This window comes from Varroa jacobsoni, unplaced genomic scaffold (genome assembly GCF_002532875.2).
Source record: "Varroa jacobsoni isolate VJ856 unplaced genomic scaffold, vjacob_1.0 scaffold_1203, whole genome shotgun sequence".
In the NCBI taxonomy this organism is placed as follows: domain Eukaryota; kingdom Metazoa; phylum Arthropoda; class Arachnida; order Mesostigmata; family Varroidae; genus Varroa; species Varroa jacobsoni.
This window is the reverse complement of record NW_019214105.1, coordinates 282,908-427,086: the sequence shown is the minus strand read 5'-3', so window position 1 is coordinate 427,086 and position 144,179 is coordinate 282,908. Positions and strand designations below refer to the sequence as shown.

The following is a 144,179-nucleotide window of genomic DNA, read 5'->3' as shown; positions in this document are numbered from 1 at the left end:
TCAACATATTCTCACTTTATAGTGTCCATCCTTCAAGTAATCACTAAGCAGCCCGGCAAATACAAAGACCTGTGGTGGGTCGCTCAGCTCGATGCGGGTTTAGGCTCCTTAAGCTCCGCTTCGTCGATCCCTTTTTCATATTTAGACCGCGCTCTAATTGGCAAACTTTGTGGTTATCGTAAAGTTAACTTATAAGCCAATTAATACTTCTGAAAGTTCCTACGTTATTCACCAACAATATTTCCTTCTTCGACTATCCATTTCCCGCTGTATTTAAAAGATCTTTGTGATAGCACGGTGGTAATGTGTTCGCCTAGAAAGCCAAAGGACCCGTGAAATAACATAGATTTAAAAGCGGACATAGAGACACGCTGAGAAGTATCAGACGTCTGAGGCAACACTTCACGGTAGTTGCACCGAAGCTGAAACCCGAAATACTTAATAATTTCTGTATATCAACTAGCTTCCCAAACTCTTATCTATAAGAACAACGGTCCAAACAAATTATCCTACCCCTTGCCAACCTACAGTTCTTATCGCTTTTGGTGTTCTATTATCAGCCAGCTTTAGTGTCAGTATGACTTGGGCTGCTTTTTCTTTTCTATCGGCTAAGGAATATTCCGCTGAAGACGATCCTTTGGGCAATACTCGACAATGTTAGAACGTGCGTTTCCAGTAGCAATGAACGGGCAGGGAGGGACATTTCAGGATGTGGCTTAATTGCGCTACTCATACCGCTCCTGGATTTTCTGGCAATATCGGCGTTTCTTCATGGGGCGCTATTTATCCAAATCAACATTTTTAGTATTTTTTTTTCCACTCGTGCAGATTATCGGAAACATCGGCCAGTATACAGTCTTAGGGCCAGTCCTGTTTCGACCCTATATGCAGTTTCTCTATTTATATGCAACCAAAGTACTTGCACCTCTATCATAGCTTCTACTGATATCATCTCAGTGCTAAATACTCGGAAAATTAAAATCTTCATGCTGGCTAATTATAGTAATTTCATCTGCTTAGTGGGTCCTGTCACCTAAAATTTGCCGTCAAATGTAGTCCACATCTTATTACTGCACGCAGCGTCTCTACCTTCAGGCAAGTACGCGGCACGACTTATCAATTCTGCTACATCACTTCACCTCTGTACACAACGCAAGGTTTCATAGCAATTTCCAGAATAACCGTGTTCTTTTTGAATGTCCCCATGTGATTTACCCTCTCTCTCTCTCTCTCTCCCTCGCTCGCTCGCTCTCCCATCTTAGAAGCTTAGTATAATTTCTGAATTTATAAGTTCTGATTACAAAAATGTTGCTTATCCTTGTTATTTCTTATTGTTTCGGAGGCTGGCTATAGGCTTAAAATAAGATAGCGTCAAGTCTAATAAAATGATGCCCGATGCGCTACTCCTCGGATTTCTCGTAATCTTTCTATTTGCCCCTTTGTTAATTTCCTATACTCATTAACTCCGCCTCTATCTCGCAGTTCATCCAATACTTGATAAAAGATTTTTTTGTTTTAACCTTCACGGTCTGCTCTACAGGCCTGCCTCGCGTCGTAAACGTCACTCACGCTTTTCACCGTTGATCTTTGTTATTGCCACACTCAAGATTGAAACGAGCAACCTCCAATAACCTAACTTTTTTTTAACGGATCACTGTCTTAATTTACTTGTTCGTTGAACTACTTTAGCGTAACGAATATTTGAGTATATTTTAAACTAAATTAATGGATGGAATGTCACGCCGTTACAGTGAGCAACAATATGGACGAATTGCATCTTTTTTAAACTATAGACTATACGTGAAACGCCATTTTGGTTAGTGGTTACATGTTCTGCCTGATCCATCCTTTTTACATGAATCATGCAGCTGATAAGTTATAAAATCAGTCGATACACCCGTACGCATCTGAGTGATCAGGGGTCGTGTTTCGACGTTCCGACTTGAAGCGTGGTCAACTCCATGCACCAACGCAGCCTAAGTAGATAGAGGTTAACAGTCAATTTTTTTTAAAGGCTATCTTTCAATGAAAATGCTGACACGGCCCTTAGTGAAACGACATGAAGAAAACTAAGAGCGGAAAGGTCGCTTTTTGCCAGCGGCACGTTTTGGCCTGAATGTGTTAGACGTGATTTTAGGAACATCTGCATAGGTTAGGCATCAGCTAACATTTATTAAGTTCAACTATCGACAATGGATAGTTCTATAGTGCTCGGTAAAACTTATTAAAATATCTCAGACTAGTAATTGTATCTACAATAAGTGAAAAAGTATAAAATATCTATATAGATTTCGGTCAAAAAAGCGCTCATTTATCTACTGAACGAGAACGTCTTTATAGATCTGGGGCTGAATGAACTAGAATCAAGATAGTTATGAAGCTTACTTGATCTCCCTACATCTGCTCAAATAGTAGAAGGCATCTGTGCAAACTTACCTTTCGTATTTATATCAAACGCCATTATAAATATTTCCAGTGTCCGATGTGAGAAGTCATTTGTTTAGACTAGAGGCATTTCTCTAATTGTCTCCTACACGACCTTCTTTGAATGTATCTATTGAAGTATACTCGAATGGTTGCTTTTGATGCCTTTAGTTTTCACGGACGGATCACCGGCTTGAGAAGTCAACTAGAGGCACCATGTCGCCTAATGGTAGAAAGGTAAGAATTAAACTAAGGTACGACCAGACTTCTCCGTCTACCCGCTGTCTTACAATATTGGTTCATATGATATATGGCTGTTGATTATAATTCAATTGTTATCAGGCTCTTTTGTTTGATAAAGCAGAATATATGAATTATACGAGTAGAACTAGCAGAAACAACCATATATCAAGAGAATAATGGATGTTCTATATATATAATGATGAATGTCGGGTAATTTGGACTACATGGAAATTTAAGCGATTCCACATATAAAAAAACCACTCGAAAGTTGTAAAAATTGAACAAGACTAAATTAGTCATACATGAGGTACCGACTTTGGCTCGTAAAATGGTAATCACTAGCGAACATTGGGTGTACGCATGTATAGCTCTGCTGGTTATCAGCACCTTACGCAATACGCTGTGTTCGATCTTCGCAGATATTGTTATCGAACGGAAAAAAGCAGTATGGAAGTAAAATCAAAAGCGCTACAAATGTTAACCTTTGCACACCGGGTAAACCTATGCCATAAAGACATACAAATAAGACCAATAACGTCTGCCGTCGCTCTTGCACGTAGGTAACCGCTATAAAAACCTCTGTAGTTGAGAGAATATTGTGATGAGTTACTCTAGTTGAAATTCGACACAAGTTATTATATATTTTAAAATATATTATACTCTATATGTTAGATAACAACATACTATCCGTTAAAACCCAAACGAGTTAAGACGAATATTTTTTTTGGGTATATATTTAGACGTTGTCAGTTTTTTTTTTTGTCACATTGAGTCTGGTCTATGGGCATGAATATGTATTTGACGTTAACAGGAGTAACACAGAGACAGCTCGAGATGCTTATTTACCCGTGACACCCTATTTACCAAAACCTTAGTCTAACGAATTAATGGTAGTTTTTTAATGTCTCAAAAGAGCTTTTCAAAGCCAAAAAAGCGAACATTTAATGAATGGACAGACCTACAGATAATTTCAACTTGGCCTTATTTCACTCGATTTAAAATCGCATACCAGGCTTTATCGCGGGTACTGAAATGTCTTTATTAAAAATATGGTATCTTGTCACAAAGCGAACTCGCTACTTTTTGGACCCACTACCCCAGGAAACACCCATTTAAAGGGGCACTATGGCAAACGAGAAAGTTCAGCAAAAAACGTCGTACGTTGGAGACTTTCGTAAGTGCGTGATAAAACATTCCCTTATTAATTTTATTAAAATTGTTAGGTTTGTTGTAGAACTAGGTAGCAATTTACCATTGAATTTAGGTAAATACGATCTTTATTCATGCGAAATAGCCAGACTAGCTAAACTTTTCATAGTGCAATCAAGCAATGGATCCTTTATGAAAGCACAATACTAAAGACCGGCTCGCTTGCTTTCTCTTTCGCGCTATATATATATTGTGAAATTAATTTCCTTTTGCATGCTAGCGCTCAATTTTTGCAAAACACACAAGAGGTCTATCACAGGCAGCTCGAGCAAGCTTTGCCTCCGTTATAAAGGGCATCTGTAAACGACGATTGTCCAACATGTTTTGCAACATACGAAAATTCGGTATATTTGCATGAAGCAGAGACGAGGACGGGGACGACAGTCATGGCTGCCTCTGTATAGGTCGGAGGACCAACGACCTTAATTGGATGCCATTTGGTAGTAGGGTTGTGCCATAAGTGGCAGGCATCGCGCGTTACGAAAACCTGGCGTGGCACAATAGGAACAAGCTCTACAGGACGTTACCTGTCAAAAGTCGCTAGTGGAACGGAATAATCATGTGTATCTATTCTGTTCTGTTCAATTTGAATCTAAATCGTATCGGTTGTTTGTTTGCCGTATTAAAGCAGGCAAACAGCGTTTTTCCGTCGTACGTAAAGTGAATATCACGAAGACACGGTCTTCATATGCTCCAAAATACAGAAAGACTATAAAATAATAATGCATATGGCACCAGCTCCTGCATCGAACCTACTTTCTTTTCTACGGCCTATCAACAAAACAGGCTTCTTATCGCCTGAATTCAGCCGCCGACCTGATACATTGCATGAGAGCACGTTAAACTAGTAATGAAAATGAAAAAGCTCGAGTGAAACGAATGCCGGTAACGTCGATGGTCAAATTCATAGATTGAATATACTATGGATCTACAGCTGCAAGTGTGCTACGTTTTATGCTCGGTATTACTCTGGCAAGCAAACCATGAAGGTCTCTCACCTCACATATGCGACGGGAAGAAACTTTTTGAAGTCCACACCATTTTAAGCAGGACACAAATGAGCCTGAAAGTACTGCTTGCTTGGATGATGTCTTACCACTACAACATTTAGCGTTTATCGGACTGTACATCAATGCTAGGGAAACAATATAGGACAATACAATAGTCCAGATCAACACATTTTCATTTCACCATCCCGCCAGTACATTATGAGTTCACACGATACATCCGCAACGAACAACGGTTAAGTAGCGAGCTACACGGTAGTTGCTGCTAGTGGTCGTAGGTAAGTTGAAACATATGTATGCCCAGTGATTAGATAGAAGTCATTGATAATGAAGATCCCTCTGGGTTTATTAATCAGACAATCGACATGTCTATTATACTCAGGGGACAAACAACACGTGGTGTTCTCGCAACTACTGCCGCTACAGTTATCACCGTAGGCCGTTTTTAACTCGTACAGTCTAGTGCCTTTCGCGAAACAACGAAAATCAAGGGACAATATGTCTATCAAAATGGCATTCACTAATATCAGGGGGACACCATCATCTGATCGCACTTTCTATACATAATACAATATTGTGTTGAGTCTATGCCATCGTCGTCGTCATCACAGCGGCCATTGAGTAATCTCTCCTTCAACTCGCGCATCGTCAACCACAACACGAATGATGGTACGTTGTAGGTTTCAGCACTCGGCGTCCAGCGCTATTCAGTCTTTTTTTCTTGTTGTTGTATTGTTTTTTTTGCGGTAGCCATATACTATTCTGCTATTAATACCAGACACTATTTCTGCTGCGGCAGCCTCCATGGGCCTTAGGCTGTGCGGTGTTCCCGCGGCTCTATACACCTATATGGTCTATATCGTCTCACTCACGGCTAACCGCGTCAGGTTCGCCGACGGTCGGCTGTCTCGCCGGTTGAATTTCTTGTCATGCACAAAAAGAGGCCACTTGTATGAGTCTCGTCCACGGAGAGACAAAAATCGTGAGTTAATGGCTGTGTCGTCAGTAGCAGTATACGTTGTAGCGGGACATAGCTTAAGCATCAGCGTTTGAGCGACAGGTTCATCCGGCGAAATCTGTGATCCCCGCCGGCAGAACGGATAGGACAAAGGCACCCTCTGCTCGAATGCGCGTTACTGACATCGGTTGGGTTTGGCATAGGGAGCCAGTAACCAGGCATCGTCTTCGTATTCTATGCCAGACGATGCCGGGAGAAAGATCTTGGTTCGCCCTGTCGTGTGGTTTTGGCACATCTATCTTTTCTTTCCTTGTCAGTTGTATTTGCAACGGTATCGGCTTTCGTATCTAGGGTATAAGCAAAAGTATATCTCCAGCAGTGGCGAATATTTTTGAGTCGGAGGTTTGTAGATGGCATCGCGATAGAGAGAAGGCAGCACATGATAATCGATGCAGGCTCAACCCTAATTTCGGCATTTCGAAGTAACCGATGCGAACCACTCGTGCTAATGGCAGATATTTTAGGATAGTGTCTACTGAACAGGCAAGGGCAGTAGAAGCAAGAAGACGATGCGCAAATTTAATAGTATTAGACGATGTTTCATAACGTTTGCGATAGAAGCGCCGACACGATTATGGCTCGATGCGGATAGGAGACGAAACAATTGCCTGAGGGACAAGCATGTATCCGGAAAGGTCTTTTGAAGATCTTGAGTTACTTATCATCCGGGTCTTTTTTTATTAGTGGTACATAGTTCGAAGCGTTATGATACAAGGAGGTTGAGTGTTCTTTGTTTTTTGTTTGTGTAGTACTGACAATTGTTACCTTTTGTTTCTAGTAGTAGGTCAGCGTTTGTTGGTAGGGTAGTCACATTACGTATAGTACATTATTTGTTTACCGCTTTCTTCTACAACTGATTGACCAAGCGAGGCGCATCCGGGTCTTTTCAGGGCCGAAAACTTCGCTGAGTTTTTTTTCTGCGTTTTGGGTGTTCTGTACTCGAGCGTTGATCACATTGCTGCTTATTCATTACCATCACTACGTGCTGCTGCTTAAAAGGTCCTGCTCTATTTTTTTTTGTGTGAAAGCTTAGAGCAATCCTCGCGATTGCCTATAATTAAGCCATTATTTCTTATTTCGTTGCTTTGTGTGGAGACGTCTACGAGAAACGAACTCGTTGTTGGCAATTTTTTTGTTTGAACTACACGAGCGCTGCAATGGCGGCTCACAGAAAGCACCATTACTAGCAGACCGCAAAAAGGTTGTAGCTACAACTAACATATATTTTCGTATAAAAAAAAACTGTCTTCTGTTTTCTATTCAGTTGTAATCACTAACAATAACTCTTGGTTTTTTATCAAAACCAGGACAGGTAGCGTACGGATTAAGTGGGGATGCTGTGAGAAGAAGCTTATAGGTGATATATGTGTCACGAACATTCATGCTATCTTGTTGCCTTCATTTTAGGATTAATGATATAATAAAATTGACGATGACAGTGTGACCTTCGTGAAGGAATTTGATGACAATTTTGAGTTCTTATTTTTTGAAGTGTGTCAATTAATAGATGCACCGCTATTAGCTACTTACAGTATTATCGCATTCATATGGCAAACGAATTGCCTAAAGAAACGGAAGATTTTTTTTTTTTTTCTAGTTGTAAACATGCTACTGGACTATCGCTCCGAAGCATTCCTGTGAAAAATGGCAGTTGGGTTTCCTTTGTGTTCGTACTACATGCTGTAACGCTGATGGTCTGGTCATTTGGCACGCCCACAACGCATTTATTTATCATTCGCCATTGAAGACACCAGCATTGCTAGATTCATTTAAATCTTTTGGTGAGCACTTTATTACAGTGCTATACATTTTTAGCAACCTTTACCCGTAGATCCTTCATCATCTATTCACCATTGTGTCACTGTGTTCAACTTGTGGAGTGCTCTACATGGGCTTCTGATGCGAGTATGACCGGGTATCGGTATGACCGACCAGACGACTCAGGGAAGACAATTTTTATTGGCTAGCTGCCAATTTGCGACAGGCCCGATTCATTTACTAGGGTAGACTAATGTATTCAGCTACTGATTTTGTCATAATCGATGACCACGCAATTTTACTAGTATCTACGGATAGAGAGATTATGTAATGGTAATAGCCATTGGTCGGGGGCTTCAGCCGATGTCTTCCACCTGTTGGTTCTTTTGTAAGCCTTAGACTAAATGTGAGTGTACGCAAAACTTACGTGCGTCGACAGGCGCTACTTGAATAAGCAACGCTGTCAGCTTTTGGTAAAAGCCTTGGTAAGGCTTTGCAACAGACGCATGCACGAGTTGAGCCAGAGAAATCAATGTATACATTTCCAAACACTCAGACATTAAATACGTTTCAGCCTCGCTAATGTGGCCTAGATCATTAGAAGAGTGAAACTGGGTGCCATTAGGACATTACGTGCTACTATACTCTACCTAGATATTTTTAGTACATTGAATCGCAATACTTTATTCGTAGAGGATTAGCCTATGATCGTATTTATTAGCAGACATATTTAGCGTCCATTTATTATGCGTCAAAATATAAACTTTTATCCAATCTTTCATAGCTTATCCATTGGCCGTGTTCACTTAATTATATGTTTGGCTTGTTGTCATGTCTAGATTATGCAAACTTCATATACATACATGTTATCGTGCACTATTGATATTTATGTATATATACTACAGACGGACGTATATAATCTGGGATAGACTGATGATTGTCCAAAATAACTTCTATCAATCAGTAGCAGAGTAAGTTGGTTAGTCATCTCGAAGGACCGGTGCACTCTAGCGTATAGTCTGTTGCTGCCAGCTTAGAGATATATATATTGCATGAAATATACCCTCTTTTTTGTAGTTTTGTAGTCTCAACAACAGACAAAACTATCGGTTTAGCGTTGTCTGTCGAATATCTGTTCACAAGACAAGTACAATATAGAAATCTGTCGTCGCTCAGTTATTACTATTCGTACATAACACTGAAACCTAACCGTTGCAGCGTGTGTCTTTGTCCTGCATACGTCTGTTGCATCACATATAATGTTCAAAACGTTTAGCCAGAAATAGACGAGGTTGCATTGCATATTATGAGCTAGTTATCCTTCTCTAGAAGAAACGTTTTCCTAGCTTGTCATTCTTATACGCCTCTAGACAATTCAGTGTACTTTCTTGCAGGAGCAGAGGACCCGTTTACGTTTAAATAGTCAGGACAAAATCTTACTATTTGGTGCCATTTCACAAACAAACACGCAAGCACATTTCTCACTGCTTGTGGCGCGGGCCGCTTTGGATGACTGGGAAGGGGGGCAAAGAGACGAAACTAAACAAAAAGGTTGATACAGGCACCTTTTTATGTTACTAGCCATAAGCCAGCCGAAGCGGAATTAAGGGTCGGACTCTTGGATAACGCGCCAGTTCCTTTTAGAGACGTACGTGAAAAGGCACATACAAAAAGAGTGCATGGCTGCACATTTTATGCTAAGACCAGTATGCTGAATGTGGTTCAGAGGCATTACTAGTAGCACAAAGAATCCTTGTCACCTGAAAGTTCAAACGCGCCGGCTTTCTTTTCACGCTTGTGACAGAGCACATCATGTCCGTAGAGAGTCGTTACGCGATAACTCTTCATGGCTAGTCGCTTTTGTGTTGCTTCTCCTGCTAGTTGGCAGGTGATGCAGGATGGGAAGGAGAACATTGAGTACGTAGGAAACCCGAACGTGAACGCTCTGGGATGCGGCCACTCTTTTTGGGCATACTATACCTCTTTGAGTCTTCACTCTCATCTTGGCTGGAAGCCAATTCAGTAGTTCCATTGCTAGTCGTCTTGCCTGATATGGTTAGTATGCATGCTAAAAACAGACGCAATGCATGTATGAACGAAAGCTTTTCGACACCGCTGAACCTATGCATCTTCTCTTCAAGTACTTCGCAGCTCCGCGAAGGCTATAAAACTTAGCGGAGCTTAAGTATCGGTTGCGATGACAATAGTAGCGATATTTCTGCCGTTCGTTAACTTCCACCTTACCTATAGTTGGTCCTTCCATTGATATTTCGCCGCTTTTTACAAAACCTCAAGAAATCCATTGTGTCACTACACTCCTTCAATCGATACGTTGCTATACTAGAGGTATCGGCCTATTAACACCATCTGGTTCGCTTAGACAGGCAGGTTGTGAATTATTCTCTAAGTACCTTTTTATATTTCTTCTTTCTTGTCTCTCATGACCGTTTCCCCAGCCCTATCTTCTGATTAATACAGTCAAAACAAATCTCCAAATTCTTTCTAGATTGTACATACCTTTCCTTTACCACAGTTCCCGTAGGTTTATAAGAGCAATACTAACGGAAGCAGAGTCACTGACAATTAAGCGTAGCTCTTGCCTTCCTTAGTTACTATTACTCAGCCGTGTAGTTAAACCCACTGATGCAAACTATCATACATTACTATGAACACGACGGCGGTATGTCGATACTACTGATAAATGGCACTCTATGAAGATCACACACTTGCGCATAAATATGAATAGATCAGACAACAAAAACACGCACAATCACAATATTTGGCGACATCCCCGGGGGCATAGTAATATTCTGCAATATACCGTAAACATTCATTGGAATTAATTCTCTCGACGGACAGCTTGATTGGCCCGTTGCGAGTCATCACTGAAGATATGCGGCGATCTTCCCGTGCCACTGTGGTTATGCCGAAAAGGGATCGCATATGACATACGCACACAAATATTGCGGAGCATGCTTTAGTGTGGTGCGGCCGTCTACGAGGAGTGCTGCAGCTGGCAAGAGAGCGCACCCCAGTTCCAGGCATAAAATTGGAACCATGACGGTGGCACAGTCGAACGTTTGCCGGGGAATTCTGTGGTTGACGGCAGATGTCTGCATACACATTAAATCCGGCCATTTGATCTGGCCATGAATGACGATAATGCAGATGGCAAGCGAAGACAGAACGCTGCCACTAGCCTGACAAGTGTCTACTAGTGGATGCTCCTATGGGTCAGCGTGTATGATACATACGGATTTAAACGATTAAGTCTGTAAAACTTCTGCTAAATATGGCACCGCTGAATTAACACGGGGAGATAGATGTGTGTACACTTGATTTAGCGAACCATCAACGAGATTTAAGGCAAATAATAGATATTTGTTATTAAACAATAAGATGAAAAATAAATAAATCAAAGAAACCGTAAAGGTGCTTCAGGTGATCCTTATCAGGAAACAAAAAAAAAAAAAGAATAGTTGACGTTTTCGAAAATTTATTACCCACGCGTAACTTTTTAATCGTACAATTTGGTTTGCAGCAAATGCATAGCAGGCCTGTAGAGTTACGAATTTAAATATTAATATAGATCTTGGAAAGCCTCTTAAGTTTGAAAAATGTCGCTATTAATTTAAACCCAACTTTATCTTCACTGATCGGTGTGGTCATCTTTAAGAAGACTTAACTGCCTGCCCCAAAAAGACTGTCTCTTATAGCAAAAGTATTATTGCTTTGCTAAAAGCTGAACGTACCGGTAACTTAGCTTTGCACTGATATAATAGTTCTTTCACAAAAACAATAAATACAAGAAATTTTAAATCTGAAAACGATAGCTATATTTTTTTTTTTATTTATTAGATCAAATTATGACACTAAGATATATTAACTTTTCTTAATAAAACGCAAATACACTGCACATACTTAAATTTACGTATCCTTTAATATAACACTATCTTCAGCTTGACTGCGTTGAAATTCCCTATTTAAGGGAGCGTGTCAAAACGAGTCGAAAGCCTATATAGCCCATTAGTGAACGACTTTTGATGCTTTCTGCACTATTTTTAAGCCAGATAGTTTACGGTGAAATAGGTTTGTTGATGGCAGTTATGATTGAGCATACTACAAAACCGGGCTTCCGACCCGGCTGGTCTTGGTTTTGTTTACAGCGATTTTGAAATTTGAATTTTCAGTGATATTTGAGTTAAAGGAAAATCTAATAAAAATAAAGTGAAGTATAATATAAAAATAAAAGAAAAAATAAAGTGAAGGGTTTGCCTGGTTGACCCAAACAGCTTCTTGATTATTTTCTGTATCGAAGGACCTATTTTTTCTCCTTTTATTTTGAAATAATACATTTTTTTAAGCGTTTAGCATCTGAGACGTCAGAGCCTAAAACGTGTCCTAAAAATGCACGTTGCAAGGAGAGAGATTTCGTATATTTGCGAAGATGTTTTTTTATGATCGTTCTACCGTGAAGAGTCATACACTAAACACATGCAGTCATAGAGTGCGGATTTCTTGCAGTAAATAGTCAGCCCGGTCCGTCGACGATACGTGTAAAGGCTGTCTCAAATCGTAGTTTAAGTAACTGCTCATCATACCTTTGGGCGTGTGGCGTATGTTTGGTACCCGGAGCTGTTTCATTGCATTGTCCAGAAGAACAGAAACGAAACGTTGTTTAATACTTCGATTGACCAGGTATCAACTGTCGACGATCCCGCCAGTAGAATCCATAACATCTCTATTAATTACGCGCGTCGAGATATCAAGTGAGATAGTTCGCGTATAAGACACCGTCGACTATTTGATCTTTGACCATTACATATGTTGGAAGCTTTTTTTCTTCAAGTCATAATTTAATTTCGAACAGAATTGATTGCTCACTGGGAATGCGCGTTTTTTTAAAATGCGTAAAATCATGCGACCGTAATACCGTACCACTTCGTCAAATAGAAAAGTCAAGACCTTCGTAAGAAATAAATGACTATACGGATAGTTACAGCATACGAGTGTGTTGATCTGTTGTGGACACCGGAATACAGATACATTAAATGTTTACGATCATATATGCAGATACCCTGTGCTTGATAACCCGTAACAAACTCAGAATAGGGAAGTCGGTCTAGAGCGTATAATATATTAATTATGGACTGCAGCGACTCTTAATGCACCCGAAAGGCCATTGGTTAAAATGCACTTGAAAGGCTACACTAGGACAAGTGTCCAAAGGCGCTTTGTTTAATGAGCATGAAAATGGCACATTGTAAATAAGGATAGTTGCTATCCGTTAGTGCTATGGTAATAGAGCTTCCTTTCAAAATTTAGTCGGTATGTGTTCCTAATACAGACTTCCACCCATGTACCGCTTATTATACTTCACTTAATTAAATATCTAGATTTCGAATGGCTACGGCCTAATAGCTCAACTCGGTCTAATAACAGCTTTAATAATCGTGCCCTTACAGCGTTTACCGACGACGTATGATCCACATCCATTTATAACTTTACAGAAATGGGCCTAACAATCCGTTCAGTGTAAGCCCAATCAGATCGGAAATTGTAAGCCGTCGTTTAAAAAAAGTATCTTGCTCTCCAATATAGAAAGGTGCATTCAACATCAATATCTATTCAATGTATAAATCCAACCTAAGGAACAAGTTTACATACATACATACGCAGATAGGAGCTACGACGGCGCAGCGCAGCAAGCACATCGTTGAGCGTTCACGAAATCCTCTATTCAAATTCGATCGCTTTTTACGCCCGCACGCGAACTTCAATGGGTTTAGGATGACGGCTTTGAAATTTTGACTTGGAGGTGTGCCTCGGCATCACGCTTCCAACACCCTCTGGTAGAAATAACATGCATTTCCTCAGAAATTCAGGATGAAACTAAGGTGAACCTGAAACGAAGTATATCTGTCTATTAGAGGGAACAAAATATGGTAAAATGAGTAGAAAATTTTTTTAAAAAATTTACAGTTCAGCCGTATACGTTTTGTTGTTTTATTAGCCTGCCAGCAAAACGGTATTGTGTAGAGTAAAGCGTCGCCCAGTCTACCGTGAATAAAGGTGCCTACATCTTCGCATACGATATAAGGCTACTAATCAATAAATGAAAAAATATATTTAGCACAAAAGTCGGTATATACATGTACACAATATAAATATCATAGAATTGTCAGTATTGACCAGTTCGGCGGTAGGTACAGGTAGTAGGATCTCGCGTTTAGAAATTTAGATTACCAGTAGCGATGGTACCAAGTGGCTCTGACTAGGTAGAGACTTAAGCATAGACAACTAAGCTCTTTGAATATACTTAAACAACACCTTAAAGGTACTCTCGACGAATACTTATCCAGTCGCAAACCGGCTCAAGTCGCTCTTCCCAAAGAAATCATAGATTGAAAAGAAGATCTTTGTGTCAGCTTGTAGGCAGAATACTAATTTATGGTGTCTAACGTTTATGCGCGAGAAGAGCTGAATAGTCGATAATTTACGCCAAATTGACATACTTTTCGAACAGCTAATACGACACCGGCCGATTGTTGAGGGTTTTTTTTTTTTGCTACATTTAAACTCTATCGAAGTATACACAACGGTGATTGTTATGTATGCGTCTGGCCACGAAACGTTAGTGTTTAAAAACTGCTAGATGGAAAATTGTGAAGAATCTATGGTCTAATGAAACGGGCTCAATCAGCATAGCCGATACGAGCAATTCAAAAACGAAGATACGTATACAACCGATACTAGAGTATTCTGGCATATTCAGGACTAGTATCATACAATGGTAAATGATAGAAGTTTGCAAAATATTTCTAAAGTCAATTTCCTTCCAGTTCTTATGAAGGCAAGGCTGGTTTTCTACAATATTTTATTTGGACCCAAAAAAAAATCAAGCTAGAGCTCTACCTTAATATGGGTATATCGTTATTACTACGGCGCGGTTTTTCTGGTAAAAAAGAAGTAGGTTATGGTCCTGATATACGTGGATTTCTTTCAAAGGATTTCAAAAAAGTGCTAGAAAAAAACACTAATCTCTTTCGATATTAGGAGTCGTTTTTATTATATTGATCAGTAGTACAAAAGGCTTGCTTTTAAATTTATTTCAATTTTGTATTAAAGCCCTTAGTAACGGTTAGTATATTTAAATATGTGTTTCTTTATAATAGACTTACTTGATGTTCACGCAGTAGCCCAGGATGCCTCAAGCGATAAGCTCATGTACAAATGATCCTACTTGGAACCAATCAATGGAAAAATACAATGAACAACATAAACGTGTCGCATTAATAGACACTGAAATATCTGGCATTCGTTGTTTCTGTAGACAGCCGAAAATCTGACCCAGACAGAGTAAGTACAATTGCTAAACTTTCCCATTGCAGAAAGGTATTACTACGTGTGATCACTCATTAATCCGTGTTCGTCGGCAAACAGCGTAACATCAAAATTATTTAGGAAAACAAAAGTTTTTCCAAATTCTACAATTTCGCGTTCTATTGATTCACTGCGTATCAATTGTAGCAGATTTCTAAGCATGCCGACATAACAGGGATGGCGTTATCAGGCGCGCTTGTCTGGATCGATGTAAAAAGGTAACCTATTATGCAATTAAGCCATTAGTGGAAAGGGCCAAGGCCAAGAAAATACGTTGTAGATAAAATTTGCCTGCCAGCGTTTCCGGCAAGTGACACATGTGTGACATTTCGTTTGACAAACCTTTTGATAACAATTTCCCTGAACGAGGAAGGCATGTTCTCATTTCCGGCTAACTGATGACTGCAACTTTAGTGCTAGAAAGTAAACGACAGAAGACGATGAAGCTTTGTAATATAGTCATCTTAATTAAATTAGCAAGAGGTACCTCTGATGCCAAATAGTATCGTACTGAGATGATTGCTGTTGTTCGTACAAAATTGAGCGTTGCTTTATTAGAAATAACACGTAGAAATCGATGACACGATGAAGAAATAGCAAGTCATAAATTGAAGCAACGAGAGCCTTTTTTGCGGGCCCTATCCAAGCTTACCCGCTGCAAATAACACAACGTTTTCTAAGGTACGTTGAATATCGAAAGCAGCCTAACACCTGTCGGATATAAACAACAACAAACAACGCCTTACGCCTATCGCTTACGTTATCGCTCACAACTCTCGCACATCTAAAACTGGCGTAACTCCATAGAACATAAGACAAAATGAGACTTGTGTTAAAAAAATTGAGAAGGACTGCCAAAGCTTCTAGCAACTCCAGAGCCCGGATGATGAAATTGAAGTTTTTGAAAAAGGATAAATGACGAACGAGATAGCTTATAGGTCAACATGCAAGAAGGTCATTTTCTGTTTGCACATGTTTTTGCAACATATTACAGGTTTCAGTACTTTCTCTCTGCGAGGATTCCTTGGGCATTTTGTTGAGAGGAACAGCAGGACCTGCGATGCATTCTACGCAACATATTTGCGTTGCATTGGTTAAACCTAAACGGCTACCTACCTAACCGGCAGAATTACAAAAACTTCATGCGTCGCTCAGAGGTGAAGTTCTGAAATGGCGCTGTTAACGCCATCTTTTTTTTTAAATTTAAGCATTAAGTTATCCTGAAGATGAACTGCTGCTATATTAAAAAAAAAAAATCAGTAATATTCGTAAAAGACGCTACTGATGAAAAACAGGTTTCATTTTCGGCTCACAACAACAGATGCATGTGAGGTAGAAGCGTTTACTCGCGTCAAACTAACTGGCCTTTGTGCAAGCTGATAGACGTGAGAAAAACAAGAAGCACTTACGTTGGATTTGTTTTTGTTCCTTTGGCCGCATTGCTCTCTACATTACCTGATTTAACGACGATCGGCCAACGAAGACTACTAAATAACATGATAATGCATCAACTGTGAGCAAGACAGGGAACAACTTGCTGTCCCTGACAGAATCGTGGAGGAGAAACTTGACTTTTAGTTATGATAAACTCAGCCATTGCTTTATTAGCTGCTGCTTTTAATACAGATCTATGTCAAAACCATTTTTTGAGTTGCAGTATTCGGGTCCTGTCAGGCATCCTGCGCTCACATTTTGGTCTCGGCTCCGATAACTAAAAAAATCGATACAACCCAAACCTGTGTATGGTAATTAACATAGCTCTGTGTGCTATATGAAAGCTATATAAGTCATTTGAGTCAAAGATGCAGAGAATAGGGTTTTGAACTACTGAACTAATTACTAACTAAGTTTAGAGATAATCGTAGTGGCCACCTTTGTTTTGATGAAGATCATGCAAGATCGCTCCTAGTAAATATCACTTTACCTGTAGCAAATCAATTTGTACGATGTTAAACAATTACTATACATACAAATATATAGCCGAGAACCTGAATACAAATGCTAAATACAGCCGTGCAAATCTAGTCAAAATTGAATCTAAGTGCAAGCCAACGTTTTCATTTAGTTCTAATTACAAACTATGGGGTGTATAGGTATATAGAAGCCCCTTAGATACAGGAGTTAATACCACTCGCCGCTCGTAGATGTAGACAGAACCGACAATACAAACGCAACACGTAATCCAAGGCCCATTTGTTGTACAAACTATGTTTTTACATACTTTAGTAAAACCTATGGTACCGCCATTCTAATTGAAAATGTTGCATCTATAATTAGCTTTTGACGTAAGGTCAGATGACAGCGACATTTCCGACACCACCCACTGCGCCGTCATGTCAGTTGACAGGACACTATTACCGGTAATGCAAAAAACGATAGAATCCACTCTGCCTGTAAAACAAAACCACTACAAAGCAGCCTCAATGCCTTCATTATGAGTGAATAAATCGGCATGGGTGATACGCCACTTCCATATAATTCATGCTAATTTCTCACGACAATTCTTTCCCGCTTCATATTCTATGACGAGAAACTCGTTAATTATTACTTACTATATTACCTAATGCAGCCGCCGCGATAGCAGAAATGTAAAATAATTTAGAGGAAGGATTCAACTACTCTAGTGCGTGATGCCCGTCAAGTATTTTTCTATACAGGAACCAACGTATACATAATGGTTTAGGTTCAATTAGCCTTAACAGCAGCCAGGCTTATCGTTAGAACAAAATCACATAAATGTTAGAAGCTATTCGTCAATTGAATCTATAAAACTTTGTTGTTCTTTTTTGTAATTTGTTATTTACATAGCACCATTGCAGGGAAGCACATAAGAAAATCTACAAGTTTATGTTAAAAATTGGCATTTAGCCCACTCACGGATGCTTTGACCTTCCCTATTCTGTTTTACGCTGACTAAATATAGCCGTACGGACCCACGATACATTGTTAAGTATGTGCTGCCTGAGATACTGGCCTGATTTACAGATATTTTGCTCTCTTTTATCCACCGTTTGTGAGCGCTAAATAAATAAAATTAAATTAAAAAAATTTAAAAATATATATGGCTCTGTAAATGAAAGCTCAGGGAACGGCTCGCACTGTCACCCATCGTTTACTAAGTCATGTAAGCCCGATTAAACTCCTCAAATAAACAATAGACAAAGTACGCTGCAATAGAAATTCTAACATCGCATGTATGTACCCACGAAGGTGATTCCGGTCCAAAAAGATCGTTCGTATATCAATGGTTTCGTACTATCATTATCAAACTCGTCCGGACGTACAACTTAGCACCTATGTAATTATTTCAGTTTCATACCGCTGTAAGGATTATAGGTAATATACCTGAGAGTGTTATGTGAGAATAGGATATCACATTGATATAATTACTAGCAGCATCCTGTAAAAAAATATGCCTACTTTACTACCGAACCAAAAAAGGAAGCAATTCCCACCTCTTGAACGCATTTCTCATACAGGAAAAATCTTGGAACGCTTTAACGTGACTGAACGAAGTCCGTAGAAATCAATATATCAATTATAGTGCCTGCACGGGCAACGTGCACGAATAAAGTTATTATATATGCTGTTTACTGAAAAACAAAAACATTATGCATATAAGGCCTGGGAGGGGAATGCGTCTGATTTTAGTTACAATAATCAGTACTGCAAGCGAAGCACTCCGGTGATAATGGACTGTATATGATCATCAAAGCTCGCTGATGTTGGTGAAAGATAGCATCTCTGTCAGTTGTCTGCTAGTGACCGTCTTAAGAGCGCCAATAATACGCTGCCAGACGGATGTTTCAAAAGCATCATTTTGAATGAAAGGACCATTTTCTATGATAGGAGCTGCCAGCCTTAAATCTTGATCATGGATGCTTTCTTCTCTTTTTGATAGAACGGCCATGGAAATATCAGGTAAGGCGGAACGTGCGTCAAGAATTTGCATGCTTGCATTCCGGGTATCACATATATATACATCTACTAATCTACTTCGTAGATAGTCTCTACAGCAAACTGCCTCTCTGTTATCTTACGAAAATACCTACGTGGTATTTACTTCGCAAGGCCCGTAAAGATTTAGACGAGACCTAGAAGACCTTGCTAGAAGACCCCTACGATCTTCTATCCTAGCTGGATTCTACAAACGTTGACTGGTGGACAGGCTGTTTCGGTGAACTGCCTCTGCCTTTTACATCATCTTGGGAATTTTTTTTATAAGCACTGCCACTATGCTCATGTATTGACCATCGTTTAGCATTTACGTGGCGGCAACGCAAAGCGCTGTGTAATAGGAAAATTCGTACAACGCGCGATAATAAAATCAAATATCTGACGTAATACAACTTTTATCGTGCAGTAATAAGAGTAGAAGGTAAAATTGATCGCCATCGGAATATATGAATAAGTTAAAATAGCCAAAATAGAATAAGTTAAAAAATAGCCAATAAATAAAAGACTAAAAAAATAATGTAACTACTTAAGAAACTTGACACAGGCACCTGGTGAGAACTATCAGTCTACTTTGAAAAAGATGGTCAGTACCGAGAGGAACGCCGAACAGGCTCGATAACGTCATGCAATTATGGATGTATAGATGGCTTATACATGTATTATACAGATGGATCAGATACAAATAATCAGGTCAGATGCAAATTCGGTGAAAATAATTCCAATTTTGGAAACAATATTTGAATGGCCTGAACTAGCAATTTTGGTCAGAGGTTTAGCCGCGCAGGCTTTTTGAGCCGCCTCTTAAAATGCTATTCAATTTAAAGATAGTTTGTAGAGTGTCAGCGTACCTCGTTCTTCATTCAGATAATAAAGGACATTGTAACGATGGCGATTATATCTCATTCGTTTAATAATCGTATAAGCAATTATAGTTGAATATCTTAGTCTAAGAAGTAGTACAGAAAAACGTGTATAGGATTCGTGCGATGTGCCCCTCAGAGCGCCTACTCAAGCACAGTTTCGACGACACAACAGGCGCGGTTGTTTATAATTGAACTCAAAACAATGGTCTTTGTAGACCGCCGATGTGTATCGACTACGAACATCGTAAGGCGCCGCCGCCACCGCCGCCTGTTTTTTTTTCTAAAAATATAGAAATTATATATTACAATTTCTATCTTTGCTCATTTCACGGCCGACTTCCAGGCTACTAAAAAAATATGTATTTTCTGTTTGCTATGTTGACTGAATTGACCCTGGTGAAAGTTTTGCAACAGGTATTGTTTATATATATAGAGTTGGCATATTAATGGAGCGAAAATGCCGTTTCTGCTTGCTTCGCTGGGGGTTTGTTAAGTCCCTTTAACTTAGCCTTCGGTCGTTGTATTTTCTGTAGGTACGTCAAAAGGCCAGTTTGACGTGTTTCTTACTCTGTATACCTTGTGTTCAAACAAGATAGTTTATAGGTCAAGTCATTTGTTTGTACATGTGCTTTCACGAGTCTTTTTGCTGACTGCGATCGATAAAAACATTTTCTGCTAGCTTTGAAACTATTCCATTCAAAGATCGATACCAAAAGCTAAGCCTAAGAGAAGCAATCGGTACACAATCCCTCAGGTTAAAATATTTAAATGCATAAACTCTCAGTTTCAATAGAATATACTGTCCTGTACACATACATACCTTCACGTAACGAGCAATTTATTATACGCGTAGTTAAGCGATCTGTAAAAATAACAAACGTCTATAGATATGACTGCGTGTGAATAACATCTTGTTTGTCTATCGCTTTCAGAATCAAACGGCCTTATGTATGTACAATTAACAGGCTGAAGCAGTATCCTTATCATACAAACTGGTGACTAGCTAACTTATGCTGTGGCAAGTTAATTTATGTGACTGAACCGACAAATACGCATACATATCCCTGTAGGAGATGACATACATACAACTAGTGTAATCGTTGAATAATTACGTTAAATTTAACTTAAAGGCGTGCTCATTTAAAGCCAGCTAAACGTCACGTGTCTCTGCCCGAACGTGCTGATCTTCGTGCATTTGGAGCCTTTCGTTTCCCAGTAGAAAGTAAGACTTCCATTCACGCTCTCACAGGTATTCCATGCTCGTATCGACAAAGACCCATACGGCTTCACTGAGTTGGCGTCGTGGCAAAGAGCTACAAAGTACATTCGCTGACAGCGCGCCAAAGCACTGTGATTATTGAAAGCTTTTCAGCGGCTATCAAACTTTATGGCCGTATCAGAGGATAGGCGTTCTTTCCTCTACTGAAAGAAGTAGATAACTATGATTTAAAGCTTAAACGTCACAAATACTATAAAATGACTTTGTGTTCAAACATCCTTGGATCCTTTGGAGGAACGCGTTCGGATAGGGGAAACTCATGTGAGCGAGAAAACTATTATACATATGTATGTAAACACTTATGTAATAATCCACACCTTTCCACACAGTTTTGCTGGTGTTGGAAGTAACGCATTCTTATTTCTAATTGTCGTTTTCGACCGAGCGCACCACTCAGATTGTGGATAATTAATAGACAAGTATAACTTACTATTGATTTGCTTCGATAAGCCACCGATAGTGAAATTACATATGGGCACCTAGAAGCTGCTAGGGTGCTGGAACGACTTGGTAAAAAATAAAGAAAAATATATCTAGCATACAGTCAAAAATTTTTTCTAATTTGCATCCACGACGCTGTGACGAGCGAGTCTGCCGAATTTGCCTGTTACGGTCTAAACGGTTACTAAAACGCCAGTTTCTGTATATATTCACCTATGAAAATTATAAATGAATCAAAATAGTTTTTGGAGCCGTTTTGATACGTTATTGAGTTCTGTCCTCTACGAAAATCTTCCGGTTTATCTAGTCTAAAAAGCTTCCTGATAATGTTAGGAGCCGCATTCAAAATGCCAGATCGTCGAGTTGGGGTAACCGGATGAACGCTCCCGACACGCAACGACGGCCCGTCGAAGTTTGACATAATTCATACACCCCATTCTAAATATATGAAAAATTTTGGCTTCCAGTGTTAAAATCTTAATTAAATTAATATGCTAGTTAATAATTAGTATCTAAGGCAGTAGCTAACTAAACATTTGCCGCTATATCGACAGCTTTGAAAGCGCTGTTTATAGTAATTTATGGAATCTGAATAAACTTCAGGGTTATCTACGGAGACAGACGACAGATGGGGTTAAAGCCTTGCACACAGATATACATGTACGTTGAACTACGTTTCCAATCAGTATCACTAAGTATAGTTGTCTGGGATCAGGCAAAACCGAAAAATAATAATAATTAATAGTTAACGGTAACCGGCGTATATATTCGTAGGCCATTGTAATTGTTCAATGAGAATTTTATGCGCGCCTTGTTTTCATAACTACGTGCAATCCAAAGGCTTGTGATCCAAAAGTTTGTGGCCGATAAGGGAAGATGTACAACGGAAACGCGTGTTTTTACCGCACGAGATGCTGCAGGGATGCCTAAGTGAGTACAGCAGGAAACGTGCGACACAGTTTGCTGAGACAAAGGCAGAAATCATTACGTCGAAAGAAAAGAGGATATTAGGAAATGGATCAAATATATGCAGTTTAACGTGCATTGTAATCGTGTTAGTTTTTTGCTTTGCACGATTCAACCGTAGACCAACGTAAAATATACATACATTTACAGTGGAAAGTTGCTTTCTTCTGATGGATGATTGAATCTGAGAGCAGACTGACGGGAGCGCTGTGACCACACAATGAATGTGCAATATATAAACAGCACTCATAGAGAAATGAGTCAACATTTGTTTACAGTTGTCGAAATCGATTTGGATTCTACTTTTTTGGTATTCCTCGATAGATATCGAGATCTCGTGAGATCGATATCGAGGACCCAAATTGGAAATGACCAGTTGCCACGGGCAATAATTAGACATTTTTTCCAGTTCTCATTATAGCGGTGCTTGTAGCTAAAGGTTTAAAATGAACATAAAAAAAAACATATTTTTCATCCAACGTTGTTCTTTAGCTCTAAGGCAGTTTTGTACAGAGATAAAAAACAAAAAAACGAAAGTTCTCTTAAGATTCTCATAAAGGTTTTTTTTCTCTATTTAAACATCGATGAAGCATGAAGCCTGTCTTGTCCAGATCCTTCGACCTTAATTGTGAATGTAACCCTGTTTAAGTTTCACAGTGTAAGCGAAAGAGAGGATATTGACTGCAAATGACCCGCGACTTTTCAACTTTTTGTTCTTCTTGCCTCATTTGGTTTATTATTTTTCTTGAGAATCCCACTTTGGAACGTATATTGCCTCACGCTCCACGGGCGTAACACTATTTTCCCCTCTAAAAAATTACTGCACATAATACTCACCTCATTCCGGAATTGAGACCGGTGCAGTTCTTTATTCGTGAAGTGTCAATCGGCCTTCAGAAACGTGAGAAAATACGCAAGGCTTATGCTAGCTAATATATACTTTGCCAATATCCTCTGACGAGCTTTATTATACTCATAGAGGCGAGCTGTTCTTCGACCCAACTCCACTAATCACTGAACGAATCGAGGGACATTTTTAAAAATGCACATTTTTAAATTTCCTACATCACGGGTAGAAGACGGTGGTTGATAGACCTTGTGTGAGTAGACCGTGTTTCAAGATAATCGTGCAGGAAGGCATGCCCTTGAATAAATATTCGGCAAAAGGCAAACTTTTCCAAAACAACACATTTTCCCTGTAGGAGCCCATTTCACAGTTACATCGTTTGAGGAACTATACGATTTATGATAACAGATGCAACATGTAACAATTAAAATGATAATTTTATTATCATCACTATAGAAAATTTCTGGAGAAATATTAGTATAGTTTAAAAGAAAAGAGCTGTGCCTTGTAAATACAGGGCTTGATGTTTAAAGGAAATAACCAGAGCCTAGACAGGTATTCATGGGGCCCTTTGGAACGTATATGGGTTATGTAAACCATTTCGAATAGATAGATAGATAGATTCTCAATGTGGATGGTTACATCTGAATGGCATGCATTACTTGCGTCCTTTAAACTCTGACAGGAAATAGCTTTTAACCGATAGCTTCTGTAGATTGCATTGAACGCTTTATCGTCTGACCGCTAAAAAATATATATGACTCACTACTTGAGTATTACACTGCCAATACTATGTTATATGAAAACTACGGAAAGAATAGCGCTATTTATTCAAGCAACACTTCATCCTTGCGTGATGATCGCGACGGAAACGTCTAGAATTATTAATATGGGTCATAGCATTATTATATATATATATATATATATATATATATATATATATATAATGGAGTTCTTATCAATCAAAAACAATACAAACTGAGATAATGCTACACAAATAAAAGGCTATAAACTCAGCTCTAGCTAGAATATCACCTATAAACAGTCATGCCCATGCAACCGCTTTAGTCAAGCAGATGATACATTTATGTATAAAGAAAATGTTTTTAATTAAATTTTATTCGCCCGTCAACGACGCTTCACAGGAAATAGGTTTCCAATTGTTTCAGTTTCTCCTTATACCTAGGTGCTGCTTCAGCTTTTCTTTTCTTTTGCTGATAACAAATAATCTATTAGTGACTAACCAAAGCATCGATATTCTGTCGAAGAAGCGGAAAAAACGGATTACACCGCCAACCTTCAGAAAATCGTTTTTGCATTGAGAACACGACTTCCCGCAAAGACGGATGCGTTGTAAAGGGTTGTCGATCACATAGTGAAAATTTCAATATGCTACATATCCGAGGGGCCATCTACCATTATACAGGTGATCAATATGCTACGAGTATGTTAGGTTTTCTAATCAAGAGACGTGAACTGAATAAACCGCGCATTGCTTTTTCCCTGTGGCTGAATATTCGGACTGCTTGACCGCACGATTGTACATTGTTCCGTTATAGGGGCATAGACTAGATTCGAGGTCGGCTTGGAGCTTGCTTTGCTCGAGAGAAAGCATATAACAGGCAGTAGACTTTGCTAAATGCCTAGGCATATTTCTGCGCTTAATTATTTAATTGCGAAAGTAACTAACGTACTGGCGTCGGCCTTCTGTTCTGAAGGACAAACTGCTTCCGCCCCAATGAACTCTAACGGGTGGGAAAGCAATTTTAAGGATTATGTACACCGGCAAATGAATGTCCCGGCATTGCGAAATATATCCGCAGCAGAGACAGCGTTATTCGAACATGTGGGGCACAATAGAGGCGTATTAGAGAAACGGGCGAAAGAAACGTCTGCAAAGCTAGATGTATATAGCGGTTCGACTACGATCAGATAAACTTTCGCCATTATGGCTGTAATGGCTGCCCCTCGTCCGGCATTAAGCCAATACTGAATGTCTATTGGAAGTGTTCAATGAAATCAAATCAGATTTCATCTATTCACGATTTAATAAATTCAGGCCAACAACACAATATCCCATATGATAGTGATTAGTTATCGTACTAAGCGCTGCAGCTTCAGCACGAAACGCAGTTTGCTTTTCCTCAAGAAAGAAGAAGAACCCAAACAAGAAAAAACCAGCTGTTGAAGTTAACGGCAAACGTCATTCAAACATAATACGTTCTTATGTTGAATGCTTTACTGTAGCAGATAGATCCGTCGATGAAACTATCCACATCATACACAACTTATTATCAGAAAGTTCAACATGCAGAAATAGAAGCTGTGATTTTTTGACACTCCTTCTCTACTGGATCCGAGTGTACCTGTTTAGACAGAGCTAATTACTGATCTGCCAGTCAATTGTTAGCATCCTGTTTACTATTGATGTACGACCGTACCCCCGCCTCAAAACAAAAGCAAAGTCTGCATTGCCAGTAAAAGGTTTGACTGCCATAGACACCGAGGCATCTTCTACTGTTTGTCTCACACCAGTTGCTATAATATCAGTTGCAGTAGGTAATAAAACAGAGTTTAAAGAGCTGATCGGGTCCATCGTAGTCATACGAAAAAGCGGAGGGGCCTTTCTGGCGGGGGCTGGCGAAACTTGTCAGGACCAAACGTCTAAATAGAAACGTTTGTTTTGATTTCTAAAGTCCTCTCATATTCAGATGTTGTGACGATCCGTGGCCAAATTTCTCCAAATCAGTATCTAAATTCTTGTGAGGCTTCCCGCTTAGCGTTGCCCATTTGAAGCACAAGGCCCTGCATTCGCTCTTTGTTTACAAGACGTTCATTTTATTTTGGTTGCATAGCTTTACTCTAACTTTGAAAAGATAATTATTTATACAAGTTCAAAGAAAGATATCACTCGTGTACACGTAATGCAGAAACGTAGTCATTCTGTTTCAAAGAGTCTGTCGCCCCAGCAGTATACGTTGTCACGCTGTAGAAAAGTAGTCTTCCGTACGAAGTAACTGCGTGACTCAGCTTCTCGACGACGTCCTACTCGGATGTGGCTGCCAAGGGTCTTAACTGTCCTCTTTGAGAGTTCTAGATGTGGGTAGAACAAAGTGTCTATTTAGGGTCTATCTAAGAAGGTACATAATTATCCAATCTGGCATCGAGGAACGAGCAGATTATGTAATTCTAGCGGCGAGTAGAGGCAATTGTTTCTATTAAAGGAAGAATATGTTTAATGTTGAAGAATAAGTGTTTTTTTTACACGTAATTTTTATTGTACCGTCTCCGATTAAAACAGCCAGCGTCACGATATGCACAATATAAGTTTCGTTACTTTTCGGCTTCATTACAAACCTGCAATCATGTACACTACGTGTGCACGTATTAAACAATAACTCCACCGTACGTAATTGCAGAATCATGACTACAAGAACTTGTTTAGAACTCTACGAACATTCGCGTACCAACTGTAGCCACTTCGTTATTAGCCAACAAACCTCCACAAATATATACGGGTAACTGTACGCCTTCATTTTCGCCTTAGACCGCATATGAGTTTTTGGCTAAGAAAGAGATGTAATCTTCTTTGAGATCTAAGCGTGCTCTAAAAAAAGAAGTTTGAACAAAAAAAAAATAAGTACATACTCGCAGTGGCCAATAATACCATAATTACCATCTTCAATAATTGCTTCGAGACAAACGTGTCTGTATTGAGTGCTTTGATCGAATAGATGAAAAACTGACACCTAAAGGAAAGGCAGTAAGCGTATCGCATTTGCCTATCAAGATGTGCGAGAAATTTACGTAAGGCGTAATAGTATGCCTCCTAGCTCAGTAGCACCATCTTGTTCAACCAAGCTATTTATGTGTTAGGAAATGATTTACATTCTATCGGTTATCAATTGGTTATATAAAATTTTGCCCAGCGTTAATAAAACTAGAAGACTGCACTGATCGGATGAAACGAGATTATGATAAACAACCCGAGATTCGCCCCTGTTCCACTGTTGGCATTCACTGTGTTTTGACCGATCTCGATAGAAAATCCCCCAGTGAAATAGAATAAAAAAAAAAGCAGACCAATATATGCCGAAAAAGTTTCCCGTAGCCCCGTAAAATAATGAGTCTCAACGTCTTATGAAAATTCGACATGGCGTATATACGAGTAAAGAAATATAAACTGACTGGGTTATCTTATTATTAAAACATTACTTGTGCTAGCCGATTATATGAGGGAGGAAAGCTAAATTGCAGCATCTTACAGAACGGCGAGGTGTCAGGTCAACGACAGATACACACCAATGACGGTCTCGATTAACAGCGATTGGGTCTTGCCTTATTGGTTGTAACGTTTAAAGAAACCATCGACCCAGTCGGTCTTCTCGTTTTCATGCGATTTTTTGATTAGCTACCCATTAGAGACTTAAAAGATACGCAACTTCTTCTCTTCAACAAAGTGAGACCTTTCCATATTTGTAGCTCTACCCAAATAGTAACGTGGTATGGTGATAAACGTGTAGTGAAAAATCGAAGTAGGAAAAAATAATAGATTTCGTATCACCTATCAGAGAGGAACACCTTTGGCGACGAGAAATTCGAGTATTGGAAAATCTAGCTTAGCGTTTTTATCTTGGGAACTTCAGTCCGCTGAATTATCTTAACCAGGCGAATAGCTGTGAATAGTATTAATGGTAGTAAAACAATTTTTTTGTTTTTACATTTATGGCATTAATGGTGTATATAGCCTATCTATAATATTAGGGTGAATAGGGTTAGCCAATATGCCAAAAGAATCAAATGTGGTATATTGCATGCATCAATAGACAAGCTAGATTAATTAGATCGATCAATGCTTTGGCCGAGTTATCTACGCGTGATAATATATGTATAGGTGAGGGCATGCCTCAAACCAGGTGCAGGATATTACCCATCAAGCGGTAGGAATGATAAAATAACGCGTCGGACGTAAAGCAATCAATCAAAAGTCTTACGCTTCGAGATAAAACAGAGGCTGTATATAGGAATAAAGAAATATAAACTTTGTACCATAACGTGCTCATCTTCACATGGTCCATTATGAAATGAATGCAACAAGCTAAGATTAACCATTATTTGTTATTACTATTAAATTATTACTAACAATTGCGTGAGGTGTAACGTAAGCAGCCATTTTCTTTCGGTAGAACAAAGCACATATATGTATGATCTGTAGGTTGCACCTTTAATGAACCTAGGCGGCTAGTTTACCTCTGGTCAACTGCTTGTAACGCATATTGTTGCCTAACAGCATTTGGTGTCTTTGAGCAACATCAACAGTCAACTACAGCTGGAAAGCGCTGAGACTGGTTGAGCTATTTTTGCGATCAGCTTTATCCACAAAGAAAACAACACATTTTGGGCGTGACCTCATTTGTTACGTCGATCGCGGTCAACGATGACTGATTATCTGTTGTTTGTAAGTTCAAACGTTACTTACATCTGCAAATACCCAGACTACTTACACAAGGTTTGTAGGTTCGATTTGTTAACATATCGTGTCGCCTGCGGTTGAACCTGTACTACTGACCTTGCCCCAGCTCCGTGCACTCTTTTACGTCCCCTTTACTTATTTATTTCAGTTATACAACACTTTAGATACGGCTGTGCTTTCATATACCCTTCTACCTTCGACCGGTACGGGAATACGGAATCTATAACTGGCCTTTCTGTAGACATTGACTTAATCGGAACCTTAAATAGGCTATCCATACATGGTTTTGTTAATACACTATTTATAGTTCGGCTGGCCGCAGACATTTCTTAAATTTAGGTTATGTAAAATGCCTATTCATGCTTAGAAATAACATATAAGTGTGCAGGTATCTAACAAACAAGTTTTACTTGCGTCCTATTAAATCTAACCTAAAATAGACAACTATACTAACAAAAGCTTTTAACACTTTACTTTCATATTTCGCGGAGGAAAGCTAATTGTTCATTGTCAAGAAGTACGCGATTTGAAGATGAACGCCATTTGTGCCAACAAAGAGTCGACAATCGGCTGAAAATGATTATTGTACTTTACTATTTCAAAGTGTGATCGGTTTCATACGATTTTTTCCCCATTTTCAATTTATCTTAGTACTCGAATACTTCGTAGCACCTTCGTATACTCCGGTTCAATTATTTTAACTAATTTACTTCTGCCAACAAATTTCCAAGTCTAAATCGGAGTACTAAGCATAAGCATTGGATAAGTTCCTAAATTAGTTTTTCTATAGCCCAAACCGCTTTGGGTAGAGTGATGCGACCCATGATCTTTGCGACTTGAAGGACCGTGTTGATCAAATGCATAAGATGTAAAGCGGAGGACAGATTTTAGTCTTCAACTGCAGCCATTGGATTCTTCATAGAGAATATTCTATTCTGTGCTTTGTCCATATTGAAACCAGAACGTAAACCAGCGACACTGCTCAGTAGCAAATGTAGAAATAAAAATGCCTCCGGAAACGGCTTTTCTCCAAGAACATCTACAATAGAGATACGTGCGGAAAGCCAATACTAACCACCTGTAAGGCGCACAACTCCGAGCTCGCGATCGTTTATTTATGGCCACTGTTTGCCTGTAGTTTCGACGAGCCGATATCGAAGCGAGCCCGGGGGACAGAGAGCGCTGTAGAAATTGATTTCTTAAGAATGTACATTTACTTCGCTTCTCACCTAGATTTTCAACGGTAACATCCAAATGATACAGAAGGGTTTCCTCTCCACCAATCCATTCTGTAATCTGCCGGCGATTCCTATCAATTAGAAGGTAATAATGAAGTGGATACATGTGACACTCGTCATTATCTTGATTCTCGCCCTTCTGTTAATGTGTTATACTATTTTCAGGTCGAGCCTGAACAAGTGTAAGCCTTCGTGAAAGAAACAATCTCCTGCAAGTATGCTGCTGTTGTAAAGCCGAGTTTCCAACTTTGTTAAGAACTCTGTGTCGTTTGATCGTGAGTTTGTTTCTATGCTTTCAAGGCAGCGGGGATACTGGACCGCGAGAAGACGTTGGCGATGTGTAGTACGTTTTGTCATAAGGCGTACTTGACCTTATTTGCAATTGAGGAGTTGATCACCAGCGGAGATTTTATGCTATCCAATAGGTGGACTGATGCAATTTTGCCTTATTCCAACATCGTACATGTACAGATACGACATGCTACGGCACACTTTCGTTCTGTTCTAAAACGCCTCCAGAAACAACGCTGTAAAATAAAGAAACTAATTAAGGAAAACATGATATAACATTAATCGCCAATGTTTGAACATGTCGTTGATGAATGTACGTATCTCCCACAGACTAGATAAGTTTGTTCAAATACAATTACGAGTTTGTAAACATGGGATATATCTACTGTGAGTGATTACCAATACGTAAAATGGACAGGATCCCTGAGTGCTGAGTGCTACATATTGCCGCTGTTTAACTGCTTGTAACAGCAGTGGTCATTGCTTCCTTCCAGGCTTTGGACTACGCTAAACAGTTGTGTTGTTAAAGGCAAACACTGTTGAGTCACAAGTGGCCTGTGTTTAGCCGTCTAACCCTTCTATTATCGTTGCATTAGCTTTATAATTAGATATCAATTTTTCTTAGAACCGCTGGTCTACATGAGTACTTGGAGTAAATCCCTGATATCATTGACTGCTTCTTCTACTTTGCAGCCGAAGGCGAACAAAACCCGGAACAACTTAACAAAGTCGAGAAATGTTCAGATCAACGTCAGACGCATGGCGAACACGTTTATTCACCGAACTCTGTCGTTCTGAATTGCACGGACATGCCCAAGGAATGCCCCTGCACCATAAGTTACAAAAGTGCGAGGGAGTGTGTCGTCGTTATTAAACTTTAGTTCTTGTGAAACAAAAAACGCGATGCAGGGAAAACATCCTAGGAGGAATCATCGTAAAGAGAAAGTAATCCGCAGGATAAGGCACGGACAGAGAGGCTATGAAAAAACGTAGATGATGAAGTTAGTTACACCGTGACGCATTTGCGCTTCGATAGTTAGGCTATCTGCCATCAGACCGGGACGCATTTGCGCTTCGATAGTTAGGCTATCTGCCATCAGACCGGCATGCAAAAGTTGAAATAATGTTGACTTAAACTTAAGCCCTATATTGTATTGACGGCTAGCAATGAAGAAGTACAGCGGCTATAAGCCGGGTCCATAGCCATGCGTTATTTGTTATTGGCCGAACAAGTGCTTTATGAAGTTATCAAAATAAGCGCTGACTGATAATACTTCTTGGGCAAATACACAATGCATTTTTATCGACAGCCTATTTATCTAGTTACTTAAGTTTGTTCTATTATGAAAGAATAATATACCAACAGGGGTTGTTTCGGAGTCATCACTACATTCAGTTGTCGACACTGCACGATGGTCGAACGTTTGTTAGTATTGCTATATAAATATATATAAACTTCATGCTTCCTACAGAAAAATGATGTAGTATTAATTTATGTGGGAAAGAATCTCTAGTGGATTGTGGGTTATTCAGTGTCAGTAGCACTAAATAGAACTTTAATGCCATATAACCTTGGCTGGCATATTATTGCATGTACTTCTTCAAAATTTCGAAAACTCCTTCGAAATTCACTGCCACTTGTTACGGATTTACGATAAGTACCGTAGCTAGATATGTTGATTGCCGTAAGGACCGTTACCGGGAAACGGCTTAGCACTCATATGCATGAGATTATTCGAGTTCGTACTTAACCTTAAACCCAACGATATTTTTTATTTAAATTGTTGGAATTAGCAATTCAGTCCACCCGACCGATCACGATAAACCCATAAGCAGCAACATTTTACTTATAAATGCATACCTGGGTTTAGCTTTTTCCGAGGCTCTACTGTTAGTCATTTGTGTTTCAGCTTCTTGGTTACGATCAAAGTGTAACGTATTGATGTTTAGAGCCTCCATGCGCCAGAGCGCGTTGCTGAGCAGATTGACGAAATGGTAAAACTAGCTATATAGTAACCTAGCAAATCTATGACAGTTGTTTAATCTGTTTCGCCACCCATGTGGCTGGTTGGGACCCCTTTGTTCAATCTACACATTGAGTACATCCTCAGGGTAGGTACACTCTTAAATAACAGCGACTAAACCGTGCGGATTGAAGGTAACCCACTGCGTACATCCATTCGATGTTCTAGGAACGCTGCTCTCGAGGGAGAAACTACATATGTCTCGCCTGCTTACCTAGGCGCTGAATAAGGTTTGGAGGCTCAACTGGCCCTAAGTTTTAGGCAAGTATATTGTTTGGCATTGGCATATGGATGAACAATGCTTGCATAATGCTTGAATTATCGCTAGACAGGACTGTCACTTTGATTGAACAGGTGAAGGTACAATGACTGATAATTATTACAAACCGTCAATTTCAGCTCATGATTGTGCTGACAGATAGAGATGATTTCCTAGTAATATTTTGTAACGATACTCAGTTTTACGAAGCAGAATCATCTGCCATCAGCTGTGTGCTCACTGCGTTTTTCAAATGAATGGCGCGTGAAACAGAGAACACTCAACTAAGGGCAATCCACAAAACAGCTTAAAAGATATCTAATTCTGCCACTATTTCTAAACAAATAATGTTTTGGAACGTTATTGGAAATGTAGAAATGGCAGTAACACTATTATTTTATAGAAATTTCAAAACAATATGCAGGACGGCACAGTAGAAGAAACGGCAAATATGCGCTCAGAATTTACCGTAAACCGAATATTTCTAGACGGGCTGCCAGGGCAGTTTTCTATGAGCGATGCGATACCAAGTCGGTGAATTTCATTAATCGTAGTACGTAAACGCTAAAAGGTGGGTTATCTATAAGAATGTATAAAACAGCGTACATAACAGACGATAAGGAAAGATACTGGATCAGATGTTGCTGCTACCAGCGGGAAAGACGATTTGGAATAAGCCACGATTGTTTGCTACGAGCAATTCGTTTGCTTAACCTAAATCCTAACTGATTTTCAACTTTGTGCGACGAACACCGTCACGCCATATACTACCTCATTGAACACGATATCCTACCGCTAAGCAGTGCTTAAATATAAATATACTATGGCAAAGAACGATACAAGCAGTAGAAGTTTACAATGAATGTAAATTTGGAAATAGGAAATAATAATTGGCACATAACGTCAGCCACAAAAGCCTGAAGGTCATTTTAGGGGGAATTAGACAATGCACAAACTTGTAAATATATGTCAGCTTTAAAAGCGGAGCATGGACAAACCTAGTAAAACCAAAAGCAATTTTCCACTACGTTCATGGAAAAAAGGACTCCAGTAATAATCTAAGACAGGCGTTTGAAAAAGAATTATTTATACTTTATGCTGCTCCAGTGGTTGCAACACAGAAAAAAAAAATAGGTGAGAATAGGTTTTGTGCAAATTTAACTGCCGGCCTCATCGGTAGCCTAAAAAATCACTTCTATCCTTTAACAAAGCTCTACGATCTTGACATTGACCTAAATCATGGTAAATACTTGCGCTTTGCAAAAATATAGTTACAAACTGACGTTGGTGGAGACCGCTTTCAAGCTGGACCGTAAGTTTATACCTATTGTGTCGTTTCTTAGGTAGTTTGTGCAGATGGATGCATTTACAGCATTCCCTCTAAATAGTTAGCGTCATATTATCATGCCACAGTACTAATATATTGAGGAAATGTTAAGTTGTAGAGTGGTAAGTTTAATACCGTTTCCTCATACGTTGTAATACGTACAGAAAGAAACATCTGGGCTGCTACAGGACGCTTAGGCTCTTTTTATACCGACCCCTTTTCCACTACTTTACTCAAAGCTCCGGTTTAGTGTAGTTGGTCTTCACCAGTCAGTGTCTTGCTATTGTTGCTGTTCAACGGTCAACAGCTCGCGTTGTAGCGAGAGACGGAAACTCGAAACTGATATGGGCTTTTCTAGATTGGAGAGGCCGAAAGGATAAGATTGAAGGCTTCATGCGTTCATGGACCTGTTAGAACGTATCGCGCTGAATAACTGACTTTTGTAGAGCTTGACAGTAAGTGAGGTAATTTTATCGTTCTCGGGCTGCGAGAAACGTACGAATCGATATCGGATCTGAAACAGCAGACGCAATTTTCGTCACGCGTAACATCCTCCAAAATCGAAATTCTTGCATTTCAAATACGTAACGTGAAACTCAATTGTTTCCAAGTAACCGTGCGACTGGATCCACATTGAATATTATGTAGGTGATCTAGAAGGACTTCACAAACCCCCCACAGGACTAAACATGGACAGCACACAGGCCAAAACACCATCTTCTTCCTCTTCGCAACGCTTACCAACGGTTTTATCCTTCGTTTTTCACCGGCAAATCACTCGTGCTGGTGTTTATCCGAAGATATAACCGTTGACTAAGCACAACCCCGGTACACGAAGACACCGCTACATTGTTTGTGATTATTTCGCCGCGCAAGGGGATACACAGACGACGTCCACTTGCTCAAAGTATTTGACCTTTGGACATTCGCGCCTTATTTGCTACTATCTCTTCCCGAATCTTTCTCTGCTGATATTTCTGTTTCCATCAATTGCGTAAACTATCATCTACAATAGCTTTTCGCGCAGGCACTTACCTACACAAGCTCAGCATTGCATCAGCTCGGAGCCACGGTATATCGAGTCTACGTGTGAGAGATCCAACCATTCGAACCCAATAGATTTTTCCAGTTGTAGACACGTGTTTCTCTAGCTTTAGAATACAAACTCGCTTCTTACCACTCTATGCGAAATTTCCACTTGATCTGTCTCTAAGTAAAAGTGATTGCAGACGCTTACTAGCTATCGGTAATACTCAAAGCTACGTTCTAGCGGGCTCTATGGTGGCATAATACGTTTTTCATATTCGACTTTTTGCCATTCGCTGATTCGAGAGCTTATTTACCTCAGGTTGGAACGCTTTGTCGACCAAGAGCTTCGCCATCGTAATTTCCCTCGGCCATGTTGCAAGTTGTTTTGCGTCACAAATAACCTTAAAAGGCATTAAGTAAAACCTGGCTCTGGTCTGTCCCATTGCCGCCCATCATTGTCCTACTGTCGCTACGATTCTGCATTGACGAAAGACTTGGTAGAGATATTCGCTTGAAGGGAACTGGTTTGAGCTGAAGTTATTTCTTAAGCAATTAAAGCCGAAACAAAAGAACGAAGACTATGGATAAGAGAAATAATTATTTGTCAAAACCGTGTAGACAACTGTCTATGCCTCTGTACGAGCATTGATTTTCCTTCCAGAACGTTGACCGCACCCGACGAGGTTGGGAACTAAGTTCTTTCGTATGTAAGACCTGTGAATTCGATTTTCTTTTGGAAGGTGTTACGAAACTGTGTCGCTGTAAAAGAGAGAATATGATCGATGCAAAATTATCGTGGGACAGATGGAACGTTGTTTTTTTTTCTTCAAATATAGTTGTCCTGCAACTTGCCGATATAGGCTCAAACAATCAACCTAACAGCCTTAAACTATGGCATTAGTCCGGGTAGGTGGTCAAAAATATATCTATAATATAACTACCACTTATAGAGGACACATTGATTTAAACAATAATAAGTTATTATTGCATAAAAAGACACACCTTCATTCACCAAAGAAATATGCAATGTCCAAGAATGCTAGCCTTTAGGTGCCCAGGGCACTTTGGCGGAAAGTTATGCTTTATCACATTTATGCTGAAACTTTGCCCTGCTGTGAGCGAATTTGTTAATAATCTCTTAGACATTTACCAACTGCATCTACAGTAATTAGCGGGAAAAAACGCCAACTTTTACCTATAGTACTACGTAGCTGGAGTCTGTGTTTTTCCTTTTCTATTATTTGAGTCGCAATCGCTAAGTAAAATGTAAATTTTTGCTAAAGTCAACAAAAATGGCCAATACGTGTGACGACGCAGACCTTCCACTTTCTGGTCATCATGATCGCTTGCAGCTTACTCTCGCTGCTATGTAATCCTTGCGCTTCTCTCGTCCCTGTCGCCAGGATTTCGTACATATCTTCCTCTAGTTACCTGCGAAAATGGTTTCGCTCTTCGAAAAACTACTTCCACAACTCTGCTTTGTTTTCCTGCAAAGATGTTAGCTAAAGTTTAACACTGGTACGGCTAGCAGGACGTTCGTTTAGTCGACACGGGACGGCTAATTCTAACCGTTTAATGTAGGGCAACTACCTATTGTATTAGTAAGCAAGTCAATTTGACCGACTTTTTAGCACGGAAGTGCGCATGTATGGACATTCTAAATATAGGATATTACTCCATATATATATATATATATATATATATATATATATCCTATACTAGTAGTATCCTATACTATTGTGAAGGACTAGGCTGTTGGTTGGAGACGGATACTGTATTACAGAGCCGTTACGACGTTCATACCCTGCATTAGCGCTAACTGACTAGATTATTCATCGTAGAACAATTATATATATATATATATATATATATATGCTGCACCTGGTATCCAAAAGGGCAACAAGTTATAGGAATACATTGGATCCGTCATGCAAAACCGTTTCCATTTATTTTGTTAAGCTCTTAAAGCATTTCGTCTAAGATTTCCATTAGCTTATATAAAACTATCTGGTTCCTCAGATAGGTTACTTCAGGTTTCGCTTTTCATTTAATTTTACGTCTTTTTTTAGTTGAACAGAAAGTCCTTTAGTCGTGACTTGAACTTTGGAATGGCACAAGTTCCATGAATACAGGTAATAATACATGTATTAACAAACGTAACAAGAAAAGCTTAACATTAGTACGTTACTATGTTTGATAGACCTCGCTAATAGAAACCCAAAAACACTAACAAAGCCTGTTCGCTGTTGTTGTTTTTATTTCGCTTTGCTTCGATCGCCAAAAACGACCTTGAGAGGCGTTACCACTGCAATAGGGCGTGTAGGTAATCTGCATATTACAATGGACTTTATGACGACATAAGGATGCTTGTCTAGCGGAGGCAGAGGGAGAGCGGGTAATTGAAAAAAATATAACTCCTCAATTTCTCTTCTGCCTTTTCCATACGCCATTCACCTACTTTTGAAAGAAAGGGTAATTCATTTTTCCATTTGCCCTCCTCTAAGTGCTGGCCCACCTTCCCTGCGTATTTTAAATGCCTAATGCCTGGGGCTGTAACTCCACGAGCCCGAGGCCAAACGTGTGCCGCTGGGGTGCTTAATCATTACGGCAGAACTCGAGCCAGCGGTGAAGCGTCATTTAACGCCGCTAAACTCTGCGGTGTGGCCAATCATCGGTATTAAACTGCTGGTGCTTTTACCTATAACTAGCTAACTAGAATCACGTACAGAATGCTGCTGCTGCTGCTGCTGTTGGTGTTGTTGATTGGCTTCATTTAATGCATAGAAATAGCTGGCGTAGACGACAACGACGCTCCCCAACTGATTTTTTTAGACGAAATGTCGTTGTATATAATTAGGTGACGGGGAAAAAGTCTTTATATAGTAGACCTTTAATTATAGCCACACTCGATATTGACTGCTTTCGCTGGCTGTAGCAGTTATGATGCTGGTAGTTCGTCCTTTCCAAACTTTGGTCATCAATCGTCATTTATGCCGCTGGCGACGACGCCGACGTCTTCGCCGTAAGGCGAATGAATATAGCACTGGTTAGGACAGAGCAGCAGTTATCATTAGCCGTTTGTATACTTATTTGAATCTTCTTCTTTATTTGCATTATTAAATATACAGAGCAATTGTTGTCCGTACTTAAGGAATATAGAAAACTTGTTGTATGTCAATGATGTCATTGAGCATCATTGCCGTCGTCTTCGGCAGCGTTTCACTTTTCGCGATATTACTTACGCGTCACGTACGTACATATATATGCCAAATGAATCCTCTTTCAAATCTGAATGGTGCTTGTTTATAAATTGTGTAACATACCTTAAAATTCTTAACCAAAATGGTAACTCAGCCAAATATCTGCTGAACAGTCTCGATTTTAAGTTAGCATCACCACCACCTTCGGCAGTACGTGATTTAGGAAAGAAAGTTTTCGTGCCATTTGTTTGATCATCGTAGCGAAGTACAAAGCTTGACAATTTGGCCACCAGCCGGGAAAATTTATTTTTACCATTACACAACTTCGCCACTTCGAACAGATGTATCGTTTTATGGCGCGCTGAGAAAGTTGTCAAGAACGTTAGCTGAGATTGCACTGTTTTGTCTTTTACAGGGTAAAAAGAGAAGTGCTTTGCTCGTATCCATCTTCGTTGTCTGCAAGGGAGCTTGGGCGCGCGTCATCGTTCTTGTGTGTTCGCCAGGCTAGGCCTTCGACAATGTCAAGTCTGTTTTTATTGTGTTGAGTTGAATTTTGTTTGTCAACATTTGCAGGAGCACTGGCATCCGTAAAGGGTCGGTTGTCGATTTGTTTCCGGGCAATGGCGTCGTAGCAGTAGTAGTAGGGAGGCAGAGGTGACGCCTGGACGTAAATTAGCGTGCACAAACAGAAATGGCAGTCGAACGCAAATTTGGCGTTTGCAAACGCGCATCCAGATACACGCGTATAAATTTCGGATTGAAGAACGGAGAGAAGGAGTGTTATCGATGCTACTCGCGAAAATACTTAGGCCAAAGTCTCAAAGAGAAATAAGAGTAAACGGCTTGAGAGAGAGAGAGAGAGAGAGACATTACTGCCATGTGGCGGATCTTGAGAAGGAAGCAACGTAAAAGACAGAACGGCCTTGTTGTCTCTCTACTTCGTGCGACGTCCAAAGTAGATAAAAATAAACGACCCAATTAGCTTCGATGCCGCCTCCGGTCTCATCACCCTTAAATATTAACGCCAGCATTAAGAAATTTCATTGTTGGTTAAATTCATGGAAAAGAACAATAGCGCAGCGCGATCCCTTTCTACAGATTGAAAAGCTTCATCAACGGCCATCACCGACCATAACGGTTAAAACGTCTTACCAAGTTAGGTTGTGTTATCGCCTCAACCTCGTCGTCGAATATGAAACGTACAATAGACCGTCATTACCAGCAGCACGAACAACGACGAGCACTCAGTGGTTATATGAGTGCAAACTGGACCCGGCGAAGAGAGATTCTGACGCAGTTCAACACGATCGGTGAAGATGGTCTATTTGAAATAGTAGAATTTTGCAATTCTGTATTCTACCTGATTCGTCCATGGCCTGCACTTTCCATGTTGACGGCCCGCTACAACGGCGGAAAATAGTCACGACAGCGGCGCACATATGTGAGTTAACCTTCTAACGAAATATACATACATATATGTTGTTAGGATAAGTTTTCAGTATTGCGTAGTTTTGTTTACGAAGTTTAATGGCGGAGCCGGAGCGACTGATATGGCGTTAGCTCGCTTGAATGGAGAGACTCCTCAAGAACTTCTCTCAGCCCGGTTCAGTGGATCTTCCCTTTTGCGTGGGTGGAACGGCGAGCAGACCTTGTACGATTTCGAACAATTCGTTTGTGTACGTTGTACTATGGCGTCCCTCAAATGCTGACGGTTAACGACTAGCTCGAACGAGATCTTCTGCTTTGTACGTTGGGCGTATAGCTTCAAATTTACGCAGCCTCTTTCAGCACAGTTGTTAATGGCTTTATCTTCGTCTTTTTCCTTTCTGCCTCACTAAATTTAGCGTTAAACTGTGCGAACTGTGCCGCAGCGTTAGGCAGAGCAACATATAGATCTGTTTTCTTTTTTTAGTTTCGAACTGTACAAGGTGTTAGGTAAGAAACAGTTTCAGAATTTGCCAGATCTAGTAAAGGCATCCCCGGAACCACAGCACTGCGATGAATGCCGTACAAAGTGTATGTCTTTTTTTATTCGTTGAAAAAGCCGTATGTTCTTTACCTTTATCGGTGACAGGCACTTTTAGTGGCTCCGTACATTCGTTGTCAAGCCAACGTTTGAACGCTTTAACCACTGATTTATCACTGTTGTCCATTAACGGATATATTTTCTCGGGTAAAAATTTAAAATGTGCATCTATGGCTTTCGTTATATGCTTTTCAGCTTAATATTTTCCTCACAGCCAAGTTATATATATCTCTGTCAGCACGAGAGATAAACACACAATGAGAATGAATTTTCTGAAAGTGGCGCGTACGCAAAAGCGCATCAAGTGAATCTAGCTAGAACACGTTGATGAGCTATTTTTATGGGGGGGAAGGGGGGTCGTTTTATTCGTTTTGCATTCGCAGTGGAGAGTAAATGTTCTCATAGAGTTCTGTTTCTTTTTCGTATTCCGCCAACTTGATGCCTGGTGCCCCTGCCCCGGCTTCGCCATCAGACTTCAATGGCACGATCCCTTCTTGTGGTAAAAAACAATTTTCCAGCATTCAATGTTAAGAAAAAACGTATAATAGCGGGTGGGATTGCACCGAGCAAAATTCTACTTTGCCAGGAAAAAAACCGGTAGGGTGATTTAGCTCGAGGCGAAGCCAGCGCGCTCGTCACTTTTTTGTGTCTTGTTACCTTACAACGATCTGTGTTGCTGTTTTGGATTTATGTGGAACACATAAGGACTAAAGTTTACCACCTAAACCGTCAGCTGTTTAGGGTGATTCTACTTTGATAAAAAGGCAGCTCTTCTGTTGGGTTGGCTAATAAATGTAAAACCATGATGGTACATTGTCAAGAGCCTGTACGTGTAGCGCCGGCACTGACGTCGACGTTTCTCAGCAGCAAAACACCTCGTCCTGCGCTACGTACATAAGCTGCGTCGTAATATCACTATTTCGACGTCAGTACGGCGACGGTGCGAGCGCGACAGTGTTGTCATATTAAGGAAAACCGTGTGCATTCGTGAAACGAAATGAGAATGCGACTATCCTGTGTACGGACGGAAAATTCAGAGCAAAATAGCCCCACAAATAATTTATTATTTTATAATCCTTGATATTGTTGCGACTGTGGAACGCTTGGCGTGCCAAGACGTTCAGCTGCATAGCGCTTGAGACAAGCTTCGATACGCCGATATAAACGCGAAATAAGGAACAGTTTCTGAAGGTTGACAGTTGAGCGTAGAAAATAGGGATTCAGTATATAGTTAATATATTCATTGTCGCCATTCAGATCATTAATGAGATGCTCGCTAGATGAGTTCGTTGTCAGTTGGAGTGGTTCCACTAGATCACTGTATCTGCTTTCTAGCGTTTCCCGAATCGCAGTCAGATATATTACTGCAGGATTTTAACAAGGGATATCAGTCGAAATTTTACAGATTCGTTGCAAAGGCCACAATTTTCCTGTGCCAATTCATCATACAAATCGAATTTTGTCTGAATGTAATAAGGAATAGTCCATATGCGCATGTATTATCCGCCTGAATTTACTTGGCCTTATAAGCATAAAAATCAATATATTGAACGTATTCAAAATTTATCGAATGTACCAAGTATACCCGGAGATACTAAACTATTGGTCAAAACGGGGGCTCTTCACGCGACAACCCAATAAGACCCGGGTGGATTGCGCGGCGATCAATTGACTATATAGATGGAACTACTCGAGGAATTGGGGGACAGCCTCTCGCACGCTACGACGCCTCAAGACAAAGGTATTGGATATTCGTGATTTCGTAAAACGGTATCAATTTGTGCTCATGGCGCACTGCTCAGAGAATCATGCTAACAGCGATTTAACTTCATTTCCATAACGCGTGAAGGAATGAGGACTATTTATGATTACAGCCAGCTAAGGTGCGGTAGCATTTCCCAGGAATAGATCCAATTTAATATTTCGAGCGTGTTTTTGGGGAAAGTGAGGTTGATGGATCGTTTGAGCTCACTGAAAACAACAGAAGAGTGCGATCGCTTTCAGAATTACCCATTTTAAATGGAACGTATGTGAGCATGTTCTATTGACAAGCGGAAGCAAAACTGCCGCTGTTTTACTTGAGGTGAAATTTAATTGAGGCACACGCAACAAATAACTGTAAATTAGCGTATTAGCGTCTCACAATTCCACCTGTGTATGATCGCATGTAGAAGCACGCGGTTTTCAATAATCGCAACGCGCGAATCCCGCGCTATGTGTCGCAGTGTGATTCCATAGTTTTTAAGGGTGTTACCAGATGAGCCTTTCCCTATGGCTTAAGATTCGTCGAATATACAAAATTTTCCCAGTGAAAGGTCCCGCTACTTCGATAAGTCGCCAGGCTTTTATAACGATCAATTAAACGGTGCAGAATTTGATTGCATATCACCAGAAAGCTACTTCCCGCGTACGATGGGACCGTAAATCGCCGTCAGTTGTAAAGATGTCCTTTTTGCTGAACCCGCAATCGACATTTGAACAAGTTGAGAACATGAATAACGTTTAAATACGTTACAAATCACAACTCAGGCCAACAAGAAAGGATGTACCTACAAGTGTGTAATTAAATGCCTAAAAACACTTAATCGAGTTAACATTTTTACTAATTAAAATTCATTAGTTCCTTCGGAAACGGCTATGCTTTCTTTTTGGTTTCACAGAGGTGAGTTCTGAAGCTGGGCGATTCAGGTGCTAATAAACGTTGACGTTAGTGTAATGGATACCAATGCGAATTACTTACGTGTATGTTTCAAAAATTGCCGTTGTCGCTAGATATATCATAAACGGTATTTCTTCCTCCCGTAGGAAACTAAGAGGCTTGATCGTCGATGTATGAAAAATCGTAATGGTCTGTATGATGCGAGCACGTTTACCCATTGGAACCTACAACGTGCAACGTGCATTAATACGGAAAGAATGTCGGTATGATGCATACGTGCCGATTCGAACGAAGCTCAGGCCTATATATAAAACATATTGGTGGTCGTTCTTATTTACACAAATAAGGGAAACAGGAAAACGGGAATCCGCACAACTATTATTTATGGAGTTTGCCACAGCTATGGCTTCAAGTCTGTACCTGGCACAACGCGCCATGGCCTCTTGGGCCTTTCCACTCAGCAGTACCTGCCAAATCATGGACCAACTAGTAGCTTTCAGCGGTTAGAATAAGCATGTGCTACATATGTACGTCCTAGTCAATAGATCCGATAGAGCGTTTTGGCCACTGCTAACCGCCGGGATCGAATAAGCAACGCAAAGGGACGGAAAATAGCCGTAGGGGAGTTGCTCTGGTCTGGGGGTAAGTAAAAGATTACCAATTAGCGCAAAGTGCATATAAATGGCTACTGGCTATTATTATCGACCTATTCCACCTCTGAATAAGTGTAATGTTTTAAATACTCGCGCCACTGCGTCGGCGAATCATAGCAGCAGACGAACAAACTGATAACATTTGACGCAAGGGGTTCAATTCGGATAATATATCGCGTAAGGCTGTTGTAACATATAGTGAGATACTGTCTGTGTAGTTTCACAAAAATTGATCACAACTTTTAAATTACATACAAAATTTAGCGCATACGTCTGTCCACACATCGTAAGAGCATTGCTTGCTACTAACCGATAGAATGCAAACCAATAAAAAGTACGTTGCATCATACGCTGCTAATAAATAAAATGCAGTGGTTAAACTTGTGGCATATCTAGAGTATAATTCTTTAGTAAAATATAATGTAGCTAGAAACTATTCACTCTGGCTAGTTCTATTGAGTGATCTATCATTCATAATTCTTAGTAAATAAAGTAAAATAAAAAACAATAGGTTCTGTGCACCTAAAGTACCAGCGTACTCAAGTACGTATTTGAACTGAATGGAGGGCCACAACGCTGTTTGTGAGTGCGAAATGGTAAATTTGTGCAATAGGTTTATTGAGGCAATAATGTTGGATGGCTGGACTTGGCTGCCATGGAAAATTTGTGAGAGTCTCCTAATTGTCGCTTGCAGCGGGAAAAGATGTTACAGTGTCTCCTGATTTTAATCATACTATTAACAGCGCCGTAATAAAATATCTCGGTGATTTGAACGAGGATTGCCCAATGAAAGTTCATGTAGCACGTTACGACGTTCTTCAGCCAGGTCCTTCCTTGCAAACACGTCCTAGGCTTTTTGGCACAATAGCTTATAAATGGGAATAAATTATTAATACACATGTATCTTAGTTTAGCTTGTTTGACTTTTTTTACTATTAATCCCTAGAAATACCATTTTCATACGTAACCAGATACCTGTAGCGGGGTTCTCCTCATGGACGTCGTCGTCCTAATAATCTCCTGTATCTTGCGGCATAAACGCCAAAAATTCAAAATCAGTTCTACATTACTTATTACATTTCCTTGTCATTAAATACATTTATTGTTGGTACCGATCCAACTGTTTGTGATCTGATGCAATGGAGCTGCTAATCATGAAGCTTCTGCGTGTCAATCTATTTTCTCTAGCTTGTAGCAAAAATTAGAGTTTAATTAGTTCCTTCCTTTTTGTTAACTGTGAAGTTGTACTTGTAGGATGCGATCAGTGTTTTAGCCCACTATAGAATTATGCACCATTGATGCCGATTTCGTAAGTAAGTGATAGCTTGAAAAAAAGGAAACGTTTCGTTCACTGGAGGCAGGTGCATATTACGATCTACTAACAAATTACGAGTTATTGCAACGAGTGCAATAATTCGTGTGGCCGTTCATTTTATTTGTCGCATGTCTAGAAAGGATAGCCTTTTAGATCGAATTCATCTAGAAGTATCGAATAGGAGCATGCTGCCGCTAGAACACCAAACACTAGGAGTCGAAAGCAATAATCTGAGGATTTTACCAATCGAACAATCTAGACATTAATCTAAACGATTTGTGGATTTCCATCGTGTACTTAGCAGATTGAACAGTGCGGAATAAACAATTTCCTCGTCGACGCTTCATCAACGACAAATTACAGAAGTCGCGTTAGTTAAATTTTAACAGTTAACCAATGAGGGCGAATATTACGTCTCAATGGTCATTTCACACTGGGCCCTATCAAAATGAATGTCACAAGAAAACGTAAAAATACGCTCATCTTATATCTGAAATCCTTTTGTCCGCGGTCGTTTTTCATACTTCAAACTTTTACGTTGTTGCAGTTGTATTGCGTCTCCAGAATAGCCTACGCTTCGGGTTACCTCTGTTCAAGCCAAAAGGCGCTTTGCCTTTGGCCAGTTTCCTATTGGCCTAATGTTGTAAAACTGATGAACAATGCAGACGCTGCCGGCAAAGTTGCGCCACTACTTAAAGCGGAAACGATGTTTTTGCTTGGAGTTTAATCACAGTGAACTAGAGCAGCCTGATCAAGGTCGTATAGTTCGTTAATATTTTTTGATAGTAATACGTCTAATTTTTACTCCGTTTGGAGAATAAGTAAAACACGGTATCATCTACGTTTGACGGTACTTGAGATATATCCGTGCAGCTTTTATGCGGTACATATCTGCCGCAATTAGTATATGTTGGAATGTTTTCTATTGCCTATGTTAGTTATACATGCCCTAGACATGTAATGGGTGAGGGCTCTCTAATTAGTTATTAACTGCGCTTAATTCTTGTATAAGCCTCGGTGAATCAAATACTCTTGGCTTTTTCGAAGTGCGCGCCACGCCGATAGCTGCATATAATTATGGGTGACTTAGGGCGATTTTCGGAATACAAGCCATTTTTAGGTGGACCGGCTGCATCGTCAGACATACACATTTTCTGATCCATTTTGCGCATTTCGGTTACGCTTGACAGGTCCCTTAAACGAATGCTTAGGTTTCGTGTAAGCTTGCTTTTTAGGCGTGCATATTTCATGAAATGTTAAGCCGGGAACGTTGACAACATCGTTTATGTGTGAAAGCGACCATATGCGATTCTATATTGACAAATATTTACATCCATAAATCACGAAAAAATATCATATGTCGAGATACTACAGGGTAAGTTCAAACCTTGATTAAATATGCCTTAAACTTTATGCATATACTGTTTGGCCGTTTCAGTTCACAGTTTTAAGGCTTCATCTATCGAAGGCCAGGTCCTTTGCTCGGACACAGTAACCTGACAAGAACCGATCGAGTTTGCTCATTTTTGGAAATAATCTCTTTTGGGAAAATACGGAAGCCCTAATAATAATGACGCAGGCGCTCATGTCTCTTCAGCCTCTGTTTAGTTAAATGAGCATAGTCTATGGCGAAGGCGAGATGTTTCATATATGCAAACCGTCGGTGTTGAAATAGGTTTTGCACTATTTATAGCGGCCGCTTTACGAGTGAATGCGAAAGCGGCGGGAATAAGCTATTCTTAAATGTTATTTGTTAACTCAGCATGACTTCGAATTTTCTTGCAGTAGCGATTTCAGATGTACCTTCCAATCGATTTAGTGTCATGCCGAGCTCGAAACACGCAATAACACGTTCCCCTTTGGGTTAGTGCGAGTGAGGAAGATATATTGGTTTGAAGTTAACGGGAACTCGCTATCTTATGGGACGTCTATCCATTCGACACGTTCACATTCTACCGAATGGATATTTGATGCGTCTGTGTCGAGGTATTACTGAAGTCAGCGACTTAGCTTCGTATCGGATCAGATGCATTTTGATCACAAACGATGTTGTGCCGGATCGTTAGACGAAATATTACGGTGCAGTCTAACGGCAGTCAAGTGTTCCTTTTCTTTTTCATCCTGTCTCCCTGCCCAGCCTTTACTATATATATATATATACTAGCTCAGGGCAACTCTGCCAGGCGTGTTTTGCATCGTACTATCGTAACATAAATAAGCTTTTCCCATACGCCAGCTGTCCCATATCTGAGTGCTGAATGGGATGTTGAGGCGTTTAGGTAGGCTGCCGAGTATACTTGGCAGATCCGCAGTTGATATACAAAATCAAGTCTGCTGTTACTACGGCGACGGTCAGGCGGTACGAAACGGCTACCATTGCTGATTCGAACTGTTCTTGCGGTGAATGCTGGAAATTACACAAACTTTCAATGTAGCTGTGTATGATATGCTACTGCTGCTGCTGCTGCTGGTATATGCAGATAATAACATGTAAGTGTGTGCATACTGCCATTTACAAGGATCCTTCGATGTCATCGTGGTCTAGAAACATGGCCTGCCCATGATAAGGCATTTGTACAATACGACCTATTAAGTAATTTAATTACCAATAACTGTATACAGTTATTGTTGTTTTCCAGTCATAAGCAAGTTCTTCGAGCAATGTTTACACTTTGATATCTCCGACTTGTTACGTGCGGTCAACTGAAAGCTGTACATTCAGATGAATATTATAGTGAACATAAATGTATTATCTGAAGTAGAAAGTGAAGATTTGATGCGAGCACGTTAGGGAAAATACGATTGTTTAGAAAACTCGATGGCTGACATTTGCAAATACCCAATTAAGTAGTGCTGTCGAAGCGCTATCTGTGATGTATGAGTTCTGACGTGAACAAAAAACTAGCTTTGTAGATGCGTGAAACATACGGAGAGTTTGCGATGAGTCTGTACATATCGACCGGCTCAGTATGAGAAGTTCTGCTGCTTGAAAGTATACCACAATTCCCAGGTTCCGACACTCTGTTACAGTGAAGTGCGCTACCGTTTTGACGTTTCGGCTAACATATGCTGACAAAACGATACATTCTTTATCGAGAAAAGGAACTTAACTTAAGTGGAGAGATCATTACATTGACAAACAAAAAAAGTACTGATAACAATGTCGACGGCCGTGATAACTTCAATATTACTCCATAAAAGATGATCTCAAGTACGGTTAGCTAATTTTATTTAATCATATCGGTTATGCAGCGTATATCATTGGTAGGACTTGTACATGAGTTATAGGCTTTTTCCGTCTGATGATCTCAAATCATGCAGATGATCGTCATCATTCAGTTGATTTGTAGGTTGATCGACCAGCAGAAAAATCATTCGGGGTATAAAATGTAGGGCATATTTATTCTATACAATGTTCGCTTGAAATCGACAGACAAAAGAAATTCTGGTTAATTGTAGAAAAGTTAAAACTGCCAACTAGAATCCTATGTTTCTCAGTCTGTTGTAGATAATTGAGATTATCATAGAGCTGATATATTCGCTCTTAAAATTCAATGTATAAGTAAAATAGAAATAAGTATGGAGTAAATAACTCTAAATACTATCTCTCTCATTGGTGGTAGTTTTAATAGTTTGTCATTTGTTATAAATCTGTAAAAGGAAACCTTCGAATGTTGGCTGAATTAACTTGCTTTCTAGGACGTATGTGAATAGGTCAGCGGCTCGTGGACACCTCAACGACTTACGTTAATTGCCATTGTTTATGGAGCGTACATAAAAACGACCTACCCTAATAGAGTCGGCTGTCAGGCGACGTCTCACCGACATTCGTTAGTCAAGTCTACTGCTGGCCAACATTCATTTGTTGTTACAACGGATAACGTCAGCTGGCGTATTGACCCTGTTCCTGGGACATCCCAAAAGGTGAAAATGCATTTAAAACGCGTTTTTACCGTATGAGAGATAACAAACGCATATGACTTATTAACTCTATTCCAGGGATGTGTTAAGCAAAGCTTCTGGTTCAAAAAGAACGCATTTTTACCACATAAAAATAAGGAATACGATATTCTTTTTTTTGGCCCTATCCATCTTCAAGTATCACCTTTTGGTATAAGAACATATATTGCATTTTTACTCAGTTCATCGATATCTATCGTTTGGTACAAGAAAAACGGTTTTTTAAATAGACTGCTATACTGACTTTTTGTCTTTTTAGCACTATATTACACCCAAAAATTGAAACGTACGTTTAAGAACACGTATTACATTCCAATTGATACCCCCCCGCTTCTGCCGCTACGTAGAACTTACGCAGCAAACAAATTTCTACCCGAAAAGATTAGTCACATATTTATGGAAATACTTACAAAATACAAAAACATATTGTATTTTCCTTTAGTTCATCGGAACTCTCGGCTGGTGTAAAAAAGATACGTTAGGAGTACTCTATGTTGCCTAAAACTACATATTCTATACTTTGTCTTGTTTTCATTCTAAAAAATGTATTATATCTGAAGTGAAATTTGCTCTACCAGGAAGTTCGTCTCGTCAACCGTTACAAATTATAATTTGATATTCCTTATAAGTTTTTTTCAGTAGTGGGCTAAGAAGTAGCTCGGAAGGTATGTTCACCCTTTCTGTAGTACAGATGCAAATAGAAAAAAGCCATTTTTGCTGTGAAAATTTTACATACTTTTTTCGAAATCTATTCATTGGAAGAAAAAAAAAACTGTAAAAAGCGATCTGTTTTGATTGAAGCAACGATAATAGATATTTGGTGTTTAAGTTGAAAATCTTTGAAACAAAAATTTGTAACCGCATTGTAGCCCACATCAGGTTTTGCAACTTCCAATTGATATTTATTACAAATTTATTTAAAGAATCACAAGTTAATGCAATAATGGCTTTTTCGCCGTTTGCAAAGTGAAATACATATTCAAGCTAATATAGTTTAGTTAAAACCATCGAAATTTGTCGAAACTCACTAATTGATATCAGAAACTGAAAATTTTATTTAACGCATTTGTTTTTCAGTCTATCGTCGTTTTGCACTAAAAAATAAGTCCAAGAAAAAATCATACTAAAATGTTCAGACGCTACAACTTTATGGTTTACATGCATAAGAAATTCTTAGAGAAACGCACTTAAAACGTACTCAATTATTGGTTGGGGTGGGGGGTGGGGGGTGGGGGTGATAGAGAGGCGAAAATCGTTTGCTTTTCGTTCTTCTTCGCAGAAGTTGAAATTTTAAACATACGCTTATATATTGCCATTTGCTTTCCTTTTCTTAATATTTATAGATTGAAATAGGAAAAAACAACTTTTGCATACAACATTATGTTAATTCTGCCCCTGCCCCCAGGAATTTTTAATGCGCAGATTAATATTTATGGACATTACTCTATACGTCAAGGACTACCATCCAACAGCACAAAAGATATCCCTATATAGACTCCTAACTAAATTTCCGGCTATCAATTAAAAAAAATATATATAAAAAAACGCTTAAAAATCTATACGATATAAAGAACAAATCACCCCCGGCAAAGGGGTGTCAAGAACATACAATTCAAAACCTCCTAAAATAGCCTCTCTGAAAATGCACCCTATTGTCAAACTGATTAGTTAAAATAAGACTATTTTGGTATAAGACGATTGTAACATAATTAGTATAAAGAAGCTCAACAAAGAAGATGTAACCGTAATTGAATTTGAGACCGACATCATATCATATAATATAACCGATAACAAGATAAGACTACACCACGACCGTAATGTATAGTAAGATATATATGTATTGTAATTGTATGTAATTGATCACCATTACCTTACGATGACGTACATTTTGACGGAAGTACTAAGGCTGATAGTTTCAAAAAGAGAGTCTGTGTTCTGTCAGTAGTCACCCGTTAATAAGTTAGCCCAACTCTTCTTTATCGAGAGCCATCGTGCAACACGAGTCTAGTAGAAGGGAATTCAATAAAAGTTTACCAATATATTAGTAAAACTTGTTATCTGTAATAGAAGACGACTATGACGCCTATCTCCTAAACAACTTTGTACACATTACTTCCGAATTTTTCCAAAAGGAAAAATTGTCTAACTCGAATTAACATTAGAAAGAATCATGCAGGGAAAGTTGCTAACTGATAACTAATGTTTGTACCCTTCAATAATGCTAAGGTACATGTTAATTTTACATAATCCTAAATAGAGAGATTGTATATTCGTGGTACATACGTACAAATAAACTCACATATTCGATACGGACCACTGTGTACGCGTTTGGTCGAACACTGTAACAAAGAACCTAAAAGAATGATCATAGTACATCTTCGATTTAACGTCAAATCTCAACTATAGTCTAGTAGCTGCAACCTCTAGAACTGATTCTAAGCAAATACGCGAACTAATTAATAGAGCTCTTCTATCTATTAGCTCAATCACAATTATAAGGACTACAAATCTTACACTTTCCCTGTGAAAGTATGTCCCAATATAGAAAAATTCATTGGATGATCTCGATGAATGAACGCATTATTGTCACGGCGGTGATGCTTCCATATCATACACGGCACAAACCCACGCCGCGCATCTGGCAGACGCAGAAAAACAATGACAATAATGAGTTTTCAAGGAAAACATTGGCGAACGTTTAAATCAAGCGAATACACCTCACTTTTTAGGTAGACCATAGCTTTTCGACATTGTTAACAAAAGCACCTCACCGCTCTCGCTGATCAAAAAGACCAAAAAAATCATAGATGTCGATGAGCTTCTTTAGCTATAAACCTCTCCTAGACTGCAACGCAGCCACAGTCATTGAACGCGTAGAAAAGTTTAATCTAATTGTAAACTGACGTTCTATGAACAGGCGCAAAAAAAAGCCTATTTAGAACTTCGGCCACGTAGCTCGCAGGCTATCGACTCCACAGCCAACGCAAATGCTTCTTATGCAAATTGAGGACGTTGATTGAAGTTGTTTTTGATGAAAACCTTGCGTTAAGTGAACACAAACAGGGGCCGGCTTGAATCAAGCCCTCAGTGCCTAAGTTGCTTTGGTAGAAGCAATGGCTTCGCTAATGCTACAGGCTTTGAACGACAGATGTCTACACCATCTTCAAACATTGATACACATTTTCTCATTCGGACCGTACGTAAAGGAGCCGACAGAGTCAGCGGCGTCTGGCAACAAAACATTCAAGGTCTGACATTCGAATTTTTGTGGCATAGGTAAAAGTAAAGGGAGTCTATCAAGTCTTAGCACAAGCGTGAAGATTCAAAATATCCCACATTTCTGGCGCTAGAAGTCAGAAAGAATAACATCAGTGGCTTCTCTTACGCTATGTCCCAGAATGCAAAGAATCGGCTGTTCTATTTTCCTCTTGGATAGCGTTTGGGACGCATCGAACACTATGTCACTAGTTAACTCGAATTTGCCCACCAAGCGAACGCTGGGCTAATGAAGAGAAATCTGTGAATAAGACCATGTGCGTTATAGTTACTAGACTATAATTACATAGATACACTTTGATCACCAAAGTTGGCGTCAACGAGAGCAGAAGATTTAGATACATAGTCTAATACATGTAAATTTGATTGTATAGAGGTACAATGCCTGCCTGCCTGCCTGCCTGCCTGCCTATAGTAAAAGTCAATTTCGAACACGAAATGAAAATGGATCATCTATGTATTAAAGACACCGCTACTGCTCGTCTGCCCCAGTACAATATCGTATCGCGTCATATTTCGTTTCTTGAAATACTCCTTCAAAGAATTACTTTCGTTCGTTACGGATGTTGTTGGCTTGTAAAGGGTTGTACTTATACGAACCATAGAACCGTACACAAAGAACACTATCTAAATTGGTGTATATGTGAAACTACGAAAGTTTTTATAGCAGGCTTCTTGTTATAAATATTCGGTAAATAGAGCGATAATTCACACCAGGCATTTTCTGCATCGAAGAAGATGCTTTTCGTAGAGAAATGCCTTGCTCACTTAAGAGTCCGATGTTAACATTTCTGCCCCGTGAAAGTATGAGTTTGACAATTTGTTCATTAGACAAATTATAGAATATTCGATAAGTTCTACTAAGGTTAAGTGATAAAAATTTTAAGCTGACGCGTTCTATGTGATAGACTTGCTGTAGCATTTCGTGCACTAGCAGCTAGAGAAGACCAGCATAGGCAAAAATAAATCGAAGATCAGAGAAAAGCAGCCGTATTCTCACGGCACACTTCAAAAGTGTGCATAAATCATTTGTAAATCAACATCTATACTTCAGATAACTAGAACGGTAAATATTAAATGAGCGCCCTCTGGTATACAAATAATCTCTTCTCGACTTTGAATCCACAATAGCGTCGTAAAAATATTATTCCGAACCCTCTTGCATCCGTGTCGCATGTTGCAGTGTCATAAAATCGCGGAGTCTGATTGTTGAATCTGAGTGGATAATTTGGATGTATTGCTTATTCACCGATCATCGATAACACTGAACTTTCAAATCAGTGCTTTCAATGTCATCGACCTATGGGTCAACTTTGGCCGGCGAACAGGCCCCTGGGATCAGTGTCACCTGATAGGAAACCTTACCCAGGGTCGGTCAGCAAAAGCGAAAAAGAAAATCGCGCTTCGTAGGAATGGCTGAGCAGATATACTTCGAATAAACAACTATTCCTCACTTTTATGCTTAACTATAGATGCTGTCAGTTATTACTATGCTTATTTGAGTAAACCGATACGATACATGCTTTAGATGGATGGATGGATGGATGAAGTTCAATAATTGTAAAGACTAGTTCGTTATCGTTAGGTTTTGTTTGAAGATCTTATTATACGCTACATACTGTCAATTAGTGGCTTCGATTTTGGATAGTTTCCAATTTTTATGAAGCGTCTACGAAGTTCCGTCATCGCCAGTCGGTGGCTGGCCCCATGCGCACTTCTATTATGGATCGTGCTGCTTAGAAATCGTATGCCGATCTTATTTTTAGCCTACACCGGGTATAGCATACACCAGAAGAACTCAGCTTGATACATTGCTTCTCCGTGTTTTCGTAAAATGTGTGATTTTACGTGCCAAATCTGAAAAAAATAGGTGACATTTTACAGTAGTTGAAACCGTAAATTCGAGCTTCACATTTGTCAAAATAGTAAATTGGGCCGATCGATTGGTAGGCTTTCGTGATGGTTCAAGTGATGTTGGCCCTTTGTCGAATTCGATTTGTCTTTTTCCTGGTAATGCAGTTGATAATACGTACGTCGGAACTGCAAAATTTTAAAAAAATTGAACAATTTTTACATTTTTTAAAAAGATTTCGCTATGATCAAAGCATGTTTCCAAAAAGCAAGCTACAAATACAACAACTAAACGAAGATCAGATCGACTCAACTAAACTTCGGTCGGAGAACATGTTCGGGGACGAGCTAAGGACTCAGTAACAAAGTTACCTTTACCGTTACTAGAATTAAAAACACAGAATTTTCCGTCCTAATATTTATTCAAATAGATTGTTCAAAGAACGGTTTAGAACATTATTAGTCTTGTTAGGGCTCCGTCGAATCTTTAGCTACTTCTAGGTACAATCCTAGACCTAAAATGTCTAACAACTTGTTGTTCGGAAGCTTTTCTGGGTCCCACTATGAAACCTGTGTGATGCGCGCTTAACTTTGTAACCACGCAACCTCCATATGTGCCTTCGGCTTCACTTCATTCTCTTTTTACTCACATAGAAATATTTTATTATTGGAAGGTTTATTGTAAAAATGTTTTGTACAGATGTAGGAATTCGAATATGCAATAAATTTGTGCAAGACTGGATTATGATATAAACCTAGTAACGCCTAAATCATCACAACGACTTACTTAGATCTGGGACGTTAGGGCCTAATCAGACCGAAGCATAGGCTGAAGGGCGAGAGCTATATTATTACTTAGTTTTTAATGGAATGAACCGGGTTTTGTGTACCATGCTCTAAGTCTATACAGAGGTTACTGCTCGTAGAAATCAAGGTCTATAGACCTTGAACTCAATACAAAACATCATGTCGTTATTACACTACCCTTTAAATCTCTTCAAATAACAAGCAATGCACATTCTTATAAACATTGCTCTGCAAGAAGGGCAGTTAATATTGTTTCAGCTCTCAAATAGGATCTCAGACGATCTGAGCCCATGAGTGTTAACTAAATGTGCACTAACCATGTATCTAATACTGTCGATAAATAAAATCCTACATTTACATAGTGCGTTTTTATTAGTGAAACCGTTGTTGCCGTGAAAACAAGTGCTATCATCCATCTTTGTCGGGTATTAGCTTTGTGTTGTTTAATAGTAAAAATGTTATGTCGGGTTGACCAACAAAACTCCGACCACGAAACGACTAGTAACAAGAAAGTCTTAAGACGACTTTTAAACACAAGGCGAGCAGAGGCACGGTACTGTAATTGAAACTGTATAACTTTAATTCGGATTATGGACGTCTCGCATGCTTCGAACGTCAAAATGGGGCTTTATCATTGACTAAAACGAATTCGTAAAACCAAGACCTTGAAAATTGCTTCAAACGAGTTTCTATGTTTTCGTTAGTCCTTTCCGAGGGCTTGCGTTCGTTTTGTTATCTCGTAAAACAGTTATTTTGTCTAAATGCTACATTATCGATTTACAGTAATACTTTAGAAGGCGTTTATTTGGCTTACCTCATATGCGTTTTATTACAGACATACAATGACATAGTATTAACTTACGAGTCGCTCTTGTTTGATGATGACCTATGCCTCGGCAGGGACTAATCTCGCAAGTATTGATTCCCTGTGTCGCTGTGGTTACCGCAGCGTACTGACATAATTGCATTTTCAATAGCAAGAATCTTCGCAACAGAATACTTCACTTTGACCAAGCAACGCTGATTCAAATACATGCGGGTAGAGCTGCATAAAGTCCTCTAAAGCGTCTCGGCACCGAGGGCTCCCACGAGACAAGTAAGCTTAAGGACAAGATCAAAAGGGTAAATGTTTAATAGGAAATAAAAATGGAATTTTGGAAGCGTTCTGTGAAAACCTCTCCTCATTTGATGGCAAAGCTGCCGGTACGTTCCGGTTTTGACTTTGAAACGGGTAATTTCGAGTGGTGCTTCACAAAGGTTCTATAGTGATCTCATATACGGGCTTAAACGTCAATTGAAAATAAGGTCATTGCTTATAACGCGATGGAAACTATCGTGGATATAGTATAGGTAAATAGTACGATAATAATAATAACAATAATGCTGATACATTTTTGAGGTTTATGCCTGGAACTGTTACTTCACAGTGCTTCAGAAGGCTGATCCCTTCCAGCATAAGACGAAATGTCTCTACGGTCTATAAATATCTTACTACTGCATCTTCACGATGACAGTGATAACCATACGGGTTGAACGCAACTGCTCGGCGTCTACCCGTTGTGACGAAAATGAATACTTACGGACGGCAGTCAGGACGATTTCCTAATGCAAAATGGAGCTAGACTGCTTTTCGATCTTGCCTGAACAATATCAGGGGGAAAATTACAGTAGCTACCTCACATAATTTTACTTGCAAACAAACCCGAAGGAGTGAGTCAAAGAGGGCCATGATGCCTAATAATTACGTTCTATGTTTAGATTGGCAAAGAAACCAAGTCAACCCAGAAATGCAGCTTCACCAAAATGATAGCGTTGCGTATTATACTACACCTGTAAATTGCTAACGACAGAAAGTTTTTTTCGAACAGGCTTCTACCTGGGCAATGGACTCTGAAGCTGAAATGGGAGTTTTTGTACCCAGGAGTCAACACTAACTGTTCTTTTTAGGGGCACCGGGCGTGGCTTTAACGAACAGAAATCGATCGGCAGAAAAAACTGCAATACCATTACAAGCAGAAGGTGTATGATATAATAAATTACCTCTAACAACTGTAAAAAAAAATCATGTCAATTTTATTTTTACAACCGCACCCTTACTACAATGAATAGTGCAATCGAAAATGTTCCTGCACGAAAGATGTACGGGTACGAGAGAAGTTTGAGTGTATGAAACGTGCTTTTGTGTAACGTAGAAATTTTTAACCGTCGATTGAGTTTGTTAGCTTAGCGTAGTGGCATTTCTTTCAACGGTGGACAATTTCATACGTTACCTCTCGGTCAACCGATAAGGCAAACGGTATCCCACAGTATATTTCTATTAAAAGTTTTCAAGTGAAAACTAGGTTTAAGACTGGTCTAATCTAACGTTGTTCCTGTGTTTTTCATCTAGTGCTTGATTTTACCTACAATACAACCAGCAACGTAAAATTCGCTTATAAAATAGAACACACAATTCTACTATACACATTCGAACAAATACACCCTCTCTCTTGCTGTCTACAGTTCTACCAGCCCATAGATACGTAGCAGTATTCACAAGCCTACCATTTCGACGTGTGATGTTGCCTGAGCTCGTCCATAAAAATTAGTTCTTCTATTCTGTGCTCCCACAAACACAGCTATCTTAGCAGCACCTGTATAAATACATAACGACAATAAAGTATCACACAATTATGACCCCATCGTCTCCCATGTCGCAAGTTAGGTCCTATTCCATAACAGGTTTCGATAATTGCATGTTCCTATTTTACTATAGCGCTAATGCTAGTGAAGAAGTACGTACGTGCGCCAATGCCTCTATGGTTATTTCGAGACAGTATAACAAGCGCCCTTAATACCGGTAACCATGATTGACACCGATGTGTTTTCGATCTACTACTACTGGCCGTTCTAGTCAAAAAGCAGATGGTCAGCGTTTTCAGCATTTAACTTCCTACAGGTAATATCAACGTCGGTGGCGGCGCTGACACTGATGGCGAATGATGATTAATATGTAAACGGTACGCAAAACAAGTTATTTTAATCTAGAAATTGCTTTTACATTCTGCACGTGGGAAAGCAGGAATAGGAAAAAACAGGGAGAAGTATAGGGAAAGCCAGTGTTGAAATCCCTCGCGCAGCAGTGGACACTCAGCCGCGTTTCGACGCCTCGGTGGTCAGCACGTAATGGCGTTAAATGCTTCGGTGTTTACCATTAATACAAATGGAGGGCTCGTGTATTATTAGCCTACGTTCCTTTTTTACTTTTATGTACTGTATCTGCCCGGAAGTTGTGTATTGCTGAAGTTATAGATAAATCGCGTTATGAATACTTATCATAATTCAGAGGATGATTGGTCATTGGATTCATGATTAGCGGTATAAGTTTGTAAAGCGTGGGGCAAAAGAATGCTCAAGGTACAGAAAAACGTAAGTCTATAGATTAGACAAAGTGGCCTTCCTGTTGGGAAGGAAAATCGATTTCCAGTTGATATAAATGGTGCTTCAGCTGTAAACTTAACATTTTCCAGTTTTATGTTCGAGTTCTTTCTACTTCGTATCTTTTCCTCATCCTGTATAAGCGAATGTATCCTAGCAATCTATGGGCCTGCGGATACAAAAAAAAAACACAGATATGATTATCTTTTTTGATACTAGATGCAAAGATAGTTGCAGGAGGTAACTCAACATAAACACATTATAATAGCTTTTATCTAGTTGTGTAACTGTGCTAAGGATTACGCCGATGTCTCAGCCACATACGCATGTATTATGTAGACATTGGTTTGCTTGAAACGTTCGCAACCTAATTAAGCTTGAGCATTGTCTGGGTCAATCACACCCTAAGCAGCAACCGGCCCATTAAAGATTAGTAAGTCAACATGACAATACAATAATATTACTGCCGATACTGCCACTGCCTGCGGTGTGAACTATGGAAAAACAGCAATCAAAAAAAAACAATCATGTACTCTTTCCGATACTAGCTACGATTTCCGCCGCCCACCTTGATAACCTTAAGCAGAAATTGAACGCAAACCTTTCTGAGGATATCCTAATTTCTGGGAGCGTTCGGTCCGAGGGCGAAGTTGAAACTTTTCGAAGTTTCCGATCTGGTAAATAAAAAAATCGCTTAAGCAAAGTGTCGATCCAATTCAAGCTGGACTGTGCCAAAATTATCTGATGCCCCGATACAGCCATATGCACGATTAGGGTTTACTCCGTTCAAGTTATCTGGTATATTTATGTGTATAAATGTTCGAAAGCTAGTTTTTTTTTTGCTATCGTGTTATACATATGAATGGCTTCCGCGTAAACGGAATTCCTTATTAGTAGGAGTTATATAGACATTTTTGCTTTGCGCTTTAAGGCATAGGCAAATAGATCTAATTTTATGCGTCCGATGGCGAATTTCGTATAGTACTCCTTTGAATTATGGTTACGGCGTCTCGAAAAGAAACTAGTACGAACTTGGGTGTTTAGAATTTATTTACGTAAAACGGGAACATGATTTAGCAGAACACTACCCGAATGGTACATCTAACTTACTACAAAAAAGAAACTCTGACAAAATGAATCATCTGCCTGAGCTTGATGAGTCTAAAAACTGTGTCGGTAAGTTGTATGCCCGCTAAACTCTGACCCAGTGAAGGTATAATACAACGTAGCAAGTTCGTACTGCTTCATCTAAAAACTAAATAGATGAACAAGCGTACGGATAATTAGATCAGGTAGCGCCGTACAGCATCGTTTCTGTCTAGTGGCCCTTTCCCGCATGGAGGAAATCGTATGTCATTGCTCGCTTTCAAACGCTATCACCTGCCCGTACGTTTAGTAGGAAAGCACGTTATCCATTCATCACCATATAGATGTTACACAATATTGATAAATGTAGTAGTCATTGTATAGAAGCATCTTAGGACTAGTTTAGAGATAGTTATGCTTTGCGCCGCTGTCAGCCAATGCCTGCCAAGCCTAAATATCAGCATTCGTTCCTTCACAGTTACGTTAGTTAGCATTTGTTGTCGCACGACGTCATGCTTCGTTCCGATGACTAGAGATTAGATTGCATTGTCCGCCATTGTTAAACAATCCACAATCCCGCTAATTATCATTTATGCAGATTGACGTTATGATTTACTGCTGCCCGAGCATTTATCATTGTTGTTGATAAAGCCGCTGGAAATTTCGAGCCTTTCTATGGAACTATTCGGTATAAATTCAAACTTGACGCAGGGCGCGAATCTTCATCGTTCCCTGCTATCTCCTTGCGTTGAAATATGCCTCACATAAAACTATCGACAAGGTCGTAGAGGCTCTCGGGTTGCGGACCTACCAGCAATGCTTATTTTGCTTAGGGCCTGATGTGAAAGAAAAAGACAGCCGTCAGAGATGACGAAGGTTAAGGTTTAGATCGGGTTAAGCCAATGAAAATTAGCAAATAGGTAGAATATGTCGCTATTATACTGAAGTAAATACAACGTCGTATGGCTAACAACTAAAAGAAGACGATAGTTAACTATTAATTTGCAAAACCTGATGGCTCGTAAATAGTCTCTTTACAAATCGTTGCAATAGATATTTATAATAAAAACAAGACGCAATGGTTAGTAAGTACACGAAATGATTTATGCATGAGACGTCAACGTCGGCTCTTGACAAATTGCTAAGTTGCTTTGTTATGCTTTTTTTTTTTCTGCTCATACTTACGGGACCAAAGGACAGGCATACATAAACATTGGGGTATGCATTGGCGTGAAAATACTGTTTGCCGTAACCAAATACGCTCTGCGTACTGATGTCCGATTCACAAAATAAAAGTCCTGCAGTGACTTCAAGTGCACGACATACACGATGTACTTTCCATCCGCAAACAATTGCGTTGGCGCGGTCGTTAACCATAGGCGGCATTTTGGAGATAGACTTTTCCTTAGGTCTTCATTCCAGCTCAGAGACAGTGGCTATACAAACGGCACAGACGTCACGTTTCGTCAGTGACCGAGCATTTATAGGATAAAGATGCAACATCAACAGGAATTAAAAGGAGAATCCGCCTGAAATGCGCGGTTACACTGCTGTTTACGGAACCTGTTGCAGCTGGTTGCTTGATATTGTATCAAATTCGTATATAGTTCGGACCGTATCTTGACGGCTTAATGGACTGCTGCATTGTCAGGCGAAACAGAGAGCGATTATTACATCATGTCTTCTTTGAGACGGAATAAGCCCACAACAAGCTAATGTATATATACATGTACTATGTAAACAGGCTAAGGAAGGATCCGTCACGTATTCTATCTAGACAGAGACAATCAATCTTTAACCAGGAATTATAAATACAATTAAATACAGTATGCTAATGCAGCGACCATTAGTACTTTGTCAACAACGCAGTGAATACACATATTGTTGCTCTTACAAAACAACAGTAGGAAAAATCAATCCTACTACAAGAAAAATAATAGTAACTTTTCGAAATTCTACGCGAATGTATTGAATGATAGCATAGACTCAAAATGGGTGTTTCGACATTGGATTAACGATTATAAGTATATATGGGCTGTATTTTTAATTTACTTATAAAAAAAAAAACTCCACTAACGATCATGGGTAAGGTTCTCGACCAAGTGAACGCTGATGCGTTCATCCTAATTGAGATTCGCGGATAGCTGCAACAAAAAAGTACCATGATGTATGATATCTACCGACGATTCGTGCGCAAGTCTACCTCTGCCGTTGGCAGATACTTGGGCTGAGGTGCCGGAACTAAGCAAGCTCGTTCAAGACCGAATGTTATTTTTGTCCGCAGTTCTCTTGACACACGTTGTCTAGCTGCGCGGTGTGGTCAGATCCGGATTAGAAGTGGTTTTCCTGAAGAGCTTCGATATAAAGCAAATATAGTATAGAATCTGTACCAGCATACTTACCGATGCAGGACTTATAGGCAATGGAATGAAAACGAAACAGTGTGTCGATCCCAGAGCGTGAACGTCGTTTTAATGCAATCGCAATGGATTGTTAAAGATTAAAGAGGCCAATTGAGACTTGGTAGACCATTTGCTTAGTGAGCAACGTATTTGCCTACTAATCTTAGAGATACGTTGCGGTCTAAAGTCGAACCCATAGGCAGACTTCGTTTCGTAGTGCGAGCCAGCCGCTTGATAAAACTATGCCTAACGGCAATACCGCACGTAAAAATCCGAACTATTGAGGCTATTTGCGCAAATTGCAAAGACGTTTTTCCGTCTCGTAGCATGTATGGATGACTAACAATTTAAATTTTAAAGCCTCTAAAAAATAATGTAAATAGAACAAGAAGATAAGCTGTCGCTTAAAATTGTTGTAATCACCACAAACCAGGTCAGGAACTTGCTAGTATAAATAGTATGTCTTTTTGGTTAACTGTACCCCACTGTGTTGATGCAAGTTTCTGATTCTCAATGGCCAACTTTGGAAAAACTATACCCGCTGCAAAAATAAGACGACCCCACTCGTGTTCGAGCCATTTAACGCACGCTCAAGACCCTGGGCTTGCCAGAAGCAAACGCATTGTTAATCGTGCTGTTATGCGGTAGTGGTATTAAATAATACCTACATTGACTACTGCAAATTGCATGTTTAATTAAGGTTTAGATTAGAACAGCATTAGGAAATGCTATGTAAATTGTCAAAATACCAGTGATGATTCCTGCTAGACTATGTCTCGCACCTTAGAACGGTCTACACATCGTCTCTGTCCGAATATAAAGACCAAGTCCTTTTATAGCAATCGAACCTATGAACCGGAGCCTTCGAGGAAGCTGACAGTCACGAGACCCGAACTGATCTTTCTACCATGCCGACACTGACGTGGTTCGATCATTGCTCTCGTTCCCTGAAGAGTTTAGAAGTTAGGTATCCGCCGAGCTGCAAGTCGATTTCAGTTACGAAAGCAAGAAATGTACATTGGCTGATGAAGCATCATTACTTTAGAACGCTAATGGCTGTACAGAAAATAGCCAACATGTATCATATCTAACAACCTAACAAAATGGCTGGGAATCGTGCAAAATGGGCAATTCTTTTGTCCCCACCTTATCAATCATGAATAAAATCCGATAAGTATAATCTACTCGTTTTTTGAAGATGCCGTTAAATTTTAGACCGTTTATTCGTTTACATCTAATGCCTCCGCATTTCGATAACTCAACAAAGTGCAACGTAATATACAGTTTTGTCACATATAAGTTATCCTTACGAAAACTGAAATAGCAATCAATCATCACCATTGAACTGTTCATGCGGATTGGATCCTACGCCTATACTAGCGGATATGAACCAAGACCTAACTGGAATATTTATACTCAAAATAGTGAGACAAACGTGTCTCAAGTAGGTGACCGTGTCTCACTGAGGTTGACAGTTCTGTGAGATACAATAGGAATCCCGAAAGTGGGTATTTAGCTCGTTGCAGGAATATAGTAAACACAGGTACAATTTTTTGTCCAGATCACCACCTTCTCGCAAGTCCGTGGGACTCCAAACACAGAAATCATAGACATATCCAACTTGGAACACATGGCTAGATACACATAAACATCGACTACGAGATGTAAACGTGTCATATTATTAACAAATACCACTTGTCATAAACATATCTATCTAAGATCATTTCCCTTATTGCAATCGAGAGGCTCTGTTTCTATCAGAAAATCATGCACGGCCCGGCCCACTTCAGCAGCGGAAACACTCTTAGCCGCGTCACTTAACCTCGTGACCCTCACTCTGTAAAAAAAACAACACCAACTGATCAGCAATCTACATTACTCGTTAACGAACCTGTAGACCCACGAGGCCCGCAAGCAAACTATGACTCCCAAAACGGTCATAAAGCCAAACGCATAACAATAGGAGCAAAGTAAAAACAGGCTTATAGATTACTTAAACGTGAATCCTATGCCCACAGTTAAAACATAAGCAAGCAGGCAGTTAAGACGCATCTATCTGAACTTTAAAATTGCATTTCTTTCCATCTAGAGGCTTAGTTTTTTTAGTTTCAAATTAATGCTATGCTCAACTGTGAATGTATGTGAAAATTGTTGACTGGAACCTTCCATCATGGACGCCCGTCCGCCGTAGGCACGTTCTCCCTTGTCCATAAATGCCATAATCTAATTCGTTAGTTGTTTTAATACGTGGAATAAATAAAAAATCGTTAGTGAAGCTTTTTCGATCCTAAAGTGCGCACAATTTTTGCAGACGGGCTCATTTTATGCAGAAGTTAAAATACAGTGGTGAGACACCCTAGAATAGAGTTGAGGATCTTTGAACTGACGAAGACACACTCTAGCATATGGGAACAAATTGGGGTCTGGTCCGCCGCATCGATCCGTCGAATCAAAGATACAAAAGCATCTCTCTTTAGTAGAACTGCTTTAAGACAATGAAGAATCGGTGTAGTGTATTGCTAGTGTTTATAATGATTTTCAGAAAAGAAAAAAAAAATCGCTGTGTTTTGAGAATATGAAAATAGCGCCATGAACGACTGTACGAGCCCTCTGGACTCAATAGCGACCTGACTGATCATGCCTATAAATCATCTGTGGAGGATTCTTCGAAGTAAGGTCATATACAAGACAAATTCGATTCGTAATTACAACTGCTATAGGTAAAATATAGGCTGGTAGCCGCAGTAACAGGCCCCACGACAGAGCCGAATGCGACAGGCGTATTTCGTTCGGGCAGGAGAATGCTCTCGAAGACAGTGTGAGCATTTTTGCCGTTACTATTCGATGCCATTCGAGTACCTCGCGCCGAAAAATAGTCCATTATGGCGTTGTACGATCGCTTTTTACGTCAGCATATAAGCTAGAACTTACCAAGTACGCAACGTTTTCGGCTTCCATAAGCACAATGCGAAATAATACATAATTAATCCAATGCGGAAGGCTGTTCGTAGGCTGCTGTTTCAACAGAAAAAATGTGTATGTGTTACGTATAACTGCCATTATATGCGAAACATCGTTAGGTAGTCACAACCCTATTCTTTCTAAATATATGGCATATTTTTTTTTTGTAGTCAAGTGTACAGTATGTTTGTAGGTTACTTGGTGTGTACCTAGTTATTGAGAATTGATCCAAGATCGTAATTGAATCGGACATAGTATAGTATTTTTTGTGGGATTCAGGCCAAGTCTTTATAGAAAAGATGTCTGATGCATCTTTTCTATAAAGACTTGGCCGCTAGTAGGACATAGTCGTCACAGTCATCGTCCAGTAATCATTACCGTAAACTGGGTCATGCCACTGCTACGATCTACTGATGTGACGACTAGCCCCATGTGCTACAATAGACAAATACACAAATATACAAACAGGCGCAACAAAATCAACCTCCATTAAGTGAGTATCTCTAAATGCTAGGATGATTTTGTAGTCAAAACATTATCTTTTCCACTATCGACACTGCTTGAGCGTAGACCGTTTGGGACCGTATTTGGGATGCTGTGCATGTTGAATAGGTTCGTCTCGCTATGTAGATCGTTATTGAAATAATACGTTATGAGAAATATACTTCGTACATGGTGGGAGGCGGTTGCGTTACTTCAATAGAAATAGTAGTGAAATATCTTGGCCCAACAGACCAGTTACTGCTGTTTGTCCTTTTACGACCCTGGGTTACATTTCGATCGCTGCCTGCATGAAAAACTCTGGAGAGGTGTTTTTGAGGCGCAGTTGAGAGTACACCGTTGTATAAGGTTAGTTTTTACGATTTTTGGGATCTTAGGATGGTTGCAAATTTCTGCTTAGCGATCCCCTTCACACCAACTTGTGTAATGAAACAGTTTGCCCAATTAGATATATGTCTGTTAATAAAGTTATAAAGCGGTACCTTAAGGACCACGTCATGTAATTTTATAAAAGTCACTCGATTAAAAAATGGTTGATGATCGTACAGCGGACACATGTTTTGCCATAAAATTCACCCCGTCAGAAACGAGAGACGCGTAAGGGTTATGAGTGCTTCACTACCATTTGTCATAGCATTAAGCTATTCCAAGAAGCAGGAGCTATTTGAACCGTGGGGGTGAAACGTCGATATTTAAAATTATAATTAGTTCCCTTTTCACTATTAGTAAATTCTGCAGTCTGCACAAAAGGATAGTTAAGGGAAGGGAGCTTTGAACATTTAACTGAAATTTCTCGTTGCCAGCAACTAAGCTCCCCTTTGATGTTTGAAGCTCCGTGATATGCTTTTAAAAGACCCAGTATGGCCTCGTGGGACGATCCGCGTTATTTATGGGCGACTTCCAGCCTGTCTCACTCATCAGCGAACGAGCGATTTTCAGAACTCCGTCAATAGGTAGCGTTTCCTAGACTGAGCGTGTCATGCACGTGTGGCTTTGTCCATTATTTGAAATATATGCGTAAATTTTGCCTTTTGAACGGCCTCCAAATGTTCGAAATAGATAAGCTAGTGCTTGCCATCATACGAAGAGAAGAAGACCATCATCAAAGTCAAGGTCTCAATAGAGTTCCTGTTTCAAACTCGTTGTTGTAAGCTCAAACAGAAAAATTTCACACTGCCTATTTGTATTACTGTAGTAACTTGGGAAATAAATATACCTCATATATGTTTATATAAAAAGCCCGCGATGAACGAGTGACGTCCATAGCTGGAACGCTATCACAGTTATGTAATCATATTTCTTTATCCATTTTTTAAAATTTAATTTATTATCTAATATGTGAAACATGCAATTAAAATGTACAAGCAAAGCTTTATATCTAAGTTAGGCGTTAGGGGGTTCAACCATTCTTGGGCAATGAAACGACGAGACGTTGGAGGGACTAGAATTGCCGGCAAAGCAGTTTCCCAAATAAATTTTCTTCAAAATTGGCTTAAGATTTGTGTATGATATATATTAGGATTACAAATGCTCACAGAGGGAGGGAGCTCCATAAAAAGGTATAATACAAACCCAACGCTCCACGTCTACAGCAACATGACTTCTGCTTTTAACGGAATAGAGCCAATTGGATTTTTTGTACGTTCCCTATCTTATCTCTTGATCGCATCAACTTATGCCGTCATTTTGCGTAACGCTGTCACCTATTAATTCACTCGCTCGTGCAACGTAGCTCAAAATCGCACAAGTTTTACCAAGCCACATATTTATTTTTCTCTTTGAGGGCCGTTACCTGTATGTTTTCTTCTTGTCCACCTAAAGCGTGCTTTAGTCCTCCAGGGTGCAGTCGACAGCACGCGCCTATCGTGCTTCTTGGGAACCGGCCAGTCGGTCAGTAGCTCAGTGAATGTCGTGAGTACACTTTCAAACCAAGTTAGCGTGTGTTTTTACGAATCGGCTCTCATCTTTGTAGTTCAGTTTCGCGTAAGGGCGGCAGGGAGAGCGCGATTTCCTCACACTACCTATTTCCGTCGACACAAGCTATTTTCGCTCATTCGGTTGTGGACGAATTAAGCAAAAGTTCTCGCAGATGCTACAACAGCTATCATTGATGTCGTTGCAGCCGCGGTCGGAGCTAGTGAGCTCAGTCAGAGCGCCGAGGGCTTTGATGATTCTCTTCCGGCTGCTTTTTCCCTTGTTTACTTTGCTGCCTGCCAATGACAAAACGAATTACTTGCTAACGACAAAACAGACGCGTGCCAGCTCCTTTTTAGCTGACCTGGCAATTTGGGGATGTAAAGAAACAAAGTCTGTTTTGTCTACTCTGCTAACTATTGTTAAAGTACAACAGCTCCCGTAGGAACTCAAAACCCTTGTAAATTGTCACATACATATACACAGCCACGGTCCACAGTCAGTCTTGCACGCACACAGGCATGGTTCCGTTTCTATCCTCAACTCGAAAGATCTGTTTGTAACCGCGAAGCTTCCGAGCAAGAATACCTAGCCCCTCCTGGATGTGCGATGCTGGGCCCTTGACGGTTTCAGCCTGTCGGTCGGTCAATTGCCTAGATGGTTCCGAGAGAAGGGGCTCTGACGCCGTCTGAGTGGCCGCCCTTATTCTGTTTGGTATGCCCGGGGCCTAGGCTGCATGACAGTACATACAAGTTCGCTAGAAGCTATGGCAAACGCCTTACCCCTTGAGAGTTGTGCGCTAGACGGCTTTATTTACGGTTTAACCAACTAGAAGCTAGAGGAAACTGAAGGCACGCTAACCTATGACCTGGATCTATCGGTTGGCAAGATGCTAAGTCAGCAGACTAAGCAATGGTTACCTGTAAGCCGGCGTAAAACAGTGCATGTAAGTTGAATAACATTCAACATACAAAGGATGTAGAATAACCAGCCATGCATGGGGTGGTCTAGAAACAGAGCTTTACGAACGCCAGGTATAGTGACCTATCAACGAACAAAAATTTCATGAAATCATCGACCCACCGATCAAACATAAAGCAATGCAATCTATTCTCATAAAGTGGACGATTTGAATTAAATATAAAAATGCTACGAGATCTGTATGTTATCAGGTTGTAAGGATCCGTTTGTCTTATCATATCCCATATGGCAATGGTTGTATAAAAAGCTTACGAGTTGAGTTACTGTATTCATTGAACCGTCTAAAAAACGGGTACGAGCAAATAAGCTACGTTCAACGAAACACCCCTTAAGACCTTGTCATTTCTGGGGGTAGCTCAGTGCTCGAGCAATTACTTAAAAACACATAATCACCTCAGAAGAGGAAATAACGCAGGTTAAAATGAGCAATAATGCTTAAAACCGTTTTGGTGGATTGTTCTAAGAGATATAAACACTGCAACTATTGGTTGTTCGTTTTATGTGTATCTGAGTGTGGGACTGTTAAGACTATCCCATTTTTCAAATGTGGAAGGTTAGTTAATTCTCGAATTTTTATTACTTTCATTTATTTACATGACAAAAGCAAATAAATGAAACCTATGTACTAACCGTTGTCATAACAACTAGTCATATCAACATCTGTGATACGAATTTCTCATACACATTTCTTACTATTCTGTAAATCTACTATAAATATTCACTATTGTTTCTGATACAAAGCGGTACAAAAACATGAACCGGTTAACCTTCCACTAGACATTTTCTTGATACAAATCTGTATTTTTCAAAACTACCACTTCATTTAGTTTCGAAAACATAACTTGCACACTTTCCGACGATTTTCGAAAATCTGAAATAACCACGTGTCACCACTGCATAGTTTGTAATAGACGAAAAATTACCAACAAAGATTACCAAGAAAATCCATTTTCAGCTAACTTCTACGTGCACTTGTTCCCATATTTTAGATTGCTGACAATGTACAATGCATACATACTCGGAGTTGTGCTTTCGTGATCTCCGAACAATTATACCGCACGCAATCCTAATAGAAGTGATCTTGTCATATCATATCGTATCGTATCACCAAACGCCGGACCCTTGGAAACGCGGACAAACACGTTATACAAGAAAAGTCCCAAAGGATCTTTGTGCAGCGACCCTTCCGTACCGTTCGTAAGACGTCGATTGCAACGTTGACATAGATATTTTTTTACACTGCAGCAACACCAGCTAGCTTTCACAGAATAGCGTTATTTTGCCTCCTAGCGGATTCCACGTAAAATAGAAGGAACTAGAACCTTGTTTTAACAGATCTCTAGTTACGGACGAATAGCCGTATAGATCTGACAGCAGTTTTGAGCTAGGAGTAAGTACCTTCAAAACTGAATGCAGAAACTTATTCGAGACCGTGTTTGAGACCAATCATCAAGCTGTTTGTTCTTTAAAACGATGAATATCTCGAACGAAGAAAAGTACCTTCATAGTATAATGGATAGGCAATGCACAGCCTTCGCAATATTTGGCCTATATTACTCGATCTATACGATCGTTTCTACTAAAAGCCCTATGTAAAAGAAGAGGATATGACCGATAGCGGCCATCTTTTACGATAGCTATTTGGTGCTCGGTTCATAACCATAGTTCATTACCATTATGTTACCATTCAGTTCATATAGTTCATTACCATTAGTTATTACCAAGATGGGCATTTTCTAAAAAAAAAACATTTATTCGCTTCTAGAAAACATTACATTCACTGTATGTGACAATGTGGTCTAAAATGTCTTCTCGAAGTTGACACATTAGTGATTTGCGCAAGCCCGCTCTGACGGACACTACGACAGGGTGGTCAACCCTATGCAATACGCAACAATAGCTTACCTTTACAGAAAATTTCAAAGGCTCAATTTGACAAGTTTTCTTCACTTGGGACAAATGTATATCACACGACAGGTGTAATAACATAAACGAAAAACGTTTTTACAATTGGTATCTATTATCACCTCAACTAATCCGTAGGTGCACACTAGCACCAATGGTACAGTTTTACATTGCCACTTTACATTGTGTTGGATTGACGCTATAGTCAAAATTTGCTATTAACAATGAAAATATGACCTCTATTTTTCAAGTTAGCCTCAGATTTTTTTAAAAAGCTCGATATTAATTTACTCAATAGGACGAACTTGAGTCAGATTAACTAGGAAATGATCTTATAACCCACTAGCTAGAGGAAAAGGTTTAAGGTGCCAACTGTCATCGTGTAGCTAGAAGCAACTCAGCGCGTGGAAACCAGTGAAAATTATAGATCTTTCTACACAGTGCGATCTTCAAAGGTGAATTGCGACCGTACAGGTCAACAAAATAAGGCCCTATCCTTTCAGAGCTATGAGCTCTTCCGTTAGTAGTTCTAGCACCCGTACATCTATTGCATATGTACTATTGTGTATTCAAACAGGTGTTAAGGTAGGTAAGGCATAAATAACATCTATACGAAAGCGTTTGTCAACTACGTTCAAACGTGTTTATTAATATTGTAAAGGGAAAAGTCTGTAGTATGCATAGCTCGATTATCACTTAGTGCGAACCAAAAAGCTATGAAAAAAATAGAAGGAAATTGCTACATATATTTATGATGCACCTGTTATTATACTGATATAAGGTATATATGTATACATATTTATAAGACAACTTATAAGAAAGATTGCAATGAACGGTCAATGTTTATGTGGTTGGTATCGCCCGAAGTACGAATTCCTTTCTATATGACTGGTTTTTAACTAGCCGTCGCCATCATTGGTCCTTCGCGGAAATCGTCCAAAAAGGGCGGAGCACCTCGGAAGCTTCTTAGAATGTAAGTGTTCTTCAAAGCATTTTTTGACGAAAAAACGTATCCCACAGGTTGACCCAGTCAAACCTTACCGGTTGCAAGCCCACTAAACTGGTAAGAAAACCGTCGTCTCATTAGGGAATTTTAAACACCCCTGGCAGATCTAGGTGCGATTACTTAAGGCTAACCGTGTTGGAAATCTACCCTGGTTTCGATTGTAATGTTTCTAGTCTGTTACCTACTTTGTTTACCTGGCAAATAGAAGTAAACACATTTCGCAGGGGCTATCTAAAAGCTAAGATGGTCAATTCTGATGTCTCTACCTTTAAATGCTTCGTTATTTGAGTCGAGCTTGTGTTCGTAAGCGTAAGTTAAGCTTGAATTGTCTTCTTTTATCGAACCTACAAATGTTTGACGATAATAGAAATGAACAAGGCATGAGCCACAGAAAATGCCAATACTGACTCCACACTACGTATCCTGTAGCCCAAAGCTACACCTAATTAGCGACATCGAACCCACTCGAGTCTCAAGAGCTGACTCGAAAGTTTTTTTTTTACGAATCCGTTGGTCCATATCTAGGTTGGCGCATTAAACGGGAAGTCATCTTTTACACGACTTCCCTTGTCAGTAGGTGGCTTGCTTACATCCAAGTATTTTATAACCTAGGAAAGCCTGTTTTTCCAGGCTACAATGCTTTTTTTTTTTGTTGAATTTGGACCACGTAAATAGGCAGGTCTAGCCCGAAGTTCACAAGGATCGAAAAGCTGCCGAAACAACCCCAGAATAAATTGCTTACTTGGATGTATTTTCGAAGAGTCTAATACTTACATGAAAGTTTCAAAGCTAAGACTTATTTCACCCTTGAAACAATGGAACGTTCCCAAGAAAATACGGCTGCAATGCAACAACTACTGAAGAGTTACAAGAACACTATAGACGGACTCACCTAAAAAACGTGATAAAATTACTGAAACAGGCTAGTTAATGTCGGTGAAGGTAACTTGGCGACAGCGCAATGGGTTTACCGAATCGGATTAAAGAACTGCAATGGGTTTCGTCAGAGCTGCGGCGAGCCTGAATACGCTTCCACCGAGATTATTAATATCGTTTCGCATGATTGTATGACTAGGCTTAAGTTCGTGAATTTGGAAATCATCAGACTTATATTACCCCCATCGATCACACATTTTCTTCCGACGTTTCAGATGATTCGTCCAAACATGCAATAGAGTTACATGAGTCAAAAAGCACAACATTTTCGGATATATCCATTGTTTCGAGCCCGAATCAGCAAAAAAAAAAAAGCCAACTCATATTCTATTTTGGAGTGATTCGGTTAATCTGTCCCACGGCAGATGATTAAACCTATTAATTTTACATAATATTGTGTATTTACTAAATCTAATCGCAGGAGCAGCTGTCATTTGGACGTTGTCTAATTTATTAAAGTAAATGTTGACAACAGAATAAATAATTTGTCTAGTTCAGTTCAATTGGATTTAGCTTGCCGGGCCTGCGTGTTGTACGAAATATGGTTGTTTCAAGTAGACATGAAATGTTCAAATAGTGCTGAATCATATTTAGTTATTATATTTGGTATCTCAGCCTAATTGAGCGAACTTAAACTTACTGGTTTACCATATATATATATATCACACTTTTTACTTTTCAGGTAACAATTTATGTGGTTGGAAAGCATGATGGATGCGACCTAGCGCATTGCAGACGTTGACAGATCATGAAGATTTTCAATGCAGACTACTCATTGTGTAAAAAATTTTATTATAGCAGTTGTTTAACTCAACAAATCTCATAACTTGATACTGTTAATTCCTGAATAAGGAACGTATGTATACTCAGTCACTAAACTTGAGTGCGAAACTATCTATTTAAATTCAAGTAATTGTCCTACAATATTCGCCTCTGAAGTCTATCCTTATTTGTGTTTCACTCTCTGGTTCGTATCTTTCCACCTGCGTTGATGGTTTTTTCCGCATCTAAAAACTTCTCCTAAAACGGATGAGGGTTAGTTACGCTCGGCAAGCACTTAAACTTCGGCTAATGTTCATTTTCATCTGGAAACGAGATTAGTTGAACAGTTCCTCTATAGTTTGATAAATATTACTGGCTCCGTGTACATTTACATACACAAATGCTGACTGCCGCTTCCTCTATTTGGCTCCTCGTTGCCACATATTTATAAACATCTGTTTACGCGTATGAAATGTGGCGATAAAAATGGTCAGAAGTATTACTAGTTCAGGCAATCTTTGAAGTCTCACTTTAACCGCATCTGCCAAGCAGAATGTTCACAAAATACAAAATGAAGTCCCTATTGAAGATTAGCTTGTTTCTTTGATTAGAATGTTTCTTTGAATTCATATCTTAACCGTTACATAGAAAATTTTCTCACTAGTGTCCGGCCCGTTGACATTTACGATCGACCGCTACGCTGGATCTGCGTCATTTCGGATGGTCTTAAAAAGAAAATAGATTAGTTATTTTATTTAACGTTACCGTAAAGGACACACTATCGCTTTTGGTAAGTATAAAACGAAGTGTTGATATTATGTTTTTAGCCATGTTCCCCGCATTCGTAAGCGTTCCAACCGCAAAGCGTAACGACTGAGATGTAATAGACCCTTGTTAGGAACTTAAATGGTTATAGAACTTCAGTGAACTTAAGTAGGTTTTTGTTTAGCCAAACCTTTGGTGGCAATCGTTATCTTTACCTACTTGCTTACATACGTTTATATTGTCGCCTAGATCTGTGTAGGCGAATCGACACGATTTGGTCTCACACACTGAGTCAACGTGGCCGGCATCAATTGTTACCCTCGTTAAATTTATCCAGACATGAACGGTGAAGCACAGTAGCGTGCTTTCGGCTCTTATCGATGACCAGCCATCAGACAGAGCTCATCCTCACCACACATCGGTAACGCAGACAGGTTCAAGTGATATTCGGGGCAGATTGCCCAATGATGTATATCGGCGGTTAAGCTATATCGCTATGAACTCGACAAGGTAACATAATGCTGCAGGGCACCATTATCAAGTGTCAAAATGGTTCACTTTTTTGGATGCGACCTGGAAGGTGGCTCAGTGTTGTGGAAAGCAAATGAATTAAATAGGATAGTTCGCAGGCCTGAGGAAGCAAAGTGAACCTAGGTGACTCCGTGCGAGTAGATTGTAATGGCGTTATTATAGATGACAGGTTTACGCAGTTTGTCAAAAACAAAACTACAGGTTTCGCGACTATAAATTATTAAATAAAATGGTAAAACATTGTTAGTAGATTAGTTCGTGAATTGTACGACTTACAATAAACAGGGAAAAGTTTAATTTCTGGCCGGCAAACGTCTGAAGAAAAACGATGACTTCATGGTTAAATTCTATTATTTCACAGGCCAATCAGTAGGTGATGAGGTTCTGTTTGCAAAAATCACTGCTCATAAGAGTAGTTTGTGGGCGTTTACAAGCGACGGTTGTGGCTGTAGTTTTATCAGGGATATTCATAGAAAAGGACATATCGCAACCAAAGTCAAAAATTCCAATAAAGCACAAAATCATCTTTATCATTAGCATGTGCAGAGTTCGGGCTAACGCGTAATGTTAGTGCGAACTAGAAACTCTACCAGCAGAACGCATCGGATCAACATATATCGAAGAAAAACAAGATGAAGGGCTTTGAAAAACTGTCCTTTATCACAACGATAAACAAGCAGAGCTTACCATTAAACTAACTTCGCTAATCATAACTGTGTCGGATAGCGAATGAGGACGCCGAAAAGAGCTGGGCCGTTGTTCTGAGGTACGTTCGTATATTTGTGTGTGGTATTCTTGTACAATATATCACTTAGCCAATCAGCCGATCTGTGCGGGTCAGAACGTGCACTAGCTGTTAGCTCCGACGAATTACTTTATCATCATGCTCAATGTATCTTCGGGGACTGCTATGTCTGCCGGTGGTTTAGAGAAGAACTAAAAAACCAACCAGAAATATGCGGATATTTTAGATCGCTTGCTCACTCTACCTATTTTTTACCTAGAGTTGGGACATGATGGATGCTGCAGTGGAAGGGCGGCTAGTAGCGAGTGATGGAAATTGACGGCGAAAAGACATAGCCACCGTAAACAGGATAACCGTAGGATAGGCTGTAGGGGACTAAAGTAGACTGCACGCGACATATTGTACGAACGTACATGGAAGCACCAGGGGAATATGGGCTTGTTCTTTGACAGTCTGAGCCAAAATCAGGCAAGGTGCTTCGGCGCGAACGCCCTCAAAAAAGAAAGGCATTAATCTAGACAACGACCGTCTATTAAGCGAAAGAACGGGCACAGGTGGAATCGCGAAAAAAAAACAGGCGAGATCTCTTCTGCTACGGGAGCTTCCAGTTCAGGATTCGCCAGACGTCGATCTTCAATTGCCTTGGGTTGGTCATACAGAAAGACGAATCTTTCATTTGGGCTCGCCTTCAATAGGCTCTCCGTTTCTCGTTTAGTGACGAGGCGGAAAGTGCCGCTTAGGGTAAAGGAATGAAGGGGCTATCGAAATGAGAGTTTTCAATTTATTTACGACAAGAAATAGAGGCAATAGAGGTAGATCTATGGGCAGCCCTGTTGTTAATTAATGCAGGCGTACGGTGCAGAGAAATACAGGTGGCAGAGCTCTCAAAGAGATAAGAAAGCTACTGATACCTTTTTATGTAGATCGCTCGCTAGCAAATATATTGTGCACATAGGGTCTTAAAATGCAATTCGATAGACTTTTAAACTGAATAGCTTAAACTTCGTGCAGATAAAATCTGACTGGTAGATGCTCCAATTTTCTAGAAACGTGGGAATGAAAATCAGTTGAAGTTACTCCAATAAGAATGAGTTCAAAGGAAAAAACATATTTTTTTTTCTCGAAAATCAACACTTAGGTGTCAAGTTTTTGTTTCGTGAAAGCCATAGCGCTACAGGAGTTCATCGAAGATTGGTGAAGACAATAGGCAAGGCATTAGACGCCAGAACGGACCCAAAGTACAACAATGTGTGCGGTAATCGGGGAGGCTTTTCACGGACGCGGAGCTAGGAGTCTAAGGACTTTGTCGGCCAAACTGATATCTCACATGTAACATGTTACAGAATTTCAGCTTAAATACTGAAAATACGTAAACACAGTGAAAAAAAAGACCTTGTGAATTGATTCCAGGCCGGTTGGAAATGCGTGTGGTGTAGTCAGCGTACGATTTGCGAAACTTTAGTCAAACAAAAAGTTCGTTTAAAGCGTACAGTTGCCATAAAAAAGCCAAAATTCAATTCCTACAGGCGAAAAGCGCTCCATGGAGGGAATGGTGTTGCCCTGAAGGGAAATGAAGTTCGGTAGAAGTGTCGAGTAAGTTCGTACGCAAGATGATGGTAGTACCTGCAATGGGTATCAGGAACATCTGCTGCTATAAGATACTCGCTGAAAATTAAACAATAAATGCAGCCCGTTAATTTAAATTTCTCCAGCTTATGAACCGTTGGCACGTCGATCGAAAGTAGAGTAGTAAGAGTCTGCTTACTCGATGACAATGCCAGACCTCATCGCCATGTTATGTTGTTTTAGAACAAGAAACTAATCAATATAAGCTTCAACTCGCGTACCCACTCGGTGTAAGTCTATGTAGATACGAGCCTTCCCGTTCTCTAAGAAATATAATTAGTAGGGAAACATATCTCATTATGAATTTATTTCGAGAGGCCACAGGTTATATATGGGAACTTGAGAGACGGATATATGGCTATAGAAGCCGCCAGAGCGTCGAGACGACGATCTAAAATATGGAGAAAGGTGCCCTCAACATATATTAAAAACCATCATTTTTGGCCAAATTAATTTAAAAGTTATTTATTCTCGAAAATCAAGGTATGCCGGATTTCCTCGTAACAGCCTAACATTTCTTCAAGCTGTAAAAAGCCAAATTCGCCATGTAATGAATACCTCACATAAGCAGATGCAAGATGTGTAGAAACAAGGTTGGAGTAAGTATGTATATATTTGTTCTATGATCTATTTTTGTTGGTCAAGGATTGCTAGCTACCTGAGAATGACAGCACTATATATCTGCTAAATGAGAAAGCGACCCTTACTATCTTGTCTGAAATTTCAATACCTTGTTAGAGATGGTTAGAGAACTTACTATCTGCCAAGATTCTTTAGGTTGAAGTGTTTTTTTTTGCCGAAACTCCTTCGAGTTTTATTGAATGTCTCTCCCATCATCAAACAGACGGAATTTTTTGCATTTCCAAGTATGCGTCCCACTTCACTGAGAAATACATTCAAATACTCTTACGTCGACATACAGCATGAATTTTTTTCCGCTAAGCGCTATTCTTCACGTGTCATACTTCTGACAAACCAATGCTTTCGTAAAGTCCTTTCCACCCTCAGCCACCTCTGCCCAAGTAAAATGTCATAATTTCACCCCACTGGCTGTGGGAAATGCATTCTGTGACCAAATGAAGAGCCACCATCAGATACGGCAAGGTCGACTGCATTTTTGACTTTCTCGTTCGTTTCTCTTTGCGTTATAACTTTTCCTTGTCGTCGACATTTGCCGCCTCCATAGGAATCTGCCATAAAGGAAGCCATCTGCAGTGTCTCCATTTGCTGAAATACGCTCCGTGCTTTCTCCCTATAGGCTCGACTTTTATTAACCTGTATCAACGACATTCCTCTAAAGACTTTCACTTAGTTCCTATCAGACACCTAATATGTGATCCGCACCGGGCAACGAGAAAACGTGCGGACGTATTTGGTAAAACTTGTATAATAAGTGCTTAAGAGAAACAAATAGCTGTTACGTCAAATTCAATATCAGTTATTCGTTGTAAAAAGGACCAGACGGCAAAGTGAAGCAGAACGCTACAAGGCTGCTTTGTACACTATAGAAATTCAATTTTCAAACCCTCGAAACGAATCTGCTCTATTTTTATTGTATAAAAATATACAATTCCGGACTCGTCGTCCAAGCGGAGATACCGTTCCAGTATTTATCTCTGCGTACATCGACGGGTACCTAGGTAGTAGAGAAGCTGTTATTTGAATGCAGTATTTATTAGGGTGCTTTCCCCGAGGACACCAGCGAAATTCCCGTCCTTTCGTCGACTCCACTAGTACTTAACCACTCGCAGTATACAACCTATTTGTTCTCCAATAGCCTAACAACTCTAGGCGAAACGCTATATTTACAGTGGCAGATTGTACCACGTAGTAAGCCCTAGCTGCGTCTTATATAGGATTACCCTTTACATTTTGTAGGCCAGAAACGAGACCATCACGATGTGCTTAAACGCACCATTGCAAAACTGCCTACTAACCACTACAGTGACAATGGCCTTTTATTTCACTTCACGAATGTGTTTTGTCTACGTATCTAAAGCCAACGTAAAAATTTCATCATATCACCGAAGTAGCTTTTGATCCTTCATCAATTAAACTGATACTTTTTTCGTCTCGTTCTATTATCCACACGTGTACCGAAAATGAGTTTGGCTTAGAATAGAGTAGACTTACACTTGTAGATTAAAGATTACCATTAAATTTACTGATCGTGATAAACATTACACGACATGCTTGGTTAATTCACTCAACGCTAAAAAAAAAAACGAAAAAACGGGATTCGTTGGCAGTATAGGCGGTAGCGGTGGAGAAGATTGGAAACCGCATAGTCTCTTGTTCTAATTTAGTTGGACACATATAGATCCAGGCGGTCTTGAGCTCGCAAATTAATAATAAATAATGTAAACTACTTATTTGTGATTTGTCTCCACAGTGTAAAAAACGCACGAAATGCATTCTGCGGTTCGTCCCTGTACATTATAGGTTTCTGTTATTTACACGGAGATGTAACGACAGAAAAATCTAAAGTTTCTTGTTATCAGCCTCGATAGGCGGAACGATTCCAAGCTTTTCATGCTTTAACTGTAATATTTATAAAGAATGGTTTCAAATCTTAGATTATCTCTTAAGCTTGAATTGTCGGAATTTGTAGAAACAGTTTAGGGTTATTATATATAGGAGCCGTTCACTACTACAGGGGAATAGTAAGTAAACAGAGATGGTATCCTCGATATTTTCCTGGCGTGCATATGGCCGAGTTTCATGTAAGCACTATGCGCGTTTGTAAACACATAGAGCATCAATAAGCCTATTATACTTATATGGGGGGCTGACAAAGGGGACAAAATGGCGCAAATTCGCGATACTTCCGTCATCGCTTTCTGCTCTCGTCCTGCAGATAAGTGGACTTAGCGAAGGCGAAGCGGTGAAAATGAACCGCGGTACCCACTAGAAGAAAAGTGGCAATCATGTATAGATGTTAGCTGATTTATTTGTGAACCCTTTTCAAGATTCATTCTGTAAAAGTATCCTCTTTCCGTATGCATTCGATCAAAACGTAGACAGGTACTGCTCTTTCAGCTGGCAGCTTTTATAGACGATTGAGCCTTACTTAGAACCTCGTACAAAGAAAAGGCTTTGCAATGTCAAAATAGAAATTCTAAAATTTTGAGCAGACAGGGCTATTTTTATGGATAACGCATGATACACTGTTAAATATCAGGTGCCCAATATAAAGTGTTATGAGTCGATTTTATGCCACTAATGAAATAACTCATTTTTCTTTATAATAATTATTATTTAGAATAACTATGGTATTATTCGTTTAATATCCCCCTAAAGTGGAAGGAACAGAGGGAGGAGGCTCTCTATAAAAGTAAAAAAAAATCATATATATATATATAGACATATGGATATCTAGCACGACCAGCCGCGATCGGATTTCCTAAAGCGTCAATGTTTTGCTCAGTGCAAACAAGTCACTGCCATTAACATTTCACAAAAATAATGGACTTTCACGTGAAGGAATAGACATCCAACTCCAGAGAATTGTCATTACCAAAAAGCGGGCTATCTCACACATCTGATCGAATAAACTCTTTTAACAGCCTCTTCGTACCCCCGTATAACGCATCTTACTGAAAACATATACTTCAGAAATGCCATAGAACCATATACAAAAATCCAACATCTACGGACACTTTTTGTATAACCGTTGGTTAAAAACCATTAAATGATATATTTTAATCGATATGTTGAAGATCAGTAGGATGAAAAAGTTCGATAAAATGACAGCAATACACGATCAAATAAACCTTTGGTGGTAGGTTAATTATTGAGTTACGAAAAGCACTTGTTTTGTTTGTTTGTTTGTTTGTTTGTTTGTTTTTTTTGTTGTCCACAATAATAAGCATATTTCCAAATGGGTGTTATCTAGGAGTTTGTTGATACTGTTCCATTTCTTTGAAGCAACGTTAGATAACGCTTCTCACGTTGACGTTTTGATATCAAACTGAAATTAAAAGAACACAAATCTTGATTATACGTATGGCCTAATTAGGAGAGAGTCAAATGACGATTTATCTTTCGTTCGAAAATTTCGTTTCGAAAATCGTTTACACCCGCTTATGATGACGACAACAATAGAAACAAGTTTGTCAATATCAATAAATGATATCCAAAAAGGACTTGGCACATTTAATAAAATAGGTGCTCTGAGGTAGAGGTCTATTAGCGTATCCGATTCGAACGATAAGTAGTAATTTCGAAATTATTCCAGAGACGCTTATGCTACGGTAGATGTCGTGCACTTTTTAAGTCACTGTTCGGATAGTCGCTCCGACGTTTATAATTCGATTTTATTACGGTTCGATTGGTCACCTTAATACTGTACCTACGTTATCGAATCATCTATAAGCTCAGCCTATCGGAAACGTCTTCCTCGATAGAACAAAACATATTCGTAGTTGATAAATCCAGTTTATGTATATACAGAGCGTCTTGGTGCTTCCGCAAGAGATTTTTGTGGGGCATTGTTCATATTGTTCGGAAAACGCCATCCCAAAGCTTTCTTGTCAATGTAACTTTCTTCGATGTCATTCGACCTCGTTCAATATAGATTTCACAGTAGCCTTCAAAATAACGGCACAGCTTTTTAAATAGCCTTTTTCGACAGAGATCTGTTATATGGGGGGATATTTCAAAAGAAAGAAATTTTATCCTAGTATTGAAAGTAGACATACCCTAGAAGCGCGTTTCACCGAAGCAGCGCAATAGGTAACGCGAGAATAGTTTCGCATAAGGCGTTCAAGACAGATGTATGATGATGTCGTAACCGTTTGCTTCGGCACGTACCTGCTGGTATTCGTGCAGAAACAATTCTATCGGCAAGCAATTCTATAGTGGTGGATAGATATAGCTGATTTATGTGCTGATAGTGGAGCAGTCGTCAAGAGTAACACCTAACGGTCTAAGAAACGTTTAGGAGACAATTGCCTGATCATAGTTGGTACCTACTACCTAAAGACAATAATAACAAAGTCGAATGCCAAAGCAATATTTATTCTTCGAACGCCTAATAGTGTCTCGCCATTATTTTCGTGTCTCTCATTTTTTAAAAGCATCAGACATGTGCACGTCGTCTTACCTGCTTCCAGTCTACTTTTTCTCGTTGTGTCCTGCTGTTGTTTTCTATTCTTAAGGTCCATTATCCCCCCAACCCGCCACACACTGAATCGCGCTCGTTCTTCTCCCTTAAAGCTGTGCAAGGCTACATACGCCTTCAGTCAGCATGCACATGACCACATTTTTAATCTGTCATATTTGTTGACATACGATTCGATTTGTCATTCAACATGTCACAATCACCACATCAGCCATACATATCAACAATGAAATCAATCATCGTCAGCTATCCGGCTACTGTCATTTTTACAACAGCTTCATCACAAATTCACACTCTCACAGAGAAGGGTCTTGTTCGACTGCTGTACAAGCGGGGGCAAAAGATGCGAGGAACTGCGAAAAGGCAAACTTACAGTTTTAAAGGGTAAATGGATAGAATCGATTGACGATGGATCTACAAACAGTATTCGACTAGTTATGAAAGGAAAACTTTTTACTGTAGAAACAGATCTTCTACGTGAACCCGGAACTCAAACGAACGCCTAAAACATCCTAATAAAAGTGAGATCTAATCAAGTTACTTAGAATGCCTACAAGCGAATTACATTGCCTCACACTACAAATGTGTATGGTGTCTTTTGGTTATCCTTCCTGTTACATTTACCCTCTAGTTGTTGGCATCGATTTTGACTTTCGGATCTTTGAAAGGCGTCGTATTTTTGTCATTCTAAATGAGCTAAAATCATTTGTGCTCCTGGTGCTCATGTTAGCCCCTTTTTTGCCCATTAACTTTATCATCTTGGCTTTGATGTGTGCAAACCATTACATTAATTATAAAGCCTAAAGCCGCATTCTAGAAACTTCCGTTTCTGGCCGCTTTTGTAAGTAGAAGACGTTTCTAAGGGGATGCTTTTTTCTTATTCAGGGCTGAGCTTTTCAATCTATTTTAATTTGTTTTTCGTTTTTGCGATCACATTTTCTATCCGTTCGATTGGATTTATCTAAAAGGCCCCATATAGCCTAAAGCCCATTTTCTTGCTGGGGGTTGCACCTTGTTGTTCGAGTTATTGCGTTGATCTACACGTAGTCAGTTGCCGCTAGTATAATTTGCCTTAACGCAGTGCTCATCATATTGCTAGATAGGATGAACCATATTCCGATAACCATCGTAGGATTTCGTTTAGCGTATCGCGACGCGTGCGACACGCTGAAAACAGGAAGAAGTATATCGATTTATGTGTAATGAAAACAAACACACTCTTTCGAACAAACTGAATAAACAAACTTCATTACAATTTTAATTTTACACGCAGCGTACTATTTTCAATCAGTCTTCACCAAAGCCCATGACTGTCTGACTATTTGTAATTAATTGTTATCCAGTCATCTGGGTTGATTATCTAAAAAGCTAGATTATTTCTAGCAATGTTCTTTTCTCATGTAGGACACAGAAAGAATAGGTCAGAAACGTAGTCAGCTAGTTTGCCACGCTCGGAAACCTACTAGTTAATCGGAGCGGGGCGGATAAGGCTAATATTTAATAACTCAAGCCTGAGTCAACCTAGGACAAGTATTCACTTCGTTCTCCAGACGCGCCTTTACTCTTCTTTCGCGATATCGGAAACTTGCTTGAATAGTTTGTAACTTACAATCGAAGAGCTTCTACTCTCCCAGCAGACTCTGCTGAGCATTTGCTCTGCATTTGGCCACATTGTCATGTAACTTTATTTCTCTTATTTCTATTATTATATGCCAATAAATTCAGAGTGTACTCGGCCTGTGTTTGTTAAATTTCAGTACTCCGTATTTTACTCTATATCCTGCATTTTCTGTCGACTTTTTCTTGTCGCTTCGTGCTTCCTGTTTCAGCTTCCCTCCACATCAGTTAGTGACCCTTGAATTTGTTGTACGTATAAGCTTACAGGCACACAAACATTCATACAATCCATAACGTTCGTCACAACAAGCGGCTTTCTTTAAAACACACCATTACCGTAATGACGTGAACAAACCTGTTGTTCACGTGGGTCATAACAGTCATTCAATCTATTAGTCGGGCCATTTGTCAATGGCGAGTAACTGCAGAGTTCAGCCTCTAATGTCTAGCATGAGTTTTCAGTCTTGTCAGGTGTCCGTTTTCTGAAATCACCGATCAGGCAGTCAATTCCGCCACCTAACTTATACCGGTACCAATATGTTTGATTATAAGCAGCAGTGGGTATACTAACTCACTCCTGTCATTATGAACCAAATGGTCATCTTCGAGTTTTATCGATATCATAGCCCAGAACAAGCGACCTTCTCCCTCTCTGACGTACGTCACACAAAGAGCTTTCTGTTCGTATTTGCTTTCTAACGGATCGTCAACCATAAGGGATCATGTCTATAAATACCCTTAATTGACTTTCCGTTAAGCATGATGTCGTAAAGAATTGAGGCGGTCAACCTCGTTATTCATGCGCCATGAGCCCCCTTCATTTAATGAATGTTCAAATTTCAATAGTAAACTATTTATTAGATCGTTGTTAATTGATTTCGGCTCTAGCTTATCGTTGATTCGACGTTTGGCCGATAGCGGGACCACAGTGGCTTCGTAGTACTAGATTATATGATTGCTCTGTCGCTAGTCAGATATCAATACAGCAATAAATTATCGCTAATTATCCACCCTTCGTAACTCCTCAGTTCTATCTTCATTGTTTGAAGCTGTCATGCATGACGCCCCCTTCCGTCACTCTGGATTATTGCTATATATTGTATTATCTCGATAACAACACCGTCATCATGATTAAGAATAATTACTAGCGTCAAGGATAATAAGCATATCAACTGGTCACTGAGCACATTGCCGTATACAACGCATTCACGCCGTTCGCACCCATTCATTGAAAACTGTCGCAAGCTGCTAGTAAATCATCAATAGTTGTATTACTATAATTAGTATTTATTACTCTTGTTTATACATAGTTTGTTTATCAGCTAGTTGTCTTCCGTCGGAGAAGACGGACAACAATATGAACGAAGACTTCTGAACAGGTACATATTTATGTCCATTTAATTTATAAGTAAATTAATTTTCTGTTCAGCTTTTAGTTCATTTATCGATTCACATTCTGATCATTTCTGCTAATTCGATGAACTCAGTTGCGTCGGAAGCTCAGATCAATAAATGCATTGAACTATCAGCAGAAGTCGATGCAGAAAAAGAGATTTGGAACAGGATAGATATCTGAGGTATGCTCTTATCGGCATATCTGGCTAGCTATGCTATAATGGAATCGATAAACGAATCATTATCGATAAGGGAACGCAATCTATGATTACTGCTGGATCCGGTTCGTTTTTTTTTTTTTTCGTCATAAAGCTGTTCAGTGGCTTTGTCTTGTCGATAGTATTCGGACAAGTGTCAATGTGTCAACGGTATTAGCCCAGATTGTACTGATATCAAGCTCTTCATTAACGAGACTATCTTCACAAAATCACCCATATTGAGGTTCGGCTATTCACTCCTAACACGTATTCATAATTGATGATTAGCAATGACAGTGCTGTTGACCACTATAGGCAATGATAGCTTGCGTCTTGATTATTTAGTCCTGTAGGGCTCTATATTGATCGTTTCGCGAGCTTCAACACTTATAGCTAGTTCTTCGCAGAATGGCGACGCAACGCATAGCTTCGTAGTATAGCTCATGAAGAGGCTAACGTATCTAGAGTGCAATTGATCAATGGCTTACGAGCATGGTCTTTGTTGAGCCTAGATAACAGCCGAGTTCGTTTTGTGGAGTCAACAAGGATGAAATCAGACCAATGCAGACGTTTCTACTTGAGAAAGGCAAGAGTTGTTGGAGACTGTGTTTAACGATACGTTCGACCTTTGCCTGCATCTAGAGTCTTTGAGGTACCAAAGGTTAGAGGCCAGCTTGTCTCCTTAGCCGATTTAGAATCAAGCCATTTATGCATTTATCTTTTATTACTGAGTTCTTTCATAAACTTTTATGAAGAACGTGCTTTTCTTTTGAATCCATTTCCCCTTTTTTGACTGATTCATGCTTTTCATTTTGTTTGAACGTTGCGTGAGCTTGAATCACCTCGAATACGTATTGTTGAACGGGTTCATCGATGTACGTAGTGACCTCTAGCGTTTTGTGCGGGCGAAACCCAATTCAGAGGGTAGGGCGATGCACTCTCTTGGTTGGTTTAAATAAGAAAAAAAATGTATTATCATGTATAAGTCCTCAATTACGATTCGTATCAAACGATAGTCTTCATTCTGCAATCAGCACATGTGGACATATACTGATTATCGTAGATAACGGCGACAGCTAGTCTCTAACAAAATCCCCTGAAGTCAACAAATTCCCTTTAGGCTTCCTTGTGACTGGACCATGTCACTGTAGTCTGGGAGGCAAACAATGATGATAGCAACGGCTCTTAGAAGCGATTAAAAATATATCGCTAGTAGATACATTCATTATGAAGAACGCAACATTTAGGACAAAGTTAGTTTTCTGGTGAAGATGCGCCGTAACGCTTGCTTCTTGTCATTGAAGCACGTAGGTGATGATGGATATGTTACTAATAATAACTGTCCTATATTTCCTTGTCTTTTCCCGTGCTTGCAACTTCTCTCTAATCAACAGTAGGTAACCTGAAGAAACTGTTTTAATCAAAAATAACAAATACGCACTGTAGGTAACAATGTGACTGTCTACATTTGAAACGTGTCTGGACGGTTAGTGACCGCTTGACGGACGTGAATGGCACGAATAATCTGATGTGTTCTTGTTTTTTTTTCTTTTTTTTTTCCTTTTTTTCTTTTTATAGATATTGTATAATAATAATCAAGTCTCGATATTGCATTAAATGAAAAGGGTAGTTAATAGTGCACCAACGCTATGGTTCACATGTGACTTAACGACGCAGACGCTTAGTCTGTTGCTGTGGTTATTATTTTTGTTGTATGAGCTTCAAATGTTGTATGATACTTCAAATGTACTTTTTGTAACACTTCGGCAGCTGGTTGTAGATACGGCCAGATGTTTTCGCTCTGACGAAGAGTCTGTTAGTAGAGAACGCTGATATGTTTGTTTCTTAGATGAGAACAAACAGTGCTCACTCAATAGGGTATTCTATTTGGACCCTACAGCAAATATGTCCATCTTAATACTTATCACGGAAGACGTTCATTCAGTTGGCAATATATATGTGTATATATAATAATAATAATGTATATATATATATATATGTAATCTTGTTGATGATTTCTACATACATGGCAAGTTCCTTGATTCACGGCAAAGGTAGATTCAGCATGAACTTTTGAACAGTTTGAAGTCTAACTTATGGGCAAGTTGTTTGTTGAATGCATGGCAAATGTCACGGTCCTTAGTCGCAGTTGTTTTCTTTCCGGCGGATTCGAATCTATTCGAAACTATCCGAAACGATTGACGTTGTTTTTATGCAGCAGATATAAATGGTTGACATATTAGTTATGCATGGAAATGTCACTTTCATGTTTCTCGCATCGATAACGATTCCTAGTTCTATGTACAAGTTAAGTTGTTGGTGTGCTTAAATGCTTGGATAATTGCACCTGCGATTTTAGGACGTTCGTTGACAGCATGGAGATGCGGTGCCCACTGGGTCTTAGCCACAATGCGTTTAGCAGAAGGCGGTTGCGTAATGCCCATCGTGACACTGTTGTTGGCTTCTTTTTCTTCCCTACTCATATGATTAGTAGATATTATAAGTAACGTTATTCTCGTTACCGTATGTATCTGGGTCCGACTACCATCAACAAACAGCATTTCCTATGCTATGTTATTCGCTCAGTTTCGCCTGCTTCGAATTCAATATAAACTTAACAATGTAAGAGGGTCAGTGTTTAGGTATACAGGATTGCTCGACACAGCTTAACCGTACCTCGAGGCCTACGACAAAAAACAACATCGAGCGCTATCAGCAACGTACGAACCGTTCAACGACACTTTGATCAGGAGTACTATTACGGGATTAAAACAAATTGCGCGATTGGCTCAGATTAGTGAGAAAAAACAACTTGACGCATGATTTCTCGATACAAAATCCATCTCTCTCTAGTCCCTCTATTATCAATCTTCACTAATATATATATAACAGTATAATAGGTGTTTGTCGTTTCAGCTCATTACAACATTATATTTGTTATTGTGTTGCCAAAGCAAATTGATTGACTAAATTGAAGTTACTTGTAGTGATCGTCACGTATCACGAGATCGACTGGTTATTGTATCATTTTTATACGTTTTCTGTGTCCTAGCTGCCATGTAATATATTTTTTGTTAAGATCACTCCCGAAAGAATGCCATTCGCGTCCGGTTATGCGTCACTGCCACGTGCCTCAGGTTCGACCGCGGTGCGTACTCCACGGTTCAGGCCGAAAGATACTATCATTACTAGATGTCGATTAGGGTGCTTCAAGCGAACGCAGACAAAATGAAGCAGACGTCAGTGGGTATAGGCAAACGGATGATACATGAATATAGATCTGAACGAGGAAGCTTAGATGAACGAGTGGGTTCTAACGATACAAGTAGAGTATGTATTTCTTGTGAAATATCTAGCGCTGTCGAGTTTTTGGCATGATATTATCATTATTACTATTACACTGACGTCATAATGTTATCAGGTATGGGACCAAAAATGGCCACTAACACGCTACTCGATCGAGCTGTGCATCGCCTTGTTACTTCTGAAACTAGGACACACTTCGCCGGCTCACTCCTGTTCTCAAATGCCCTTTTTCTTCCGCACAGGTTTCATGGGGTCATATAAATCCAAAAATAACACATATTGCGAATTATTCATTGCTGACCATTACGAACGAAATGTATAACGAGATCAAGTCTCACCAAAGGAAGCTTACATACTCGAACAAACCAAATTGACCTATCTTCAGTCGGTTTTCTGGACGTCGACCTGAAATCAGGTCGAATCCAAAAAATATACAACACATTAATGTTACAACCAGTTAAAACGGTCCCGCCGCTCAGGCTCTCGTGGCGCTGAACAGCCCCTTTCGTTTATTCTACACTCTTACCGCATCTTTTGCGTGGTTTCCTTCCGACAAGAGCATCCAATACTACGAATCCGCGTTTAAGAATGCAGATTATTCTATAGTACATGCTCATGTACAATCTGAAGCGATCCAAAATAGTTCTGTTGAAAACATAACGGCATGGTAAAAATTTTATGTCTTTCTATATCGATTTGCCAAAGTAGCGAAATGCTTTGAGTTGTTCGACCATAGTTTCTTTTGCCCTGGCTCTCTACCTACGCAGAAATGGCTAGTAATATTAATCTACCAGAGAAATTGGTTTCGAAACAAGCTGCTCTGAAGGGGAATATGGCGTATCTCTTCAGTAGTAACATTTTCGCTTGTCTTTATGTGTAGGCGTCCGTATGTGTGTGTCTTTATTGAGTATCATTTCATTCTTCGTTTGAAATCACAATGTGAACACACAAGGTTTTCTGTGAGCAGGGCAAAAATCTAGGCCGGCGCCACGCAAACTACCTAAAACATAATACTTATATTTCGAATTAGAACTGCGGCAGATCAATAGAGATCTCTGTATTTTTTGCTTTTCCATTTGATATATATCAGCCGGCTAATCATCCAAGCACTGTGGTCGAATTAGCGGCATTGTCACAGCGGTTAGAAGTCTAGAGCTTTGCTTGTCCTACATCATTTTCGCCTTACATATATTCACAGAGCTTTCCGCTTCAATGGACCTGGTCCTAGCATAAGTCATTTTGATGATAACGTGAGTGTCGTCCGTCTAATGCTTGGTACTGCTTATACCTCATTGCTTTAATCACCACCTTTTCCATACATAGTCGTCGTCTTCTCTTCTAGTACATTAATCTTCCACGCCGCTCCGATCAAAGGATGTACCCCATCATCCATTCGCTCGGCGATGCAGCAGTTCTATGGGGCGATGCTTATGTATGTTATGCTCTCGCGAATTGTGTCTGGTACTGTTTATTGATGTTTATGTTCGAGTGTTTGAGCATCAGCATGGGCGAGTGTAGATACATGTGCGTATGTGTGTATGTGTAACCATGTAATGTCTATGTAGAGGTTATTTTCGTACTTCGTTCATTTCGTCGGAAAAATGCTCGCTTAGAGACGGTCAGCTAGCGACATGTTGACAAAAACAACTCCTGCCATTGCCACAGCCGTTTAGACAATGCGCCGCAGTTTCAACAGCATTGGGAGCTCGTTTCACTATTGGCAGAAACGTATGATAACGCGAAAAATGTGCGCGCAATGAGATCGGTGACGGCGCTGTGTGGTTCTAGTACAGGCGATCCTTCGTACAATATGACTATAGACATTTTGATCTTCACGTATTTGCTTTTATTGTCTGATAGCTCATAGAATAGGCAACGAGCAACAATTGAATGAGTTCGTATGGTTACGATGGCTGCCGGTCAGATTTGTCGAGGACGGCTAGCAGAGTATGAATGGAGGTCCCGAATGTTTGTTGTAATGCAAACACAAACACGACACAGGATAATTATTTTACCCTTGATCTGCATTTTGTTAAAAAAAAGAAAACGTTATTCAGATCTTTATGCTGTTAGTTTCAAAAGCCTAGCCAAAACCGTGTGTCAAATGGGTCCCTTGTTAAGATTTTCCGGCAACTATTAAAGGGGCACCGCCCTAAACATTGACCTGCCTTCTTCGATCTTATTAACGCTGCTGTTAATTATTCGCATTGTGGAAAACACCACTATTCAGTGGACCTAATTAGTGCGTTATGGCTGTGTATTTTATTTGAAAAAAAAAAATTAATTTCTGTTTTCAGACAGTAATATATTGTCTTTACATAACATGTTGTCACGTTACGCATTGCCACGTCCTTAAATGGCCTGCGATGGGTTCGATTTACTGTAGCTGTTTTGACGCTTGCCTTTTGATGGAAAGCGACGCGTATCAGTTGTTGGTGCTTATGGCAGTTTATAATAAATGTCGACAATATGTCATCGGTACGATCGTCATGAATTATGAGCCACACTTGCTCAAAGTTAGCGCCTGTAGCTTTTCGCTTGTATAATGTTTACAAGCGTAGCATATGCTTTGTTCTGTTTTCTGTCGTTGTTACTGTTGTTACCGTTTTACAAGTGAAAAGGTTAATAATGATATTGTATTAGGTTATTGCCACCTAAATAAGGTCATGCTTGGCCCTGTCCAGCTGGCCTGCTGTGATGAGATTCGGCCAGGGAGTGTCTTGGTGGTCAGGACTTCTGGCTGGGGATACGCGGGGGATCTTATTTGTCACCTGTGCAGGGCAACTGCAACTGCTAGAGCGGTGATCGACGTCCAAACCCGCGATGGATGCCGCGGTAGCGGTTGAATCGCGTTTCGAGCAGCCGAGTACTCGACGGAACGCCTCTCGAAATTCGGTGTTAAGAAAAGCATAGATAACTGGGTTGAACGCCGAGTTCACATAGCCTAACCATGTTATGCTTGTGCGCACCTCATAGGGCGGTTGGCAGGTCTCGCAGAAGGCCGCTACCAGGTACATTATAAAAAAGGGGAGCCAGCACGCGCTGAAGACGCCCATCACTATGCCGAGAGTGCGGATCGCCTTCGTGTCAATGAGCAGCTGCTTTGACCGGCGCCGAAGGCTCCTTCGCCGAGTGGTATCACCACCTTGACCACTCTGGATGAGAGAGCGCTCGAGCACCCGGATCTCCCTAGCTTGCCGTTCAGCTACCGCCAATATTCGCGCGTACACGTAGAACATGACGGGTAACGGTAGGTAGAACGAAATCAGCGACGATATCAACGCATAGGTTGGATTGACAGCCAGCTCGCAAGTATAGTCGTCCCATTGGTCTTCGGGGCCGAACCAGCCGCAGAAAATTGGAATGAACGAAATCGCCGCCGACAGAATCCAGATAAAGATGATGACAACGAATAGACGTTTCTTTGACACACACGCGCGGTAGCGTAACGGTCGAGTCACCGCCCAGAATCGATCGAGCGATACAAAACACAGATGTTGTATTGATGCAGTACAACACATGACGTCACACGATATCCACATGTAGCAGGCGACGCGACCGAAACGCCACTCGCGCACAACATCGACGATGATCGTGAATGGCATGACGAATAGCGCCACGGTAATATCGGCTGTCGCGAGTGACGCGAGCAGGATGTTCGTCGCGGAGCGTAAACGACGGAATTTCGATACGACGACAAGCACAAGAATGTTTCCGACCAGCGTCGTGAGCATGATGCACGCTCCCACCACCGCTCCAAACCATCTTAAAGCGGTCATTTCTTCGGGCGAATCTGACGGCTCCCCTTCGGTCGACACAGCGAGCTCGCCAACGGCCGCATTGGTAGCGGCCGCCGATGAGAGGCCCGACAACTCCAGCGTTATGAAACGGAATTAAGTTTTCAACCCGGACTGTTACATCTCCGCCCCTCTGCAGCTTGCTTCAAGCGTCTGTCACTGCTGCAGCTGTTGCCGCGCGGCGCTTGCCCAGACGGGATGGTCGAAACCGGTCGGGGGTTCAGAAGCCCCAATGTGCGTATTGCAGATCTGCCCCCTGCGAACCGAGGATCATGATATCGACGATGAAGATAACAACGACAACGACGTTGATACAAGTTTCGTGAGAAACAAGGATCGCGCGGAGTTGTCCGCTTGTTGTTTTCAGTACCTCCACACTGCTAATGTTCTTACAAACCTGCTAGATTTGTAAATTACAAGGTTGATTGTTGTTATGATGAGGATAATGATGGTGATAATGATTTTATTGCTGTAGTAGATATTATCGCTTCTTTTAACAGCAGTCGTTGGAGTAGCAAACGCCGAATGCAAACCGGCTCAATATTCACGTTATTCACGTGGCAGTCCGCGTGCAACCAGACGTTTATCATACGACTTGAACCGACGTGTGGGAATACGTAAACGGAGAGCCCAAGTGATTCTTCTTTTTGAAGACGAGGCACTTCACAAATACACGCTCGGTAAATAAGGCTGGCGTCGGTGGCGATGAGGTGACGAGTCGCTGCCGCTACATATAAACAGTAACACCGGAACAACGTAAACGTAAATCCACCGGGGTGCACCATGAGATTGACCCAAGCACTACCACTACAACGATGGTAACACCACAAAAAGCCGCTCGTGTAGCCCAGGCAATATCATTGTGTGATGACTACAGTAGGTATTATTGTTATTATTATATATATATATACATATATATATATATATATATATATATATATATACATATATATATATATATGTATATATATATGTTGATATTGCTTCGTTGTGGTTGCTACTACTTTGGGGCACGCACAACAATCGCTCAGACTTCACCGGGAGGCACCTCAACGTATCATGAAAACGGGGTGAGCGACTTCAATCACTCACCTGCCTTTCACAGGTATTTGCCTGTTCTCGACGGAGAGGCTTCATCGTCTTCAACACACAACACTTCTCCTCAAAGTTAGTAATCAGGACTTTACACACCTATGAACTCTACCAGTTTGTTGTTTGCGGTTTACCTGTTGGCTTCAATTTAGTTGATCATGAATGACTTTAACGAGAGCAAAATGAAGAAGAACTACTATTACTAAAATTACTACATCTATATCTTGGTTACAATAGTAACTTTTGAGGGCCTACGATGTTTTTTAACTATGTTTACTTAATTCGAATCTATCGCGCGGTCGATTGCATCATTGACTTTCGCCTATATATCTATATATCTTTATGATATAGACGAGCTATGCATTTGCCAGCAAGTCCCTCAACCAAACTATTATGCTGCATTTGTGCCAGTCGAGGTGCGCGGCTGGTTGATTGCCTAATTGGTCGCCCTGTGATTTCAAGGGCCCGTTGTTAGCGCGAACGTCCTCACTCAATCAGCTATGGGTCATGTATGCGTTCTCCGTCAAAAGCCGTTAAAGGGAGGGACTGGGGAGGGCACTTGGGAGAGGGTTCCTACGATGGGAGGCGACGATCCGCATGAAACCACCGCCACACGGAGTATGGCAGAATGGCAATGGTACCATTACCACGAGAACAGCCGCCTACTAGAACCATCGTGTTGGCACGCCACACCACGGCCACAGCCGAGGCCACCAAGGCCGCTGGCCGGATCTACTGTTGGACGCAAGCACCCTTGGGCCTGACCGCTTCGGGGTCCTCAGAGGGCCCTAAGAGCGGCCCTCCCTACAAAGAGCCTACACCACTACGGCACAGCGCAACAAGATATACCCAGTTGCCCTCTTCGTTGTCTTAGTCTTAAAGGTTATTACAAACATCCGAGATATTTGGCGGCATTTTGCAGGTCGACGAGTAGAAAACAAGACCGAAGTACGGATAAAATCCACGAGGAAAGCAAGAAGTATATAACACGATTGAAGGGTGGATAATTGCTGCTCTATCATACGAAGACCGACGATACTAACTACTAGCGCAGTACGCGACTTTGGGTGTGGTTTAAGCCACAAAATCTATACTTTTCGACCCTTTCGGCATAACCTAAATTTGATTTGTAAGGGTATACGCTTCCAAGCGTAATGTTAACACTTAGCGTTCCAAAAGGAACACGGATACCAGTATATATGGGGAAGGCTATACATGAGTACATATTTTCTGTTCTTGCTGCTAACCGACTTATAGGTCGTAGCTTGTTGCTATGGTTTGCCACCATCACGGCGTTAAATCACTGAATATATGGCAGCTGTAGCTGTACATATCCACAAACAATTACGTGATACTGTCTGCCCCTGCTGTTCCTTTGCATACTACGCTATGGATAGTTCATGGCGCACTCATAACTAATTAATTCAAACAAAGAAGGCGGAGGAAGAACTCACCAAGCTAGACCCGCTATGACGTTGTCACGTATATACAAATCGATCTGCTTCCACATTCCCTTTCAAGCTGCTTACTCACTTGTTGCTCAAATTATAAGCGATGCAAACAAGGAAGAGTTATTTCGAAACAATTAGTGGCTCTTTGTTGGAACTCCCTCCTTAGGAACAACATGATATATACCTGGAAACGCCACGTTCGCCTAAGCTTAGAGGCAATACTACTGATCTGACCATTTCGCTGAGCACCAAAGCCGTTTTCTTTTGGGGGGTGGGGTGAGGGGCAGAGTTTTGACAGAGGGATAAGTGTACCACTGCTATACTATGCTCGCAACAGTCTGCACTGTTGTTAATAGTGGCGGACCGAATAGCACACCACCGAAGAAGGACCTCTCTCGCCGCGTGATATCCCGCGTGAGCCTGAAAACTGATGTCTGTTGCTGCCCGAGCGTCCCGTCTAGAGCAGCACAAAGAAATTTTTTTTGGTCAGGAATATCCTGCTAAAACGGAACGGACGAGGTTAAATATATGCGGATTATGATTGTATACTTTTATGGAAACACTCGCTAGACCTTCAGTATTTAAACTTCGCTTCGTAAATCAGGGTCGCGGTTATTTTACTTTGATTATTCCCACAGGGTTTGACAGCGTTAGACTATAAAAGGATATGTATGATACTATAAAGCCAATACTGACTTGTCATATGTTTAAATTGCATGTCTTTTCTATTTGACTCAACTATTATTTTTAAAATGAACCGTTTTTATATAGTTGGTTATGACTTCGATTTGTATATGGCCTGAGGGAAAAAGAGGAGCCATATACAAATCAAAGAGGCCGCTGTACATAGCTACGCTTCAATCAGTTGCTCCTGTTTCCACTGGAGTGAAGTAAATTCTATAATGGTTCGATCTAGATAAGATTTTTTCCCCGACCAGCTTTGTTCCTCAAGTATTGCAAAGTTCAGTTAGCTTATTTATGGATACTACTTCTTTCCTCTATAATCTACTTCGTTTTGACACAACGCGCAAATCACTAATCATCTAGGCAGTTTACAGTGGCGAACATGTCTGATCAAAACGAAACGTTTGGCAAAAGAGTAAACTTCCCGTCAAATCGACAGCTCCGAGCCGTTATTTGACATAGAAACAAACGACTAGTCGTTAAAGTAACAAGGCAGGTAGAATACGAGTAGCGATATCCTTAAATGTTGTCGGAACCTCTCGAAATCTCTGTAGCATAGATTCATCCTATATAGAAACTAAGGAGCTGTTGATCTTTTTCGGTACGGCAAACGAAGGCGTGATCGTTAAGGTCAGTTTTGCCATGATCTTAAGGATTAGCCTGTTTCTCTGTCGGTTTGTTAAAAGATGGCCAAAGAATTATTTTATTCGTAAATACCACAATTGCCAAGAGAAGGAGGAAAATGCGTCATGCATAATTGTTTACCCCAAGTAAAGCGTGAGCAAGTGCCCGCTGAATAGAAAAAAAGTACTGTCAAAATAAATAAACGTATACGTACGTTATGAAAGTATCAATAATCATCAGCTTTTTGCTACAATTGCACTTTGTTTTACTTATGTATGATCTATGTACTGAAGGATATTTTCATTATATGAAGGGTATTAATAGATCTATTTGGGTAAACTCGCAAAAAGTTATGACACATTTTTATCTATATTCCCGACAAAGTCAAGTACTGGGAGAGCTTTAGGGCACTTAAAAAACAATTTCACTGTGCCGCGAGCCATCGCATAAAAAAAGTGCAAGCGCTACGTGCATCGTTTATGAAATTCATATAACCAACCTTGCATTTCCTTAAGGGCTATTATGGTTAGGCAACATATCTTCATAGTGATTTTTCAGCGAAAATGTATTAAGGCAAATGACAAGAGTTAAAGACCAATTTCATGATCGTCAATCTCTCGTAGCTATCAGACCATAAAATCTCTTATCATGAGCTTTTACAGAAAGCAGATACACAACTAGCGGCCCTATATCATAAAATTGGGATTGATCGCACATTCTTTCATTCTTCCACAGCGTTAAGCGAATCCTCATGGGCTTATATATATATATATAGATTTCTTTGAACATTGACAGGTACTTCCCCTTCTGGATATGTAGCTATCTAGAGGACAGATTTTCACTGGTAAAGTAAGTGTGCCGTTAACCGTTGCTTTGAATTAAAGTAAGCTTTTAACTTCATTTTGAATATAGAAGATGTGATTTCCTCTTTTATATGTGTAAATAAGCTCAAATTATAAGGCTCTCTAATTCTAAGAATCTTACCTAACTTAACTTTCCAAATGGCCGTAAATAAATGTATTTCGTTGATGCGAGTAAATTTAATCTCTGTTTCTAAATGTTCCATAATCAAAAAATTAACATAAGTATGTTTTTCATGGACACGCTATTCTCGTGGTTAAGCCGATAAGAGAAGGTGCTGTTGACCGCTCCCACGAACATGTGCTGGGGTTTGACAGGCTCAGGCTGGAGCTGAGAGATATTGCGTAGTTCGGGCGAAGCATCGCAATAAAATAAAACTGTACATCTGGAATCTTGATTGATGGCAAAGATTAACTGTTAACAAGGTTCCCTTAAAATACAACAGATGGGCGTCGTGGAGGCAAACGAAGGAAAATGGAGTTTTCACTTGAAAACTGCCATAAATAAAATTATAAATGACAGTTACCTTGTAGCGTAAGCTGGTGGAGGCTGTGGGTTGCTTTAAATGATAGATAATAATTACCTTCAAGATATCGGTGCGTGTGAATTCAATTGAATAACAGAAGCGATCTTGCGTACTGCGAAGTGAGCGTACGCTTTCGCAGCATTTCACCAACCTATAGGCCATCACAAGCGAATCCAACAGAATTAAGTAACTTTTGACTGAATATAAACTTTTCAAACTGATGATATTTCTAATATGTCTTAGAAATATCCGTCTTCGTTTTCTTACACACCTGTACCAGCGCTCTGACAGCTTCTAGACAACTCAATACTTACCATTCATAATCCCAAATGTAATTCATTCAATTATGGCATGTCGGAGCAAATCGATAGAAGGGTACGCTTTCCTACCAGTTGTCTTTTTAGGGCATGCAGGTACCGTATCCACATAGATTTAAATTAGGACAATTGGCGAGTTGAAGCCTGAAGTTGGATATTTCCTTACTTAACCAAGGAAGCAATTAAGGCATGGCGATGAGGTCTATATAGTGACCAGACACCGCGCTCTCGATCGCCGTGTTAACCTTTTATGAGCGTCTTGAGTAACTTGAGGTTACACGCTGCATTCATTATTTTACATTGGCAAGTCTTTCGTGATAACAGATGCCCCTGACCCCGATCGCAGGTACTATCATTATCCCTTCGACCAGCGGTAGAGACTGAACCATACTTTGACTACGGCGACCGTATGTTCCAGGCGAATTCTTCGTGTATTAGAGCGCCGCAAATGGCACGTGAAGTATCTCTCATGCATTTCTAATTTGCCCGGGGTCAACTCACGGGGAAATTATTTTTCGTATGTTTTCACTTGTTGCTCCAGTTTTGACCAACAGGGCCCAAAGACTCCAGAATCTCCTTTTGTAAAAAATTTCCTCAATTGACGTAATGCTATATATCTGATCACCTTTTTATGGGTCTTCATCAACACAATCTCCGTTCTCAAAACCATTCATTTGCTGTGCAGAGTATTTACGTTCGTCTGCTAACGGCGCGTGATTGAGCCTTATTCAGTTTTAGAATCGGCCGAATTGGCTTGTATCTGACTAATAGTTTTAGCAAGATGAATTCAAAATTTGAAGAGTCAATTTATAGCGCGGCACTGGCCACGATTTTGTCTAACTAATATCTGCTCAAACAGCTTTTGCTGTCCTAATGGCATTCACGAGAACATGGGATTGTTTAGTAAAAGGAAGGAGAGCTATTTCTTTCTGAAGGAGCCTTACGTGCTCTGAATCAATGATAACATCCAATTACAAAAGGAGACGACCGTCTCTATTATCGCAAAAAGGCTCGTCCCGATTGCCTATCGTTGTTTCCGGCTTCGGAAATAAGATTGAAACAGGAAATCCCTTGGTTGTAGGACGCCGGCATAGGTCTTTGAACCTTCGAACTTTCGCTAGCCTCGCTTACAAACTGCTAATAGGTACATCTGAAATTGCGACGAGTTGACAGTAACTATGTCATCCTGGCGTTGCCCATAATCCACGATGTGTAGAATCCAAGATAAGGCTAATATGCGTTGACATTAACTCGCTTAGAGTGTCGCTAACTTTGGGGACAAATTTACATCCCCTATTAAAGTATTATTTCGCTATTCGAATAAAGATTTTTTGCTTAATGGAAGACGCCTTTTTGGGGCAGCTGAAAGGATTCCTATGGTCTGTCCAAATCAAAGCTATGTAAAGTCAATTGAATAAAACTACTTCGAGCAGCTAGTTATTTTTTCATTGTTTTTTTTGCTGAAGCAACCGGCCGTCCGTCCGTCCGTCCGTATACTTTACTTGGCTATTCTCGCAAAGCTTATAATATAACAGTTCTTTCAAATTTAAGCTTTTTACCGCATCGTGAAGAATCGAAGGCTCGAAGTAGAACCGTTTTCTGCTAATGAATGACGTTAAGTACCCTTTCTCCATATCGATTCTATCCTGCGAATATAACCGTGCGGTTGGTCGTGGTTCTTTCACTAGGTTCCATCCTCCCGGCTTTAAAATATCCCTTAATTCAAAACAATATTCAGCACAATCAACTTCTTATTGTGCAGAGAAATCTCAAGGTGCCCGAATCAAATTTTGGCGCAATATAGGACCCTACAGTACGTCGCCATCGGATCGTACGGACCATAATTTGTGGAGATCTCAATATAGAGATCTCTAGCGGCTCTAAAACTCTCTATTCAGTTTTAGCAAAGGACGTAATATTTATATAATAAAGGCGTATGTGTAGGTGGGTATGTAGCTATTCGGTTCAGCGATCTGATTGTGACCATGAACTCGGACAAATATCAGAACAATAAACGCGGAACAGTCCGAAAAAAAAGTAACCTTGACGGTATATCAATAACGTATATGCTTACAAAATCCGGAGACACATGAAGTAGTCTAGGCCCCCTTAAAAGTCGGAGGTAATCAGTCATTTGAAGCGACATTTGACTAAAACAATAGCGGAAAAATATTCAAAACATAGCCTTCCAAGCTCTAATCGAGACGAGTGAATAAAACACGCAGCTAACAAAGTGAAAGGTGGTACAATGGTTCTAAATTGACTTCGTTTTAACCTATGCTAATTGCAGGTAAGTCATCGCCTTAAGCCCGATAACTATTTCAATCTCGAACTTCGTCTATCTGCTAGAATATTGCAATGGGCCTATATAGCGTTCCGAACTATAGAATTTGGGCTACTAACAAAAAAAGGAGTACTAGTATATCACACATTTGAATATAATCAGTGCTCTACGGATCATCGCAAGCCTTTACAGGGTGCGTTGCGGACTCTCGGACTGAAGTACTACCCAATGTTTTCTTATAGTTAAAATAAAAATTTTAGCGCCACTTAATGAAGCACGCCCGCGCATGACATATTCTACAAACATTAAACGTACATTGAAGGGATGGGTGGAACATGTATATAATCATGGGCAGTAATTCGATCGTGACCACTAACTGTTATTGATATCAGTTATTTCATACGATCAATAATGTGGGCGTGACGATTTGGGCGACTGAATCTTTCGCTAAAAATAGGCTAGAAGCCAGTGTTTCAAACCCCATCAATGATATATATATATATTACTTTACGATAAGTGTGATTAAACGAAAGCGAACAATATTATAGTGTTGCAGAGACTCTTAGTAAACTGTCGGATATAATCTCCAGTTTATCAAAACCGCAATTTTTCTAACCAGAATCATCGAAGGCGTTAGTTTCGTTGAATGAATCTGATCAATATTGAACCCACATTGCTGTCGAGTTCATTACAAGCAATGCATCAACGCCAGCACGTGCAGTAAAGACAACAGTATTAAAAATACAACTGGTAAAAACAAGGAAATCTCTCGTATCCTCGAACAGCTCCGCGTTTTAGCTGTGCGACGCTACTCTTCCTTTGTGGGCTTCGTGTGTGCCCGTGAATCTCGCTTAATGTTAGTTTCCTAAACTGTACCTACTATATACGGACATAGGCAGCCCCTATATTTCCCCGTGGCACTCGACCCCAACCGTCGCCCCTCTGCGCCGATTGTCTCGAGTGTTTTTGCCCTCAGCTGCCAACAAGGCTCGTTCGCTCAGACTTGAGCTAAGAGACCGGCGTCGGATTACCTGTCAGACGGAACTCGATCCAGTACTCTTGTGTACGTGTGTTTTTGTGTGGCACTCCGGTGACGGCTCTGCATCATGTTTGCTGGTGGTCTTTTGTGTAACAATCTGAGCGTCGTCTTCCTACTTTTTGCCCAATCGACCCCAGCGCTATGAATTCGGCTTGAGGCACGTGCGCAATAAGATACATCAGTGCATAGACATTATGACGCTAACGACGGCGACAATAACGGCTAAGAGGCGGCGTATTCGTTCCGCGGATCAAGAGTGCTGGCAGAACGAATAAAGGAGAAGCTTTTCTCTGGCGACAAGTTTAGCGACGTAGGATTTGGAAAGCATGGCTTGTATTGTTTAGACGATCCAGAGTGGCGAAGAATCACCACAAAAGTTCTGCATTTCTTTGAAGGGAGGCTGGAAGTTAAAGGAGCGTATGTACGACAGCCTCTTCTGATTTCACAATGGCATAACAAAGAACCTGCCGTTTTTCTGGTGCAAAGAAAGGTCTGTAATCGATAAAAGGCAGTGGTACTTTGTCGTGAGTGACTCTGGCACTAGACCGGTTGCTTCGTCGCTGACTGGTGCAAATTTAGTTTCCGTATCAATCGGTTATAAACATATTTGTTATACAGCATTGGTGCTGTTTTCTAGCTTTCTAGGGCACTCCATGGCTGAAGGTGGTACATCGAATACAAGTCCCGTTACACACTGCGCTGTTCTGACAGGATTTCAGTTGAACACTGGCAGCTGTATCGTCTGGCAGGTTTTAGAGGATTTCAGTACTAACGTGTGAATATATAGTTGGTAAAAATGTTCCCCACTATAACTAAAATTAGTAATGAAAACAAGAAAGAGCCGTTATGGTCTATGTGAAAGTCGTGTGGGTGTGTAATGCATAGACCAACCGTGCGCACATCTCGCGATCTCTTCTATGTTTGTTGTTAAATAGTGAAACTTAAAGATGATGTGATATCATTATTTGTCAATGTTCAAGTTATGTGAACTGTGCATAGTTTGCGTGCTAATCGAGTCAAGTCAGCTTGTTGCAATGCTGTAATGCAACATATTGTGTTACGACTAAATAAGTTTCTGTTCGTTCTCTGATAAAGGACACGGTGTCAGACACTTCTTGCGGCCATACGATTTTCGTTTTGAGCTTCTTCAATGTCAGTAGTCTTCTTTGGGTCCGTGTAATTATTTGATTACCTAAGTAAGCTGAAGTCGTCACTAAAACCAGTCGACAACAGATTCAAAACAAAGCTTGTCTTGCAAGAAGGATCCAACGTGCAACTTAGCCGTTACGCGGATGTAATTTTCGAAACCATGAGTTTCGTTAAACCCCGTAGGAACCCCGTTATTGCAGTAAGCACTAACATGACGAATTCAGTTGCAAGATGCTGTGTCCCTCCTGTGGCCTCTTTGTCTTCTGTGTCATCTAGTGGTAACTCAACAAGACTCGCCGTCAACTTGCCTCATCGGACGAGCGGGACAGCCGATATGCCCCACATATCCACCATGCTAGGCGCCCTGTCCTGTTCGGAGGATATGCGACTTTTATCACCGGTGTCATCCACATCGTTATCACACGCTAACGGTGGCAGCGAAAGCCGGGCTGGACACTTAACTTCACTTTCGAATCTGAGCTACCACGCCAGAAATTCACAGGGGAATCATCAGCAGAGTTCCGTGAGTCCTCACCCCGACCACCTCACCTGCGTAAACAATGGAGATGGAGTCTACAATAGTAAAGGCCGAATTAGCGGCCCCGGGGCGAGCGCCAGCATGAGCGATGACAGCAATACTACATGCTGCGGAGCCCATTGTGGAAGTAGCAGGAGTACGTGTGCAATGTACGAAATGAGTGAATCTTCTAACGACTACGAATGTCACCTGTCCAATCCCGAAGCGATTTGCTCGCCTCTGCTCGGCACGTCGAATATATGGAGGTTCGCATATGGGACAAATGTGGGGCTACGATTTCATTTGCTAGTTTTAAGTACCAATTTGAGTACGATTGTTATAGCGAAAAATTGTTTTTATTTTATTTATTTTTTTTTTCTTAATATATATAATTCATGGCAAAAATTGAATTACGATGACAGTGGCTTCCATTTCGTGCCCAAAAAAAAATGAACCGTTCTTCATCTAAGGGTAGGATTATTGCCCTAATGGTAATATGAACAAAAAGTACCTTCGTTATTCTTAAATGTTGTTTGAATACGAGATCATTCGAATTCTTACGTTACCTCAATCGGAGAATGCTGGCTCTAGATAACAATACCCCAATAAATAAACATACTTCAACGCACCTAATTATATCACATAGATATACCTGCTGACATTGACAAGAGTGTCGCGTGAACGGGATGTAGTTTCAAGGACTTAACTCGATTCATGTAATGAACAAGTCAAGAATTTCTCTGCTATATCATAAAACAGGTACTCGAATTGTCGTTAAAGTAGTTATGATATAGATAACGGCGACGAATACGACGGTGCCGGCAAGATCCTGTCGCACTTGATCAGGCCAATATCGGTCAGGGGAGTGATAAAATAATATCCAATGCTCAGGTCTGCATCGAGATGTAAGAACAGAAAATCGTTGTTAATGTTTAGCCTCATTTAGTTGTTATTACCGATAACTAAGTTCATTTACACGAATGATGGTGGGCTATAGGAATATTAAGGATCGAAAGGCTTCGACAGAATAGAAAAATACGGTACAAAACGCCGTAATCGGTAAAGGAATATTTGTACTTTACTAGAACAATACTTGAGAACTATATTAGCAGAAGGCTTTATTCATCTCATAGTGAACTTCCGATATCGCACGCACTATTTTTTAATTCTTTTCCAATATTTGTAAAATTTTTTTACTCATCAACGAACGCATGATAATCCGTAACTCATCTCTAAGGGGCGATATGATTTTCGTCCAAATTAAATCGCTCAAAAACTAATATTCTTCGCATACACTGTTCATGACAGGTTTGAGTCGTCGGCTGTTTCATCGACGTTTCCAGGCGTCTCGGTCAACCGATACGTAAATGGACCTCCTGTGGATCGATCGAATTGGAAAGAATCGTCACTGACTTCAGCGACAGAATTGAACTCTTCGACTGATCTTTTCCGGTTACCCTTATTAAATCAAGTCAATAAAACGACATTCCATGACAAAATTGCCCCTTTCTCAAGTCGTCTCAGGAGCGAGATGGATTCATCACAACTGTTAGACATTCTAGAGGACGTGGCTCGACGTAGGCGTAGCTCATTGATTAACGGGAATCGTGCTCCCGATCCGATGATTACATGGAAAGGTGTTCTCCAACCGAAGGAGGACGCGACTGGACGTACACTTTCTAGAAAGGTAACACAAGCTTAAGCTCATATAGGTACGCAAAAGTGCGGAAGGCAAACCTGTTAAACTTCGCAGGGAACGCGTAATCGTTAGGTCACACTTCAACATATAAAATGCCCCAGTCAGTCCTTGCTTATCCCAGGTATTTCATTTCAGGCTTTGATTTCATGCAGTAGTTAAATCAGGTCCGAACCAAGGTCCAAGCGTACCGGGTCCAGGGTTTGACGACTGAAAGTCCGACAGTGTTAGACAAATATCGTATTAGCAGTGAAGTCCTGTTTAAATGCATTATTCCTAGACATTTTTAGAAAAAGCAGTTCAGTAACACGAGATGTGCCATTGAATATTATAGGTGATTCATGGAATCGGTGCTGTTGAAAGGCTCCTAAGGTAAACTTATCTACCCAAGTATATATATTTTGTACATGTCGCGGGTGAGGTGCGATCTACATGCCAATAAATCATTGTTTTGACTTCCAGTGTTTGTACGTTTATGAAAGTTTAATGCGTTTTGATTTCTTTGTACGTAAGTGGCCTATATTCCGTTAAGATGCTGTGGCGCCTGATACCACTGTTTAGTAGAAATAAGCATTGCGCGACGGCTCTGCTATGGAGTGCCAAACTGTTCTACAATTAAACAAGTAACCGACATATTATGGATCCCTATCTAATTACGGAAGGAACCAAGGTGTCCCAAGTAGCAAAAACATATGTTGATTGGTCGAGTCAAATTGCGGTCTAGAGGGAGCCGCATTCAAATACGACTCGTTTTTTTTTACGTTATTCGTTCAGAATGCACATTGTATGACGTAATACAGTACGGTACAGCGCCACTACCTTCTTGGTTGGTGCAGCGATTGTCATGTTCCTCTCGTTTGCATGCTTCGTATTACTTTCTCGTTTGTTCTTTCGCAGGTGTTTGTTGGGGGCCTGAGCCGTGATATGGATTCTCGTTGCCTTCTCGAGGCGTTTCAGTCGTTTGGCGTAGAACGAATCGAGTGGTATCCTCGTGCCGAAAAAGGTTTTGCGTACGCGATCTTTCGTCGGGAATCTAGACTACGTATGCTGTTGAACGTGTGCTCCAGGGATGCGCAGGGCCGTTATTACTTTAAGGTATTAGAATGTGGCAGAAAGCGTATCTAAGTGGCAAGACAAATGTTTCAATAGACCAATAATTAATCAAATGCATGTCACAAATGTGACTTTACCTTCTATTTTATCTTTTACGGTCAAACTCGCTCTATTTATCTTATCATGATTCTCACGGTATATTGTTTGTTGTGCAGGTGGGCACATTGCGCCCCTATCGGGAACGACAGGTTCAGCTGATTCCCTGGTTGGTTGATGATTCTGACCAGACGCAACTGGTGGCTCAGGGGGCTCGGCCAGAAGTCAACGAACAAACAGTATTTGTCGGTGCTCTCCATGGAGAAATGACCGCTAAGGATCTGGCGATCGTAATGCAAAAATGTTTTGGAGTTGTGCTCTCCGTCGGACTTGACACTGATAAGTTTAAGCAAGTTTACATAATACATAAATGTTTATTATTTTTGACACTTTTTCAAAGCAACTTTTTAATAATCGATTAAGGTGGGCTGTAGCTCAGTTTAGTTTGATTGCGGTTGGGATTTCTAATTTTCCTTATTGAAGACGCACCGGTAGATAAAATTACTACGACATTCGTTTAGTTACAAATGTATTGCCCAACCGGGATTCGAAGGTTCCTCTGACTAATATACCTCTAATGTGATGCAACAGATCTATAAGTTTCTCAATTCGGCTCTTCTTCATACACCTACAAATAATCTAAAGTTGATTTTATTTTTTTAAAATCCACAGGTATCCATGCGGCACCGCGCGCGTCACTTTCCAGCACCCGTATTCACAAGTTGCTGCTCTTGTGGCGGGATATATTCGCGTGGAGAGCAATAAGTTTGCAAAGACCCTTCAAATCGATCCATTCCTTCAAGACTTTTTATGCGCAGTGTGCAAACGTGGACCTGGCCCTGTATTCTGTCGCCATTATGACTGCTTTACCTATTTTTGCCCTCCGTAAGTACGGCCTATGAAGTGTTAAAGCAAGCCCTTTGAATAATTAGAGAAACTCGATATGTCTTTTAACTTGATCAAGAATGATAGGAATCTATTATATACGATATGGGGTAAAAAGCTGCCATCCAGCATTTATAACATTTCATAAATAAAAAGAAAAAAAATTCCTTAATGTTGTGGTACATACAATTGCAAATGATTGAAAAACAAAGCTTTACTAACATGGAAACTCACATAAATCTATATCTGGTATCGTTCATTTGATGCTATCATTAGGGTTTTATAGCATGCGAGTTGTACCGTATTGAAATCTATCGACAAACTCTACTTATTGCAAAGCCTTGATATGCATAGCTTCGAAACAGAGTCATTACGTTAGCATCGTGTTATGATGGTCTAATGGGTTTGCCGAACGTCTGCACTTTCAGATGTTTTTTCCAAATGCACAATGTTCAACTGGACGCAGCTGGTAAACCTGTTATTCCTCAGGGTCACGAGCCATTAACAAAGAATCGCGTAATTAAAAAACGACATGATAACGAGCAGTAAGTAGGTGATCTACACGATGTCGGAATTGGCAATTGGCATTGTATAATATCGAACATGAATTAATGTCGTCGTGGCACTTTACTGTATCGTAATAAGCCTTTGACCATGGCAAACTCCAAGTAGATGTGGCAACTCTAACAGTTATCACTCATTCGGCCTAAATAAAGTTAATTTAACCGACTGACTTGTAAATCAATTGTGTGATTTTCTTTATGAATCACCTTAACCGAAACAGGTTAGTTTCGTTCCAGATGCTTAGTTAATAGTTATGGAATAGCATAGGGAACGGTAAGGCAAAAAATGCGTTGCCTCATTCTAGAATGGCATTTACAGTCATTTTGCGCCATAACTGATGGTTTTTGTCTAATCGCCATGGTTGGTTAGTACTTACTGCCAGTCGTCGCCTGCGAGGTCGCTCTCGTCGTCTGACGATCAGGCCTTCAAATTCATAAAAGCGTTCTCACGATGGTGGCAGCAGCAGCAGCATGTATAGCAGTCGGTTCCATAGCTACGGTTCCGTTCCTAGACTCCAACAAATCGCGTTCGTGTAACTCTCTCCTAAGTTAAACCGCTGACAGTATCGCAAAGCGGCAAATGGGGCAAGAGATAGTGATACCAGCTTGAACTCTGAAGCGACCCATGCAACCGGTTCCGCCAGACCACTTTCACCGGTACCCGCTAAACGACGGACAACTGACGAAAACAAGACATCCAACGTAAGGGTACAATCGTGAAGGCCCAAGGCGTGATTGGCCCGTGCACTATGCTCTGGTCAGCTTTTCCTCTGTCACAGCTCTATTTAATCACATGTTTGCAGTTCATCGCTAGAGGTTCTGCTTTGGTTCAAGTTGTTGACAAATTGTTTCAACCTCTGTTCTGACCTTTTCCTATAATTCGTTTGATTTTGAAGGAAAAAGAAAAAGAACCACGGGGTCTCCGCGTGTATTAGGTAGCTATTGACCCTATGCACTTACAATGAACGCAGTCAATTGTGGTGATTTATTTGTCTTTATTCCTATGGTAATTACCGAAGGTTTAGTCACGTTGAGATGTGGCCAGTGAATGGGCAGATGGACATGGGCCTGTCTGCGTGTTAATTGTCGCATAAAAGATTCCTGTATATGGATTCGCGGTGCGTAATAACAATTTCGAATTCTGAGCTTGGCCTCTACGTGTCAGAGCCGCACGTTTTGTAACTTGCTAGGTGATCGAGGTTTTTGAAGGTAGGCAGAGGTGAATGGGAATTATTCAATTTAGCATTCAGTATACAGGCGTCACTGAAACGAAAAGTAAGGCAAATCATAGACACAGGCAAGCCAATAAGAATCATGCATGGGAGCTTCATGGTTGAGCTTGTAAGCAGGAAGGATCATAAGGGTTTTATTTGAAATATTCTTGCGCTCAAAGGCAAAATTAAAATGCAAGTCAAATTCCAGGGGTCGGATTTCGATATTTTAACAAAATTCTCGTCGGAAAGTCTTGTTACGATCGGTTCAAGTGTTTTAAAATATTTATCTTCGTCACATTTAGTGATTTTTTCTCATTTACTTGAGAAAAAATTGAGCGGATAATGAAGAACTCTGCATCGAAGTGTTAGCATGAATCTTCTTTTTTAAATTTAGCTTAAAACAAACAGCAAATAATTATAAAACACGAAAGCACAAACATTTCTATTACGTAGTTGTTTTTTTCTATTATTTATTAGTAAAATAGTAAAAAGGGGCTTATTAAATATCATGCCTAAATTGAATGAGTGAAGTTAGAATTTTCTTTTGAATATAAACTTATTTGCAGACTACATGGGTATGTGCTTCACTTTTGCCGATTCGATTGTTTATACATAGATTCTGTTATGAATAAGTATGTTGACGATAGCCGAATTAACATAAGTTTCGAAATATATAGAACAATGGATTTAAGGGAAGAAGTGCACACCAGTCTAGCTATTTCCGCAACAGAATAAAAATATTGTATTTATTTGAGCTACCATAAAAAATATGCTTTTCAATTTGACCATACTTTTTTGTGGTGTATACTACATATGAGGATTGAACCACGTTTCTCATCCAAGGATTCAATGGTCCATAAGAAACCGTCCGACCATAAAGTTTATAATACACGCTCAGAAAATATGCAGTCAATCTCAATGAAGCTAATTATCGCTGGTAGTATGAATAGATAAACCTAAAGGTCCAAAGAACACGTAGCGTTCGCAAGCACTATATAATCGACCTTTTATATACAGAGCGACTCGACTAAAACTAATTTGAACGGACGGTAGACTAAGGAGTCCGTCATAGATGCCCCCAGCATTTCTAGATACCCACAGAGAATTGGCAGAATTGGAAAGGTCTGCTTAGAATCTTTGCCAGTGTGAACGGCTCGTCTCATAAAGCGTCTCTTCTAACGGTTGATAGGAGTTCTAACTGGGCAGTAAATTTGATGGAAATTATTAATAAAAATTATTGCAGCTAAAGAAAAACTCTAATAACTTACTCGGGTAATCTGGAATAATTAAACGTAGCTATGATAATAGGACAAATATCTGAAATCAAGAGTGCGTTTCAGAGTGTTTGCTTTCAGTTTTCGCCAAAGAGCCAACGGAGACTCTTTCGACGGTCGGTTTTGGGAGAGTTCGTGCTTTAATAGTTACCATCATGGATTGAAATGAAGTAACAGTTAATAAATTGGAAAGAATGTCTTAAATACTTATGAGCAAAGAGTCTATCTTGCATATGTGCTCTTTTTACAATTAGCGTACTATCTTCGATCATTTTTATTAGCAACCTTTGACTTTTTTTTGTTAGTAATCGGATACATCAAAACCCCTAACTATAGATCGCTCAATTTATCGAGATACCACAGGTATTTGACTCACTCTTATTGAAATATTTACCTGATTATTTTTAATACTCAAATAGAATCCATTGACTTTTCATTTACTGTATAGATACAAGACAGACTTTAGCACCCGAATTTCCTGGATATGAAATTGAAGGTCGATTACTAATTGGTTGTTGACATAATATTTGTTCAAAGATGGCGTGCTGATGACATTGCGGACTTAACATGCGTCGGAGCAATGTTTAGATTAGGTTCCTTTACCAGCTAGCATAGAGTTATCCTATTATTTATAGAAAACTATTGAACAATCTTCAATTTATACCATTTCAGTAAGTAGGAAGATAGCTGAAAATCTCAAAAACAAAGTCAATGACACAGAATGGATAGAACTTGAGAAAAATATATTTTCAGTTAGATAAAAAAAAGCTTCTTTATTGCAATCGATATATTTTTGCGCCATTTATACATTTGTATGAAATGAAATATATTCATTGGAAGAGCCAGTGCAAGTCTCAAAGGGTGATTTAACATTTGCTATATAAAATGAAATATAAAATCTTAACAGTTAGAACTGTTACAGTTACATAAGTAGCGGTAAAAAGTTGGCCGAAAAACGTCTAGCCAACTTAAGAAGCTAGTAGCGATGTATATTGCACATAGCTATCTTTAAAAAGTAAGATTAAACAAAAAAACCTTTCGAAAACAATCTTCAACGACCAGATATTCTATAGATAATGTTTTATGAACGACACTTTTAAATCGAACCTCAAGATAACACAATACAAATAATAAAGTTTGACATATCTTTTGGCCAGTAAACTTGAATGAAAATATAAACTCACAACAACATAACAACTTAAAACAAACTTAAATACGGTATCATTAAATAAAACTTGTTTAATCTCGGATATATCTAAGAGTCTATTATATAGATATGACTTCAAGATAGTTACTATTGTTTAATCATATTCTAACTCTCATGCATTAATACCGTTTCAATTGTGTCAAAAAGGACAAGCGCAAGGCATTTGGGAAGGTGCATTTCATGAGAGTGTAGATCGAATAGACGTGAAAGAGAGTTGCTAGGTCACTAGCGTAGGGCTAATAATTACGTATTGAAGTATGTATCTATTAACACAGTAAGCTCTATTTAGCTGTTTTTACCTGTGCAGTAGACGTTTGTATATTAGAGAGAATCAACGCATCTATATATAGGTCGTCGAATTCCTAAATCGTAGATTCTAGCTTAGTTTGTAGAACTATGCTATGAAGTTTATAAAATTTTGCAAGTTACCCAAACCGGCACTTACACAAAGTGAATACTTCGTACCCTCTAGGCATATTCGGTGTAATCCTTACCATGGATAGTGGCCTGCTCCAGGCGCTGCAAAGCCTGTGACTGCAAGCAATAAAGTGTGAAACGCAACCTAGCTAAGGCTTATTATTACGAAAATCGACATACTAAAAAGGTAATAATATGTAAAATATGAATAATACCGAGTTTTAAATACACAGTTTATATTATATTAAGTATATTGCAAAGAGTCGTGTAGTGCTTGTGTGATTAATATAATTATTATATCATTATAGAAAATAACAGAAATATTAGCAATACTTAAAATAAGGAAATCTATACAGTATTACGAATTGCAATTAATATGACTCATTGCTGACTCACTATCTCATAACCGAGAGCTTCAATGTACTACTTATGTTGTTACTATCACATATTGTTTGTACCATCAGCCTGCTATTCTGTATAAGTACTACTGGTCATTTATACCCCCAATAGGTTAATACGTATTCATTTTGAAAAATCGTTATAAAGTAACAATACAAGCATTTCCGACATAGCGTGACGTCCGTAGGTAAACTGATATCTGTTTTATGGAACAAGACGAACAAATAATTTCAGTTTGGGTAATTTCAGAAAGTAAAGTGTTTCACTGTAGTCTTCACTGCAGCCCAATACATTTAGCGCCATGCAGCCATTTAAATACAGCCGCTTTCGTATACCTATGTAGCACCATGGGCGAACTAACATATGGATTTAAAAAAAATTTGTCTTAGCAGATTGAGTTGCAATTGTCGTCAGATGCACCGAAGACTACAGTCCCGGAAACTTTTCTACAATTCCAGTCTGGTTTTATGAAGTTCTGTTGGTCAGAACAGCAAGCAATTGCTGTTGGCAAATCCGCAAAGACTAGAAAGCTTTATAGCTCAAACAACAGCACACAATAACTCTGTCAAACTTACCAGCTGAAACTTTAGATAATTGCCAAGTGCGCAATTTTAACTGCACCAAACGCTCTAGGTGTTGTTATATTTATCTATTTTTATCGTTATATTTATTTATCTTTTAATCAGATCTACCACAACCACACAAGATCAATAGAAACCCAACATTCTTTATTTAATCACAGATATTGTACTGCTCGGATATATACTACCGTCTCGTAGGTCTTTTACTGGAAGTCAGTGAATATGAACAGTAGCTTCTACTAGCACCCTAATAGCCGAAGCTTCCTCCTTTTTGCACTAAGCAAGTGAGATTTTGTTCGGTACTGGACACTTCACCGTAGAATCTTATTATACAACGTACAGAGTAATAGGTACTATTTAGCTCATAAGAAATTACTTCTTAGATTACGTTGTTCATTTTTCCATAAACAAAGATCGCTTGAATTGACGCCTCTGTTCGCTGGTTGACGTTACGGTAACCCACAGCTATTGCGAAAAGTAATCACTTGGAATTGTTTAGCTAAACTTCATTACAATGTTCGAAGTTGGCTGTTTCGTCACAGCAAAGCGTTTCGCGATGCTTCGACGTTTCTTTACACAGACCGACAAAGAAGGCGCCGCTCTAAGCGGGTGTAAATTTTTTCGCTCTCCGAATAATTTATGTTAATATAATAGTGATAAATAAATTATGCCCCCGTCGTATTGTTTTTTTTTGTCGCCATCTATAATTTTCTGAGGAGGCGGGCTACGACCGTGGGTATTGTGTCCGGACACTGACCCGTTATAGTCGGTACTTCTCCCATTATTGGTGACAAGCTCAGATAATCTACGAGGAATAAAGGGTCGATAGCTTTATGGTCTAAAGCATTAGCCGAAACGCTACATTTGCAGCAGTTATTGCCAATTTACTATGGCCAACATACATTTCTCTGCTATTCCCCTTTAGCCTTTTTTGTCAGACGCTGCCGACTGTGGTTGCCACAATTGAAACGCTTTCTCGAAGGACCACATTCGGGCAACTACTGAATTTGTCGTGGTGGAGATCGCCATTGAAAAAAACATGCGCAATAGATAAAATACAGCTGGTCGCGGGTGTCGGCATTACATAGAAACATAATGCATTAAGAAAATGATATGGTTCTTGTGTATAACAATTTAAAAGACAGATTTTCTATAAAGTTATCATTCGACAGCGTTCAAACATTTCAAGTGAACGTTTCAGCTGCATTTTCGTTACTGAGGTGAATTTAGCGGTGAAATTCTATGAAAAGCCTATCGATTTGCACTACCTATTGGTAGACGCCTGCTTAAACTTATTTATTTATATGTTGTAGGTAATAAAAGAACTAGTTTGTGATTGGTTTAGTTTTATGCAAGGTAGCTATTCATAGATATATATTCTATATCATAATATTTAAGGATCTGCGCGACTGATTTTGCGTAATGCATTTATCCAATTATTTAAGTTACAAAGGTATTTGGTGGATAGATCTCTTAGAATGTAAAGCGACTTGCTTCGCGCATAAAGCTAGCACGGCGTCCTAGTTTTTTACCCAAAATTATTGCAATCAGGTGGGCAAATGCTTCAACAACTTTGCTATGGTGCGTACATTTTTTTATTCTTTTCCAGATTTACAAAGTACATAGGTTATTATTTTTAATAATAATGCATTTACTTTCAGAATTCTAAGATAAATTGGTTTGTAACTCAACTTTGCTAAACCCTGGGCTACAAAACTTGATTTCTTCTGATTTCCTGTAAAATATAGGTATGCAATTAAATCTCGTTTGTATTTAAAGTAAATTAATTTTTACCGCTGTTGTCGTCCGGAAACAGACTTTGTTATGTACTTTCTTATTACTAATAAAAAATTGGTGACTGCTGCCAAGGAAATACTCTTAGATGGCTAAGTTGTTGGTAGAAACACATGGAAGCGTGATTCTGAGTATCCAGCAGGAGCGACCTGCATTTGGCAATAGTCAACTATCCTAGTTATTATCACCGACTCTTATGTAAACAATTATTTCGTAAGTGTGCCCTGAACGATGAGCCTGTTCTGTAAACCGTAAACGTGAAACACAAAAGCGACAACAAATATGACTATAGACTCGTACAACATTTAAATAGAAGCTATTAGGGCAATCGCTATCGATAATTTATTAATTGCATAACGTTGGAAATTAGGACTTTACAGTGAGGAGAGGTTTGGAGAAAATATTTTTTATAAAACAGAAAAACTGCGTATGATACTAATGATTAATACGAGGTACATGTAGTGTCAGTTTTGATTCATTGTCTCGCCATTCTAATCTCTGGTTTGTATATGGAGTCCAGTTTATCGTCAGAAGACTTTTATCTCTAGGGGCCCGGTGAGGACGCAAGGCGTGAGTGTAATTTACAGAATAACTCTGCAATGACATATATAACACTTGGTCATAAATAGAAAAAAAAAAATATTAAAAATGTGTAAGAATAAGAAAACACGGACGTTGTCACCGAGCTTTTCAAACGTTTCAACGACAGAAAGAACCTTCAGACTTCAATGAAAATATTTTTATAAAAATATCTTCTATAGTAAAAGTTAACATGATACGTAGAGTAACTAGCTAGTTCCCATGATATTCATTTTTAGATTCGATAACGTCTATATTTTTTGTCGATGATTTTGACACCGGTTAGCTGTAAGTGCGTCCGTCTAATAGTAGAACGACAGCCTCCTCTTTTATCAGACGCACACGACTAACCAGTCTTCTAACTAAAAAATTTAGAGTGCTTCACTTTTAAATTAGCAGCTAGATGCGAAATGATACGAAATGGTTGGACAACTTTGAAACGAAATAATATCTTTAAATAGGCACCGACAGCAAATCTGGGTTGTTGAGTAACTCTCTTCAAAATGGGTTTGTTGAAATACTCGGTACCGCTACGCTACGCTCTCTTCACATACTATTACACATAAAACACCACGCTAAGTCATTCTCCCGTGTACCTGGTGGATATACATTAACAAAATTAGCTCTCTTATGCAACATAAAGCATGTTGAAAAGTTCACGCATCCTTACTTGGTTTGATGGCGTACGCGAAGTTGTTACCTGGTACATATTGAATATTTCTGTGGACTGTGTTCCAACGTACCCCAGTAATGTTTTACATTTCGGTAGTTATGTATCGTCACGTCAATAAGCTTTCAAGAGTGGTAGTTTGAGCACTGAAAGCAGAACATTTATAAAATAGTAAATTTGCTTAGATATTCTACGGTTGCATCGTTTTCGTAATCTACTTCGTAAACCTTGATTAATGGATATACCTTTTTGACCCAGCGACGATATACAAGATAGCGTGTCTGAATTGCGATATCCCTTATCTATAAAGAAAGCTGCATTTGGATAAAAATTTAGATTTTTTTTATATATCGGAAGTGTGTTTTTTGTGTATGTTAAAGGTATCATCCCTGATGATCATATTTTGTTCAAGATAAGCATCATCCGTGCTTACAGCTCCAGTTCGGGACCTAAACCGCCAACTAGCTATTTTCAAAATATTCTGTAATTAACTTTAGCCGTGCACCAAAATCAATACTGGTAAGCAAATAAATCTAACACAATTAAATTTCGAATCGATAAATAAAAGTAATTCAAAACAGCCGATAGCATGAAAGGATACAGCTTTAAAAAAAAGAACTGACCGTTAAAAGTTAGTGGCAATTGACATTTTCCATTCCAAAACGGCTCTTTAGTTTTAAATAAAAAATCAGGTATATAAAACGCGATTGTGACTAATAGATTAAATTCCACGGTAGCTAATTTTTGCTTAAAACAACGCATAGTTGTTCGCCGTAATGATTTTTGTTCAAAAAATTACCCATCAAAGCTTTCGCCAATTTAAATAGACCGTCCTGCATGGTAGTTTGTAGAAAAACCTTTAGGACATATTTATATAGTCATCTTAATTAACGCGGAGCTGTTAAATATGCTGCAGCCCTAGAAATATGGCACAACAGCAAAGGAGGAGAAACAGTTTGTTCTATCAACGGTACCAGCCGGCAGCGTTTTGAAAATAACGTTACGATAGTGTATTCGAAAGCAACTTCTCTTTAGATTGCGTCATGAATATGATAATTACAAAATAATACCCATTTCTAAATAACTAGACTATTGTGCATCTAAAATAGACGTGTCTCAGTGTTTACGCTGCCAGTAAAAGATCTATATATATACATATATATACACACAGCGGTACATAGCAATCTTATGACAAACGTTCGTAAGCGGGTAGATATAGAATTTCGATAGTTATTCTTCGAGTTCTATCATTAGAAAACGTAAAGCGATTTAGCAACCAAATAGTTTACTTTAGAGATAAACATTTTTATTAGGATATAGCTTAATAGATTGACTTTGGTTTGCCATCTTATTTTATAGGATGCCTGAACACATAATTTGATCAAATTATATATGACAGGAAAAATCCTGTGTCTGATCACTATCACATAGTAAAAGCCTTCAAATATTTTAAGAAAAACCAAATAAAAAAAATTCAGTTGCAACTCCACTTGAGGCATGTAGCAAGATAGTATCGTCAGTACCGTAATAAGAAGCTAACAAATAACGTTAATCACATGGGATCATCTAAAAAAATCACCAAAAGCTAAATTTCACATGTGGGAAAACGTTAAAACACTATTTCAAGTGCTACGTTAATAGTAATATTTGCCAGATTTAGTTTTCTATGGTGAAATGTACGATCTCATCAACAAAGTGCAGCTGATCTGCCTAACTGCGATTCGTACTTTTTTTAATTCTTCTAAAATATAATCGCCCAAAGCCCGGAACAATCCCTAGTTATCAAATATCTACCCCATAAAAGAAAAGTCAAATAATCATAAAGGAGGCTACAATCTATATCGTAATCATAGACAAAAGATTACTTATGTTACATTAAATTAATCAACAGTTAACGTAATGTTGCCTTGAAAAATATAAAAATTTAATTTAAAAATAGAGTTTCGGTATTTTTATTTTTCATACAAAAAAGACCATATAAAGGTATTGTAGTTTTCTTTTTTGGTCAGCCTATGATATATTGAAAATTGCGAATTTATAGAGACATTGCTATTTCTAAACGGTCAATTTAAACGTTGGGACCTAAGGACACTTGGGAAACCCTTGCTAAATAACATTCTTATGGCCGACTCTCGTCCTGGAGCCCCTTACAACCCTCGGCGCTTTTTAAACTCGACTACGAAGGCAGTAAGATGCGCACACTGGGCTACGTCGTCACGCAATCTCTACATAACCAGACTTTTACGGGAAGCTTTTCAACTATCTTAACTATCAAAACTCAAACTATAAAAAGTCTCTAATTTGAAAAGCTATAGATTCTTTCATAAATAGTGAATACCAGCGTTTTTACACTCAAGTGAGAGGCCCGTTAAAAATAAATCCGAACTCAATTTTACGCAATTCGTCATTCATCACCACGAACGTCTACACGTTCAGCTTGCACAGTTAACGTGCAGTATGCATTTGACGGCGTCCTCTATTATATCTGCTTTCCCTCAACGTGGTAGTTGCTAGACGACGCTTGTTGGCCAAACGTTCATATCGCTCGAGGAAGCCAACTGACAGGCCACCTCTGCGCAGTTAAGGTATAGCCTGAGTTTTTCGGGAGACGCCTGCAAAAAGGTAAGTTTACCCTTCTGTGCATAGTTCAGGGAGAGATATTTATTGGTTGTTTTCGAAGGTAACCATTGGCTAGTCTCCATATTCACGAACCGCTGGTAGCATTAATGATGCACTAAAGAACCTCGGTAATGGACGAGTATATGTATATGAATTCGCCATCTTCCACCGCTTCTACAGACAATTACTGTGCTCACTAGTATTTCAATATGTGGCTGATACATTGTTGATGCAATCTTTCAAGCACCGTTTGGTGCAAGGCAGATTGGATGATCTCCTCTAGTCTCATGCCGGTAATTTAGTTTATTTAAACCTTATGCGACAGTCGATCGACACGTGGCGCATGTGTATGTTTGTACGTATACCGCGAATGACATGACAGGTTTCAAATATTGTGAGACATATAAGGATAGTTTATATGAGCCATGAGCTTACGCAATGGTATAAGCGCTAGTTGACTTGTTGCGAAAGTCATTCAACCTATTGGTTCGCTTGCTTCTTCATGTAAAAACCGTTCAAGATGAGGGAGATAATCAACGTTCACATAGGCCAAGCTGGCGTTCAAATGGGGGCCTCCTGTTGGGAACTGTATTGCCTCGAGCATAACATCCATTCAGATGGTACACTCAACGAGGGCGGTGAGCAAAATCCCAAAGATTCAAGCTTTGATACGTTCTTCTCAGCCACTGGCGGAGGACGATATGTACCACGAGCAGTCTTTGTCGACCTTGAGCCGACAGTGATAGACGAGGTCAGGACTGGACGATACAAGTAAGGGAGGATTCGCTTTGTTTATCCTTTCGATTTAATTATTTTATGCGTGTGTATGCTATTAGGATTATGTACCTATTTGTGTCAAAAGATATCCCATTGAATTATTTGAGTGATGGACAAGCCACGTTTAGCATTATTAACTGCAACTCTTAGCATTCAAATAAAATAACTATGACATGTGAAACTGCACTGCTATATATATATATATATATGATAATACATGATTTGTCGTCTGAAAGTCTAATTGCGGCATGAATGAAGCTGTTATTTCGTTTTCTATCTTATTTATCTTACTTCATAGGAATCTGTTCCACCCTGAGATGCTGATCACTGGCAAGGAAGATGCGGCCAACAACTACGCAAGGGGCCATTACACAATTGGCAAAGAAGTCGTTCAGCCGACATTGGATAGGATCCATAAGATGGCTGATCAGTGCGATGGTCTTCAAGGCTTCCTAATCTTTCACTCATTCGGCGGCGGAACCGGTTCCGGTTTTACGTCCCTTCTTATGGAGAACATCGCACAGGACTTCGGTAAAAAGTGCCGATTGGGCTTCGCCATCTACCCGGCTCCGCAGGTTTCCACTGCCGTTGTCGAACCATACAACTCGGTTTTGACGACACATGCCACCCTCGAACACGCTGACTGCGTATTCATGATGGATAATGAGGCGATCTATCAGATCTGTCGTCGGAATCTTGGAGTTGAACGACCGGCGTATCAAAATCTCAATCGACTGATTAGCCAGGCCGTTTCGGCGATAACCGCTTCTCTACGTTTTTCCGGAGCGTTGAATGTTGACCTCAACGAATTTCAGACGAATCTCGTCCCCTACCCGCGAATCCATTTCCCGCTCGTCACTTATGCTCCGATTATTTCGGCTGAGAAGGCTCATCACGAGCAACATAACGTACTGGAAATCACAAATGCTTGCTTTGAGCCAGCCAATCAGCTGGTTGTTTGTGACCCCCGAAATGGCAAATACATGGCATGCTGCCTTTTGTACCGTGGTGATGTTGTGCCGAAAGATGTGAACGCAACAATTGCCGCCATCAAACAGAAGCGGACGATACAGTTTGTCGAATGGTGTCCGACCGGCTTTAAGGTTGGCATCAATTATCAGCCGCCATCAGTGATTCCTGCAGGCGATCTAGCTAAGGTACCTCGTGCTGTTACCATGTTGTCAAATACGACTGCCATTGCCGAAGCATGGATTCGCTTGAACCACAAATATGACCTAATGTACCAAAAGAGGGCATTCGTTCATTGGTACGTTGGAGAAGGCATGGAAGAAGGTGAATTTTCCGAAGCTCGTGAGGATCTAGCAGCATTAGAAAGAGACTACGAAGAAGTCGGTGCTGACTCAAACGACCCAGGGGACGACGAGGAAGGAGAATTCTAGGACAATTTTTACATGTGAAAAAAGCCAATAGAGGGCAGTATATCGGATAGTATATAGATATAGTTTTTAATAGATATATAGATATAGTTTTTATTGATAATAAAATATTGTAACCCGTACGACAGGCAGCCCTCTTAAATTTTGCAACTTACTTTTTCCTTAGTTATATAGTTGGCTGTGATACACGTAGGGCAGGTTTGGGGCGCCGTATTTGAGACTCCACATTAGAGTACGTCTAATATAAGATAGCCATTAATTCTATTCATTATAAAATGGTTAGACCAAGCGGGTATGGCCACTCCACCTGTGTAGCAGCGAAGCACGTTTGTAAAAATAAAAGTCTGTAGAAGGTGTTCTTATTTTTAGCATAGATATGTTTCGGACATGCTATTCTAACTATAGTGTTTTCCTCGTTGAACCAAGGCAACACGTAAAGATAGCAAAAAATAGTTAATCTTGATCTAATCAAATTTGACAGTTTTAGAAGTAACGTTCCGTTCAGATATATTTAGCTATTTTTTTTAAACGTATATTTGCTATATGGTAGCATTCATTTTACACTAATATGTAATAGGAAGCAAGCAGAATGATTTATCTTAGAAGAAGTCCAAGTCCTGGATCGCCATTCAACATCTGTAGACGAACATGTAACGTTCGGTAAGAAATATTTGTCTTGGGTGTCTCCCTTTAAATATGTATTTATAAGGCAAGGAATCAACTTAAAAATTGACACAACCAAACATTACTTAATTTAAATAATTGATGTAAATACACAAGACGTGCTTTCGATTGCTTTTGTTTAGAAAAATTGGGTTGTGTTTTAAATTTTCAGGGTTCAATGAAGTGTTTTACATTTATTGGGTCGAATTTTTTGTCTAGGTTATTCAACTGCTTGTCTTTTTCGCTTAGAATCGGAGTTAAACATTGCATCGAAGGCCTGCTTAGGTTACAAAGCCTAGCTGGGGTGCATCTTGCTGGATTCATCTGCGGTGTTTCCAACAAAATTTACGAAATCGAGTGGTAAGCATATGCCGTAGTGTCTACTGGCAGCGTTTAGACCATGACGAATTTACGAAATTAAAGATGACGAAATTAAAATGGTATTTGAAATTTAAATAAAAGCTCTTGTTCTTGCCTTAGATTGCCACGAAAGGTTTCGTTATTTCGTAATGCATTTTGTCCAGATGTCGTTAAGGGCACAGAGTTTAACTTGTAGTTAACGGGAAAGCAACAGTAATTTCTTTTGAAAGCAGTAGTCGTGCTAGGCATTTCAATTCTTCCTTCATCCAGTTAACTTCAGTCATGGTACTATGTTTTTTCATTTTGGATGCCCTACCACATTTGCATCATTTAAATTCTTCATAAGTTTAGCGCTAATGGATACAGCAACGCGTTCTGCAACATATTCAATCGCCAATGCTGTGTCGTAAAAAGTACAATGAATTGCTTACGCCGAACTGAGTCCTTTAGAAGGAACAATTTTATGCGAAGTGTCGTCGAAAAAAAGCACTTCCTCACTCCCTTTAGGTTCAACGTCGAGTAATAGCTATCGGTGGAAAGGTAGCCGCATTTCTGCAAGAAGACTCTTAAACGCCATTGGCAGATATGAACTTGTGAACGATAATAGCTAAACGTACTACAAATATAAAAGCTGACGTTCCAACGTTCTGAATGTGTCTCTCTAAAAAGTACTTCCATAGTCCTGTGAATAAGCTTGCCCATAGAACCTGTCCACTTTGAGCTTTTAACTATCCCTTCGAAAAGCATTCCTTTCGTAAGGTTCTGTTTCGACAGCCATCACCCCCGTCCTCTACTATACTTTTTCGGCGTGATAGCACGGGTCCCTTTTCAATAAGGGGTGCTATTTTCAAAAAGCTGCCTGTGCTGATAAATATGATGGCGACGATCTTCCTCGGGATGTCCTCGAGATGACGGGAGGTCTGGTTGTATAAACCTATTGGCGTACCTGAAATTGGATCGTTCGTTACTTAGTTTTGGACACAATGAAAACCTGATAAGATCATTTCTTTATCATCACTTTAGATTGTGCAATTTAAAGTTAAACCCACTAAGGTAGCAGATAACGGCCGCACGATAAGAATATCCTGTCGTACAACCGCCGCCAAATTGTAACCGACCAAGTATCTTGACATAAAATGACGAGTAAATTTACAGCTTAATAGGTGCCATCTTGCTAAACCGTATCACTAACGTAGTCAATTCTCGCTTTTTAGCTTTCTCGACTGGTAAGCACTAGCAAAATAACCTAGTTCGAATAAAGTTACTGTTCTATTCTCTTTTAATGAAATATCCTATCATCCGTTCGATTCGATCCGAACGATTTTTTTGCTTACATCCGCATTAACGCAAGCCATCGTTAGCAACGGTTGGTATTTTAACAATGCATGTATGTTAGTAATTTTTAGAATGTACAATGATTGTCTATCGTGCGCTTAACGTATGATAGAGTTGTTAGCAGCGCAAGGCTCCGCATGACGTGAGGGCTCACGGAATGGCAGATTCATAAGCGTTACCGTCGATGTGATCGCAGACTACGAATGACAGTAACAAAAAAAAACAACGATGTTTGCACAAATAGAGATATTATGTTATGTAGTAATCAGCGGTTTGCTCTTAGAGTTAGTTAGCCAGACAAGCCATTTCGCGTTCTCTTTTGAGGTTAGCTAAAGGGTCACGATTTGTTGTCAAGAATCGAGCTTATTAAGTAATTAGGAAATTGGCTTTGTTGTAGCCTTAGAAACAATTACTTTGTTTAGTAATAGGAGGCTAATTTCAATATAACCTATCATCTATTATGGGGTAATATGGAGCGGGAACATTTCCTCCTGAGAGGTTCTTTTATGAAAGGACAGAAATTATAATAAAATTATTATGGAAAAGTTCAGTTTAAGGACGATTCCTTTTCGCGTTTGATTTCTCTTAGTGATGCTATCATCTAGTTGTCTTCCAACTGTGATTGCCAATCATTGATACACTTGAGTGTCATTACTCCATAAACAGACACATTGCCACTATGTTTAAGGTAAAATAGACAGGTGCCATGCAACCATTTGCCTGCTTTTGTGTTTTAGCTGTTGAGACAATTCTATTTGCCTGCTTCTGTCATTTGTCGTGTACTTCTTTTCATAGTCTATTCTATTGTATAGTATGGTATACTCAATTTTGCACAAAATATTGGTTAACAAACTCAACCGTCTCACACGATACAGTATGCGACTGTATCAGGGGAATATACCGTAAAGGAAAATCGTGCTAGTGTGTTTCCTAATTGATTTCTGGTGACTGGCCTTGAATATTATGACTTTCCTTAATCTTTCGAGTCGTTCTTCGTTAGACTTCCCGCTAGGTGTTTTCTTTGCGAAGATCTCGCTACTCGCTCAAATGTATATGTACATATTTAAATATATTCACAAAGCTATTATTAATGACGCAACTGCAGCTGCGATCAACATTATCGAAAATGGACAGGAATTATTTCGAATTCGCAGCGCAGAGTTGAAATATATATATAGAGCAGACTTATCTGTGTAACACAGTATCAGCGGGGGCATCCCGATTTTTACACTGCTGTGTTGTCATGTCATAGCGTTAGCATATGTCCCAAATACAAGAGTTGTAGCAATAACTATTGTGGTCGCTCGTTTACTGGCCAATATGACAGTACCACGATTCAAACTTTACAATATAAATATTTGAATTGATAACAAATATTTGGCAAAAAGGCAATAGAATATTGTTAATTAGTTGCTCAGTTATATGTTAACATATACCACTATAACGTTATTGCGACACACGCAGTATATTTGTAGCATATATTATAGCAGTGATTAGGATAGTATTAGGGTGTTACTGTTACGGACGTATTGCGAAGTCACATCTGCGCTTGACTGTAATAATCTACATATTATTATTATTTATTATACGTATTATATATTAAAAATTTAACGGACGTAAAGTGAGGACTCTTGAATTACCAAAAGGCTTTCAATCGACTTCTGCACACTCCTAATGGCTGTCGAATTGCAACTTTCTTCCATTAATCCGTTGGTCACTATCATTATCGATACTATTATTTTTATTATTAGGGTAAATAGAATAGTTAAAACTTGTAAGCGTAAATCTTCCTATTTAAACAAAGTACGACTATTTACTTTTTTTTTATGACTTTTCCACGAGTAATTTACATGAAATGTTCCGCTCCTTATCGATGAGTGTGCAATAGCGTAACCAGAAAGAGTTATTAAAAAATCCTTTAATATGTCTAGAAATGGCTGCCTTTTCATGCTCGGGCTCACACAGCGTATGTCTATGAATGTAAACCTAGCGTGTCAAGCAGCTGTGTATCGAACGAACGAACATCATCAGCACGTTCATGACACCTACGATGATACTAACTGTTATTATTTAAACGTCTGCTTCGACCGATCATCATGATAATATTATACTTTCAATGGAAACGATTGTGACATAACAATGCCAAGATGTATAGATAGATCTCGATTGAACTCACCTTTATTCATTGGCAAAACGTACTTACTAATAGACTAGAGCCACGCTCAGAATTACATCAGACGCTTTAACGCGTAACAAATGCAATCTAATTAAATATAGGCTATTTTGATAGCATTTTTATAGGAACACCAGAAATCCTATAATTATGGAACTTTTATGGTTTGCGGGCACAAATAATACATGCGGTCTTACATTGTCATGGTAGAAAAAATGACGCCTTTGCTATAACCAGTTACGGTCAATTTTTTTGATAGTGGAGGTCCGCATCAGTTGTTTTACCAGATGGTACCGATTTATAAAGCACGATTTATCATTTAAGACATCATACTGAGCTCAATCCAGCTCCGATGTCCATGGTGGCCTCTTCAACTTTCACATGGAGTGAAGGATCGACTATTTTTATGAGAAGCATTCAACAAAGTCATCCGGGATGGGTCCCGACGCTTGAATGAGCCAGAACACTGAGGTCGTAACTTTCAACATTTACCCGCTTGGTAATGTTTTAACCATTTAATAAGTCTTAAGCAAAGAATATTTCGAATGTGTTGACCATGTGATACTGTTTCTTCGATGAACCGCTTGCTTTACACTTGAATTAATACCCGCTTGGACCGAGCGTCTACAAGGGCCCCGGCGTACGAAAGAAACTTCGCATTGCTTTGGTAAAACATTTTCGATTGTTTGATTAATGGGTGCGTTTCAGCATTGAGTGATCGGGCCGATAGACATCTTCCATGGGTAATGGTATCACACATATACTAAATACCCTTCTTAGCTCTGCACACTATTGAACGTTTGGCATCGAACGGTTATTGGTTGGCTGTATGAAATGTACACAAGTGCAAGCGACTGAAGCACACAAGCTCGAGACACAGGAGATCCAATCTGCCAAGATGAGCAATAGCCAAACCTAAAACTTTAGAAAACCATCTTCCTAGAAAGAGTCTCTATTAAGTTAGTCAACGAAGATAACTGCTCGTTACCAGGAATACTTGCGTCCTCTTTTTGTTGATGCTAGGCATTACCTATCGCTCACAGGGTCCTGAATTCAACATAGCACGAAATACGATTTCAAGAATATTTTTAAATCACGTTTTATTTTTTAGCCCGTATTTCTCGAGTGGATTGCTTACGACGAGTGAGACATTGTTGAAAGGCCGAGGTTCTGAACTGCTCCATAATGGCCCGTTCCTTAATTAAAAGTGCATATTGAGACCGAGTGGCTTGTTGAAGTTAAGACTTCGATCCTTCACTTACCCACTAACGAACAATAATTAAATGCTACTTAATCGTAGATTATGCCCGAAAGAGATGAGTATAATATCAACCAAAGATTGAAGTTGATATAAATCATTGTCTGTTTATACCGATGTCATCTACCCCACTTGCTGCAGAAATCTCGTAGTGTTTTTTTGATTCGGAGGGTTGTTCAAAATTTCACACTGGATACGTTTGACACCATCGCTTGAGTAAACGTAATCAGCAAAGAGTGAATGCTGTCTACCGTTACTCTAACCAAAACGACGTTAGCGAACGCATTCAAAGGCAACGTCACGGCTGTCAAGGAAAATAACTAAATTTGCTAGTCCGCCAAGAACAGTGTTAGCCTTACGGCATCAGCTAATTAGTTCTCGGCTGGCGCAGAAGATCAGTATGCTATACAAAGTATGCAAACTTTGTTCTCGAAGAAGGGAGATAATACTTCACTTCGATTAATTGCGTCCTTTCATCTGGACAATGGAATCCGAAACGGAGCGGGCAGGTAGATATGTATCTGGAACAGGTCCCGAATTACAGAAAAAAACAACGAAAAATCCTCAATTCCAGGATCTAAGAATCTGCCGCTTAAAGAGGGCGAACGTTAGGTTTTTATTAGGGAAACCGAGTGGCAAATATTTCCCTAACAAGAGGATCTACCTTAAGATGCGTGGATGTTCGATTGTGTGCGCCTGCTGCAGCGGACTTATGCAAGGCATCGCCGATAGCATCAAAATCCTGAACCTGTGCCATCCGTTAGTCGCTTTCGGAGAAAATAGGTCTCGGCTGACCCTCGTGTAACGAGATCATAACTGAAGTTATCAACGAAGCGTCAGATTAAGCTAGCAGATCGCTGCTGTGAGCAACGTTCTCTTAAAAGAAGCGTAAAAAATAGCGAATTCAGAACTTAATTAACTGCTACAATACAAATAGAAGGCTCAATTCAAAGTTAGAAGGGCACTGGTCTAGTTGAGGCCCTTGGTCCTGGAGAAGTACTAAAATCTACAGTATGGCACCATATCAGTTATACATATACCATTTTGTCTTCATAATTACGAGTACCGACCTCTTAAATAGACAGCATAAAATGACAAAATTTTGTAACGAGTTAAAGTACTGAACTGAGCTGCGTCTGATATATAAATGAATAAGCCGAATCCGATCCAACAACTATGAAAAGAAGACAAGAAGAAACAACAAGCATCTTTCCTTTTCTTAAAATAATGAGTAGCCGGGAGTTCTTCAGAAACAGAACTTCCATCGCTATCCGTTGTATATGAAATCTATGGCAGGACAATATGTGAAATTATCATATGAAAATATCCTGTGTGCCACGCCGGAAAACAGTCATTCGTTATCGGACAGTAAGCGAAGTGTAGCTGTTGTAGAGTCACCGTGTCGTCATCGAATTGTGCTACTTTATGTGTTCTTCACACTTCAGCGGTGAGTACGTACAATTAGTAGGACAAGATATTACATCTACAATTAGGACCCGCGTCACTATAATGCAGGCACTACATCTATTAAACAAAAAATTAAAGTACCAGTCTTAACAGGCGGCTTAGCAAGGATTATTATAAATTAAGCAACGAGCCATTATGGGATGGCTCAGAACTTCGGCTCCTCAGCGATGTACCGCGACACCCCAGCAACGAACCACTTAAAATATATTGGCTGTATTTTTCCAATATTTGTGTTTATCGACCCTGTATCCCGTGCCGTTTAGGCCCTAAGAGCATAAAATAAAAACCTGCCTAAACATTTCATGGGACAAAAAGCGCTGGTCATAATCATCTGTGTCTTTCTTCTCATCCTAATAAAGACAATCTTCAGGAAAATGGAGAGAAAATATTTTATATTTACTCGCGCTGAGCTACAAGAACTGCTAGATTTTGCTTGTTTCTGTAAACAATGATAATGCTATATCGGCGATACTCTGGCAATAAATCCGGTACTGGATTTATATGACTAATATTCCTTCTTCATGCACTATAACAGTCTTTTGCACTGCTTTCGAGAACATAAAATCAATGCCTAACGAATTATGTTACCATTCACAATCTAGCTATAGTTCATCGTGGCAGATTTAATCTCCTTCATCAATCAAGCTTTCAATCTGTCCTGACTAGTAAACATTTTGCCTTGGCCTTATATCAAACTGAGTCATCTGAAACTGAAGCGCAGCACCTTGCATGTTTCCAGTTTTTCCACACGATACGTTCTACGCTTGCCCTGCAGTTCATGAGTATTTAACTCTCTAAATACAGTGGTCTGCTATCATCTTCAAAATAGTTTTGCGTTTGTTTGACATTACTTGGCAGCAAAGTGCTCACTTTTACAAAATTTAAATTATTTCCTCAGGAAAATCGTTAGGCAGTTGTAGCATACTATTTATGATCGAGTAATTATTAGGGAAATAGGATAATTTGGTGGGTATGTTTATCGTTATTCATTATAAAGAAATGGGCGAATAAACGAATCAACCTGAGTTAAAGTTAGTGAATCGGAGCAACCGCCTGGCCCAGATACCTAAGTTTAAGTTACACAGTGATCCTCCCCGTTCTTTGTAGGCCATCTAGCATTTCTAAAGAAGTAAAGAGGTCGTTTCGATTCTACAAAATATAATATCTTACAGTATAATAACTATCCAAAGAAGCAATGTATATTCTGTAAATTCTCACGTTGCTGAATGGCAAACACTGTCGAAATTTTACAGAAATTTTATTTATAACTAGATAAGCTCTAACTTTATTATTTGTGTTATTCTGTCAAATTTTATCTAATTTTTCTAATTGTCTAAAAACAGAATTAATTGGCTTAGTTAGTGACCACAATAATTATACTAACATATTTAAATGTTATAGTAGGCTAGCCTGAAATTTATTTCTGTAACATTTAAATTTCGTATGTGCGATTTTAGTTGTTCTTTTGCTTTTAAATTTGGCGCGTTTTGTATTTGCTATGCTATTTACGTCTTAGCTTATCTTCTATCTAACAATTTTATGGGATGGAATACAGTTTCCTTGACGCACTCGAAAGCTATACCCATAAATCTATGGGCTGCATTTCTAGGGGACTACTGACATGCCCGAAAGACGGTATTAAATCTATAAGTCAATTGACACCCAGTTGTCAATCAAAACAATCCAGTTACACTGTTTATATATGTAGCACGATACGTGAACATTTTGCTATACAGAAATTTAATTTTTGTCTTTTCTGCGGCTTCGATTTACTGGCAGGTTGGAGGAAACTAATTTCAATGCTGTCTATGAAGAGTTCCAGACGAATGACTATTAGGATAAGTTCATTCTGGAAGCGTTCGAAGACTTTTTTGACTGGATGCGATTTTCCCGTTCTTTCAAAGAGGTCGCAAAGATTGTGAGGAGTCGCAAGGAGCAGTAAAACAAATTCACTTTCTAACGTAGCAGAACTAAGCACTGACGCACATTATGATTGTTATAAACCTCAAATATCGCAACGTTACATCTGATGGTACCACATTTAAGATAAGCTGGATGCATAGGCACCAACTGCGTCTGTTCTCTTAATCGACCTACGATCATAACATTGGCGTTCTCTTTTACGTTTTACTCTTGTTGGCATACTGTCTAATCCAGTCTAATCCGGCGCTGTACGGGAAATTCTATAGGTTTATTATATATATAGTACAGAGTATTAAACCCTTTCACACATCGAAGTTGTTCGCATTACGAATCTTTAATAAAATTTTTATTATTTTGCTTTTAAAGATTATTCACTGAGATATGTTGCGATACTACACGTTACCAAGGGTTTATGTAAGGCCAGTTACATGAGGCCATCGAGCAAAAAGGACCTTACAGGCAAGTCAAAGCTTGTCTTGGCCAGATAACGCTAAGCACACACATGGCAAATACCGTTAAAGCAGCTTTATTAGACCTTAGCTATCTCTATTTAATTACCGTAGTTTTCAGGTTTCATGTTAACGGATTACCACATTTTTAGGTCTCTAGCAAATTCAGTTGGTAACAACATATTTAACGTCGAAGAGGGTCCTAAAAACTGACTCTACCAGTTGAGCAACCACAAACTTGAAAATTTCTAGTGAGAAGGACCAGACAAGCTGTAGAAAGTTACAAAAATTGGTTTCTAACATTCAGAGTAAAAAAGTCGCTTGGAAGTGTGAAAAACATTCGTTTGACAATCTGAGAATATTCGCTTTTCGTTTGTTTGATATTCGAACTCTGAAAAGCCAAAAAGATTTCGCCAAGAAACGTTTTTTAAATTCTTACCTCGTCCTGTATAATAGATAAAATAAAAAAAAAAACTACACAATCTAAAAAAATATCTAATTAGCTTACTGATTCCAAAAGGACACCAAAATAGATAACTTAAAAATATAGATTAAAAAAATAAAAATATAGATTTATTCTAACTTTATTGTAATTCATTAGCATGTGTTGAAGGGCTGTTATCTAGGCATTTGCTTTCATAGTCCAGAGCCTTAATCTAGCTTGATTACCGTTATGATACGCACATTTGTGTACTTTGTATACTTGTCATATACATTTTAGGAAATGCTTAATTAATACGGCTTAGTACCTGCGCTCGTCCTGGATAATTTTGCTGATCGTAACCCAGCTCAATGTGGCCGTTCTTGTTGGCATGTCCGAAAGGGCATTGACACTTCGCATGTTTTTTTTTGCGTCGGCAGTATTTCTATGAAATACACCGTTTCAAGTCTGATACTTGGCCTTATGCGCGTGAAATATCTTATTCCTACCTGCTAATAGCCAATCCCTAAACCTACCTTCCGAAAAAATCACTTGTACAGCCAGCAGATTGCAACAACGTTCCCGCGTTGGAGACCCGTTCGCCCTGGCAACACGCTCTTAAATGCATTTAAAAGAACTTAAACGACTTGAAGCTTCAATAAGAGTAAGTTGCAATGAGATTCCTATTTAAAGACGATTTTGACAGGTCATGGAAAAAATCGGCACTGGATTTCGGTCATGGAAAAAGTAGGCATAATTCTGCAAGTTGCTGTTAATTTATCATGAAGGTTACTCAATCAAGGTCACACAAGGTATTCGTTTGAATCTCTATGTTATTATGAAAATGCTATTGATATATATTGTATAGCATTCTTTTGTGACGATTTGACTTAGTTGATAGAAACAAAATTTGTCACATATATTTAGTCAAGATATATTCGAAGACGTTAGATGTGCAAATGCGATTATAACGTTATTAATTGATTCTCTAAGGTTAATGATTACTTTAAAACATAAAAAATTAAATAAATGTGTGACCTGGATTGATAAAAAAAAAATCGTTATCTATGTATGTGTTTTTCGTATAGTGTACGTTATTGGCGGTGCCAACGTATCGATAAAATTGACGGATTGTACACCATTTCAAACATCGCTTAGATCATTTAGTAGAACGAAAGAGATGATATTAAAAATATCATTGAAAAAGACTCGAAAAATAGACTACCAAGCTATCCGATACCTAGACATGGGGCTTTTCTTTGTATCCAGTTTCAGCTTTTTTATATCAGCTTTCAAATGACACAAAGGCCAACCCGAGGCGTCTTATATTGTTTGAAATAGACGACCTCAAACAATTTAGTTAGAAAAACAGTCAGCACTTTCTCAATAATCCGTGCATCTATATATACATACTACCATATAAATCATGTTGTGCTTATGTATGATCATTTATCATGTACATATATAGACAGACGACAGTAGTCGACAATAACGTTGTTCCTGGATTGCGGCTCAGAAGAGCGCCCGAGCAGATTATTACTATCAGTCATTCTAAGGAAAGGAAAGGAGAATATGGCGTCTTTCTCTTCTCTCCCTCTTATTTGTCGCATCGAAGATGGTTTAGCTGTTGTTTCCGCTCACAGGTCATTTAAATACAGAAAAGAGTCGTCAAATTTTGATATTTCGGATCATTAAACGGTGAGTACGTACCTACGAGCAGGTGTTACGTGTAAAACTGGGATATGTGCTGTAAACTAGACCCTAGTATTTCATTAAGATTCTGCTCAATCTTGAATCGATGCACCTAATCTTAATCGGATTCTTATTTCTTTACTAACAGTCCCGTAAGGTCTGTTGACCTAATGCTTCGTTGTCCGAATCTCACCGTAATCAATTTGCGCATACCTCATTCTGAACTTTACTGTTTCCGAATCCGGCTGGCGGATGGCATAACTTCGAACCTTCAAAGGCACCAGTGATGCCTCGCGGGTTCCAAACATACTAACGCTTTGAAGTAAATCCCGCTGTCGCGAGAGCGATTCATCCATCTCACTAAGAAACCGATGCTCATCTTTGGCGCCAATCTGCAGATTCCAGAATCGACGGAGTCGAAACAATTTATCGTAGGCAGCAGGGGTATATCGCAGCTCCGTAAGCAGTCGCGCGACCTTGCGTGTTTGGATAAGCTCCGTCTATTCGAGGCTTCACCTATTCTCAGGTGGTTTTCCTGTAGAGTAAACCTGGCGTATCGGCTTGAGAACGTTTATTATTCGCACGAACCGAGACCTGGCTAATCAATGCATTTGATCGATGTCATAAAGGTCACATTGCTCCTTGCCGGCTGACAACTCGGTGTTGAGCGCTGCAACTTTGCCTTTGAATGCCCTCACACTGTGGGGACTACTACCCTTTCTGGATACAGCTGCAGAAAACGACGTCCGCTTTTTGCTGGATGCGTCTTTAAGGTTAAATTTTAGGCTACTATGGTATAAATTGCAAGAACTATTTCGGGATGATTTGAATAACAACTGTCTATTTGACTGTTGTTTTTTAGTTTTAAGTAAGTCAGTTAATTGATGTTGTTTCAATTGACCCCGTGGAAAATTGTAGACACACACCGTTAACAGTCGGCTAAAACCCTTGTTTGATGAAAGGGCCATAATTATTTAAAGTAGCACGAGCAGGAATTCCTAAAACGAATATTTTATAATCACATGTGATAACATTACTAATAGCTCTTACTCGTTTTTGTGAACAGTATTTTGCAGTCTTATGGAATCTCTACACGCTTAACGGATTCTACATTAGTGTCGGATTCAGCTATTGTTCATCTTGACCAATAGAGCTTCTTGCCTGTCAAGCCTGTATGCTTAAACATTTACATTAGTGATCGTTTGCCGCAGATGAGAATCGATTGTCAAGAGTTTAATAGTGTATAAAGTTAAGAAAGGTACAGCCAGAGCGCAGATGGCGTCAACAAATATAAGAGATATGATCGATCGACCGGATCATCCTATGCTGAAACGCGCCTTCAATGAGATCATCGAAATCGTCTGCCATAGCGATTCGAATGGAATGGCCCCTGTGGACGCTTGGTTCAAGCGGCTCATAGAAGAAACGGTACCGCATGGAAAGTGTATTCGGGGTATGTTATTGTTGAGTACCTATCAGATGGTCGAAACGTCGTCGAATACGGAATCTCTCGAGTTGGCGACGATAGCCTTCTGGCTCATTGAAATGAGTCAAGCGTTAGCGCTTATCTTGGATGACTTTGTCGATCGCGCCCAAACGCGACGTGGTCGTGTCTGTTGGCATCTTCGGGACGACGTCGGATCGATGGCACTTTACGACGTTTTTTTGCTCGAACAGGGCATTTATGAAGTGATGCGTCGGCGTTTCAAGAACCATCGGCACTACGTTGATTTCCTAGAGCTTACACATGAGATAGCCCTAATTACAATTAAGGGTCAAAGCCTGGATATGCTGGCCGAACGAGGTCGCCTATCGAGTGAAGAAGTGTATAAGGAACTTATTAACGCGAAAACAGCTTTGTACACATTTTACCTTCCAGTCCGCTTTGGCCTGCTTCTTGCTCATAAAGATGATTTCGCACTCCATATGAAGGTCAGAGAGTTCTCTTTGAAGATCGGGTCAATTTTCCAACAGCAGGACGATTTTCTAGATTGCTATGGAGATCCGAGCGCAACTGGCAAAATCGGCACGGATATTACCGACGGAAAATGCACATGGTTTTACGTGACAGCAATGAAATTAGCAGATGAATCTCAGAGAAAAGTACTGGAGGAAAATTACGGCCAGGGTAAACCGGGTAAGATTGTGTACGTCGTACAACATATATGAACAGAAAATTCGTAGAGATTGTGTGAGCCGACGAAAAACGTTATGAAGGAACCTGGGTGTACTAGCTATTAATACGGCCGCGCGAGCTGGCCCAGCCTACGGGGTGGGTCATTATACGCTAGGGCTTATCTTGCGTCTGCTAATGATATCAGATTAATTTTAGCTGGTATAGTTTTCAAATTGACAACACTAACGCCAGTTGTCACGGAAAAAATGATTAGCAAATTAATCAGATCCTTTGTTCTTATAGGAACCCGTCCTCATACCTCACTTAGCATTATTGGGTTATGCGTAGGCGCCTTAAGCTCTAGTGTATTCATCGTAAAATCTTAACTAGACCTTTGGCTTGACCAATCGAAGTGTTAACTTTTTTCTTGCAATGAATATAATTTGCTACTCTTTAAAGTTTTGACTGTTATTTACATTCTTAGCTGAAGTGCTAGAAAATCTTCTTGGACCTGTTTGAAATTTCCCATTCAATTTTTTCTTTTAAATCTACCGCAAACTCACAAAACTCGCTTTAGCATTACTGCTTGGAACGACAATAATTCCTAGAAAGTGGAATAAACGGAAAGTATGTTTCACCAAAAGGGGGTAATTGAACGGGATAAATAAAGTTAATAAGCATTTTGATGTATATTCTCACAGCCCTTTGATCAAATATCGGAAGAATACCAAATGCACTCGTAGCGACAGCTTGACATAGTTGGCAAACGTAAAAAAGGCTTGTAAATATTTCAATTAACCCTAATAAAAGCAAAGTTAGAAACAAAGAAAAAAGTACCGCGGTTTCAAATATTACGTTTAGATGAGTGTTACTATTCGACTAAAGTATCATAGAACTCAAATGTCACTCATGTTCTAGAAGGATGTAGACTCAGTAAAATATCGTCGGCATTGGCGTTGCGGAAAACGCGCTCACTTCTTGGTTGAACATATTTAACCTATCGAAGCTGACATTGCTATATACCAGCAGACTGCGATAATATATGTGTATATATTATTGTTTACTAAATAAAGCTTTTTCTTCTATCGATTCGATTCATAGGCGGATCGGCTGAGTCGAAGGTAAAGGCGATCTACGAAGAACTGGCGTTAGAAAGCCGTTTTCAAGAGTTTATCAATGAACAGTTTCACGATGCGAAGGACTTCCTAGTTAAATGCGATTTCCCGTTTCTCTCGTTTGACTTAGCCCTGGTAGAAATTGAAGGCCGTCGTAAGTAAATAAATTTACGCTCTATACCTGCAGCGTTATAAAATATCGTTGTTACTACTACTACTACTAATGGTTGTTACGACTTCCTTATCTACTGCCATTGCAAGTTCTTTTTCTTATTATAATTAGCCTCTATTTAGTAACTGGTTCATATAATTATAACAGTATGCAGAGTTTAGGGCGGTCGGCCAGTTACTCAGTGTTAACGATCATCATCGGTTAGGTGAAGTATAAATGGTATCGTCGTGCATTCGCTTTCGTCTCGAGAACAAACAAACAAAGAGCAAGATTAGTACGTTAAAAAGGAGCATAGGTCATTCATATTTTGTCCTTTCAAAAAAGGGTGCAACTAATGACCAACCAAAGCAAATGTACGTGTTATAAACTCGCAATCTGCTAAATAAATCTCGAAATCTTTAATGCTGAAGACTTTCAGGGTACACACACAAGAAGTTCAAACATGTTGAACGCAAACATATTCTCTATGTATTCCTGTCCAATATACGTTAACATAGCGTCGTACCCTACATGCACTGCTAAAATACTCAAATGATTATACAGAAAAGCATAGCATTGATACAACACTAGCTTTGACATCACCAGAAAGAGACAAACATAATGGGCAACTTAATTCTAGCTTTGAATTTCAGCGGTAATACACGGCGTGCCTTTCATAAATTGAGCTTCCACGGTTACGATTACACCGGTGGTTGGTTGTCCGAGCTAGAACTTTTGAGTCTAACCTTGCGAGTAGGACACATAGTATCAGATATGAATCGGGTCAGATAATAGGAAGTCGCTCTATTAACGTAAATAACTTTCCTATTTGTGATGATGATTGATAATAACACGTTAGCTTATAGATGATTAAGAACATGGTGATGCCCTCCCTAAAAGATAACCGCGGAAGTCTTTGCTTAATCACTCAGAAAACGTGGCTACGTTTACACACAATAAAAGAAATAATATTAACCTCTACATCAGCATCGACACATGCAAGCAAGTAAAGTCTAAGGAATTCAGCGAAAAAAATCAATACCAATAATACGCTGTAGAAGAATACTAGGTACAAAGAAAATCACAATGCTTATGTCTTCACTTAATTGTATATCGACTTAAACGGACAAACCGTATGCCATTTCACATTTAGTGATGAGTCCGTTCGATTATCTTAGAAAGCAAGTAAAATGTAGGTAATAATGGGGAAGGATCTAACTAAAATTGTGTACCTAGGTTTTAGTTTAACTAGCAGCGAGGCCCTGTTTCTGTTAGTGTGGACCGAAGGTATATACACTATACGTAATTCTCAAAAAAAAAAACAGTAAGCGGATCATTTTTGGATTCTGCATCTACACTTAACTACATTACAGATGTTTCGGATAATCCACATTTGATTGAAACGTATGAAACTGATGATGAACTGAATTCACAAGCAGAAAAACGTAAAATGAACGTCTGGATCAGGAAAACCTTCACATACAGCAAGTCCACTGAGCTAAACTTATATTCGAATACCAATTCTTACTTTCTATTTACGTTTAAGTGGGTGCTTTGCAAAGGGCAGAGTTAGCTAGCAATAGATATGTATTGCCTTATTCCAGGGATAGATAAATGGATTCATGTCTCTTGCTTTCGACTAGCAGGATTACTTCGCTCTTTTCGAGAATTAATTGTAAACCTTGATCCGTGGACCTATCTCTTTGAAAATCAACTGATTATTCGATAATGCGCTTTCCTCTTCAAATTCTGCCGCCAACTTTCTATCGATGACAGTCATTAAGGCTTTTCTTTTTTTCATCTAATTTGAAGGAACTCTGGTAAGAATGCCCTCAAATGGAGGCTTTGATGCTTTCTACTCGTAAGGACTAGGATTGCCCTTTTCTGTTCTATGAGGCACCCGTCTCGTTGAAAAATGGTGTTCTTCATCAACGTAAAGATTGAATGTAGATTCTCCGTGAAGGAAAATCTTCACTGCAAGTAAAATATTGTCCAAATGCATAGCAGTTCTTCTGTAACTGCCTCAACCTCTTGAAACAGGATTAAGAAGATATCCTTTATAGAATACACTGGTCGTTGGGTGGCGGGTAAGCTCCGAATGGCCCAGAAATAAGCTCCTAACCGCATTCTTTTTCCAGCTCAATACTGTCGGACGGATTCTTGGGTGCTCTTCGTATGGCCACAGCTAGAATTGGTCTAATCTTTGGCGCTGCGATGTCATGTTCATTGCTAAGGCGGCTTTTGGCGAGCTCAAAAGAAGGCGGCTAAAAGCGAGCCGCCTTCTTTTGAGCTACTTAAGTATCAGCACCCACCCCGTTATTATTATTAGGAATATTAGGAACCCAAAAACAGGACTCAGAGTTTACATTATATGAAACCCTTTATATATGAATATGATAATCAAGACTGAAATTATAGGGCAATTATGCATAATTGTAAAATGTTGAATAGATGTAACAACAAGTTGCTGCCTGTTGATAACTGATAAAGAAAGCAAAAATCCAAAAATGCCAATTTGCTCATCACATTTTTATGGGCTTATTTTAATAACTCTATTAAGAAGCAAACATTCGAAATTAGAATAAAAGGCTACGATATGTGAGTTCGATTTGATCTAAATGACGACTATTTATCCGTGGCCGTCTTTTAACAGATGAGCATGCAAGAAAAAAGCTTCCGATAAGCTAACCCTTAAACATAGCAAAAAACTGTACAGTAATTAGTGCAGTGGGCCCGTAGATATGCTTACCAGTGATTTCTTTGGAATACGTCGATTATAGAGAACGTGCCAATGTACCAAAAGCTTGAAAAATCGAACATCAACATAATCGTGTAAAGAAAAGCTAATTTAGAAGACAAAGCGCTTCTTGCACTAGAGATGCATTCGTATGCGATGAAACTTACTGACTAGAAAATTTAGCAAAAATTATTTTTGATATGGTTATGGTGAAAATGTAACGTAATATTTAATAATCAACTAAGTCTAGAAAATTCAATTAATTTAAAAAAATCTACTGAAGTTTCATTAAAATATACTTATAATTTAAAATGTAACCCTACTTTTTCCCCACTGGCAAAAAAAATTGTCTGCATGAATGTTAGATTTGTATTTCTTTGCAGTTCTCTTGCTTTTGCGTGAATAGGCATTCAGTGCTAGATGGCTCAGCGGGTACAGATATCACGAGGAAAGCCCACCTGCTTTATTAAGAAAACTTTAAAGGAACGCATTGTATTATAGGTTGCCCCACATCTCATATATTGGCCATTGTCGTCGCAGATACTGTTCTCAATGCTATTAAGAAAGAAGTTCACAGCGAAACTTTTAACTCTTTATTATTAAAAGAAGTCGGAGAGATACGCGGATTTTAACGGGCCGAGGCGGACCTATTGTCTAGCAGGATGATAACCTTCGATGAGTTTACATATGCGGCAGTCACCTTTGACTGCCTAGGGAAAACCAGAGACACTAATACAAAGTAACGAAGATGAATTCTTTTTTCCTTGGCCAAGCGAATACGCGGATTGAACAAGTCTATTACTATCGCTTTGTCTAAGCCACGATACTTAATTTCGAATTTCGGCTAAAATGAAAATTTTCTCGTTTTTAAAATAGCCAATCTCAGCGTTTTGTAAAAAATAATTTATGATAGGAACAAATTTTAATAATTTCAAGGGTTTTTCGTAACGGAACTCCTTAACCGCGTAATATTTTTCGCACATTTTACGCTAGACAGCCTAATGTCCAAGTTAGTCCTGACTCAAGATTCAACTAAGGCTGCATACAAATTAATTCGGTCTTATATGGGCTTTTCTAAACCTGATAAACTGACTAAATTTAATTATATCCATGTGTCTCAGACCATGATCAACTACTTTAAGTAATAACATTTAACTATGCAGCTTGCAACTTCATTTTTCCCACTGAACGACGATAGATTGAGTGACGAGTGGTGATCGATCAGATCATATCTGAATTTTTATCAAAAAATGTAACAAGAATTACATGTCTATGCGCCCCACTTTTTGAATATAAATTTAAGGTACTGTTTTGAAACCTGGTGCAAAACGATGGTAGCAGGCTTATAGACCAGAAACGGCTTTCCAACGGCATACAGGGCTTAACGATCGCCGAATAAAAATTGGACAAAGAGAGCGATGTACGATACCGCTATTACCTTTCGAAAAGCTTTAGATACCTTACAATTAACAATATCTGTGGCCGACACCCGACTTGATTAGCCTTTCAGCCCTATGTCTTCGTTTGTCTGCCTGTACAGGTTTTAGTTCTGGTCTGTTTTTGGAACGTATATTTTAAGAATACTTTTAGTACTTCAGTAAGCAAAGAATGTTAAATTTTCACAACAATTACTTTGTGCTAATGAATGTACTTATCCATCTTGAATAGGCTTCATATAAGAAGAGTCTTCTGCACAATATGTGTAATTTCTCGGCAAATAAATATAGCTTCTTAATTTCTAGTTTAGAAACATATGGAGATATTCCATATGTTTACTCAAGCAGAATCTTCCTATGTTGGAAAACACTTTTACAAAAAAATCATTCAAAGTTTAACTTCCAACAGCAGCAAAACAACACGACCATCATGGCGAACTGGAACAAACGCGTAATGAGCACAGGCAGGTATTTTAGTGGTATTAAACTTTTAACTATAGAACAACAATATTAATAATCTATGCTTTTAATATAACCGAAGTCAACTGTAATACAACCTTCTTGCTATTTATTTTGACCGTCCAATAAATCTTCGTGGTATTCCAAAAACGATGATCTTTGCTTATCAGTGTATATTGTGATGATTCGAACAACCGTTTTTGTAGCGACGAATCGTCCTCGGGAGAGCAGATCGCAGGGACGATGGCGTCTATAACGGGCATCAGGGGTCGGACAGTCCGTACGATACGATAACGGTTTTCACCTTAGCGGAGTGTACCCAAGGTTCTCAGCAACGATCGTACATTTGCCCTGCATTGTTTAATAGTGTAGACAGATAGAAGCAAGTGCTTTCTATCAACCATATTAACGAGTAAAGAATAATAGATGAGCTTTCGAATTTTCATACAATCAACGCTGCTGAAGTCTATTCGACATTTTATTTTTGTGTAGAGACACCGAGGTGGGACTCCACCTAGATAAAATGTGTCCATTTTCACTATTTTATTAATTATCTATTAGCTTTACGTTAAGTGGAAAACATATATATTAGTTCCGTTGTCACGTGATTCGCAAAAGACTGTGCATCATATTTTTTAATGCGATCGATATCCGTGAGCAAATGATTGTATCTATTGTATTTATTTATAATATAGTAATAACATTGCCTGTTTTAATTAGGGCTGGTAGTTTCATTTAAATGGTAGGAAGGTAGTACGTGAACTAATCAATGCATCTGCTGACATGTCTAAATATTACGAATGAAAAGTACATGCATTTAAAACCTATCAGCCAGTAGTTTGATCAATATCATATTATAAATAATAATATTTTAAACTGACAATGTATGAGTCATAACGTGTTGATGAGACGTACCGCCAGTAGATTTTTTCTCTTTCAAGAAACAGTCAGCTTTACCAGAATACGGCGATCATATCTGTTCGTTGTTTCCTGCTCTAGCTGCATAATCAGCAGCAGCTGAAAACTTGCTTCTACGATACTTTTTTCCTAAAGGATTTTTGGACTGCGTGATGTACATGCGTCAACAGCAGAGTGCGAGGCTCGCAAACCCACCAAACCCGGGCACCCCTCTTGCCTCCAAAAGGTAGAGCGGTTGGGCAAGGCCTGATAAACCGTTCTACAACTACCCTCAACTTTCGTGTTCGTGTTTTTCGACGTCTTTTAACACTAAATAGAATTTGGATCTTGCGGAAGAAAAACTAGTTGCTGAGAATAAGCGTTTATAGTATTATTTTAGCTTGGATCATAGTCATAAGTGTAGCACATACATTCGGATGTAATATTGTGGAAATAATTTTTAATTTTTGTTTTGTTTCGAAATTGCGCAGTCAGCTAATTGCACGGTGATCGAATAACACGAAAATGTATGATCTGAAACGCTTCTGAAACGGCTGAGAGCGTTAACGCGCTCGTCCAAACCCAACCCATACCAACGACTTAAACGAAGTTATTGAAATGTATAACATTAAAGTAATTCTGTACAAAACAAGTTATTTATATAAACGAAAAATAGTTTTTACTTTATTCGTATGAGATATTGCGTTACATTCATTCTTATCGTTCATCCATCGCGCGGTTCTCGATTTTTGCTTCGAATGTTAGAAAGCTTAGCAACAAATTTTCATTACATTAAGCATCTAAATATGTATCTTACAAGTTCTTTTTAATTATTTATTGATAACTACCAAATTGCTGGCTTGTTCATAATCCACAATTGTCTATGACATAGCCGACTTGGACGTGGTGTCCGAAAGGTTCGATATACTTTATAAGACATTTTAACTAATACCATGTCTACAAATTGAGCCTGTTTTCAAGCAATGTTTTTGTCTTCATGAAAAGTACCGTTAAAAATATTCCTGCGAAACATTTGCAGTGTTCAAATTTAGGTATCTCCGTAAGAGGTACCAAAACAAAGATGACTCAAAGATACGCTTATGTGCATCTACGGAGCGACTATCGTTAAGTGCAAATTGCGCATTCGTACTTTCCGTTCATATTTACATACTATAAATCCGCGTAGATTGTGACATATACGAGCTTGGTCATAATTAAGACTATGATATGCTTTGAAACAGAATACTTCCACGAAATGTATTCGTTTAAGCACTAAATGCGATGAGCAAACCTGAGAAAAAACCTGAGCCTTCAATAGGCAATAGAACTAACTACGTTAAAATCTTCGAGCTTAGTCCATACTTTGGAACTCATCTACAAAACTAACAGAACAAAAGCGTTACGACGTTTCACTACAGCATAATCATACGTACAAAGGGGTGAACCAATGCCCCAATCGGCGAAGCATACCCTGAAAGGTTACCTCACGAATCCAGTGATCATAAGATTCGCCATGCATACTCCCAGAAATTTGTCATACGCGCCTCCCTAATATTTAATTCATTTCTACATAGAACAAAGTATGTTCAATAGACACTCGATAATTTGGTTATCCGGTCCGATGTATCTGTAATACACAATCTGGACACTGAGTACGAAAAAACACGATGGGGAAAAACGTTCAGGCTGAGCTGGTTCTAAAATGCTGCTTCGAATCAGGCTCTTGACGGTTAGCCACACCTCTGCTTTTTTTGACCATTTTGACACCTCATCGTGTGCCTATCGTGGTCGGACGAATGTAGGTCAGTAGCTCGTTGATTCTAGAGTTAGTTTTAATAGGCCGTTATTGACGTCGATGGGCGTACCGATGTAGGTGATGGAGCTATCGTTTTAGTCGTTGATATACTAGAGCCGTCCGATGGGGTAAGCATTCGTTCAAACCACTGTCACGTCTGGAACTATGTCATTTGAGTTCTGAATCCAATGTAGTTCCAGTCTGACTCCATCGATTACTAATGGTGTGCAGCTGAGCCTGGCATAACATCAACGAGGTATAATTGAATGACCTAAGATTAGCTTGGCAGATGCCAATTATACATGTCCTGTGAAGCTTGAAAAATGGATGAGTAACTAACCTATAATAGAAAAAACAATAAAGCATCCGGCCATGACCCCATAAAAAATATAAAATCGAAAAATAAATTACCTTTAGGTAAAAAAAAATTCTTTCCACAAAGTTTCTATTCTAAATAAGGCAAATGGCAAGTTATTAGTTTGACTAATTACCGAAAAACTGCGTAGAGAAGATTCTCGCGCCGTGTAAACGTTACAATGGCCTTTCTGTTGTCTGTTATTTTTACTCGTAACGGCACCAGGTCACAATTCGGCTGAAACATCAACCGCTGAAATATGTCCCAGCTGTTAGCCGTCGATGGAAGATTGTCCAGAACTAGCTCGCACAGCTGTGCAAAATACAACACACATAGGTTATATTGAGATTTTTATCTTTACTTTAATGTATGGCCTTCGCGAATATTTATCATGCAAATCGTCACTTCTGAATTACATCAAGTAAGCAGTCAATGTAAGGATAAGAAAAAAAAACGTATCAACTGTAAATATTTGCTTTTTCTCGAAACAAAAACTTACATAGCACTTATATGTCAAAGGACGTTTTCTGTTACATACAAATAAAATATAATCGCAAGAATACTGATTTAGTCTGAAACAAGCACACAGACGACATGAGCTTTGTTTGTACAAGCAAACCGTAATCCACGCGCCGTATCCGAGGCGCCAGCCCCCCCCCCCCACTTAGCACTGTGCTTTTTGGTTGTCAATGCTATCATTTGCGCTGTTCATTTTCGACAGTAGTAGGTACGGGTTATATACACCAGTCATGAGTAGCTACGATTGGTTTTTATGGGTGGCACGTATTTCGTACCTTTCGAGCGGCGGGATCTGCGACGTCCCCATCATAGCGGCTGTTGAAGGAGATATTCAGTTCGAATCCTCCAAGAAGTGTCTGTAGCTTCTCCAAGACGCCGTTGCTGGTAAAATAACTCAAAGTGGCCGCAGCCCACCTATGGAGACATGTGTATGACTTCTGAGTAAGTACGACTTCAACTGAGATCACCGCTGTATTTCACAGGACCCACCTGTGTCAGATTAACATCCTACGGACAGGCTAAATTTCACCAAATCCAAATTATCCCTTATTATTTTTTATAACTGCGATCACATGCCCATTGAGTGTCGGAACGACTGAAAGCCTTACGAATGACCGCTTCTGCTGCATAACTGTATCTAGATCTAGAATAGTTTGTTCAAATTAGTAAATGTGGCTGGATCTGAACTTTGCCCGCAGTCCACTCTGTATTAATCGAAAAACGTTTTGTGATTGGATTCTTTCATGAACGTTTAGCAGCGCATACGTGTCGTTACATCCATTCTTGAGTAACCGATAGACTTCATGCTACTCACGAATGTCGCTCAAAGTAAAAGATGCATGTGCCATATTTGCTGTTAATGTCAAGGGTCTCGAGATGACGTATTAAGCGCATATCACAGGCCTTAAGGACGTCCACGACAGCATCTCGGACAGCAACCGTCTCCACACCGGCTGGCAGCCCATATAGAAATAGCATTTTGTTAGAAGCGTTTTCTTGTCCTAGAACAGAGACGTGTGCCGCTGCAAGCGCAGGCGCAAGGAACCACCAAAGAAACAACGATCAGATTAACTGTAACATAGATGTTTCGTTTATACGTTCCTCAATTTTATCAATGATAAAGCAATTAGAGTAAATAACAAAAAATTTAGATGAAAGAAAAAGTGAGGTGCATAAATTTTGTTAAATATTAATAACTAAGCCTCAGGACACTATAAGTTATCTTTTGATTTGACTTCTAAAATATGCTAGCCGTACTGAAGGGTCTCCGATGCACATTTAGAAAATCAGCTTCACCAGGATAACAAGCAAAGTAAACAAAAAGCACCGACTACTAAT

The 144,179-nt window shown here is 39.5% G+C and overlaps 6 protein-coding genes and 4 long non-coding RNA genes across 22 annotated transcripts in view; 6 read left to right on the top strand and 4 right to left on the bottom strand.

Moving 5' to 3' along the window:
• LOC111267627 (retinol dehydrogenase 14) overlaps nt 1–5,938 on the bottom strand; it is a 71,329-nt gene extending 65,391 nt beyond the window's left edge. Inside the window, exon 1 of one of the 3 annotated variants that reach the window (XM_022845954.2) lies at nt 4,875–5,938. The gene's annotated coding sequence lies outside the window, so the exon portion shown is untranslated. Of the gene's footprint in view, nt 1–2,436; nt 2,459–4,874 lie in introns of those variants that run through there. The other 2 variants (XM_022845956.2, XM_086971378.1) reach the window with 2 other exon arrangements.
• Nucleotides 5,939–30,208: 24,270 nt separating this feature from the next.
• On the top strand, nt 30,209–31,709 carry LOC147752515 (uncharacterized). 2 transcript variants are annotated; one of them, XR_015313891.1, is made up of 2 exons: nt 30,209–30,449; nt 31,091–31,709. It is a non-coding gene; the product is annotated as an uncharacterized LOC147752515 (long non-coding RNA). The 2 variants fall into 2 exon arrangements; XR_015313892.1 differs by having other exon boundaries at nt 30,209–30,710.
• An 11,705-nt stretch (nt 31,710–43,414) lies between these two features.
• LOC147752514 (uncharacterized) lies at nt 43,415–49,630 on the top strand. Its single transcript, XR_015313890.1, has 2 exons — nt 43,415–43,563; nt 48,589–49,630. It is a non-coding gene; the product is annotated as an uncharacterized LOC147752514 (long non-coding RNA).
• Nucleotides 49,631–53,981: 4,351 nt separating this feature from the next.
• On the bottom strand, nt 53,982–107,324 carry LOC111267620 (uncharacterized). 5 transcript variants are annotated; one of them, XR_015313885.1, is made up of 4 exons: nt 106,970–107,082; nt 104,037–104,205; nt 57,328–57,416; nt 53,982–55,884 (listed from the first exon to the last, which is right to left on the bottom strand). It is a non-coding gene; the product is annotated as an uncharacterized LOC111267620 (long non-coding RNA). The 5 variants fall into 5 exon arrangements; XR_015313887.1 differs by lacking the exons at nt 53,982–55,884; nt 57,328–57,416 and adding exons at nt 102,629–103,192; nt 103,594–103,675 and having other exon boundaries at nt 106,970–107,324; XR_002684741.2 differs by lacking the exons at nt 53,982–55,884; nt 57,328–57,416 and adding an exon at nt 102,629–103,192 and having other exon boundaries at nt 106,970–107,284.
• LOC111267618 (beta-4C adrenergic receptor) lies at nt 81,325–91,973 on the bottom strand. Its single transcript, XM_086971377.1, has one exon. It carries the CDS (start codon nt 91,735–91,737, stop codon nt 90,613–90,615), a length of 1,125 nt encoding a protein of 374 aa, XP_086827503.1. The 5' UTR covers nt 91,738–91,973; the 3' UTR covers nt 81,325–90,612.
• Nucleotides 101,552–106,774, top strand: LOC111267619 (uncharacterized). Its single transcript, XM_022845943.2, has 6 exons — nt 101,552–102,565; nt 103,608–103,986; nt 104,893–105,090; nt 105,264–105,493; nt 105,817–106,029; nt 106,458–106,774. The coding sequence occupies exons 1-6, from the start codon at nt 101,943–101,945 to the stop codon at nt 106,576–106,578; spliced, it is 1,764 nt and encodes a 587-aa protein (XP_022701678.1). The 5' UTR covers nt 101,552–101,942; the 3' UTR covers nt 106,579–106,774.
• A 317-nt stretch (nt 107,325–107,641) lies between the features above and the next one.
• Nucleotides 107,642–109,303, top strand: LOC147752513 (uncharacterized). Its single transcript, XR_015313889.1, has 2 exons — nt 107,642–107,710; nt 109,147–109,303. It is a non-coding gene; the product is annotated as an uncharacterized LOC147752513 (long non-coding RNA).
• A 7,909-nt stretch (nt 109,304–117,212) lies between these two features.
• Nucleotides 117,213–119,642, top strand: LOC111267622 (tubulin alpha chain). Its single transcript, XM_022845946.2, has 3 exons — nt 117,213–117,349; nt 117,867–118,117; nt 118,422–119,642. The coding sequence occupies exons 2-3, from the start codon at nt 117,867–117,869 to the stop codon at nt 119,521–119,523; spliced, it is 1,353 nt and encodes a 450-aa protein (XP_022701681.1). The 5' UTR covers nt 117,213–117,349; the 3' UTR covers nt 119,524–119,642.
• An 11,561-nt stretch (nt 119,643–131,203) lies between these two features.
• On the top strand, nt 131,204–134,689 carry LOC111267624 (farnesyl pyrophosphate synthase). Of its 3 annotated transcripts, XM_022845948.2 has the most exons (4): nt 131,204–131,267; nt 131,660–132,034; nt 132,328–133,408; nt 134,479–134,689. In XM_022845948.2, the coding sequence occupies exons 3-4, from the start codon at nt 132,537–132,539 to the stop codon at nt 134,489–134,491; spliced, it is 885 nt and encodes a 294-aa protein (XP_022701683.1). In that variant the 5' UTR covers nt 131,204–131,267; nt 131,660–132,034; nt 132,328–132,536; the 3' UTR covers nt 134,492–134,689. The 3 variants fall into 3 exon arrangements, with proteins under 3 accessions (XP_022701683.1, XP_086827502.1, XP_022701682.1); XM_086971376.1 differs by lacking the exon at nt 131,204–131,267 and having other exon boundaries at nt 131,660–131,787; nt 132,328–133,398; XM_022845947.2 differs by lacking the exon at nt 131,204–131,267 and having other exon boundaries at nt 132,328–133,398.
• A 6,136-nt stretch (nt 134,690–140,825) lies between these two features.
• LOC111267626 (uncharacterized) overlaps nt 140,826–144,179 on the bottom strand; it is a 6,058-nt gene continuing 2,704 nt past the window's right edge. For 3 of the 4 annotated variants that reach the window (XM_022845949.2, XM_022845950.2, XM_022845951.2), the window contains exons 3-6: nt 143,656–143,863; nt 143,117–143,255; nt 142,459–142,634; nt 140,826–142,204 (exon numbers count right to left, since the gene is read on the bottom strand). In XM_022845949.2, the coding sequence (XP_022701684.1) occupies nt 142,108–142,204; nt 142,459–142,634; nt 143,117–143,255; nt 143,656–143,863 (620 nt within the window). In that variant the 3' untranslated portion in view covers nt 140,826–142,107. The remainder of the gene's footprint in view (nt 142,205–142,458; nt 142,635–143,116; nt 143,256–143,655; nt 143,864–144,179) is intronic. The other variant, XM_022845953.1, reaches the window with a different exon arrangement.

What these genes read in the sequence shown, in the direction of transcription:
- LOC111267618 (XM_086971377.1), bottom strand. Translation starts at nt 91,737, where the DNA reads ATGACCGCTTTAAGATGGTTTGGAGCGGTGGTGGGAGCGTGCATCATG.
- LOC111267619 (XM_022845943.2), top strand. Translation starts at nt 101,943, where the DNA reads ATGAGTTTCGTTAAACCCCGTAGGAACCCCGTTATTGCAGTAAGCACT. An exon ending in AGGGCCGTTATTACTTTAAG is followed by an intron (nt 105,091 to 105,263) that starts GTATTAGAATGT and finishes TTTGTTGTGCAG; the next exon opens with GTGGGCACATTGCGCCCCTA. An exon ending in TTTACCTATTTTTGCCCTCC is followed by an intron (nt 106,030 to 106,457) that starts GTAAGTACGGCC and finishes CTGCACTTTCAG; the next exon opens with ATGTTTTTTCCAAATGCACA.
- LOC111267622 (XM_022845946.2), top strand. Translation starts at nt 117,867, where the DNA reads ATGAGGGAGATAATCAACGTTCACATAGGCCAAGCTGGCGTTCAAATG. An exon ending in GTCAGGACTGGACGATACAA is followed by an intron (nt 118,118 to 118,421) that starts GTAAGGGAGGAT and finishes CTTACTTCATAG; the next exon opens with GAATCTGTTCCACCCTGAGA.
- LOC111267624 (XM_086971376.1), top strand. Translation starts at nt 132,537, where the DNA reads ATGGCGTCAACAAATATAAGAGATATGATCGATCGACCGGATCATCCT. An exon ending in TTACGGCCAGGGTAAACCGG is followed by an intron (nt 133,399 to 134,478) that starts GTAAGATTGTGT and finishes TTCGATTCATAG; the next exon opens with GCGGATCGGCTGAGTCGAAG.